The 118,949-nt window shown below is 39.4% G+C and overlaps 1 protein-coding gene across 2 annotated transcripts; it reads left to right on the top strand.

The window, feature by feature from the left end:
- Window positions 1-16,359: 16,359 nt before the first annotated feature.
- Window positions 16,360-112,091, top strand: svep1 (sushi, von Willebrand factor type A, EGF and pentraxin domain containing 1). Of its 2 annotated transcripts, XM_023345937.1 has the most exons (49): window positions 16,360-18,130; window positions 42,479-42,734; window positions 43,875-44,051; window positions 59,348-59,506; window positions 61,843-62,022; window positions 64,734-64,913; window positions 71,071-71,268; window positions 74,828-74,946; window positions 75,034-75,163; window positions 77,352-77,459; window positions 83,154-83,285; window positions 83,920-84,111; window positions 84,352-84,473; window positions 84,548-84,653; window positions 84,755-84,952; window positions 85,301-85,534; window positions 85,669-85,830; window positions 85,973-86,134; window positions 86,425-86,586; window positions 87,994-88,082; window positions 89,037-89,133; window positions 89,218-89,331; window positions 89,418-89,531; window positions 90,688-90,889; window positions 91,009-91,166; window positions 91,594-91,792; window positions 91,885-92,060; window positions 92,174-92,298; window positions 92,427-92,556; window positions 92,654-92,824; window positions 94,105-94,278; window positions 94,385-94,504; window positions 94,618-94,794; window positions 96,743-96,827; window positions 96,932-97,123; window positions 97,217-97,384; window positions 97,929-98,601; window positions 98,691-101,404; window positions 101,587-101,821; window positions 102,004-102,159; window positions 103,390-103,453; window positions 104,135-104,311; window positions 104,419-104,595; window positions 106,038-106,220; window positions 107,583-107,753; window positions 109,011-109,106; window positions 110,195-110,290; window positions 110,714-110,807; window positions 111,773-112,091. In XM_023345937.1, the coding sequence occupies exons 1-49, from the start codon at window positions 17,504-17,506 to the stop codon at window positions 111,801-111,803; spliced, it is 10,962 nt and encodes a 3,653-aa protein (XP_023201705.1). In that variant the 5' UTR covers window positions 16,360-17,503; the 3' UTR covers window positions 111,804-112,091. The 2 variants fall into 2 exon arrangements, with proteins under 2 accessions (XP_023201705.1, XP_023201706.1); XM_023345938.1 differs by lacking the exon at window positions 107,583-107,753.
- The last annotated feature ends 6,858 nt before the right edge of the window (window positions 112,092-118,949 follow it).

Genomic DNA, 118,949 nt, shown 5'->3' with positions numbered 1-118,949 from the left:
TCAACCCTGGAGTGATTGTTCCTCAGTTAAAGTCCCAGAAGAGTTTACCAAACTTCACTTGTTTGTGTTTGTGGTGGTAGGGTGGAAAAAGGCATTTACCTGGACTCACTCCCAGGTAAATGGGAAACTTGCAGAGTTTCCCCCAGAAAACCTGCTAAGCCCAGTGGTTGGGACGCTGGGGCCTCATTCTGCCTGGATGATTATGTGTTATTGGAAGATTAATGCTTGAATACCGACTACAAAGTCTTAAAAAAGGCAAACATAAAAATAAAAAAAACTAGAATAAATAAGCAATGCTTAGCCTGGTGGGGCCACAAGTAAAGCCTGATGGCCCACCAGGCTTATAATACACAGAAGGAAACCCTGGATTGTAAACAATGTCAAATGGTTGTTATGGAGACTTGGTGACCCTAAGATGCTGCAGTTCTCCAGCCAGCAGTGAACTTTGGGGATTTCTTTCCCTTATTTCCCGTCCTGCTCACTGTCTGTGGTAACAGGATGACTGTGGGTCTCTTCTGCACATTGCTACTGGAAACAAGCCTCTGTGACGTGCCATGTTTGTATCCCATATAAGGAAAGTCATGGATTACTAATAAAAAGTTCCTCAGCACTCTGATTAAATGATCAAAATTAAAAAACTAAAGCCCAGTCACACAGAAATTCAATGGGTTTTTTTTCTAAATCTTTCAAAAATGGAGGCGGTTTTCCTTGAATCTGTGGAAAATGCTTTTGGTCTTGTTGTGTTCACCAGCAGGAAGGAGCTTGGCCACTCAGACACCGTCCATGCGCTTTTGCCATTAGGAAGCAGCTTGTTGACGTTTTGCTGCAGCAAACCAGCTTCCCTGGACAGTTTTTAGTGCGTCATCATGAGAAACATAGTTTAGTTATTATGGATAATTTGAGGGCTGATGCTGAGTCATTATCTCTGAACAAGCCGCAAACTGCCTCTCTAGCTGTGGACAGTCTCTATTTTGGGACGTAGCTCCTGTTTACATGCAATGGTGGTTTGTGTAAAATAATAAAATAAAAATCCATCAACAGATTGTAAACCACATTTTGTTCTCATTCATGAAAAACAGAAAGATTTTTTTAAGAATCGTAACCAAAGATTGATGCGTTATTTTTGACGTGTCAAACTGTTCAATAACTTAGTGGCCTAATAGCTGCTGACAGATTATTATAAAACAGATTATTTCAGTTTTATACGTTTTTCTTTAGTTTCACAACATTCAGCTGAATGTTGTCATATTTAAGTTTTAGTTTCTTTTACTTTTATTTTCTCGTCATGATTGAAATAAAATAAAACTCAGCATTCTGTTAAGCTTTTAGTGCAGAGATGCTCATTGAAATAGGATGTTTCAGGCAGATATCCAATAAAAAACGCATTCCAAGCTATTATTTAGAGAAAATATCTCAATTACAAATGTCCAAAACTAGGCACCATTTTCAGTCTGATTATCTTTGGCTTTTTCACTCTGCATCCGGCCTCCTATTGTTTCATTATTCTTCCTTTAAACTTTTCCTCATTAAAATCAGCAAAGGCTTAAAAACATTAACACTCATGTTTGAATAGTCAAATGCTCATTCACTGTATCTCAAAAAGAGGAAAGTGACATTGTTTCCTCCTCGACCTTTTATCACCTTTTAATCAGCGAGGCTTTAAGAAGTTTGTGGTCAAACACAATCACACTTATTGTTCTGATCATGGCACTGTAATGGCTTTAACTGAGGCTGTGATGCTTCCTTCATCATCTTCTTCATCTGGTCAATATCAAATCAATGGGGTCGTTTTGTTTTCTCGCTGGTAGATCGCCTCTAATTACAATAATGTGATCAGAGTCGCAGGAAGAGGTTTGATAAAATCGCTGCCAGGTGATAGATTTGGGAAATGGTCACTGCAGTTTGTGTTTCAGCACAGAAAGGACACATTAGGAGAAGCAGTTATCCTATTAGTCCCGTCTGGACCAGGATGTATGCTAAAAACAAGAAGGTCAAGAGGTCAAATATTATTCTACTGTTATTACTGCAGTATGATTTATAAAGGATGTTTTTAAACAGTTATTGCAAAAATGGAGGCGTGATGTTCTTTAATCTAACCAAGGTTTAAAATATTTATGAATGAGTTGGTTTTCACTATAAGTAACATTTAATTAGAGTAAAAATGAGGCTCGTCCCCTTCCATTTGCTGGGTTTGTTGGATGTAATATAAATAATGGTCTCTGTTCCAGATTCTGATCCTTAATATTTCCTTAAATGCATAAAAATACACTGCCAAAACAGTCAGCATAAAAAAGCTGTCCATGAAAAAATTGTTACACTCTGATCTCAAAGTTTTGCAAGGTATTGCTAATAAAACCTACATGTTTAGCTGGTAATCAGCAAGTGAGTGGACCGCTGTGAAAGCAGGACTTCTAACATACATCTGTGTTCTCCACATAACCAGAACAATGCCAAGAAGGAAAGACATCAGCAGTGATCTCAGAGAAACAGTCATTTTCACAGACTGACGTCAGAAAAACAAACAAACAAAAAAATTAAATCTCTGAGATGAGACATCACTGTTGCTTGGGAAGAGTTTCCTTTAGTTTGATCAACACAGAGCAAAACTCAGATCATGAATTTCCAAACTAATTCAACTGATAGATACCTGGGAGCAGAATATCAAAAAAATCCTTAAAATCTGACCAAGAGTCATGACTTGCATACAAATCTAATTGAGGATCATATTTAGGAGGAAAGTTTCTGCCACGACAGAGTTAGAAATTCCTCGTTTTCTGAGTCTGAGAAGCAAATCCCTCAGCTGAGGTAAGAGACGAGCGGCGGTGATGCTCCAGCGTCCTGACTCAGCTGTTAGTGGGAGTTTATATCTGTGGTAAAAGCTAACCCTGGACTCACTTTCTGCCTCGTGACGTGTGCAGAAATAACACCTGCACACACACACACACACACACGCACACACACCCCCACATACATGCAAGGACACCTTCTGCAAAGTAAAACCCCTCTTTGAACTGTTTCGATTTCAAAGGCAGGAGTCCACCCCGAGACGATTCTCACATTTTACTCTTCAATGTTCAACAAAATGTATATTTCAAAGAATATGTTGCACACAATCTGCACTGTACAGCAATTCTCCAGATGAGGCTGTCGATGATTAACCCCACTCCTTCAGGTTGTTTGCTGCTCAGTGGCTGGAAAACTGGAACAATAACATGCAAACCTGAGGGTAATGGCAGTGGTGCCAGGCAGGCAGAGCACACAGAGAGGAGAACAACACACACACACACACACACACACGCACACACACACACACACACAGAGAGAGAGAGAGAGAGAGAGAGAGAGAGAGAGAGAGCTGAGGCCGCTTCAGGTCGTTTCTCTGGATGAAAGTTATTGAGCTGCATTCATCATGGCTACAGTTTCACTCGAATTTTTATTTCATTGGAAAAGAAAAAAGCTGAACTTTAACTTGCTTTAAAGGTAAATATTTATATGCTTAGTGTCATGCAACAATATTCATAATCCTCCAACTTGTGTTTTATTAAGATTTCATGCAATGGATCAAATTAAAGAGAAAGTACAGAACGGTTCATGGTTTTCACAAGTAAAAAATCTGACATATTTACCTTCATATTCAGACGTATTGAGACTTCTCTCAACAAGTGACATTCGTAGCTTGTCAGCTTTTTCATATTTAAAATTTAAAAAAACCTAACACGCTGTGAAACATGGTGGTGGCATCATGATGCACATGATGTGCATCATCACATCACATTCCCATGTGATGATGGGAAGAGTGAGGGTTTGGATGGAGCTAAATTCAGGAAGAAAACCTGCAAAAACTTGAAACTGGGATGGAAATTAAGGTAAATTCCTTGAAGCAGCTGTTTTAGAAAGACTTTGATGTCGTGCTGTTAGAAAACCTCATGAACAGATTCAATAAAGGATCTTACATGCAGCTCAGTGCAGGAAATAAAGGCTAGAACTGCTGCTCTTGCCTAGAAATGTAATCTTTGCTCCTTGGTCATGTGACAGGATCTTAGATTAAGGGAAAAGAACAGTTCATGTCCAACTTCTGCTGCAACCAGACGGAGCGAAGCAGAAGCCAATTAGTCGAAAGATGAAAGAGGTTTTGTATCTGTTGGCTAAAATAAGAAGTGACGCCAGTGCACCAGATTCTCTTGGACAAAATCTGGTAGAGAAATGACTCTGATGCTGCTCCCATGAAGCCGTGGTGTCAAACCTGGACTGCAGCCAGTTCATCACAATAATGGACCGACCCGAACCGAGCTCTAATCTCTGCAGCAACGTTCTCTTTTCCAGTCCTTTGTGCTTCAGGGCTCAGTTTCCTGTCAGCATAGAGGTGGTCAGAGTGATGAAACTGTGTTTTCAAAGAACTTGAAATAAAATTTGGGATAAAAGTCTAGTGAAAAAACCAGCCCTTTAAAGACACTTAGAAGGTTTCAGTTCATTATATTTCATGAATTAGTTTGTACTAAACATATAAGGTGTGTGTTTATCTTCATAAATCAGAAAATTACTAATAGAGGTTAAAATGCTGCTTTTCTAAAGTAAATTAAAAAAAATAAAACAACTAGAACCCTGATAAATAAGACTGAACAGAAACCCAAATTAAGAATAAAAAATCTCCAAGGTCCAATGTGAGAAAATGGAAGCAAGGAGTGACATCATGGGGTCAGTAGGTCTCCATAGCAACCATTACAGCCCGTCTGCTTCATCAACCATTTGTTTAGGAAGCATGACAGACTTTTTTCTGTCCTATCATCACAAAAGTAAACATGGAGTACGGAACCTGGTGCTTTGGTTGGTTGGTTTTGTGTAAAGAAGATGATTTTCTGTAAATCTCAATTTTAATCATAAAAAATGGTTTATGATGACGTGACAACAGCACAAACATCCCCAGGAACTTTGTTAGAGTCGATGACATCATGAAAAGTTTGAAACACGGTAAAGATGTGGGCGACGGTTCGAGAAAACTGCAAGTGGGCGAACGCGATAAAGGAATCAAAACACATCCCTGAATCATCTGCTCAGAAATCAACCTTTTTCATGGTCAACTCAGCTTAAAGGTTGATTTTATTTTTCCAGATTTCTTTCTGTGTGATTATTCTGCTACCAGAAAGCGATTAAAAACCTGAAGGTGATGCTGTAGGTACACAAAGAATACGTCAATTAAATAAACGAAATTTTCTCTGAGAAATGATTTCCTCGTGAACATATTCACAGCTACAGCTGCTGAAACGCTTTGGGATTTTTCGCTTATAGTGATGACTTGTAATAGGATGCGATGATTTAACTAGGTCATTTTACTTTAGACTTTAGTCTGTGGTTGAGGTGTTGTCTCCTGTTACAACATGCTCTATTTTCAGCTGTTGTTGACCCATTATGTTAACCAACCCCCCTCACACCCTCCACCATAACTTATTCTGAATCCAACCTTTCACTTAGCTCTTAACAACAACAAAAACAACACGTTTACGAATCAATATTGTGCGTGATTTGACGATGTTCAAAAGGTAAGCAGACAAAAAAGTAGAGCAAGTCAAAACCGGCGTAACTTGGAACGAGATGTACATGCAGGGGGAGGAGGTGTGCTTGTCTCAGCCAGATCTCTGTCTCCAGGGGTGAACCGATGAGAGGCAGAGTCCACCCTGCACAAGGTGCCTGTCCATCACAGGCCGCAGAACCAGAACTGAAAATCACTCAAAAAAAAAAAAACAACTTGTTAAAAATGAGGATAAAAAAAAGCAAAAATGTTAATGAAAAGTACAAATATGCACAGATTTGAAGCTTCTCTTTCTAGCATCATGAAGTAAAGATAAAATTGCCTTTTTTTGGACAGTTTTTCTTGCATAAGTACAAAGATAAAGCAGCTGATATTCATCACTAGAACATTTCATTTGAAGATCCACTCAAAGCTTATACATGGAGGACAGCAGTTCATAAATTTCCCAGAAACGTATCCGAAGATCGACTGAGCACATGTTCGCTCATCCCTCTGGGTATCACTAAAGCTACATAGTGCTTATTTATGAACAGGTATTCATCAGGCTATTTACTGAAACTTAAGATGGGCTTGCTCAACAAGTGGGGTTGACAGGAGGGGCGTTACGGGAGGGAGGTTTTCGAGGAGGAGCACAGGGAGGGAAATGTCTGGAAAGCAGAAAGGAGTCCTGTGACCTGAGCGAGAGAAAGAGGAGTGTGTGAATCCACAGGAAAACACGCTGCAGGGGGAAGAAAAGAGGAAATAAAAAGAGTGAGGAGGAGATTAGAAGGAGGAGGAGGAGGAGGAGGAAGAGTGCAAGGATGGGAGTGGAGATGGTAATGCGAGCCTTGTGTTTACAAAGTCCCCAGAAACCTGTGGGCTGCTGGGACAGGGTGTTCGGAAACACAGACTGATCACCATCAAAACATGAGGATTCAGGTGAATCTGTAAACACAAGGAACCACAAACTATTGTTGATGCTGGTTGTTTACAGGGAACAAAAGGGATGCCATCGTTAAAATATACAGTACTATATTCATGACAACAATCTAATCTGACTGCAGACGGATCCATTCTGCCAAAGTCGACTCTGAGCATCTTGTTAAAGACGCGATGTGGGCAAAGCGTTACAACAAATTCACATATTTTAGAAAATCGGCAACAAATTTTTTTTGGCTTTGTGTTTTTCCTCTATGAAATCGTCTTATATATATAGACTGAAGCTGAACTTTGTACAAAACATAAGTAAGACATCTTTGTTATTATTCACTTTGATGTTTTCACATCAGTTCGTTTTGTCTTTAATATCTAACAGTGCAAAACTGTTTAAGTTTCAGAGAAACGGGGCAAAGGTTTTGCAAGATAAGTGTTTCTCATTTCATTTTCCAAAGTGTTTCACACCTTAGGAGTTGCTATGGTTACAGAAATATTAAAATATTAAATAAAAATGCAGTCCTCTTCAACCCAATAATATCTAAAAATATAATGAACGTATGCTTAGTTCTTTTGATTTAGCCATACATTTTTTTCCAAATTTTTATTTTACCCATATTGTACATTAATGTCCTGTATTGGGTGGGCAGTATTTTCTATAATAATAATAATAATAATAATAATAATAATAATAATAATAATAATAATAATAATAATATCACATTTAAAGCAAAATCCAAACTTATTATAGTCAGGTTTAAAGGAGGGGAAATGGAAGATATTATCACTGTCCAACAACAGGCCTAAAAACATTTCACAAGTGTTCACAAAGCTCAACTTGGGCAGAAAATATCAGGAATCATTTCAAAAATGAAATATCAGTATTTCCCCTGTTCTGTTTCTGCCATCATAAAACTACATTTCCTGCTTGTTTCGTTTTGCTTTGAGTTATTCAAACTTGAATTTGAGTTAAATAAGCGAAATTATTTTAATGACACACTATCTTACATCCAACCGAGTCTCCTGCTGGAAACAACCAGGCTTATTGGAAGATCATGTTCATTATGATTGCTGATGTTTCTGTGGATAAACCAGTCTGAACTTGTTCGTGTTTTGTCTCGTTGCTCAATTTTTTTTTTTTGCTGAGTCGCAAATGCAAAACGCATCAGAGGTGACTCAGAGTTTCAATGCTCCTCCTCCAGACTTTAATCAGCTCAGATACTCCACAATCAATTTTCCCATTAGGACAGGCTGCTGTCAGGACAAAGGACACCTGACTGGTGTTTTTTCTCGTAAACATGCCTTTCACGTGCTTTCTTAAAAACTGATAGGTTTCACTAAAACCCAGGCCTTCAATTTTGAAGAAAAATTAAGATATTCAGTCAAATAAGTGACTTTGTGTGATTCTTCGTGTCGTATTCCTCATCCAAAGTGTTTCTCCCGGCAGAAAAACATGTTTCCTGCTATAATCCTGTTCGCTGAGCCAGCAGCACAGATTGTTTTGTTCTCCTCAAACCAACATGAGTATAACTTCCTGTTTCAGAGCATGTCTCAAGAGAACAATGTTTTGCAGATATAATAATGAAAAAAGCAAAACAAACTCAGACTGGGTTGTTTTTAAGGTGAGAAATCCTCTTCCCTCTGTGTGCGTGTGTTTGATCGTATTAAGTTCCTTGGAGCTCGTCCCCCTCACTCAGCACCTCCTGCTCTGGGCTGTTTTCGTGGAAGTCTGGCTGGATCCAGTTCACACTGCTTCAGGACGTGAGCTAAAGCTGTGCGTTGGTCTCTCCCTCTTCTCCTTCTGAACAGATTAAGACGGAGGAATTCAAGGCTGTGGAAAAACCTTCAAACCAATAACTCTTGGACAAATTACAGTCATTAAAAGCATTCATTCTGGGGTCTGTTAGAGCTTTCTCTCAGTTTTTCGTTGGGCAGTACGTCTTCCTGACCATGACAGTGCAGAAAACTTAAATTAGAGAGCAATGTGAACAAAGTAAGGACAAAAAAAAAAAAAAAAAAGAATCAGGGTTAAAACAGCAAAAAAACAAAATCTTACTAAGAATTTTTGGTTAAATTTTTTGTGCAAATATATTAGTACACTTGAAATAAGAGAAACATACTACAAGAAGTTTTCAGTATAATGTAGGAGCTTGTTTTAAGTCAGTAATTCCTTAATATTGATGAAAAAAATACTAGACACACGTGAAATAATCTGCCAGTGGAACAAGACATTTTAGCTTTTATTATGGGAAAAATGTCATGTTCCACAAGCAGATTATTTCTCTTATAACTAGAACTTTTTCATCAATACTAAAAAATTATTGACTTAAGACAAGCTCCTTTGTCATAATGAATAGTTACTTGTATGTTAGTTTGGCCTTAACGCAGATATACGCAAATATTTACAGTAGAAATTAGACCAAACATACTTGGTTTTGTGTTTTTGCAGCGTAAAAAGCGTCTGACTGTGAGAGTCATCATCACCTTTGAACTAATAAAACATTATCAGATCTTGTGAAAGTGTTGAAACCCCCTGATGCTCTTCCCTTAAGAAAATCTTTAATGCATTTTATTGGGATTATTGTGAAGTGGAAAGGAAATTAGACAGTTTTTAAAGTGTTTGATGAGCTCTACCAGCTTAACTAGACTGAAATGTTTGTCCAATCTTTGTTCTCAAAATAGGATCGGTCAAATTTGACGGGTTTCATCAAAACAGCATCAGATTTTGAGTCTTGTAAAAGATTTCCCATCAGATTGGATTTGCAGAAAGCTATGCTAACATAAATATTCTTTGACCCAAACCATCCGACTGCCGCTCTGGTTGTAAGCTCAGTCTGTTGTTGTCCTGCTGGAAGGTGGACAGAGACATGTCCAATCTGTCAGCAAAAGCAGTTAGTGGGATGTAGCCTTACAGCTCTACTGAATGACAAAACTTTGCTAAATTTCCCAGTTTAACATGTTTGTAGTCGGGATGCGTTGGCTGATCTGTGTCCTTTATCCTCTTGAGACTCTGCCTGATGTGTGTGCAGCAGTGAATATAGTAAATGACTGTGTGGGTGTGATTGAGGAGTTACACCACTACAAAATCACATAAACAGATGAGAGAGAAGCGTAAAGAGGCTTGATCACTTTGGGGTTTTTTTTTCTGTCTGCAGTAACTTCCCTGTTTTGTATTCTTGAGAAGTTTGGAGGGTGTGCAGAGCGCGTCAGTCAAACAAGATGATGCGTATTTCAAAATATATGCTTCGTTAGGTAGAACACACAAAAAATAAATCAAATAAGCAGCAAACACTTTGTGTTTCTAACATTTATTCCTTTGGCCTGACTGCGGAGGGCAGCATTCTCACTGTTATTAAAAAGTTAAAGTTTCACCTCATGTTTCAATCATTCTGGTCAATTTTGCGGCGCTTTCAGCTAATGAGCCAAGAAAGGTGCTGATGTGTCCACATTGACTCCTTTAACGAGTATCTGACAGCACTGCTCAGCTGCGGCTAACAGATCCAGTCCGTTCATCGAAAAGAGACGAGCAGCTGCGTCCGCTCACCTGCCGGAAGAAAAACTAGCTATGAAATAACTGGCAAAGCTAAAAAATATTTTTTAAAGGAACTTGTGATAGTTTGTTCTTAGTCCTCAGTTTAAAGCTCCTGCTCTCCTGAATCGCTGTATGTTTTTCTTCTGGTGTGTGTTTGAGTTATTGCTCTAGCCAAAGTGTTGAATCTAGCACTCTTCTTCTTTGTGTATCTTTCCCACGATGATGCTCACTTTCTTTCTTTTCAGTCCCCAGTGTGACTTTTTGTTCTGAGCTTATTTATGCAACTTTGTTGTCCGGGGAAAAATGAACCGGTGCATAGCCTGAAGGCCAAAGGTCAGGGGAGAAGGCCCCACCAGATACAACTCTTTCATATTTCAAGAACAAAAAAAACACACACACACACACACGCAACGATGCATAAGATAAGCATGAAAAGAGGTGAGCACTAATAAAGAGAGTTGAACTGACCTGAAAGCTGCAAAATGTACAGATGAGCTAATCTGATGAGAAAGAGAAAAAATGTTAAAATGATGTAGGTAAATATAATTCAGGGTTTTGTTTAATTTGTTTGCAGATATCACGTATCATCTATTAGATACTATGATAATGAAATAAAGTATCTTGCAAATTCATATTCCTTGAACTTTTCACATTTTGTTGCGTTAAACTCAAAAACCTCAGTGGATTTTATTGGGATTTCATGCGACAGACCAGAACAACAACTGGTGCACAACTGAGAAGTAGAAGCAAAATAATGCATGGTTTTCAATTTATTTGTGTCCAGCATCCTTGACTCAGATACCCCTAAATAAAACAAGGTGCAGCTAATTTCAATATACTCAGGCTTTACAGTTTGATTCTTACCGTGCTACATATTTGTAGAAAACGATAACATATTTGTTATTTACAACATTAAAAACAAAGTGTAAGTCGGGGCCTGTGAGTTATTCATGTCCTTCACTTCAGACCGCGATGCAGAGGTATTCAGTGAAAAAGGATGGGATGTCTGTGATTTGGGGGTTTTAGCTGAAGGACAAAGCCTTCTGCAAAGCTGGATGGCTTGTAAAATATTTAAGTAGTGTGCAAGTGCAGCCTGTCTATAAATAGAGTCAGCTCAACATAAAACCTTCAGATCCAGCATTGCTGTCCCACAGAGCATCACAGATATTGTGTTTTCTATAATTAGTCAATGAAAAAGATGGCGCTATTAGCAAAGGCTTTCATTAAGTAATTCAAGATTGATTGATTTTAGTGAAAATTATAGAAAATAGAGACATATTGAAGCAATTGTCACACACAACTGTCTGCAAATTGTTGCTTTCAGATCAAAAATAGAGTATGAAAAATTGTGTGCATTGCATCAACTCATGGAAAAACGAGTGAAGTCCATTTTCGACACTAAAGGGTGCATAACTACCCCACCTAGCGGATAAATTAAATCACTGCACTCATGGTAGTGTACTAATATTCAGCTGCCACCAGGGGGCAATGTAAAACAAACTTGCACCAGCTTCGAGAAACGGAAACTCTGCCTTTTACCAGGTTTGTAAGGCTTCAAAACTCGTATACTGTAAATTAGATACAACTGGGGCAACTTGTGGTTTCTTATGAAAAAAAAAGTCACGTTTTATTTGCAGTTCGTCCCTCCCAGAGAAAGTCTCTGTAGCGTTTGCGTCAGCCTGGAAATGCTAATTAACTAATTAGGACTGTAAAACCAGCTAAATTGAGCGAAAAAGCTAGTTTTAAAGAGACAATTCGGTTGTAAATGGTTTCTGGTGGTTCCTTTCGGCTGTTTATAACGTTTTTAAGTGATGACAAAAAGCCTGAAATGACCAAGAAAGGAACTATTCTCTTATCCAGGGCAGAACCTTTCAAAGGCAGTTCTGGTTTTATGGGCGCAAAACAGGCAGCTTACGTTTAAACTGACTTGTGTTTTACTAAAATTAATAACCCAACCAAACAAGGGCCCGGTAGTTTAAGAGTGTGTGATTTGACTGTAGCGTTTTAAGAGAAAAGCGGGTTTGCTTTATACTGGTAGTTTATTCAGGAGGTGAAATAAGCGCCGGTAAAGGGCTATTTTAACATTTTTGGCCCTGCAGTGACATTTTCAGCACAGTAGATGATTACATTAATTAAACACCTGTGTTTTTAAAGCGAGCAAATATACAATAAGAAATTCCAGCCTCTTGCAAAAAGTTGAAGCATGTTAAGTCAGTTTTATTTCTTTACTTTTAAGTGGATAAAAAAAATAGAATACAATTATTACTTTGTTGTTCCTCCCCTGGGTTTTCTAATAAAAAAACATTGTCAGTTTTGCAGGGTGGAGGCTCAATTTCACTATAAAGTTTTAATTAGTCTAGGAACTGGGCTGTTAGCTTGAATATGGACTTTATTGTCATCATTGTGAAGTTTTTCTCAGTCAGTGAGCAAATTAATTCAATTTATTTACACTTTTAAGGTATGAATGTTACAGAACCTGCTTCACGTAATTCATCTCTGATTCTTGAGTCAATATTAACATGTTACTAATCTCAGCACATTTGTTTTAATAAACCCTTTATCTTTAATTTGATCAAACTTATCAAACTTTTTCTCTTTAGCTGCACCATTTTAAATTCCCTTTTCCTATGGATAAGGCGTTAAATGAATTTTTCGCTGAGTTTTGTATTTGATCCTTCAGGCCTGAAAGAAGAAATATGAGGAATGTGTCATCACTTGTTGCTACTGTATCTGATGCCTCAGCCTGCCCTGAGGACACACGAAGAACCAGGTGTGTGGGAGTCGGTGGAAAAGCCAAGAAAATAGCAGATTTTACTTCAAAGTGAGTATATATGTTTTTGATACAGCTCACTTGGCTTTAGAAGTTTAGCTTTATTAAACTATTTTTCTTTGAAAGATTAATGGCCATTTTCAAAGTTTGCACATTAGAGCAGACCTTTCCCGTCACCAAAATTCAACGTCATGCATCCTTTCTTCTGTGCAACAGTTACTTTACCAGACTTCCTCTGGTTTTCTGGCCTTGGTGGTATTGTATCACCATATGTATTTGTACGCTTCCAGACTAAATGGTCTGGTTTTAATGACTTTACAAGAATACCTCCCTGGAATCTCCATGACAAAACGTACCCTCTTCCGCAGTCCATGTCCGGAGGTTCTGCAGCACATTTCGGTCTTCACAAAGTGGATCAAGTACTTTAGCTTTCCTCCCAATGGACATAAAATGGTCCATGTGACTAAAAACTGCTTCAGTTTCCGGAAGAACAAACCGCAAGAACAACAAAGGCGGTTCTGCGTCTTTAAGACTTAACCGTCCAGGATTTCGTAGAGTGTATATGTTTGTGTTAACTTTTTGTTTCATATGTCTTTCACATTCTTAAGACTTTAAAGTTTTGTTTTTGTAGAAGTCCATTAGGTACGGTATAACACTTTGCAAAAGTTTCTATACCGCTTTAACCTTCACCAACATGTACCAGAGCATACTTGTGAAGGCTTAAGAAAAAAAAAAAGAAAGTGTGATGTGCATTTGTATTCAGCTCCCTTTAATCTGATAAGTTGTCTTCAGAACAACTTATCAGTTCTTCAGAGGCTAGCAAAGGCTCCAAAAGATTTGACACTGGGACAATGTCCAACAGAATTAATGCCCTAAGCATACGGCCGGAGGTGCAACAGAAGTGTTTTATTCATGTGCTACAATGACCCAGTCAAAGTCCAGACATACATCCAGTTTTAAATATGTGGTACGATTTGAAAATTGAGGGACATGATACAGTCTGTCCAATCCGAGGTGTTTTCTAAAGAAACATGTGTGGACATTTCAGTCCCTGAATCTCCAAAGGTTATAGAGACATGAATATTTTGCAAGTCCCTGTAGACATCTGAAGTATCTTAGTTTTAGGGAGAGTAATCCTGAAGGTCAGTTTGCTCTCATTTGATGTGCAATAGATCTCAGGTCTGTATATTGTTGTTCTGGTTTTTGTTTAATAGATTTGCTTCAGCGCTTCCTTATTTTTAACTCTTACCAACACAAAAGTTTGGATCTTTGTGCATTTTATTGAAATATTTAAGATAAATACACAACCCCCCGTCTTCCCCCATCAACACACATGCCCTCAAACTTCCTCTACATCCACCACTCCCCCTGTCTCTCCTGGGAGCCATGCAGAAATCGGGTTAGGGGTCTCCAAATGCCAAAATGCAGGAAGTCACAGCTGTGCTCTTCCCCATTTCAACATGTTTGAGGCTGAGAGCGTATGTTTTTGTCTATGTAGCAGCATCTGTGTGTGAATTTAGGTCAGGGTGCGTGTTTTCAGCCTGTGCACGCCGGTGTTTGGGTCCGAGTGGCTCTTCCATTCAGTTTATCTGGTTGGTCTGACGCTACTTTCTTTTCCTACTTCTACAGAAGTTTCCAGTGCAGTTAAAGTATGGCTTATGGGCCAAATAAACACTCTTCGTCTGAGCTGTGAGCATTTTTGGAGCTAATAGTGCAACAGAGTGCAATGTACTGCTTTGGAGATGTGCTCACAGGCCACCTATACTTAACATTCTTTAATAGTTTTTCACTCCTTCACAAAGAATAGAGATGACTAGGAACATAGATATTAGATGTTGAAGAAAAAACATGAATGCTGTTTTAATTTATAATCTTTTTGCTTTCTTTCAGTAACATTATCTGGTTGATGTGTCAGTCGTCCAAGTCTCTCAAAACACATTTAACGCCTACTTAATAATCAATGTATTGCAGTGCATTCTCCTGTTTATAGAACATAATCACAAACTTAAATATCTAATTCTCTCCAGGTACATACAGAAAGTAAAAATACATTTTAAACACATCGACAACCCATGAAGGCCATACAGGTTAAGAAGTCAAAACATAGTTGTTTCTAAAAGTGTTGTTTAAAGATGCTCTTGAAAGTAGAGATTTTTAAAAACTCATTATTTGTGTTGCGTAGTTTCCTGGAGATTATTAGAAACAATGGCTACGTTCACACAGCAAGCAAATGTGACCCAAATACATTTTCCTTTTGCCTGTAGGGCACCTATATCTGACTTTTTTATGGCAGTCTGAATGGCCCAATTCCGATCTTTTCACCCAGTAGGTCAACGATTGGTGCCACTTCCACATATGGTGCTAAATCGCACATCAGATTGTTTTTCAAAGCGTCCGTAGTCTGAATGCTCATGTTGCATTTTATGCGACTTTCATGTTATTGATGTGAGACATGCGTCATGCTGCGCCAGCAGAAGGTAGACTCAGTAAATCCAGACATAAACAATGGCTGAAATTTATAATTTGAACTTATGAAAGAAGTTTGTGTCACTCAAGCACATCAAAACACAATCCCACTACTTCTTGGCTCTGACTACACGTCCAATTAAACTTCTCTACAGATGTTGCAGACAATGCTCCAGAAACGGCCATTAGTTAGTCATTAGGCTGTGATTAGTTGTGCTTTATTTTTATTAGCTCCCTTCCTGGTCTTGTGACAATATTTCTGGCTCCCATTGCTGAATAAACTTCTTTTTAAAATCCATAATTCTTCTGTGCAGATCGCCGTAGGGTTGTAAGCCGTTCACACAGAAGTCTCATTGTGGTCGGGTTTTATTGGCGGTATGAACCTATGAAAAATAAAAAAATCTGAATTGAGGAATCAAAACCTGCTGTGTGGCCAAAGAGATTTAGGGCTTCATCACATATTTTCATAATCGCTTTCTCAGGTAGAACCACCGGTATGCAAACATTTTTACAATTTTACCCATCTTGCATTTTCATAACTTACTTACCAACCAAGACATGATCATCTTCCTAAACTGCCAGGCTGGTTTAGAGGCCCATAATAACTCTGGAGGAGCTGCAGAGCTCCACAACTTGGATGGAAAAATTTGCCAGTTACTAATCTTTAGGGAAGAGTAGCAAGAAAGAAAACATCTGATGAAAGAAAGTCAACAAAAGTCCCATTAAGTTTGTCACAAGCCTCAAAGGGCAGTGCCTGTGTGGAAGAAACTTTTCTTATCAGATGAGGGGGACAGAAAAACACACCATGCCCACTGTGAAACACAGTGGTGACCACATCATGCTGTGCAGCTGATTTCCTTCACCAGGAACAGGGAAGCCAGTCAGAGCAAACTTGAAGGTGACCGGAGATAAACACAGAACGATCCTGGAGGAAAAACCTCTGAACTTGAGACTCTTCCTTAAACATAGTGGTAAGACTTGAACAGACATCCCTCTACATTCAATTTGACTGAGTTTGAGCTACTTTATAGAAAGGAATTGGGACATATTTCAGGCTCTAGATGTGGAAAGCTGGTAAATTTGTACCAAAAAGACTCTTTCCACTTTACAATTCCCCACAGCTTTATGACAAAAGAGCTCTTTACAATAAAACCCAAGTTTTTGCTTTAATAGGCACAGTGTAATGCCGTCTGCCTTTGTTTTGGTTACAGATAAAAATCACCCAGGAAAAACAGAACTACAGAGGTAGAAAGAAAGCGACTTGGGAGACTGACTGACTGTGTGTGAAAAACCAGACAAATCCAGAGTACAGGAAGGATAGTGTGTCGTCTAGCTTGATGTGTTGAACAAGATATAAGCAGAGATATGGCTGGACAGAGATCCAAATTCTTTCTTCCCAAGTACTAAACCTCGTGTCTGGTAGAGTTTCCCTAGATGTGTTTGATCAGACCGCTTCTCCACTTTCCCTCCTCGGTGTGCTTGATCTTCGTCGGATGCCACCAGTCTGATGTGTGAAAGTGTGGACATATGGAGATGATCACAGCGCCTGTTGCTGATGAGTTTCCTCTGGAATGCTGACTGCCTGACAGGCGAGTTGCCGCGCTGACATGAAGCCTCCGTCCACCGTCTGGATGAGAGAGATTGACAAATACCGGCAGAGAGACAAGTAGGAGGAGGGGGACAGGAGGGACAGAAAGAGATAGGGAAAGAGGGGGAGGTGGGAGGAAAAGAGGAGGAGAGATGAAGGGGAAAAAATGACTTTACGCCACGGCTGGACTGCCCCCTTTTTTCCTCTCAACCTCTCTTAACTTTTGTCCTCCCTCCTTCCCTTCGCCCTCCTCCTCCTCTGTTTGTGTGTGTTTTAAATGATTTGGGGAGAAGAGGGGGACAAGCACTCTGAGCTCGGCCGACGGTGCAGGCAGGAGCGTCACACAGACGAACAGGAGCCTGAGGGGCTGCAGACTGGGACTGGAGAGGCATTCAGGGGGGTTCTGGATCCTACACACAGAGCAGATAGGTGATTGACAGCCACGCAGGAGGACAGATAAAGGAGTATTGACTCCCTGGAAAAACGAAAATAGCACGTTTCAACGTAGAGACTGTACAAAGAGCAAGGGCAAAGATATATTTATTTATCGGACTGCAGGAGAGACGCGTTTTCTTTCGTTCTTTCATGAGAGAAGCAGATGAAAGAACCGCATTTTGAATGAGAGAATCTTCATCCTCTTCTTGCGATGCTTTTAAGGAACTCTGAACTGAGTTATCCTGCGGACTGCTGACGTGAAAGGATACGTTTATGGTCACTGACTGCTCCAGAAAAGACAGTCTACGTTTTACCTTCTTTTCTTTATTCAAAAAAGGCTTCAGTCCAGGTGCTGGGCTGATCGACACTATGTTTCGCTCTTTAGCAGCACCATCCACTGCTTGTTTTCTTGTCTTGTGCATCTTGGATGTATGGACTTCAGCCGGGCCGGCCGTCCAGCAGTCTCAGCGGCGGCAGCAGTCTCGAAGGTCCAGACAGATGTCTGCCCCGATGCCGTCCGGCAACCTGTCGGAAAGCGCTGAGAGCAAGGTAGAGCGTCTCGGACAGGCGTTCAAGCAAAACGTCCGCGAGCTGCGGGAGAAAAGCGCCTGTTTGGACCTCGTCTTTCTGGTGGACGAGTCCTCGAGCGTAGGGTCCAACAACTTCCAGAGCGAGCTCAGGTTCATCCGCAAGATGCTGTCCGACTTCCCCGTGGCACCGGAGAACACACGAGTGGCGCTGGTGACCTTCTCGTCCAAGACCCACGTGGTTACGAGGGTGGACCACATCTCGGCGCCCAAGTCCCACCAACACAAGTGCTCCCTGTTCAACCAGGAGATCCCCTCCATCAACTACAGAGGAGGAGGCACCTACACCAAAGGAGCCTTCCAGAGGGCAGCGGTAAGTCCGATTATTAGGAGAAAATCCAGATAATTGAGTTGTTCTCATTTGGAGAGCCATGTTCGCTCTCCTGAATGTATTCCCCTTTTGTGCCGTCTGTGTGTGTGTGTGTGTGTGTCAGCCTGTAGACTAATGTGTGTATGTGTATGTCTACACGTGTAAGGAATGATTGTGGTCTGGAAAGGTTGATGTTAATGAGGCCCTGCATGGCTTTGCTGTTGCAGCTTCCTCTAAATTACACAGCAGCAGACGGTGAGGGGAAGCTGCTTGCTGGGTAATTGTTCAGGGCTTTCCAGAGATGAAAATACCTGAAGGAGCAAGACAACAGGCAAAAAAAAATGCATGTATGAACAAAAACTGAATTTAGGAGAATAAATGACTAGAGATGGACTACTGTGCCTTGCAAAATGTATTCCTATGTCTTGAAAGTTTTCACATTTTATCAACATGAGCCGGTTGAACGTAGATGAATTTATACTTGTGAAGTTGAAGAAAAATCGGTTATTTTTTAAATTATTTACAAATAGAAATCTTAAGCGTTTCCCTTCCCATAATTGACCTAATGATTTAATAGAAACTCAATTCAATGCCCAGCATTGTGGTCCCTGAGGGGAAAATGGGAGGGTCTGTCCTGCTTGCTGCTGGGCGACATTGCTGCCACGGTTTTGTGGGAATCCTGGGCTGCTGGGAGGCTGGGTCCTGAGTTTAACCTGAAGTGCAAATAAATATGCTCCCTCCTGAGCTGTGGCTCTCTGCAGCTCCTCCAGAGTTACCACAGCTGCTTCTCTGATGCTGTTCTCTGCTTTTCCTGCCTTTCGGTTTAATGACCAGGTCTCTGCATGTTTGCAGTTGTACCAGATTCTTTCTGTTTTCAGATCACGACTTGAACCAAGATCTGTCGGGATATATTTTTGATCATATTTTAATTGTGCACCATTTGTGTTGACCAATCAAATCAAATCTAAATGAAATACACTTAGGTTTATGGTTGTAATTTGGCTAAATGCTAAAGAAGTGTGAATACTTTTGAAAGTCAGTGGAAGTCAAGGACTGTCACCTAAGAGATGGAAAGTTCTTTATTTTTTCAAAGTGAAAATAAAATTAAGGTATTTTTTGCTATATTATGTGGTGACAGTGTTAGTCTGTTTCATTTGGGGTGGGGATATGAGCGGTCTCAAACTCTGGGCATCCAAGCTGTCCAGTCCAAACTCTCTCTGCTGTAAAAGCGGCCCCGGTGTTGTATGGTGGCTACTCCTCTATAAACACCACCCAGTTCACGCTTCTGATCTGCAAATTCCCCAAAAATTCAGCTTTTGGAAGAGGTAAATAGTTTTCTTTCTAATAGCTGGATGAAGGGAAAATCAGTGACACATCAGGGAGTCCAAGCTGTCTGAAATGTGAAACGGTTTTTACTTTTAGTGTGGGTAAGCTTTCCTTCAGCAGGTACTTGTTCCAACTAATACCACTGGATTAAATCCTCCAGTTAAGTAGTGAAAGCTTGGCCCTCAGGGCAGGTTTACATCCTTCCTCAGGTGCTGAGAAGCAGACAGCTGGCTGTGTCCCAGCATCTCAACCTCAATGAGGAAAAAACCTTTTTGGTCAAGCTTGTGTTTCTTGTTATTTATTGGAAACACCTTATTGTTTTAGGCTTTTTACAAACTGATCTATTAGTAGTCTGAATATGCTCTAGAGCTCTTTAGTTGTGTACATTCAGGTTTAACAAGATAATTTAAAAAAAGTAATGATGCACTTTTCTTTGCATCTTTGAAATCAAAACATTTGAGTCCTTTATTTCTTTTGTAGCACATTCAATGTAAGGCTCAGGCTGACTAGCAGCAGAGCTGACAGTTTTTTAAAATGAAGATAAATGAGCCTGGCAGATTCAGACCTAGATGCGTAATGTTAATTGGGCTCCAGGAGCACCTTTCTACCTACAGATTCAGCTTGGTGTTTGCTACATCTCTTTATACGGTCAAAAAACTAAAAAAAAAAATCCTAGGCTCTCTTTGATTTATTATCTAATCTGAGGTATACTTAATTGCCTGTCTGGATGGGAATAAAAAAGGGGGGAAAAGTGTGTTTCTTTTCCATTAGTCACAGAGAAGGTAGGTCAGCTAGCTCTGACAAGGGGAAGCTGCTCTCACCTTTAACCAACTAAACTGCACTGCTGCAGCATCACGCTGCTATTAAAATGGAGATTTTACATCTATTTGTCCATTTAAAAAAAAAAATAGAAGTGCAAACATACATGCTAACATCTGAGAAGCGTGAGTTTGCGCATCTGTGCAAAAAGAAATGGCCCAAGTATGAAAGAGAAAGCATAATTGATAATTGCAGTGTAATCATAATGTTATACCGTATTTTATTCCCTTGGCTGTTCTGAGGGCTGCAGAGAGCTGGGATTCATTAAGAGAGACATTTTTCCACCAGCCATGCATGTAGAGACAAGGCTCTCCTCCAACTCTCTTTATTTCTGTCTGTCTCATTCTCACCCGTCTGTCTGTCTGACAGCTGACTCTTGTCTCACCAGATTCATCACTCAGTGGGTTTAAAGCTTCAACAAATAGAGGTTCCAGTGCAATTTCTGACTTAAACAGGCTTGTTAGGATGTAGTGGGCTTGATTTATTAACTTGAATTTAACGTTTAAGGTGTCTGAAAGCTTGACTATAATATTTTTGAGTATACAGACTCTTCTTACATCCATTTCATACCCAAAAGGTAACATTTTGTCCCTTGCTACTTTCAATTTTTAACAGTTTTACACTCCCATAATCTAAATTTTTATTATTTTTATGGAAATTTCAGTTACATCAGTTGTAGTTATTGTCTGTCTTTGGGACGTTTGACCTGATTATGACCCCTGATCATAATCAGAGTGGGTCAAACACATCCCCAAAGTGAGTAAGAATAACTGAATACTGTAAAAAAAAATTAAACTGTGAAAATGTGAAAAGAACAGCACCAATGTTAATAATAAACTTTTAAGGCCAAATTATCCATACCCCTGTCAGGTTTAGGTTTAATGTATTATTTTAGTTTAATCAACATGTTTCTTCTGGCTGGAAGTAGTACCAACATTTTAGTTTGACCCATTGAGAGTCAACAATGTGGATCTAAAAGAGAATCACTGGAGAAAACAAAATATTATGGTGATGGTAAAGAGTCCTTCCACCCTCAAAGACTTGGAGCTCATCACTAAAGATTAATCATCAAAATACCAGCGGAAATATCCAAAACACTGCAATGACGGTAATAAAACGTTTTCCATTTTATATTGAAAAGGATGTTATTTTCAACGTGCCAATTTTTAAAATTAATTTCTTAAAAATAAAAGCATGACTTATTTGTAGAAATCCTTTTTATAAACCAAATAATCTTTTGATAAATGGCTTCCATTTACTCTCAGAAACAAACTTAGTTTAATAAAAAAAACAAAACTTAAATTTTCCAGGGGCAGCTTTTGTATAAAGTTACCTATAAGTGGATAATAATGCCCAACACGTTATCCTGGAAAAAGCTAAAACATTCATCAGTAGATGAAAATAATGTTTATTGCTGTAATACAGCAGGACTGTCAGTCAGGTATTTTGGTAAAATACTGTATGTGTCTAATGTGTGTGTTGTGCCAAAGCTGTAAAACTGTGCAGCCTTTAATCCAGGAAAAGGTTACATTCATGTTTTTATTCTGGTAATATTCAATGCCCAAGTCGAAGGGAGTTGGAAAGTAGCAACAGAATACCCACAAAACTAACAACTAAGATCTAAAAGTAACATTTCAGATTAAATTGTCTATAAAAAAGTTTTAGTAGTAGCTGCATCAACCAAACCCATTTTCCTAACAAGCAACAACTTTATCAATGCAAATATACAATATATGTGTGGTGAAATTCATAGATAATTTATCTTTCTGTCATTGATTAGTAATAGTAAAGCAGCTGTTTTTATGTGTTTGTGCTGGAATCCACATTTTATAGTTTTACCTTGATTAATAATAATAATGATAAAAAAACTATATCCCATAAAGAGTACAAATTATAAACAGGATTTCCATCTCTGCTAAAGCTAACATGACTAAATCCTCATCAGTTTTGGCCCAGAAAGGAAGTGATGCATGAAAAGCAGAGTTAAAATCTGAAATAGATTTTTTTTTAACCATCCAAAAAGTGTTTTGTTCTAACAGCCCCAGTCCTGCAGAGCTTGGGGAATGCCAGCGTTGCACAAATATCTTAAGAAATACTTGGCCTTCCTTCACAGAAGCTTTTTTTTTTATCAGCTCTGTCTGCCTGATGTGTAGCGTTACTGTGCTTTCTTTCTCTAATACGCCCCAGAGGTGCTTTGTTGGAGTCATATGAGGCAACGTACATTTGCTAGGACCTGCATTTTACATTTTCTTTAAAATATCTTGTGGGATTTTGGCAGTGTGCTTCAGTTATTATCAAGGTGTATTAATTAATTAATCTTCTGGTGAGGTTCAGGACACTGTGATTGTTTGTTGCTGCAAATATTTTCACTGTTTTTAGATGCTCATGAGAGGATGTTTTATTGTTTTCTGAGCCAAAAACATGTAAGTTGAATTAAGAGGAGTTCTGAGTTCAACAATCTTTACTTAATATTCTTTGAGAAATATTGGTCAGCCTTATTCTGTAGCTGTTTGCACTCCTGAAAGGTTAAAGTGGAAAGACTGAAGAGTGTGATAGTTTCTTCTTTCACATTTCTGGACATCTGGCTAATAACTTAAAGTTTTGCACAGAGATCCAGTTTCTCAAAATGTCATTCACAATGCTGTTGCTAAAATTATCACCAACTTCACTCACTTTATTTTTCTTTTCACAAGTTTATCATTTACAAATACATGAGACCTAACAGTAGACCTATTGCCTGAAATAAATGTCTACTTCTTGTTTACTAGGCACCTCTTTGATTCACATATTTACTCCAAAGAGTCCCTCATGTTCTTGATGTACTCAAATTCTACTGTTTTCATCACTTTTGATAGATTTATTGAGTTGCTTGAACTTGACTCACACAAGCTGGTCTTCCTTGGATTGAAAATCAATAAAAAATATACAAGTGAGGGACAGGTTTGAGGCGCAGCCAAGGTGTTGAGGGGATCCGTTTTGGTGGCCTTAGGATCACATCTCTGCTTTTTGCGGATGATGTGGTCCTGTTGGCTTCATCGGGTCGTGATCTGCAGCTCTAACTGGAACGGTTCGCAGCCGAGTGTGAAGCAGCCGGGATGAGGTTCAGTGCCTCCAAATCCGAGGCCATGGTCTCGAGCTGGAAAAGGATAGAGTGCCTTCTCCGGGTCGGGGTTGGGGATGTCCTGCTCCAAGTGGAGGAGTTTAAGTATCTCGGGATCTTGTTCACAAATGAGGGAAGAAAATAGCGGGAGATCGACGGGCGGATTGGCGCAGCGTCTGCAGTGAAGCGGGCGCTGTACCGGTCCATCGTGGTGAAGAGAGAGCCAAGTCAAAAAGCAAAGCTCTCGATTTACCGGTCGATCTCCGTTCCTAACCTCATCTATAGTCATGAGCTTTGGGTCATGACCGAAAGAATGAGGTCACGGATACAAGCGGCTGAAATGGGTTTTCTTTCTTTTTTGTTCTTTTCCTCTTTCCTTTGGTTTGCTGTTTTGTTGCATTTCCTTCTAATTCGTGTAAAGCACTTTGTTTTACACGAAACCTTGTTGCTGAAAATGTGCTATATAAATACAATTACCTTACCTCAAGTCAAACCTCTAGTCTGCTGGTTGGAGGACAAATGGCCTCAGTAAATGGGGCACTTTCTCTACCCCATGACAACCCATTCCCAAAATAAAGTTTCAAAGCTTTCAACCTTTTGCCACTATAGCAGTTTCAACTCTTCTGGAAAGATTTTCTACAAACGTTAAGAGTGTTTTTTGGAGTATTTCACAATTCCTCCACATTAGTGAGGTCAGGAGCTGTTGTTGTATGAGTTGGTCTGACGTTTAGATTTTGCTCTAATCATTCCCAGTTTGGTTGAGATCAAGTCTCTGTGCAGGCCAGTCAAGCTTATGCTCAACCAACCAATCAGTGTTATTTATTCTTATGTACCCTGCTTAGAAAATGTTGGAGTGGACCATCGCCAAGCTGTTCAAACCTAATTGGGAGCATTGATCGTCTAAATGCTGCAGAATATAAGGAGAGACGCTCTAGAGTTTCCTTCAATGGAATTAAGGGTCCAAGCCCAAAACCTGTAAAACAAGCCCTCACCACAACCATCCCTCCACCAAACTTTATATTGGTCTAATTGTATCACCACAAGTCCCATTCATTGGAGACCTCAAACCCAGACTCAGTCATGGGATTCCCACCCAATGGAGAAGTGTGATTCACAGACAGGTGGAGATTTCTGAACACTGGGGGCCTTTCAGCATGTTCTTTCCCCACTATGTGATTTTATGTGATCTACCACTTCTCGGAGCAGTTTCTAACATTTGTAGTAGATTTCACCGTGTACTGACACCTCTAATTGTGTTTTTTTTTATCGCAAAACGACCCTTTAAGTTACTGAGCTCCTCCCCAAATCCAGTTAAGACACCTGAATTTTAACCATTTGAAAGGGTTTCTCAATAATATTGTGTATTGTGTATTTGCAATGCAAAAATGCTCATAATTTTCCATGTTTTTCAAATGGTAGCCAACAATCTTGTATATCCACAGTTCACAGCTGTTGCTTTTTATGAAACATTGATTTGAGAACTTTTTTTTTTTACTATAAAATAGGACAGAACGTTTTATCTCATCTCTTCTTGCTTGTCAGAAATCTCCGCCATCATGAGCTGCCAAGTGAACCCTTACTTGCTTTCTTCAGTCAAACCTGGTTTTGGCAATGGAAAAACAGTTGGCTAAACCAGCCGTGTCTCGATGTCAATCTGTCTTCACAGTTTCATAAGACGGCAGGGCGTGAAAAGCAAAGATGAAAGATAGACTGGAAAATGAGGGGGAAGCGGTTGAACATGATTGCTCCCAGTCTTGTTTCAGAGTGGTAAGCTGTACGGCTGCTTGACTCCAGCTTGTAGCGGACGTTAGTTTGCCCTTGGATACATTTACAATCACTGGATCAAAGAAACTTCCTGTTAGGACAACCAGAGTACTTTTAGGAAATAAATTAGTAGAAGTTTGTTCTGCAAGTGGCTATTCTTCCCTTAATCTTTCAAAGATGTGTGTTCATGCTCTTTATTTCTACAAACGTTCATGCACACAGTGTATGCAGCAGCTGCAGGAAAGTCAGAAAGGTCACGTCATGGACTGTTAAAGCTACAGTGCCCTGAACCTCTTTCACATATTTTACATTAAAAACACAAATATCAGCTGTTTTAATAGGGTTCTACATGATCAAAGCCAAGTTGTGTAAGCAAAAGTCTGAAAATGTAACACCCAGTGCTTGTGGGACCATCTTTTGCTTTGCTTGCAGCTGTAAGTCTTTGTGTTTCTCTCCAGTTTGTGCATCTAGAGAGAACGTGTTGGGCCATTCAGAACAATCTTTGCTCAACATCAATCAGATTGAATGGATAATGCCTGAATAGCAATGCAACTCTTATAAAATTCTCAGTTGGTTTTAGATCAGGACTTTGACTAGACCATTTGGAGGCATTAATATGCTTTGATCTTAATCTTTCCCTTGTAGCTGTTCTATATTGGCCAAACAGTTCAATGCTGGTTCTGTGTCGCACTTTTCTCTTGTGCTTATGGTTTTCTTTGAGTAATAGGTTTTTCTTCTTGCTGCTCTTCTGTAAAGGCCAGGTTAGTGGAGTGCACAACCAATAGTTATCCTGTCTTTAGATAATCCCACTGAAGTTTTGGATCATTAGGATTACTATAAGCCTTTTGGATACTTTTCTTGTCTCGTTTGTCAATTTAGGTGGATGTTAATGTCTTGGTAGGTTTGCGGTTTTGCCATATTCTTTCATTTCCTGACTGTGGAACAATAAATGTTTAAAGCTTGTTTTATAACCAAACCCTTCTTTAAAGTCCTCCATAACTTTATCCCTGCCCCATCTGACGTGTTCCTTGGTTTTTAATACACTATCTATGCACTAATGTTTGTTTCTGAAAAATAAATTTATATATTTTCTTTGATTTCTTGTTTGTATGTCACTGTTTTGTCTGTAACAAAAGCCCAATGAGGTTCATAGAGGTTTGTGTTTGCAACATGACACATTAAAGGTATATAAATGCTTTTGCAGGACACAGTAGATGCTTGAGCATAATAGTTTTCTTAAAATTAATATCACAACAAAGTGGAATGCACAAATCGTTTATTTTTTTCAAAGTGTTAGGACCTCACACTTGGCATGTTAATAAGATATTCAGCCCATTGGAGTAAATGCTTCACCTTTCAGAGCACAGTGACCAATAGGATGAAGGGTAACACTGTTACACACAGCTGAAATAGAGAAGAGTGGAGAAATTGGGTTTAATAATTTAATACTAATATTGTGATCATATTATGTTGGCATATTATCTAATAAAACAGTTTTTATGGGTTAAGCAGTGACATACAGTATGTGCCTAGTTTTCTACTAAACAGTAGTGAACTAAGCTTTGGTTTTCTAGCATGTAAAACATCTATGTGACGTTTCAGAGGGGGGGTCAGTTATCAGTCATGTTTTCATTGAGGTTCTTGCCAAATCCATTAGCTATTTATTTCTGCAACCAGGATTAAATAAATACTGATGAGTGGGTTATGAAACCCACATCCTCTCCCAGTGAACTGACCTCATTTCTCCTCCTTTGACTCCTTTTTGTCACCTAATCCCCTGCAGACCTTTCAGGAAGTGGAGCGTCCTTTCCGTCAGCTTTGACGTATTACACTCAAAACATGAAGTTTCATTTTACAAAATATTGTCTCTCAGGTAAAATGAGGCCTGTGAAAGTTTCTTGTATACGTCCAGTGGAAAAGGATCACTAGAGTTTGATAGTAACTAGTTACATTTAATTGAGTAACTTTTTTGAAAAAAATTTTACTTTTTAGGAGTATTTTTACTATGCTGTACTTTTTCTTTTTACTTGAGTAATTTCATTATGAAGTATTGCTACTCTTGAGTAAAATCTTTGGGTACTCTGCCCACCTCTGAAGATCCCCCTCACATTTGATACTTTTGAGAGCTTGTACTTTTTGCTTAATTCTTGCTGTTGTGTATCACAATATGTGCAGGAGATTCATATTTATTTGTGGCTCTAAATTTGTCCGTCTGAGGAGAAGAGGAGCAAAGTTAATGACAGAGCAAGTGGAAAACAAAGTTCCCTCTGCAGCACGTAAAAGCGAGGTGCATCTTTGTTCTTGTCTTTGTGGCCAGACGGTGACAGGGTGATTAAAACACTGTTTCCTGTCTGGAGGAACGCTTCCCTACATCTCACTCTGAATCACATCCTCTCCCTGATTCTGTCTGCCGCTTCCTCCCCGTCTTTTCCCTCCTCGTCTTCATTATCGCATGCAACATGCAGATGGATATGCATTGCTGATTAGTTTGGATGTTAATGAAAGTCATTGCTCAGTCTGGATGATCCTTTCAAGTGGACTACAGAGGTTTTTCTCAAAGAAGATCCATGAAATTGGAAGTTGGGAGTTCACATAATAGCAAGAAAGCGAATACTAGAAACTTCTACTATAGATGTGTACTAACCAGAAGACCTAATGAGAAGATCTTTGACAATTTTATCTTTACAAAGAAGATATTTGAGTATTTTAAAGCTATAGGATTATGATTTTATTTTGGATGCAATTAAATTTTCCGGTAACATTCGGTATTTTGTCTGTATTTATGTCACTATTTGTGTTTCAAAACCATCACAGACCCACATAAACACTGAGGGCATACCTGCTATTTGTCCTGAGGTTGAAGTTGGCAAGTTGCTCAGGCTCTGTCATGGTAATCGACACTGTAGACTCAACATGAACGTGTGCTCTGTGTGAGATTGTATGTTTTGGGCTCTGAAGGAAGAAATGCATCAGTCTCAGGTTTTGCTCTGCTTGGCTTCTTCATACTGAATCAGTCTGGCACAAAAGGCCTCCATTCCTCCTGGTCTGTGTTCCTCCACCACAAAAATGTTTTTCACTGAGCGATTTTGAGTTCATAATTAGTTTATAAGGAATGACCATTTTCAGATTTCCTTTAGTCTTTTAGTGCATCAGCTGCATGGTAACTCCAGTTTCTTTGTTCCTTATTAGCATTGTAGCAGATAGTAATTATTATTCTATAGGCCTGTCACGATAGCAAATTTTGCTGAACGATTAATTGTCTCAAAAATTATTGCGATAAACGATAATATTGTTTGAAGACCTTTTTACACTGAAAATGATGTAATAACGCATGCGATTTCCTGCCAAAGTTAGATACACTTTATTTTCAAAAGAACACTAAACACTGGAACTGGTAAACAAAATAAACAAAACAACCAAAAACAAAAATAAAATGGATTCTCAGTCTCATTAATAAAAAATGTACTTGAATAAAAACTAAACAACATAAAGCCAAAGTGTAAATAAATACTGCATTCAACCAAAAGAGGGCAGATTATGAAGTCTGTATATTATGTTGCCCTTCAGTAATAATTAGAGTTAAATAGAGAAGATGGGCACATCCACTACCTGATGCAATAGTTCACACTATATGATTTTTTGCTCCTATTTTTCCCCTTACAACAATCTTAAAACGTTGATCTTTCTAAGATTGTGTGGTGTGTTATGGTAGATCGTCGTTGCTGTTATGATCTAAATCAGGGGTTTTTCCCCGACTGGGATCTTAACGCAGCCTGTTGAATGTGACAGGTAGCCAATCAGAAAGCCCGGATTCTTTCTGAGGGGAAATTACGGAGGGAAATCCCAAACAGCTGATACGGGGCAACCCGAAGTCCAGGACATTGGAGATGATATGTGGAAACAACATTAATGTTTATTCAACATGCAAAGAATATAGAAATGACAAGGGGAGGAGTTGGAGCGAAACCGGTAACTTTTCAGCTGTTCTTCGTTAACGTGACGTAAATAGGTTCTAGTGATTTTCATTCAGTCAGGACTTTACGCTGACAATAGCCACATGCATTGCAGGTAGATTGTAGTAAAGCATTGATTAATGCCTGGTTTTAAAATTAGTTCACTGGACTTGTAGCCATTATTTTGTGCCCATTGTTGGACACCACATGGCAGGACCGAATCCGATCGAACCGTTATACCTAGGATTTCTGTCGGCTAATGTGTGATCTGTCAGGTTTTGAAAATGGGCCGACAATCGACCGACAACTCTAAGATCGTGTCGTGTGAGCTGGGCTTTACACTAAGGAAACGAGGAAGGAGGAGTCAGTGGAGAGCACCGGAGTTGAGCCTTTTTTCATTCAGTGTCATTAACAGAAAGAGGAAAAGGCCGGAAGAGACGATAATGCCGATAATTGAAATGACGTCGGTAGTTTTAATTTATTGTACGATTAATTGATTTATCGTTTATCGCGACAGGCCTATTATTCTAATTAATTTGCTATATTTTTCTGTCTTTTAATATGGACCAATGCAATGTAACTTCATTCTTTAGAGCATATTTGATATGATTTCTGAATGGGAATCTGAATTTGATGCAACCTTGGAGACAAAAAAAGATAAAACTGAGGTCAAACCAAATTCCAACAAAAAACAGAAAGCGTAGCTATCTTTTATTGCTATGTACTTCATGTATTCTTGTTATATAACTTTATTTTTTTTAGACATATTGGCTTTACTAATATTTTTTTCTGGTAGTTGTGAAAGTAGTGTTGATGATCTTGGTTGTTCCTCATTTATCTGTGGAAAAAGGGCTGACAGATGTTCAGGCAGAGCAGTGATCTGGTCAGCGGACAAACGGTGGATTTATCTGCAACTTGCTGAAGTGCAGACAGGCTCATGAAGGACTGAGCGTGTCGCAGAGATCCTTGCTCTGGAGGAGGACTTAGTTTTTAGAACATTTGAGGATCTTTGGATCTTTGCAAAGATCTTTTTAAATTAGAGATTCTACTGCTTTCAAACCACCTGTCTCTTTTATTGCGCCTCTGTGCAATACTAAAGCAAAGCCAAAGTAAAGAGATTTATTTTGCATGAGAAATCGGGGGGGGCTTTATTCACCCTAACAATTAATTTAAACACCTTTGGCAGCACCAGCTTACTCTTTGAAATTACTCTACAAGCTCTGCACACCTTGTGTTTGTATCAGCCTTATTGCTTCAGGCAGAAATGATAAAGTTTGTCCAGGTTGGAAGACGAGTAACAGTGCACAGCCGTTTACTCTCTGTTCCAAGTTCTGGCTGGGTCGCTGTAAAACATCTAAACCTTCATATAAACCTCTACATTTCAGTTACTTCGTTTGGCTAAATCAGCAGATATGACAATGAATCTTAACCTCTGGCATGTTAGAATGAGGAAGGCTGGAGTGCTTTTGGTCTCCTTAAAGCGTTATTGTGACTTTCCTTTTTCTTTGCCTTTACATTATCTCTATCTTTTAGAGCTGCAGGGAGTTATTCTAGACTTTAAATATATGGCAAATACCTACAGCTCTGTGCCCTCCTAATTATGTCCAATTAACCCAAAATAGATGCAGTTGGACTTTATGATGCGTGGCTTTGAAGTCTTGGAGATGAAGAGCTAGACTTATAATAAAGATCACAAATGAGTTTGTAAATAGGAAATTATTTTCTCGTTAATTTTATTCTTGGAAACTGGTTTACTTTACACCAGTGGAAGACTATAATGTAGTCTAATGACTGGAAGGAAACATTTGAATGCACTTTACAATTGCACTTAAAGATAGCAAAATGTGGAAAACTTCAAGTGCTCTAAAAACTAAATCCCCCTCCATATTTCATTTCTGTTTTAGTATTTCTTTCCTTTCTCTAGTGTCACGGTTAATTTTCCTGCCTCAAAGTTATGCCCCAGCATTTTTTCAGCAGACATCAGTGTATGTAGCATGTGGTGGTTTTGGATGCTGCAGTATCCTGCTTGGCCTCAGGGCAAAGACTTCTGTGGTCAGAAGCTGGAGTTTGCCCCGGCCAAATCCAGCGATTAGCGTGAACGATAAGGAGGTGAAAAAAGTCAAGGGGTATTTGTGTATATCTCTGATCAAGTAAATTATGCAAAATTATTTTCTTCTCCAATAAAGACATAAATGTGGTTCTAAATCATGTATTCCCCTTTCCTCTCTTCCAGTTAGAGGAATTTTTAGAAACTTGTAAGATTAATATACCATAAAATAAGGATCTACAAGTAATTGACAGCTGTTCTTTTTCTGTTTTTCTTTTGCTTCCTGTTTAATAAGTCAGCCACTATTTCCACCTTTCAACTTTGCAGCATAAGACCCTCAGTTTTCCTGGCTCTGTAAGCCAACAGATGGAAGTATAAATAAACATTTCCATAAAAGTATCATTGCACCTTCTTTATTTTGTTCGTTGTGAAAATAGATCTGTAGCTGAGTACAGAGAGAGAGTCCAGTAAATAAAATCCAACCTTCAAGAGAGACTGTCAGCTCTTAAGTCATCTATTGTATGAAGATAAATTACATAAACACACCACTTTTTTCAGATTTTTCACATTAAAATGTAACTTTCTTTAATTTTGTCCTAGTTATTGGTACCAAACAAGCAAACAGATGCACCAACTTTTCAAAATCCCTAAAGCAAAGGCAGGATTGGAGCAAATTAAAAAATAGCATAGATGATATTTGAGCATGTCTCACTTTGTCTCGCTGTTATCCAGTAATAGGTGAGATTACAAAAAGAACTAAGTTAGTAAAAGACTCGAACATAATGTTGATGTGGACTGAGTGGGTTGAAGTCGACCCGTCTCGGTACAGTTCTGATGGAATGACAGAGTTCAGTGGAGCCCCGGTATTCACGGGGATTACTGCCCCCCATCGATGGCTAATCTGTCTAGATCTATTTTTATTAGTTCAAACACCAAATATACATTTATATTCATTAATGCACATAATGGAAACCATCTTAGCATTTCCACAGAAGCTAATATTTAAATCCTTCCTAATCTCTGCTCTTGCAGGTACAGCCAATCAGCGCCAAGGAAACTAATCGTCACTCCTAGATTGACTTTCAAACATCATCTGGGCGTCAAGTAGCATCAAACCTTGATATTTCAACTTCCAAAATATTTTCTTTTGAATATTTTTGACATACTATACAAATAGTCAAAATTTCTCCAAACCTTATGGAGTCGAATAAATGAATCCCTGAATACTGATCTGAGAACAAGTGGAGGTTTGCTATATTATATGAAAGGATAATGTTTATAATGATACATTATTTCACAGTTTCCAGTTTGAAAGTACTTCTTATAAAATCTTAAGAAGGATGGGTGACAATACTTGTTTGTTGTAGCGAAGGATTGTCTTTCTTTCTTTTCATGCTGTCGCCGCTGTCAACCTTTTTACCCCGTTATGCCTCCCTGTGTTAACAGCATTGAGATTAAAGACACAAATCTCACAAATTCTTTAAACACGTGGATTTATTTTGGCAGCTTGAAATTGAAATTTACCAAAAGCGTCGGAGATTGGCATGTGAAGAAACCAAAAGTATTTCAAAGTGCCAGCAGTGGCAAACTAAATAACACGTTTTTATGAGCTAAGGCGTGCAGGTCTATTAGTAAACCACTTGCTATGTTGAGGTTGGAGATTGAGAGTGCCAGATTCCACTGGGTTGCTTTCTTTAGTGAGTGAGTGTGTGTTCTTGTTTGTCTGTCGCAGTTGGTGCAAACGACTGAAAACAGATTACCGCTGCGCCCGTATGAACCCAGGCAGATTCAACCCGGGCATGTTTGTGTCCTGCTTTGTTGATTTTAAGCCTTTTTATGTGAAGTTTTTAGCATTCCTCACGTCTGATTGTGTAAGATTTCAAGTTCAGAGACCAGTAATTGTGTTTCCAAATGCAGCGTCTTGTTCCAGATAGTTTTCCAAATGCAGAGACAAAGTATGCTTTAGCCTTGGCTTAAGTTGGCTCATTATGAAACACTGTGAGGAGGCAATAAAAGACTTATCCTCCAGCATTTGGCATACTTTAATCAGTCTCCATTCACTAACCACTAAATGCAGTGTTTCACGGGCAGCCATCTATGTATATAATTTAATTTATCTTCTTTTTTTGTTGCTTTTTGTTCTTGTTGAGGTCACTAAAATTATTTTTGCCCCTTTCCTGGACCTCATTAGGTTGTGCTCATTTGTAATGTTGTAAAGTTTAGTGTAATTGGTCTACTAACATGGTAACAAGACACTCGATGAGTTAAGCCTTTTCATGAATACATGCTGCAATCGCTAATGTCTTATTTTTTTCTGTTAGAAAGAAAGTTTTACCTACAGCCATACCAAGACCAACAAACCCGACAGGAGAGAAGGAAAATGTAGGAAAGACGAGGTTGCAGTCCGAGCAACAATCAGAGTATTTTCCTGTTGATGCACGTCTGCAGTGAAATTTTCATGGACATTTTATGCCAAGTGGAGTAGCCAATCACTCATTTTCATAAGCACTTTCAGCACCCCAGTCTGGAGCACGATCATGCTTCATCACACTGTTGCCATTGTTTATTTCAAACTCTGAATTGAGCCTTGGAGATGGTGCGGCGGCTGCTGTGTGCTTGAGCAGTGAGGTAATGAATGCTTTGTTGCAAATATTACATAACTCATCGCGATCTGGAACCTAAAACCGTGAATATCACCTTTAAACAACAAGTCCATGTCCATCAACATAAAGAGAACAACCTAAAACCACCAACTTCAAGGGAAAGTGATTGTCACGACCAAACCAGAGTAAGGACGTCTACTGAATGCATTCATCCTGAATGGTGGAAATAAATAAGTGGTAAATATGGAACCTTTAAAGTCTGATGTTACCCTATGATCAGCAAAAACATTGATAAGCAAAGAAAAGTTGGTCATTTTGTATTTTAAGAGGTACTGATGACTTGTCATTTGTGCATAAATAATAAATATTTATTTAATAAGATGGACCATAAAGTCCAGACTTGGAGAACTGCTGTGTGCTGGACAAGGGATGCATCGAAGAATTGCTGGATTGTAGCGCTCAAGGACAGATCTTGGCCATCTCTGATCTAAAACTAAAATTTACCTCTTAGCCACGTAAAAAGACTTGTGTGGGTTCATGTTGACAAAATTAGGTTGAGATGACGTGATCCAAAGATCCAGTATATGTGCTGAAAATGTCTCCATTGTTCTGGTTGTGGAGTATGTCTCAGTCAGTAAGTTAAACTTGTAGCTTTGGTTTGAGCTCATAGCCTTATCAGATGAACTGTAATGTTGCATCTTCACATGGTTTTTAGGTGTGTTAGCTAATGCTGCAGACCAAATCTTTCCTTTTGCCTGGTGGGTCTTGCTAAACAAGTAGTCACCAAAGTTTCTCACTTGTTTGAAGAGGAGAATGACTTCATGTGATGAAGCTTCTCCTAAACTCCTTTTGCAGCTTTTGGATGGATTAGGATCCATGTCAAATCTCATAAAAAACACAAGCAGATGTGCAGCCTAATAGTAAATATTTCCATATTTGCTGAATGCCTGCATCTGATAATAATATTACATCTATCAAGCACAGGAAATAAATGAAGCATGTTAAAACCAAAGAAACCTGAGACAGACCAACAATCTTTCTGACCAAATAAATGTGCCCAACCTCTTTTACATGGTACACGCTTCACTGCTGAAAATGTTTTTTCTTGTCTTTTTTTCTCCCCACACACCAGACTGAGACTGTGAAACCTAAGAATTATGAAATGAGCCAGCTAAGATAGCCTTTACTTTTGGCGTCACGGGAAAATTAGCCCCCCTCCTTTTCTTGGCATCTTTCTTTCTCTCTTGCCGCTTCTTGTTGAGTTGAGTTTGATAAATGGTGTTGTGGCAGAACCTGTCAAGGTAACGTACACAGTTTTCCAGCCATTTTGTCGGGTAATTGACCGATTGTCCACACTCTCTAACTCAACTCTACTTTGTCACACTTGTCATTTGTGTGTCTCTTTTTTTCTCATTCTTCTTCACGAATTCGTAATGTACAAGCAAACCTTAATGAAAACCTTTAAATTATTGGGTAGCATGAGGCAACTCGATGGTTGCCAAATTTGGGGCAATTTCCTTTAATGTCTTACTTTTTCCAGGAACAGTTTTCCCTTCCTAACATTTTGTGCAAACGCACTCCAGACAGGTTGACAATTATCTATGTTGTGTTGCTTATGTAATGTCGAAAATGTTTTGTGGTTTTGCAATAAGTAACCATAAGTGTTTTGATTGATGTGCAAAAGGAGAAATACAAGTATGCATATTTTTTCTCTGCTAAATCCACGCATCTCTGTAAATCACTAATCCAGTGTTTTTCATGGAGGAAATTATCGGAAGTGTGCCGTCAACATTTCAGGTCTGTTCAGTGTCTCAAAGCTCACATGGTGTAAGATGGAGTCTGCAGAACTTAGCAGCTGTCAGTCAGACACAAAATGTCACAGTATTTAGGTATTATGGAGCCAAATGGATGCTGTTGTCTCCACTGATTTGTCTGTAGAAAAACAGAACAAAACTTGGGAGCTCTACGAATACATTAGTATCAGAAATCAAGCCATCTTCTGTTAAAAAGAAGCATTTAAATAGTCGTATAATGGCAAAAATAAACAAACAAAAAGACCAGACCAGAATTGATGGTTATTACCATAGCGACTGAGTTGAGATGGTTTAACGTCCCTATGTTTAAAGGCTGACAATGAAAGAAATAAACTTTGTGATCATCACCCAATACCTCTTGTTTAATAGAGGTGTAGCCATGGGACCTTTCCACTTATAATCTCTTCTTTTTTAAAAGGAAATTCATAATTTTTACAACTTTTTCTTTTCAATTTTATTCAGGCTCATCACTCTGTTATATTCATTTTCTTTTCAAATAAAATAAAAAAGCATTAAAGAAGAAAAACATCAGCTGATATACAGAATAGCTGGTGAAGGATGATGAAATATCGACACTGGGATTCATTTTAAAGGAAGCTGTTAATTATTAATGTCTCCTGTTTGGATGCGAGTTGTAAGGTGAAGAATTATATAGTGATTTAAACAAGTTGGAGGATTCAGACACGAGAAAGAAATGAGAGCAGTAGTTTGGAGATGGCTTGAAATCCTAAGCTACCAGATTTAAATGCACGACACTGGTGAACTGTGGCAATTCACCACAGTGGTAAATGACTGCTTCTGGCAGAAAAACTGTTGTTCAAAATACAGAAATACTGACAGCATCTCAAGTCCAAACCTCTGGATTGTTTTTGAGAATTGGAAACAAAAGAGAGAAGCAGCCTACACCTGCAACGCGGTGAAAAGTTTTCTGTTTTGTTGTCACAACACTTAAAAAGCTGACTGAGATTCAGTTCATTTTATCTTTTCCTCCCATAGCTGCAAACTGTCTGAGTGAGTCAGGTATTTCTAATCTTTACTTTTTTTTACTGGTATCTGTAAAAAAAAAAAGCAGTAAGAGTAAAACCATCTGCAGTGAGACAGATGGAGCGCACAGACGCAGTGTGCCGGTAGTTTAATTTCTCTGTAATTAAACAGAAGTCATCAGGTAAATGACTCTCACTTTGTTTATCTTCACAGCTACTCAGTAACAGGCAAACAGATGACTTGGCTGTATTTCCGCTGCATACAAATAAATCATAGATGAGCCTATTTTATTTTTTGATAATGTCAAACTTTGCATGCATTACTGCAAGCCACCCTCCAGAACATGTCGTACCAAATTTAAAAACAAAACATATGTCAGTGTGGATTTTAGAGCGATGACTTATACATGATGTTTCCTGATTTACAAACTGACAGCCTCTAATAATACAGAAAGCTGCATGTATTAAAGCTATTGGATAGTATTTTTGCTACCTTGTTACCCAACGTGTTAAGAAGTTGAAAATCAGTCAGTTCTAATTTGCAGGTTTATTTTAAAGGCATCAACTATCCCCATCTGGGTGGCCAGCTGAGAGTGGAAACCCTGAAAGTGTCAGTCTCATGGCTCCATACTGAGGAAAACTTAAGCATGGAAAGTTTTCTGAACCTAACGGAGTGAAACCGAGATGGTATTTCGTGGAACAAGTGGAACTAAAGCTTAAAGGGAAACTTATAGCAGCTGATCTAGAAAAAAGGTGCAAAATTCAAAATATCTCAGACTTGACAGCACTTAGCATAAAGAATTAGCTGCTAAGATAATGTTCAACATATGGGGGTAGTTGGGAAAAATCTAAATTAATTGAAAATGGCCTTGACTATCTTGAATTATCCTAAATTGTTGCTGAATAATGTCTAGTGTTGCGTCTGTAGCTGTGCATGTATGTTGTTCTGTTGGGCCCCAGCAGGAGTTTTGTTATTCTTGCCACCCAAGCCAAGAGCAGATAGCCTGTCCAAACAAGCCATCCAACTTGCGACTGACGGGAAGAAAACTTTCCAAACGGATTAACCCTCATTTACTTTTTTCTCCTGCATGGAGTCCCTTTAAGTAAAGTTTTACGGCCAAACATGCATTGTATTTAAACCTGTAGTTTTTCTCAATCAAAATCAGGAAAGAATACAAGAAAAGCACTTGATTGTGATTGCTTTTCACTTTTTAACTGGCGTACAAAATAAATCAGTTTTTATTTCATATCACTGGCTAGATTTAGCTGTTCCATGTTTGGATTCTGGTTTTCTGGTGCGTTATAATAAATGAATAGTCAATGAGCCGCGATCAAAGCCAGAGGAGCAGCTGATGGGAGGACCTCAGCGTGGTGCCGATGTCGGGTCTGGATCCAGGATGGCTCTCTGCATGCAGAAGCCTTTGATTAGCTCCGTGCCTCCATCAGCAGCTCCTCAAGGTGTCAAAACTTTTATAGTTTCTTCTGCCGAATGCAATCAGATGCCTGCTTCTAATCAGACAAACATCTATTCTGTAATTGAATATCAGTTCTTCTATTTATTTAAAGTTAAAGGTGGATATTGCCAGAGATGGCACAATATAAAAAAAGTACTCAATCTTACAATAATCGGTAATAGTCTAATAATGAAAGTAAAGTAAATAGTGTGTATTCCAGTCAGATTTTCTGGTTGTTTTCTTCTTTGTTTCTCCATCTAAAATGTGTTTTCACTGTGATTTTTGGGTTATGAAATAACTAGACGGCCGGCTGCAGTCTGGGGACTTTGAGGAATTTCTTGAGCTCATTGTGGAAAGACCAATACTTCATAAAAATGAAAAACTTCATGGACAAAGTTGAGCATCCTCACAACACATTAAATCAATAATTCAATGTTTTGAGTCCAATATTTAGATCTTCTGCAGCTCAGGCCTCTATCAACCTGCTTCCCTGGGGGTACAACAAAGTTTGTACCAACCCCAGCCAGTTTGTACCAGCCAGTAAGGATTGAACTGATCTGTTTGTCTGTTTGGCTTCTCCACAAACTATATATTTTTTTTTACATATCATGGATTTCCTTTATTTTCTCATGCCTATGAATATCATCGTGATGGATTTGGCCAGTGGCGATGCCACTGAATGATATTTGGACCCGTTATTGACTTCTTTAATTTATATCTTGTGAAAAATATTATGGAAACTCTCATTCAAATGGAATCTCCATTTCCTTTCTGCGGTTGCTGAACAGAGGGACTTTTTAGACCACGACACAATAATTATTCTGACGCACAGCCAAGAAGAAAACAAGCTGCATACCAGCAGAGGCTGAAGAGATCCCAGATATCCACATGAGTGTCATTAGCTTCAATCCTGATCCTGGCAAAATTCTGCTTTTGATTAGACTCTATCAGTCCTGTGTTGTTGTTTTTTGTTTTTTTTAGCTTCATCATCTTGCATTTAGTTTTTTATTCTGGACTGGTTTGGGTGTTACACTTTTGCTTTTGTTAGTTTAGGTGTAAGAAGAGTGGCAGCACATGATATCAGTTTCTTGCTTTAACTTGAGTCTTTCACTTGCTTTTACAGCAAATAACACCAAAAGATAAAACTGCAACTTTGCAGTCTGTAAAAACATCTGGAGAGGGAAAAAAATCATTTCTGATAAAGCAAGGAAACCTCCACCAAATGTAGATGATATTCTCAACAGGTATTTTCATCGCTGACTGTATGAGTTTGAATGTATTTCCGTGCTCAATGTAAGTTTTCCCGTGCAGCATAATGGAGAAATCCCTGCCTCGACATATGGTCGGCTCATCTCTCGGTTGCTTCCTGCCAGAGTGTGAGGGCGTTTTGGAACAGAGGAGAATCCGGTTACCAGTGTTTCCGCCTGGCCGGCCGGTCCCTGTGCTGTCATTGCTTCCTTGATAGATGTCGCTGGACCCAAGCCACTTAGACCCGAACTGTCCCGTCATTGATTATGTCATCTTTAAACCCAAACTGTCGACGTAAAGCCTTTCAGGACGTGTCAAATTCCTCCAGAATTCAAGATAAGTCACTTTCTTTAACCCATATATCATACATGTTGTCTAGACTTTAAAAGCGCTTGAGAAATATTCCAGTGCCTTTTACATATATTCCCCCCACTTGTACTTCTTCACATTTTGTCACTTTGCATCCTCCATAGTTTTTGGTAGCCTTTATAAAATTGGATGTGGCAGAGTAACACAAATGCATAATAAAAGCTTCTGCAGCAAGACTTTTGGCATGTATATCAACTTGGTGCATTTCTTTAAGATTATTTTTGTAAAAGAGATCACGATCAGTCACCTACTCTTAAGTCTTGTAACAGAGTTTAAGGGCTAGATGAGGAGTTTTAAAATTCAGTTTTGGACTCAACCGATCACATCAAATTCTGCTGTGTTCCCAACGTGGCAAACTGGATGCAATGACTTTCTTCTTACTACTCTGACATAGAAACCATATTTTTGTAGAGCACGTAAGTAACGGTTGTCCTGTGAGTAGATTTTCCCACCTGAGCCTTTGGTCTCTGCATCTCCTCAAGAGTTACAAAAGACCTTAGCTTAAATGGACGGTCATGTTATTGTGGGTTTTCCTCTTACCTCACACTTACTAATTTTCAGATATTGTTTTGGTTTAAGCTAATGCTAACTTCTGAGGCCTCCAGAGAACAGCTGGATTCACACTGAGATTAAAGTTCTGGACTCTATTTACTATCCTGATGATATCTAAAGAGAACTGGTTCTAGTAGACACAATATAGTGTTGACCTATCAACCAAAATCCCAATAAAATACATAAAAGTAGTTGTAATGTGACGAAATGTGGAAAATCCAGGCATTTGTATTTTAAAATGCAGTGCTCATCAAGAATAAATGGGTTAAAAAAATCAACTTTACGATGGATCCCTTTTTGTTTTAACTTGACACTTTGATGGCCAAAAATCCTTGAGGCTTGTATTTATAGTTGTTCATTCACTTCTCAGGAAACAGATCTTTAAATCAAGATTTTTCTATTTTTGTGTTAAAGGACCTGGTATGCCACAATACTTGCAAAATGTGTTTCTCTTATCAGCCGTCGCTGTTTGCAGCATATGTGATTTTCCGCTTCATCTTTTTGTGCCGTGAATGATAAGGTGCGCCCTGAGTGTTTCTGAGAAGTGCAGTGCGTTCCCACACGCTGGCATCTGTGGCCACCTTTATGTTAATACTCTGACCTGAAATATGCCACGGCTGTTCGGGAGGCTATTATTAGTGGGCATGCTCCGCATGGTATCGTCTCCACGGTCTCTCACAGCAGCCACTGACTCAAGGCTAACTCACAAACCACTGTGACCCAATGCCACTATTTAGAAAAAAAGAAGGTAAACAATAAAATAGCAGCCAAACATGTTTACAAAGTCAAAACAGTTTTTATTGTTTTTGAGGTGGTATTAAAAAGGGAGGCACAAATAACAAGTTCTCTCTTGCGTTAAGGTTCCGTGCAGTCTTTGGGTTTCTTGATGTGCTGAGTTGGTGACTCAAGTCTGCTGCACAGAATAGAAAGACCAGGTCCCATTCTTTGTTTGAGACTCCAGGATCTCGGTTGACTTCCTCCATTTTCAATGGTTGGAAGGTGAAAGAAGAGGCTCATTTAAAGCACCGTTCATTCATGAACTGCTGCTGCTTGTACAGAAAAAATTACAACTGATGCTATTAGTCAGAGTGGAGCAAAGACAGTAGAAGCTTTTCATGGTGGAGTTGGGTGTAGTCAGCATCTCCAGTCTGACAACCAGAACAGCAGACAACCTGGAGCTTTCCCCGTTTTTGTCTGTTCTCTTTCCATCCTCTTTTTTTCTTCACAAGCTCTTTAATTATAGTACTCCTGCCAAAGCTGCTGCAATTGCAGCCAGTTGGACAATAAAGTTCAGAGCCTTTCTCTGCCTTGTCTCCCGTTTCATTCTGTCTGTGGTCACACCCTTGCATGTCTTCGCTCTCTTCAGCTGTAATGCTCCGTCATCTAGAGATATTGTCCCCTTCTTGGATGGAGAATAAAAGGTCCTTCATGTTTGATTATGTTTAAGTAAGTCTGTAGGTGGATTGATGTCGTTCTGACTTCGCCTTGGCTGCTTTTGCTTTTCATATTTTGTCGTCCATTATTCCCCAAGTTTTCTCCAACTTCACTTAAAAACACTTTTGGAGCAGTCCAAAACCCCCATGCTCGCTCACTCTCGAGTAATGCTGGCAGGAAGTTGTGTTGTTTCTTTATTCTTCAGAGAAAATAAAGATATGTTCCTCTGACTAATGTTTTTTTCTAATTGTATGTGGTGGATCGTAAATGCTGGCTAAAGTTAGTTTGAGAACTGTAGCTGGTGTCTGGGGCGTACGCAAGAGCCTGGCCTGCAAACTCTGTGTTCGCCAGTGGTTTCAGACCACTGGCGAGCAGCTGCACAGTCTGTTGGAGAAATAATTACAATGGTAGAGCTTGCTCCCGTTTTCTGCTCCCTCTTCCCATCCTTCCCTTGCTGGCTGCGATGCTGATGTAGGGTTTTTTGGAACCATAGAAATATGGGCTGTTGTTAGTGGTCATGTGTGACGTTCTTTTGTATCCGATTTAGTCAGGTCACTAAAGTTGGGGCGATGTTGGCAGCAGTGTGCGGGATGTGTGTCTGAACAGTCAGACCTATGACATATGCAGTGACAGCAAAGACTATATTATCTTAAACATCATTTTGACAATATCTCCAGTGCAAGTGAAATGTTGTGTACATTTTTGAAACATTTGAAGGAGATCATTAAGAGATCTGAAAGGGGTATTTTGGATTCTTATATATTCTTTATATTCTTTCTTTGCATAACCTAAAACATACAAGAGTGACATAAAGCTTGCAAGAAGCTTGTTGTGCTATTAAAAAGTTGGATGCATAATAACTGTAAATATCTTCTTCTCCAACAGCAAATTCTCCGTAACTCCCGCGGGAACGCTACCAAGGCAATCTTCCTCATCACTGATGGCTACTCTAACGGGGGCGACCCTCGACCGGTGGCGGCCGCTCTCAGAGAGCGAGGCGTTGAGATCTTCACTCTGGGCATCTGGCAGGGAAACATCAGGGAGCTGCACGACATGGCCTCTCAACCCAAGGACCAGCACTGCTACCTGGTGCACAACTTCGCTGAGTTTGAGGCGCTTGCTCGCCGCGCTCTGCATGAAGGTACATCAAGGAAGGCTCTGCATGAAGGAAGCAACAAGAGGGGTTCATTTTTAACGTTTATTGGTTTCGTTTGCCTATTTTATAGCGAACTTTACACCTAATGGAACTGCACACTTTTAGGTAATATATATGCCTTTATGTAGGCAACCAGAAAATATATGAGACTTAGAAAAAATTTGAAACTTTAGGTCAAAAGGTAGCTAAGATTTTGGCAAACAGAAGCCAAGCTAATATCTTCTCCTTTGAAGCTTTATTATTCCCATCACCATTTGACCTAAAGCAATCTCTTTTTTTATTGCACCTATTTTTTTAAACCCTGGTAACATCCAGTCCTCATTTAAAAGGAATGGAGTAATATTTCATTCCCAATCTGACAACATATGTAGGGCAGATACTTTCTTCTGTTTTGTTTCGCCAATAACCATCAGAGCTCACTTCCATACATCAAAAAGCAAATCCATTTTCTCACAGTAGGAAAGAACTTTCTGTAATGTGGTTAAAAATGGGTTTTCTCATGGCTTTAAAGGCCATGCTAGCTCCATAAAACATCCCAGCCGAGGGCATGCTAAGTTTGGAGGGAGCTGTAAATCACATGCATGTGCGTGCAGGTAGACGAGGTGTGTGTTTCTCCATACAGTGAAATTCCAGATGTAATTCCAGATGCGTCAGGAAAGGTTGGTAGAACGAGTGAAGGTTGGAGGAAATTAAAGTTTAACATACTCCATCATTCAAAGCAGACAGCCACATTATAAACAGATTATTAGAGAAGCTGCCACTGTCTTATCATTTCAACAGTTTCTCTAACAAATAAGGAAACTTAGACCTATTTGTTTCGGTATGTTTAATTCTCTTTTTCTTTGTCATGACAGTTTTGACACAACTCCCATTAAATGGCCACATTTTGTATGTGCTGAGACTTAAAAGTGAGATTATTTCCCCTCAGAAAGTTGCAGTTTAGTGTGATGGAAACATTGTAATTATTACCAATTTCTCTTTATTTTTGCAGGCAAATTCCCTTTTATTGTCAGTTGGTTGTTTTTTTAGTTTTTTTTTTCTTCTTGAAAGATGTTATGATAAACGCTTATTATCATGAAACTTAATAGGTTTTTGCTATAAACTTGCACTTGTTTTCACCTCCAGACCTCCCAACAGGGAGCTACATCCAGGAGGACCTTTCCCGCTGTGCCTCCCTGTGTGATGAGGGCAAGGACTGCTGCGACGTGATGGCCAGCTGTAAGTGCGGTATGCACACTGGACAGTACGACTGCATCTGTGAGAAGGGATACTACGGCAAGGGTCTGAAGCACGAATGTACAGGTGGGTAATTCTACCAATCTGTCAGTCATTCATACCAACAAGTTTAGTGTTCTCAAACCGCCTCACAAGTCTTAAAATTCTTCTTTTACCCGTTTTTGGTTGCAAAAAGAAGGTGTTGCTGGGATCACAGCAAGACCAAACGAGTGTATTGAGCCAGGCAAAAGGCTGTTAAATATTTTGAGAGTTAGAGTTAAATGTGCATCCTGTCTGCTTAGGTGTTCAGAGAACAAATTATGTTTAACAAATCCAGTAACAGGGCAGGAGAAACAATGTTCTTATGTTTTGTGTTTTTGATGGTTTAGGCAGTGTTTGCCTCTGCTCACCTTTGACTCTGATTCCCAGCAGAACTCATCATAATCTGCTCTTCTTTAAATTACAGCTTAGACAATAATGTCTTTGGTTAATAAAGGCACCAAAAAAAAGGTGGCTGTCATTTTACAACTTCTTATTGCTTCACTGTCATACAGACCCATTTATGAACCAAAGTATCTGTTTCATGTGTTGCCAAAGAGCCCTGACTTTTAGGGCAGTGCTCCCTCCTACTACTTATTTATGCTGCCAATGTTCAGGGGCATCGTACTTAATGACTCTATTTTAGATAAAAGGCTGTCATGGCTGCAGTAGAGGCTAGCGTCTGCACGTGTGTGATCGTGACTGCCTTTACATGAGTACGTCTTAGGTTTTTGAACTTAAGACGTTCAAAAACTAAAAATCATTTGCCTGTTGCAGTATATTTCAGTGATGGATGTTTGGTATGAGGGGCTGTTGCAAAGGTAGCAACACCAGTTAAGCAATTTTTTATCTTTTATGTTTTTTATGAAGTACCTCGAGATGACATTTGTTGTTAATTTGCACTATAAAAACATCAAACTGAATTTATCAGGTTAATGACGTAGAAAGCATAAACTACATTTTTTTACAGATTAAAGTACAAGTTCAGTTAATACAGAAGAAATGTGTCTGAATAATTAAGTCTAAATCCACCATCTTGTTTGAATATATTCTATAATTCATTTTTCTCACAGATAATTGATCCTATTTTTAAATAGGATCTTTAAATTTTAACAGCATTTAAATGTTTCAGTGAAAATCAAAGCACAAGTCAAATGCTTTAAGTTATTAGGACGACTGCTGCAGCCTATAAAGACATCTTTGCTAAAAGTAACTTAAAATAGCTGCAGGGAAAATAAAGTTGAACTTTTTTTTTACTATCTGAAGTTTTCACACAATTTACATTCTGTTCACTTTTGGTTTGATAATCTCCACCTTTCCTGGTGCAATCTGACTCTGTCTTGTGATTTTAAGGTTAGGGGTTAATGTGTTATTTTTACTGAATGTGCAATCAGCGAATTCACCAAGGATTAGAGTCATCTGTGAGTGTTGGAGAACAGAAGAGCTAGCAGATGTACTGGCTGCTCTCGGTGTCTGTGTTTATAGGAGCTAATTGCTGCATTAGGCCTCAGTCATTTAGACAGCTACTCCATCTTACAAAATAGACATGTGGAGGGGTTAACGACTTGTAATTATCCTCTCCCATCTCCCCTCCTGAGAGAACTCCGGTACCAGAAGTGTGATCTAAAATATTCTGTGTTTGCATTCTGGATTTCTCTTTTAGCTCAGTTGCTTTCAACTTTAAAGTTAGACGCAAAACATTTCATAAAAAAAAATAACTCGGCATAAGAAGTAAGAGCTTCACAAGAAGATGAAATGCAAATGAAAGGGCAACTGGGTCGTCGAGGCAAAACGCACATTTCCATGATTCTCATCTCATCTGCAGCGTCCGCCGCTTATTAATCTGTTTTAATGGTTTAATTAATGTCAGGCTTTAGAGCTGGCTCAGATGGAAAGAGGAAGGATGCAGCGCTGCACTTTAACCACAATTCAGGGATACTTCCTCTGGCTCCTTCACAATCAGACATACTATAACGGATCTCATGGGAGAGGAGGGGGTGATCTTGTTGCTTGATTGTCTGTAGCTCCTTTCATGTTACAGAAGTGAAACACACCCTTAACCTCAGCCAGTGTTGATGTATGTGTCTCTATAGAAACTGCTTGGAAACACTGGCAAGCCAAAACACTTCAAACTGCGAGCTTTGTTTTCATTAACTCATCTGAATCACCCTCATATATGTGCTAAAGACAGACTTTATGAACTCTCACACAAGTTATAAGGCTGTCTTAGAAATAAAAGTGGCTCCAAAACCAATTAGATTTAGAGGAGGACATAATTAAGAAAGATGTAAAATCACTTAACAGACTCATGCATCATTTTTGATGTTGTTTATATGATTGGCGAAGCAATAATCGTTGAACTAATTAACGCTGTTCCCACAGCTTAGCCATAATAGTTGCAAAATTAGACAAAAGCGTAAATGTTGCAATAAAATGTTTCATCTACTCTGGATGGTCACTGTGGCATCTGTTGTTGGTGTTTTTTTAAGTGGTTGTTTGAGTTTAAGAGTTTTTGCACTTTGATTTAACATATTTCAGTCTGTGACACATATGAAAATAATGGGTCCAAACTATGAGGCCGTCAGTGGATCGTTATTATCGCTGGCAGAAGGGCTCAGCTGGAAACGCTATCTAAATCCCTACACCGCACAGCGCTGCTGTTTATGAATCTGTCGTCAGCCAAGGGAAACAGCCTCTTCCACAAAACACGACAGGAATCTCGGCAGATAGAAACGAGCGATGACCCCAGTTCCTGCATAGTTTGGCGCTAACGGGCCGGATCGGATGTGGTTGTTTCCCTTTGAATACCAAACGCAAGCCCTCAATATCTGTATCGCATGGGATCGGCGGAGGAATGGGGAAGTGGGTAAACAGACTAAGAGGGCTGCAGAAGGGCAACATGTTTTCCTCCTGTCACACTTTCTGGCTTATCAGCCTCTTCTGTAGCTGTAGAGCATGACAGCAGCTCTGGACTGTGTTAGCATGGTCCAGCAAAGGCTTGTTCTCCTCGAGATGAACGGAGAATGAAAGGGAAAGAATGGAAGAAATACATTCGTAAGTCGAGGCTGACCCAGGCTGACCTATCGGCTTACGATGTGTTTTTTTCAGTCGGCATGAAAATGTCAGCTCTGTTTTATCCTGATGTTACACACCTCACCTTTCTATTTGGCTGACTTTAAAATTGGCTTGTCTTTATTTAACAGAACACAATGAACATAAGCTAATTTTTATTGCTTTCTTAGGTCATGTTAACCTTCTAACCTTTAATAAAGTCAAGTTTTTTTCTTGAAGCTTACTGGTCCGTATACAAATGTTTTCCTAATCCAGGTCCATGGATTGTGCTGTCTTTTATGATTTAGTTAGTTGGCTGCTTCACAACTAATTTAAAAGCGTGAATTATTTAGAGCATTTTATCATGTTGCACACACAAGCTGATAAAGATTTATGAAATTAAACCAGGTGTGTTGAAGCAGAAAACGTTTAAATCATGTGGGTCGGTATGCCCAGAGGATTAGGGTCAGAAAATAACATCTTATGAGAAAACTGTTCTTTTTAACTTTTGGAGACTCGTAGAACTGTGCAAAAGTCTCGAGTCTTTCTTTTGGTGCTTTGGAACATGTGTAGAGTAGATCATTATGCACTTTGTTTTAAGCACATAGGCATGATTTCATCTCATTCCTTTGGTTTAATCTCTGAGTGGAACAAAAAGATAAAATGCTATTTTAGCTTCAACAAGTTCCCAAAATCTATTAGCTGGAAAATAGGTATACAGATCATTTTAAGAATATATTATCTCATGGGACTATGTCAAGTTTTCACTGGAGTTTTTTCTGTCCTTTTAAAGCCCTGACTTTAAGACCAAAATGTTTTTGATTTGCATGTCTTCTTTTGTCCTCCACTTGTTTGTTTTTCTTGTACAGATTCAGTCGTTGGCCATGAAGCAAATGAGAAGCAGCCAAAAACCATGAAACTCTAAAATACCTGAGAGAATATTTATCTAGACCACTTTAAAAGTAATAAAGTGTCTTGCTCAACAGAAGTAAAATGTAAAAAATTTTATTTAAAATTTGTGCACGGTATATTTTAGAAAACATTTTTTAAGTATGGTCAAAGGTAAATGTGTTAAATGCCATCAACACTGAATTTGATTACTTTAGACATAAAAAACTAATTATAAAATATAATTTGGCATTAATTCAGCTGAAATCATTAGGATGACACTGAATAAACAGTTGCGTTTACAAAAATCTTTGAAGGTTTGAGTTCACTGGTGTTTTCCTCTGGGCAGATTGTGTTTCCCTGAATCGCTGCTGGACGTGTGTGTGACCTGGAAATGAGGAAAGATCCTTAGATTATTTATCCTTTTTCAGGATATTGACTTCTGACTGGAATGTTGTTGTTGCAGCCGAGCTAATGTTTGCAGAGATGCTAAACAGCAAAAATGGTTATCAAGTTAATGAAACCCTCTTAATCCCTTGTGGAGACACGTGGCAGCATTAAGGTTTGACTCGACCCGGCGCAGAACAACATCCGTCTGACTGTGGAGGGACTCGACTGTCTGTCGTCAAGGACGGGACGCACTCCACGAATCGGCTCTGTGGAGACTTGGGATGTGAATTAACAGATTTCTAGAACAGGAAGTTTAAAAAGCGCTGAAAATTAGTGAATGTAATCATCACATATCTGCTTCCAGTCTTTTTATCCTGATACTTGGCTGTAAGATTCGGTGCGTAGTCAAAACAAAAACACAGAAAGCCACAAAGCAAAGAGGTTGTTTTTGTAAAGGAATGTGGCCAATCTCCACATGTCACAAGTTATCACAGCTCTGGACGCTTTGCAGCTCAAGTCGCTTTGTACTGTCACACTAATGCTTGCTTACATGGTTGTATGCTATGCAGATGCAGCCTTGGCTGATAAGTGCCGCCTCAGATTTCTAATGTGCTTGCTCATATTTTAATATGCCACTTTAAAGGATCTGATAGATGCCGGATAAAAGTACAGAGTCAGTATAGATCACCCTAGAGAAGAAGCATACAGAAAACACCACACCGGGGATCCTCTGATACTTGATTTAATTTTTCAGAGAAGGTTTTGAAAATAATCGCTAACTCAAAATGAACTACGTAACATAAGAGAGAACCCAGTACCAAGTTGAAAAACAAAATACTGAATTTGTAATAAATGAAGTTAAAAATATAATTAAACATCTCCAAATGCATCACTGAAAACATTTGGAGACAATAAAATATAATTTTATTGGTAATATTCCGACAATGAGTGAACCTTATGACAGCTGGCATGGAAACTCGTTGAATTCCTCCGCGTCTCGGCTGTTTGACAGCGTTTCATTTTCCGGGCTGCAATCCTATATAAACTGCTCATGAAGTAAGATGACACAAACCTGAGTCCTATTTGTTTTATGTTCTTTTGAGAGAGTTTAGATGAGATGCTGATTAAACTGCCTGTGCAAGTAAAAGGCAACATTTTTCACCGTCCATCCAATGTCTTGCACTTATCTGAGATCATTTTGTGGGAACGAGTAATTATGCTCAACTTCGCATTAATATCAACTCGTACAATGCAGAAATATAAGAACCTAATGTTTCCAGTGCCTGAAGTCTATTTCTTTAAGTGCAGAATCAATCTACTCAAGTAAGAGTAGCAATAAAAAATTTGCTCAAGTAAGAGAAAAAACTACATTGTAATAAAACTACTCATAAAAGTGCATTTTTCCCCAAACGTTACTCAACTAAATGTAACCAGTACTACCCACTATTCAACATAGATAACAAAATTAGTAACCTGTTATTGTTAACAAGCTTAACGTAACATATTGGCATTAGCTTAGACTTAGACTTAGACTTGTACTTTATTGATCCCTTGGGAAGACTCCCTCAGGAAATTGAAGTTACCACAGCTCCCAGGCAAAAAACAAAGATAACACACAGTAAGCAAAAATGCAAAAGAATACAAAAATACAAATTAAATACTAAGGTACACACTAAATGTGAGTAACCAAAACCTTAAATTATGCAAGAAACAAGGAATAAGAATATAGAATATAAGAATATAAATTAATATAAATACAACACAAAAAAAATATCATTTAGTCATCATTTAGCCATCACTATCTGCATCCAACAGCATTAATCAACTCACTTATTTATCTTGGGGGGAGGGGGACTGCAAAGTTTTTTGCCTTTTGCTGGTTTGCTGCCATTATTCTAACACAAACCTGCACAGCAGCTGCAGTTCTCCGTCGCTGGCGCTCATGTTGCATTTAAAGGCAGCTCGGAAAAACACGTTATGACACTTTAACAATGGATTAAGCAGTTGTTGAAAAAGGGCCAGAGTGGGGGGGGGGGTTGGATTGCGACGGATTTACTATAATACAGAAAAATACTGGAAAATACTAATATGGGAACACACCTGGACAGAGGGGTAAAATACGGTAGTTTCCCAGCCAAAACGGGAGACTTGACAGGTAGGTATGCGTACCACACATGGTAATAAATGGTAAATGGATTGAACTTAGACAGCAGTCATTTTGACCACTCAAAGCACTTTACACTCAGTTAAGTGCCGACATGTGGCAGGAAGAACCAGGAATTGAACCCAAAACTTTCCTTTTGCAAGACAACTACTCTTCCTACTATTCTTCCCCCAGTCATGGTAGAGTCCAGCTGCTGCATAGAGGATGCCGATTTCAGCCTGTTGCATCCAGGAACGTCCTTTGGTTTTTTAGGCCTCTGGTCCACTGGCCAGGCAGGACTGTTGGCCGGGATCGTTCTGCTTGGACTTGGCCCATTTTCTCTCTCTCTAAACTGGTTTTCTGTGGGTGCTAGTCCTAATACATCAGACATTGTTCTAAATACAAATCTAATCCCTATTTTTGTAACATTTGGAAGCTGAAGGTCAGCCAGATGAATCATAAATGTCAAATAAAAAGACTGTTAACCAAAGTTTGGCATGTCTGATTATTGTTGGCTTCACAGTCTCCCAGAAGATTTAAACTAGACTTTTCTTTGCTCAGTCGCTTGTTCTTGAATATTTTTCAAACTAAATGTATATCAGAAAAAGTAAGCTTGGTTTAAAACAGTTATATAAATTCTCTTGTAAAATCTCTATTTACTTTTCGTGCAAAAAAGTTATTTCTTCCAGCGTCAATAGCTACGGCAGTCTGTCTGCTCCTGTCCAGTTTCTTACTCCTCTATGTTTTTGTGGTGAGAATTTAAAGCCCAAGTTGCTCAACATGAATTCCTGCTCATTTTGGTCTCGGGGTCAAACGCCTGGGATTTCCTGACAACAAGCCGAGGAGGGTTTATATGCTTACACTCCCCATTAATTGCTATAACTGACCGGAGGCAGGTTTAGGTTGGTGTTTTTCTTTAGTGCAAACCAAGTGGAAAAAAGAGAGAGGAAGGGCAGGCCTTTCAAACGGAGACATGCATCTATGGACGGAAAGCGTTTGGTAGCTGAATATTGTGACTGTAGCTCTTTGTTGGGACAAGAAGGAAGAAAAATGTCTTCCTCCTAGAACTCTTTCAAGACAGAGGGAAGTTTTTTGGTAAATAATTGAGCTTGTAGTGTTTGTAAAATCAAAGTTTGTTACTGAATTAGTAGTTTTTTGGATGAACCCGTCACTGCTGCTCTTTGTTTTGGTTCTGTGACAGTAGTGCACCGTTAAAGTAGTCAAGTTTATTTGTGTAGCACATTTCAGCAACAAGGCAGTTCAAATAATTTACACCACAAAAACATCTTACAGTCACAATTATGAAATAAGCAATAAATACATTTTTCAAATTCCATCATCAAAATCACCATCCAAATGTTAATCAAAAATGTTGATTAATGTTTCAGTTTTTATGAATCAAAGGCAACTCTAAATGAAACACTGATTTGAATGAAATCAGTGTTTCGGTTGTTTTTCAGTTTTCTGGAAGTTTGTTCCAGATTTGTGTTGCATAGAAGCTGAATGCTTCTTCCCCATCAATTCATATCATTTTAATTTTCCCAAATTTATCATAATGCAAATAGAACCATCTATTCTGGGGATATTTTATGTTTCCAAACCGTTTTGTTTGCATAATACCTCCTTAAATTCAGCTTGTTTGTCTTTCTAATTGACTCATCTGTCTGGATTTATTTTTCACTTTTTTCAGCTCATGTTTGGATATTTTTGTGTGGTCTTTTGGCTGAAGTATATTTATTATCAGGCGGTGATCAAGAGGAGCACAAATTCCCGTTAAGGGTCAGAGTTTAATGATGCGGCAAGTCAGCAGCTGTCATTTTTTTATTGGAAGAGAAACATTTGTTTTGTTTCTACCGTCTTCAAATGTAGATCCACAAAACAGCTTTTTGTTCAGATCACATCTTTAGGTACCTTGTTTAGTACTTTCTTAAAGAAATATTCACACATAACCTGTCGAAAAGTAGTTTGTTTAGTTGCAGTTAAATAACAAACCAAACAAAATTATTTTCCTACCCTCTAATAACTGCTTTTGTCACCAATGGTGAGGAAAATTCAGGCATATCTTTGGAATTTGAGTGAAATTACTGTAAACAACAAAACAGCATTAAAGTAGATGGGATGATCTGGAAATAGATTAATTAAATGCCAGCTTCATAGACTGTTTTGCTGAGGAGATGAAACTCAATGTTGGAGCTTTCAGAGCTCAAGAAAAAGATCAGAAAACAAAGTCAGAGAGGGTGGAAATAGGAAACCAGAAAAAAAACAAGGATCAAAGTGTTAGTCATCATATAATGAAATGTCAGACTTGCTCATGGTCAGTTAATTGGGTACATTTTATAAACAGCAGTCAGTAATTCCTATGGAAGCAATAAAATATGTAGTTTTCTCATGCAGCTCCTGAGATTTACCCTCTTCAATAAGTACGGCGTGTTTAATCGAGGTGCTCTTTTTCTCGCCTATATACTGTTTGTCTATAAACAGGCTGAGTAACTTAAGTCGAAGCAGTAAGTGTTTGAGGAATTTGGAGGAATGGTGGCATGTCGATTTAAAAGGAAATGAAAACAGCTCGTCTTGTTTAAACATGTTGGTGTTAACCTTTCGAGCGTTACGCTGTGTGGTTCCAATTGCGCTGAAATCATTGAGATCATACCATGTCCCCTGTATTACAGCATTTCTCAGCACACTGACATCTGTAATCAGGCACACCAGCTTGGAGACCGTTCTGTGTTTGTACAGTTGTTTAGCGGTCTGCCTCGATCTTCCAGGAGTTTTCAGCGTCCCTGGAGCCTTTAATAAGCGAGCAGGGACGTCTTACTGCTCTCAGATGCATCTAGCAATTGTGGCGAAATCTTTCAGGAAGAGAACTGAATAATAAGCGGGACAACAGTAGACGCTAGTCCTTTGCCTTTTCCTCCCAGTAGAGTTGCTTGCATCAAATCTCGACACATCTATTTTTTTCAGTGTCTTCTGCAGGGGGCTTGTGGAGGTCCCTGTTCCTCCCAGATGCAGGCATTGTGTGATAACAGATGTGCAGCAGCCAGACCTCTATTTTTACCCTGCAGTCCAGCTCGAGTGAAAGAATCACTGAGATTCCTGCGATTTGATTTTGATCTTCCTGATGTCTAACAAGGGGAAGATTACAAAATATTTCTAACTCCAGATGAGAAAGTTTGTGTTACTGTAAGGATGTAGACATACCTGATATCTAGTTTGTGTCTTGGCTCATATATGCAGTGGTTGTTTTTCCAGGTATAACAGATTGTGGTATCTTTAAAGACTTACTGATGGTTCAGATTGATGGCTTACACTGTAACGCTAATGATATGGTTAGGTTGAGAAACGTGTGAAGAGTACATAAGACTGACGTTGTTGAAAATTGATGCTTTCTAGTCCTGGGGAAGCCATAAGAACAATAATTTATCTGTAAGTGAATGTTTGGTGGCTTGAAAAACGCTAAATGCCCTTGTGCAGTGGCCCAAAAGGATCAACAAAATAACTTATGGTACAAGAGGATTTATGCCAAAGCAGGAGTTATGCTGTAGCAAAGTAATTACACTACAAAGGGACTTTTGCTTAAACCAAATTTATTCTAAAATAGAAGTTATGATTAGGCCTGTCACAATAACAATTTTTCCTAGACGATAAATTATCCCATAACTTATTGCGATACACAATAATATTGTTGTTTTGAGACCATTTTCAAGTAATATAATAATAACGGAAGAACACTTTCTCAAAGATCAATAAACTTTAAAATTATGATGAACATTTAGACATTGGAACTAGAAGACATTTTAAATATCCAAAATAAATAAACAAAACAACAGACACAACAAATAAAATTAAGTCTGAAGTCTCTGTAGACAAAATTGTCTTTCAAAAAGGGGATAGTTGAGACCGAAGCACCTGAAGACCAGTTTTGGTAGAAAAAGAGAAAAAACCCATTAAATCAAGCAAATGAAAATGATTTAGCTTGTTTTAGTTTATCATGCGATTAATTGATTTATTGTTTATTGTGACAGGGATAGTTATGAAAAGTTATGGCTTTTGATATTTATTTTGTGGGTTTTGTTGCTTTGTAGTTTTTGCACTTTGACTCTTGTGAGCCACCGTACCCTTGAACTTGTCACATTGTTGTTGCAGTCACAACCTTTTGTTTGTTTTATTGTAATATTACATGATAAACCAAAACAAAATTATGCATTGGTTGCAGTAATTCTCACGTCCTGCAACAAATTTCCAGGATTATCCTGCATTTAACTCTATCAGTTCTGACTAACTCCCTGCTGAGTAGAAATTACATCCCACAGCATGATACTGCCACCACCGCGTTTCCCCATAGATATATTTTGTTAATCAGGACAAAGTCCAGCGTTTGTTTCCTCAACAAATTGTTGAAAAAATATGGCGTTCTTACCAGAGCACCTTCTTCCACATATTGGGTGATTTTGGTTGATGCCTCATATTTTGCTTCACCGTTTTACAACTTAATCAGGGATCCTCATACCAAACTCGTAATGCGCATGTCAGGGGATTTCTGTGTTTGTGTTTTAGAGGAATAGACTCACTAGTTTGTCACAAATTTGTCTGTTTATGCACTTGAAGTGACAGTGTGAGTTGTGTGAGCTGTCTTTGCATGCTAGCATTGTTTTTTTATATATAAACCAGGGGAAAGCCCTGGAATTTAAGATCCAACTTAACAAGGTTTCTTGTGTGAGAAGGCCTTTGACCGCAAATGACCAGGCCTCTGCTTATGTTCGTCAACTCCTTTTGCAGGATTTTAGGGTTTCCTTCATACCCAGTGCTTTGAAGACGACAGACAGATTTGGATGACCACATGTTTTAAAGGATCACAGCATTTACTATTTTAGCCACCTGTTTTTCCCACAAAACCCAAAATGTTGGTCACTTGTCTATTTACAAAATCCAAAAGTATTCAAGTTCTCAAATACTGTAATCAATAAATGTTCAAAACCTTCACAACGCAGGTTTCAGTTCAATGTGACTGACGGGTGATTTAAAATCGCCAATATTTACAAATGAGAGTAATTTTAGTCACTGGAGTCCAGTTTATGGTTTTTAAGTGACTCAGCTCATATTTGAGTGTTTTGTCATTGAAATGAGCCAGTTTTTCTGCCTTGCCTACTTGCAAAGTTTGAATAAACAATCAACCAAGCATGCATTTCTTTGGAGATTAGGAGGGAATAGGAAAACTTGAAGAAAACCCCAATATGCAGTAACCTACCATTATTAAAGCTGTGCCTTAAGTGGAGTTATAAAAACAAGTAAATCATTTCTGAAAGTCTTCAGTTGTGCCAGCACATTTCAGTCAGCAACATATTTTTTGTACTTCAAAAATGCAGAAGTTGAGCTTCAGGGTTTTGCATTCTGGACTGCAATAGTAATGTCTTTGTTCGATCTCATTCTCTTAGTTATAAAATATCACAGATTTATGGTCACATTTACATGTGGGGAGTAGTAAATGCACGAATGTAGTGTGTGTGTTTTAAAGCACATGTTTGTGGATTTAGTTGGACCCTGTTTGTCGGTGTGGCTGGGAAGGCAGATGTTCTGCCCCCCCTGAACCTCCTCTCAGTTTCCGTCTGGGTCTGTTTTTAGGTCTGGCTAATCGAACACACTCTCCCCTCCCAGGAGATCCAGGAGATTCTCGTGTGATAGTAACTTTGGCTCCGGGACTCGACGTATCTGCCAGTTCAGTTTGACTTACTTTGTGTTAAAACAAAGGACTTTAACAGATGAACTTGTCTGCACTTGTGTTTTTCCGCCTACTTTTTTTCCCCAGCTTCTTCTTTAACCTGAACAGCCTTCACTTTTTTCAATTTGTCACGGTTTAGTTGAGTCTCAGATTGGCTTTGCTTTCAGAGATAAAGTTTAAATGTAATTAAATTTAGCATTAGTAAAAATATTTTTTTATGTCTAGTTGACCGGTAAGTCAGAATAACATATTTTTCTTCTCTTTTTACAGATTTGTTTTGTGACAATACTAGCATTGATTAAAAAGAGTGTCAGAAATTAGATGTAATTTCAATATTTTCCAAGATCTGAGTCCTTTTGATATGATCATTCAGTAACAAGGAGCAGCAAATGGAAAAAGATTATTTTAAGTTAATTCATTTGTATTTTTACTTAAGCTTAAAATACTTTTTTGCTGCATGATTCAGTTCTGCATGGTAATGTTTCATTTAAATGTCATCTGTAAAGCAATAAAAAGAAAAATCATAGAAAGGAAAACGTGGCTACAGTGCATAAAAAGAAGAGGACCTTGAACAGAACCCTGAGGGACACCACGTTGAAACTACAGATGTAATAAAAAATAAAGTAGTAGGATGATATAATGCAGTTGCAAGTGTTTTATCAGTCAGTTACTTGGAAGTAACAGGTTGAAAAACGTACTGGAAAGTGTTTGTTTCATTTCTGGTAAATGTGATGCTGAGCACACAGCGTCACTTCACTGATTCTTGGTTATTATATGACAAATACTTCCTGGTAAGGTTTAGGTGTTCTAATTTTGGTAAATGTGAAATTATAATGTAGAAAAGTAGAGACAGTTACTTCAAATAGTAGTGTAATTACTGTAACTAATTGGCCATTACCATATATTTGTCTGCCATATTCCCGTTTCATCATCAAAACATGCATTAATACAACACATGTAACATTTATCACCAAGGAGTCAGCTTAGTTTTACCACATAGTTGCTTTATGATACTATAGAGGTGTTATATGTCTGTACACAGTCCAGACGGAGCAGATCTTCAGGTTTTTTGGTCACTTCCTGTCTAAATGAATGCTCCATTGCGGCAGTGTTACAGTAAGTTAGCCAAACAGAGATGTTTAGCTGCTGCATAATTCAAACCAGCTTCATCTCGGTGCCTGAATGTTGCAATAATTTTCTCCATGCCCACCTTTATTTTAGATCCATGTCTGCTTGTCCTTCCATCATTTTATCCCTTGTAGCTGCCCCCTCCCTTCGTTCCAGTTCCTCTCTCCAGAAGCCAGGTCTGGTCTTTTTATGCTGTAGACCTGTGCGTCTGTTTGCGTATGTGAGATCATACCACTGTGTACTTACTACCTGTCAACACATGCAGCCTGCCAGAAACTGAAATGTTATATTTTTCAGATACAGTATTTCCACTGTTGAGCTGGAGGTGACTTTATTATTGAGGTTCAAATTAAACAGGGTTCCTGTAAACCTTAAATGAAGCTATAAAACAGATTCTCATGGACTTTCTGCTCTCACTCGGTCTTATGTAAGGTGTCTCCTCTGAGTTTAAAAGCCGCAGAAATATGACGGACCGTCACATGCTTTTGTTATCAAATAAAAAGGGCAGACCGAGACGCAAGTTGTCTGCACCAGATGAGGTATTCCTTCATGGTTTTCTCTCTGCGTTTGCATTTGATGTGGGTTACTGGGTGCATTTCACTGCCAGCAGCTGCTGTGTGCTTTACAGTTGGTTAACTTCTCCTGTCTGACCTGCTGCAGCTGAGGAGAAGGGAGGAGTAGAGGCCAACCTGGCAGCGGCTCTGCAGTGGAAATTCACACCTAGCCTCAGGCTTTAAGAAAAGTAAACGAGTTGTGAAGAGCATTAGGACTGTGGATTCTCTGTTGCAGCCGTCATAATTAAAGCTGCTCACTGAATGCGTCTGAAAGTTGCTGTCATGTAATTTTTATTCCTTCTACAGTCATAAAGGTTAGAATTACTTCGATCTTTCCGTTCGACTCAAAGAGCCTCGATTCCCATGAGACTTTCCATGTTTTTGAATTTCTCAAACTTGTTCCAGCCTTGTGTGGAGATTTATGGTTTTCTTGTTTTCGAGCACATGCTGCCATATTAAAGCTGCTTGAAACACCCATTCGTCTGAGGATAGTTGGATTTGAACAAGGGTGTAGTCAGCATTAGGGATTGGCTTTATTAATTGTTGCAAACAATTTTTGGATTTGCCTGAACAAACTATGGAAGAAACATAAACTGCTGTGTGTTTGCAAACTAACATTTTGGGATTAATGGCTCAGTTAGAGCGACAGCATTTGATACCAACTATGTCTGAATTCAGTCAAAGATAGAGGCGTTTTAGTTAAAAACATTCTGTGTTTGTAAAGTTTTGACCTGCGCATACTGATTTTATCCTATTTCAACTCCTATTTAAGAAACATAGTATAAGAAAATTAAAATACTGTTTTCTAGTTGTCCTGCTATGAGTGGTGATTAATTATTTAGACAATTAGCACAGGCAGTAACATGGCGTGTGAGAGGAGTCGCTGTGTAAATGTTTCACAGTTTTAAAACAAAGACAAATGATTACAGTCTAACATGTCAGGAATTGCATAAATTCAAGTTTCTCCCTGTATTTTTTAGAGATTATGAATACTTTCAGCTTAAATGTTATTGTAGATATTTTAAAATTTGACATTTTAAGTCTTACACATTCCTTGACAGACAGGTTAAAAGCTTGAAAGAATAAGACAAAGCATCTTTGCTGTTTTCACTTCTCCCTTCTTGCTACCTGCTGAAAGTCATGATCTCTTTCATTTTCCTGAAGTTAAAATAAACTTCAAACATGAATAGAAAATACAGTTCCTTTTCGATAGGCTTCTTTCACTTCTGTGTGTCCAGTGACTTCAGTTTAAACACATCACTGATTATAAAAATACTTAACTTTGAATCAAATGTATTTCATTATTTGTAATAAGACAGTTTTTCATTTCAACGACATTTTCATGTCGTAGATCTCCATTATTCTTACTTTTAATGAGCCGCCACGTTGTGACTTCTCTCATATGTTTCATATTAAAGCCTTGTGGGATCGGTTTCTAAACAGCAGTGTTTCCCCTGTTCTCTTATCTTCACAGCTTGTCCACCTGGCACTTACAAACCAGAGGGGACTCCTGGAGGACTGACCACCTGCCTGTCATGCCCTGACGCTCAGCACACGTCCCAGCCTGGCAGCACCGCCCTCCATGACTGCGTCTGCAAGCCGGGCTATCAGCCAATAGGCATGACCTGTCAGGGTGAGACAAAGCTGCTCTCTGGGAGCAAACCTTTTTGACATACATCTGAATTATATCGACACTGTCCAGCGGCACTTTATGTGTGGCTACTGTAAATATTTAGACTCTGGCATGATTTTTCCAGGAAAAATCTGAGCGCAAATACTTTTTTTCTTTTTCTTTTCTGGCTTCCAGTCAGCAGCATTTAAACTCAGTAGATCTTAAATGTTTCACTAATGGTAAACACAACAATAAAACCATATTGTCTTTCTTTGGTCATGGTGTCTTAGTTGCGTGTGTTGTAATAAAGGTTGACTTTGCCAAAAAGAAGCTTCTCTGTAAACGGCTCATTTACAAGAAATTCAATGCAGCGTGAGTGCACACAAAATGTAAAAATACAAAAAATAAAGTTCACACTGAACTGAAAGCACGCCTCAGCATTAAATGGCAAACAAGAAAGTGAGTTGTGTCTGGAGAGGCTTGGAGCGATCAAGAATATCGTGAACCAGGAACACCACGGGTTTCCAAACTATTTTGTGTATGCACCAAATATCTGTGATGAGAATTTGGCGGCTCATTATCACGGTGGCAGAATATTTGATGTTGCTTTCCAGTTGAACTCGGAATTGGGAAATTCCCACATTCCAGTTGGAAAAATCCACTCCTATTCCGAAGTCAGACTTCCCACTGGAAACTTGGGGCCACTCCGACTACCCACAGTTTCGACTTGTAAGGCCAAGTTTGAGTTTTAATGCGGCCGTTCCTTGCATCAGCAGTAAGATTTTAAAAGTGCGTCTAAAATCAGTGTTGCTTGTAGCGCCTGCAACTCTAAGCTGAACAAATTAAAAGTGGTGTTTGCTTGTGAAAACTAAAGCTTAAGTTGATGTTCGGTAAGAACTGTTCAAAAATGTCTGTTGACATTGCCATGTTGAAATTCTGACTTCTCAACTAGAACGCTGTTAACTTGGAAAGAATCTCTTCCCACAGCTGAGGGGAATAATTCATGCAAAAAGAAGAAAAAAAAACAGGCAACTTGCAAATAGAAATATGTATGTTTTGTTTGTGAAGAAGTGCACACAACTCCAAATTGTGCATATAAGCTAGAAGCTGAGACACAGAGAGAAAATCCAATATTGCTAGGCTGCTATGTAAATGCAAAGTTTATTTATAATGCTACCAAAGAGAGGCCCTAAAATCATATTCAGCAAGTTTTTGTCAGTCATAAAGTAATTTTGTATTCATTGCATTGGGACTCATCATAAAAATACAACTTTAGGATTCTGAGTGTCAGTGTGCGTTCATATTAATAAGTAAAAAAAAAAACATACAGATTGTCGATCTTGTTGGCATAATTCTTAATGGCAGCGTAAACCAAGAAGTTGATCTATATGCTGGCTGTTTCCTCAAAATACCAGGCACTATAAGGCTGAAACTGATGATGGAGCTGCAGAAACCTCTCATGGAGATGCATTTGGAAAGTTCCATAGATTGAGAGGAAATAGATCTGATATTTGTGGTGGTAGCATTATGATTGTGAGACAGAACAGCAGAGAAAGATTCAGGGAATGGCTTGGAGGGTTCCTTCATACTTAAAGAACATTTTCTAAATTATCTGCGATTATCAAAAATTCTTGGAGCTCCTGGAGTTTGTAGGGTGTTTTTCCTCTGGTGTGAAGAGAACTGAAGCATAGTTCACGTAAGCTAGGATTCTTTGGGTTTTTGGTGCAAAGGAGCAGTAACTAACTGTACATATTCAGGGGAAAGAAAGCACAGAATAACATAAAAAATGGCCTTTTGTACATGAAGCCTTTGCTCTTGATTTTGCTTTATTCTCAGTAAAACCAGACAAATGCTTCTGCTATTCAGTTGGTCATTATATTACCTTAGTTGGACCTGCAATAAAGCAGTGCAGATGAATTATTATAAGCCACAATCCTCGGTTGACGGGAACAAATGCACATAGATAGTAACTTCAATAGAAACACTTAACACTTTTCCACAGAAGCATAAGATCAGAGCGAGCCATATCTCTGAATTTGCATCCAGCCATGAACTTCTCTATCGTTTGAAGAACAAGCCAGAGACTTTCCACTTGGTTTTTCATTTGAAAGCAAAGGTCTATTTATCTCCAGCTACAGACACTACATTATGGTCTCTCTTCCTCCCTCAGCGTAGATAAGACGGTGAATCTTGACATAATATTCTGTTAGTCTTTCTCTTGTAATATTTTATGTTTTCATAGCCTTTTTCATGCAGTGTAAACTATCTTAGTTTTATCCAGTGCATAGTTTTTCCTGGTGTAGTGAATTGTCCCTGTTATATTAACTTTTTAAATCTTCTCCGATTTTCTCTTTCAGTGATTCACTGCCCAGCACTGACCCCTCCAGAATACGGCTTTTTTGTCCAGGATGTGTGCAACAACCACTTTGAGGCTGCCTGTGGAGTTCGGTGTCAGCCGGGTTTCGAGCTTCATGGAACAGGCATCAGACTGTGTCAGGCCGACAGCACCTGGTCAGGGACACCTGCTAGCTGCACAGGTAAGGTACACACCTCAAGTGTAGCTTTTAAAAAGAGAACCGGGCCAATGGTTGCATTTTACACCGACAACCTTTTTTTTTCTCATGCTCTTCAAGAGGTGCCTCGTATAGTTGGACATAATTCAGACGTTTAGTAGATTTAGATTTAAATAATTATTGCATTTTTCAAATAGATTTCTTATGAAGTAATGCTATATTTTGCAACATCTCAACCTGACTTGAATCTGATAGAGAATCTGGTTAAGCTAAAGTTTAGGGTGATGGCAGGTAGGCCTTCCAACCTTAAACACTTAGAGTTCATCACCAAAGATAAATGGGCAAAGATTATAAGAAACATTGTTTGCTGTAATACCACTAAAGACTTTTTCTGTTCATTATTTAGAGAGGTATAAACAGTTTTCAAATATAAAACAAAGATGTTTTTCTGATGCTTATATAATTTCCAAAAAGTATCTAAACTTGCTAGATCTACAGGCTTCCAGATAACTGACAACAATTTTAAGGAGCAGCAAGACAGCAATAGAAAAACGCTAGTGTCAGCAGTTCTGCCATCTGACACGTCACATTTTGAGTAACCTGATTTTACACAGGGTACTTTTTCTTTTTTATCCCATTTATAAGTCATTAGGCTTTGCTTTGTTCTTTAAAGTTGGTTGCCTTTTTATTAAAATGTAAAGAACTTCAATGGCGCCTTTTTACCCAATAAAGTGTTGTGCTTTCCCTTGTAAAGGTTTGATGAGTTTTTTGGTTCTGAAACCTAAAAAACATATCAATTGTTCTTTTAGATCACAACAAAATAACTAAATAATGTATATTTGTAAAACCACAAGTATATATATATATATATATATATATATATACAAATATATATACGTATATGTGAGTGTGTGTATTTTCTTTCTTTCTCATTCTCAGCAGTGTTTCTCATTTCTGACTACTGCCCTGCAAATTGTAGATTGTGTTTAAAATTGTCTGTGTTCAGGAGCACCTGATTGAAATGATTGCATGGCCTCCTCTGCAAGCCATCAAGTGCTGCAGGAGCAACTTAATCAGCCACTTATTCAAGGCAGAAGTGTTCCCTGAGGACCAGAGCTGAGAAACGCTACACAAATCTTTCTTTCTTCGCAGGTTTATGGACAAAAGTAGCTCTTTGATTTATAAAGGTTGCTGTCTCAGCACTTTGTTTTTTATTATCACAAAAAACAAAGTCATAACAATAACAATATTGGTATTCATTTAATTTTGGTTAGTGTGACAGCAATTACGCCAGAGGGTCGTAAAGCTCTTCCTGTCCTTCAAAAACCAAAGTAGAGAGGGGAGGTTTCTCATTTAAAAGGGCAGAAGAGGGTTTGGTGAAGTGAGACCCTCTAGTGACACTTTTAGAGTCACTAGTTTGCACCAGTCAGTCACTTTGCAAACTGTTTGAAGCAGTCAGTAAATATCAAGTGTCTCAGGTTAGTTAGACTTTTATAGTAGGTGGCGTCAGTCACAGTAAGATTTTCTTAAAATCTAAGTAAATCTAAATTACATGTAAAGTTTATATCTTTCCTAAACTATAATGAGAAACATACATTAGGGCTGTGCAGTGGGACACATGTAACGTAGGTTTGAATCCCCGCCGTGGTTTTCTGTATAGTGTGTACATAAACTGATTTTTGGCTGAGTTTCTTTTTTTTTTTTTAGAGTCTCCAATGCTTCATGTGGGAGTTATCCTCAAATAGCATAGTCTCAGCTCCCTACATGTGTTTTTCAAGCGGGTAACAAGTTAACATTTCCTGAGGATTCCACCTCGTTTTGCCCTGCCAGCCGGCACGAGGAAGAAAAGGAGGGAGGATTCAGTTGAACAGAGACAGAGTGACCAACAGGAGGAGCAGATAAAAGTCAAAGTTGAAGCAAGCAGGAGCAGAGTGGGGGAGTTTCAGTAAGCTGAAGGAAAAGAAGAGGGGGCTCCAGAAGTCAAGAGATTAATGAGGAAAATGCTCGTTTTAGCAGAAAGGCAGCAGCACAGTGACTCACACAAATACCAAGACACTGAATATGTAAGGGTGTGTGGTACAGATTTATAGTATGTGGCTTTGAGTATATATTTTCTAAGTGTGTGTGCATACGTCTGCTTGTATGTGTTTGTCTCGTCTTTGCTGCATACTGTAGGACCTCCCTGCTAGTCAGACCCTGAGGGAGAGGGGTCTCATCTGAACTGGGTGGCGATGAGAAATAGCACACCGCACACCCTGTTACCAGACCTCAGTATAACTCAGAACAGACACACACACTTGGAGTTTTATTTTCTCCCCTCCCCTTTATTTTATAGGGACTTTCACAGTTTTGGTTAAATGATAGGCCCCAAGTTACAGCCAAAGATGATTCATTTATGTCTTCCACTCCTCTTGTGATTTATGAGTTACAGCATCCGAGTTTATCTGCTACATTTCATATTTAGTGATGGCGAATTATGCTCTGTTTGAAGAATAACCTGGAGTTGCCTTGGAGAAGATAACATGTGGGGTGTGTTATGCTAAGATTTCAATGAAGAGTTTAAGATTACAGTATGTTTCCAGTGCTTGGGATAACAGGGTATAGGTTTCAAGTACCAAACTAACCCTAGATAAATAAATAATTATGGAACAATAGATCCAGCAACAAATAGAGCAGCTTTTGTTTCACTTTCCCTGGTTTGGATCCTCGTGTTTATTGTCTTCTGCTTCTTTCAGTGCGCTCCTGCCCGGTCCTCTCCCGGCCGCAGCACGGCTTCCTGCGGTGCAGCGACGGCGGGGTGTCCTACGGGACGCAGTGTCAGGTTGGCTGTGAGCGAGGCTATAGATTAGAGGGAGACTCCACACTCGCCTGTCAGGCTAACTCCCAGTGGAGTGGATCCCTACCTCGGTGTGTGGGTAAGCCTTCACATTACTCTTTGCCATCGTCTCAAATGAATGTTCTTAAAGCTGCAGGAAGTAACATTTATTCAAAATATTTTTTCACATATTTGTTGAAACTGCCACCATGTCATGGGAGGTTAGCATGAGACCAACAATCTGTGAAAAAATTTAACTCCTCTGCCTTCTCCCAGGGCTCCCAGTGCTACCTAGAAACAACCAGTCGAAGCCAGTAGGCGGGTCTAAGCGCTGTCAATCACCCCTCTGATTAAAAGAGCCTTTTGTGAATGCTCAAGCTAGTTAGCATGACCACTAATGATGGGTTTTCCTGTAATGGTAAGTGGGTTGTCCTCCATTAGCACATAGACCAGCAAGTACACAAGGTTGATGGACAGCGCTAAGATTCTCTTTCTGGCTCTGATTGGTTGTTTTTGATCGGGATTGGTACATTTCTTCAGACGGCGATATTAACTCAGGGAGAAGATAATTTTTTGTAGATTATCTGACTCATACTGTCACAGCATGGTGACAGTTTTAGCTAATATTTTTTAAATTTTCTTTTAATAAAAATTACATCATATAGATTTGTTTTGCTACCTTCATCTAAAAAGCAAAATTTGAATTTGTAGACTTGCAGAGGCAAAATGTGAAATATGAGAGAAACTTCAATGTTTTTAGCGTAGAACATATGTTGTTTCAGTTTGTCATGTCCCAGAATAGAAAACATGAACAGCTTTGTTAGCATCGTTGATTAAAGTGGAGATCTAACCTCTTAAAGGTCCCATTAAAAACCTCACCGTAAAATCCAATTGCAGGTCTGAATGAACCCAAATCTTTTCAGGAATAGTTCCCCCCTAAGGGAAACCTGTGAAGGTGGTCTTGGAAGCTTTTGATCAAATTAGCAAAGTTTAGTAACAACCAGTACAGAGAGACGCACTGAAAGACCACCCACTGGCGTGACGTCGACCGCCTCAAGCAGAAAGCTTATTACCTGGATGGCTATCAGAAGAACAGTTCCTAAAAAAGCTTTGTTAAAGTTGTAAAACTAGATGGGTTCTTTTTCGTTTAAAATGTTAAAACACCCATCTGATGTTGAAAAGGTTAATGAACTCAATGCTACAATTGTCCTTAAAATTTAAGCTTTTTCAAGAAAGCAGGATTAGATAGATCAGTAGGTATCAGGATATGAGTTTTCTGTGATGCTTGATGTGTATTTAGCTTTTTTTTGTTTTTGGAGACCATTATCTCCATCAGTTTTTATGTTTTGGACTGGTCACACTCTGAAGGTGTGTGTAGAGCACCAGCAATACTGCTGCTGGTCAACGACTTGAGGTTGTTTTTATATAGTGACAGCTCTCTAGATATTGTAGGTTTCATTTGTAATAAAGCTACACTTAAACATTTTCCCCTTTTTTCTTATAATTTTGTGGATTCTAGATTCTAAATTGACAAGTTGATATTTTTCTTAAAATCCTAAAATCATTGGGAAGCATACTATATATATATATATATATATATATATATATATATATATATATATATATATATATATATATATATATATATATATATATATATATATACACATTGCTCAAAAAAATAAAGGGAACACTTAAACAACACAATATAACTCCAAGTAAATCAAACTTCTGTGAAATCAAACTGTCCACTTAGGAAGCAACACTGATTGACAATCAATTTCACCTGCTGTTGTGCAAATGGAATAGACAACAGGTGGAAATTATTGCCAATTAGCAAGACACACTCAATAAAGGAGTGGTTCTGCAGTTGGGACCACAGACCACTTCTCAGTACCTATGCTGTCTGGCTGATGTTTTGGTCAGTTTTGAATGTTGGTGGTGCTTTCACACTCGTGGTAGCATGAGACGACTCCACAACCCACACAAGTGGCTCAGGTAGTGCAGCTCATCCAGGATGGCACATCAATGCGAGCTGTGGCAAGAAGGTTTGCTGTGTCTGTCAGCGTAGTGTCCAGAGGCTGGAGGCGCTACCAGGAGACAGGCCAGTACACCAGGAGACGTGGAGGAGGCTGTAGGAGGGCAACAACCCAGCAGCAGGACCGCTACCTCCGCCTTTGTGCAAGAAGGAACAGGAGGAGCACTGCCAGAGCCCTGCAAAATGACCTCCAGCAGGCCACAAATGTGCATGTGTCTGCACAAACGGTTAGAAACCGACTCCATGAGGATGGTATGAGGGCCCGACGTCCACAGATGGGGGTTGTGCTCACAGCCCAACACCGTGCAGGACGCTTGGCATTTGCCAGAGAACACCAGGATTGGCAAATTCGCCACTGGCGCCTTGTGCTCTTCACAGATGAAAGCAGGTTCACACTGAGCACATGTGACAGACGTGACAGAGTCTGGAGACGCCGTGGAGAGCGGTCTGCTGCCTGCAACATCCTTCAGCATGACCGGTTTGGCAGTGGGTCAGTAATGGTGTGGGGTGGCATTTCTTTGGAGGGCCGCACAGCCCTCCATGTGCTCACCAGAGGTAGCCTGACTGCCATTAGGTACCGAGATGAGATCCTCAGACCCCTTGTGAGACCATATGCTGGTGCGGTTGGCCCTGGGTTCCTCCTAATGCAGGACAATGCTAGACCTCATGTGCCTGGAGTTTGTCAGCAGTTCCTGCAAGATGAAGGCATTGAAGCTATGGACTGGCCAGCCCGTTTCCCAGACCTGAATCCGATTGAGCACATCTGGGACATCATGTCTCGCTCCATCCACCAACGTCACGTTGCACCACAGACTGTCCAGGAGTTGGCGGATGCTTTAGTCCAGGTCTGGGAGGAGATCCCTCAGGAGACCATCCGCCACCTCATCAGGAGCATGCCCAGGCGTTGTAGGGAGGTCATACAGGCACTTGGAGGCCACACACAATACTGAGCCTCATTTTGACTTGTTTTAAGGACATTACATTAAAGTTGGATCAGCGTGTAGTGTTATTTCACTTTAATTTTGTGTGTGGCTCCAAATCCAGGCCTCCATTGGTTAATAAATTTGATTTCCATTGATGATTTTTGTGTGATTTTGTTGTCAGCACATTCAACTTTGTACAGAACAAAGTATTCAATGAGAATATTTCTTTCATTCAGATCTAGGATGTGTTATTTGAGTGTTCCCTTTATTTTTTTGAGCAGTGTATTATAAATCAGTAATTTCTCTCAACCTCAGGACTATAACTGTTTGTTTTCTCAAGCTATGAATGAAGCCCTTTAATGTTGCCAAAGATTTTAACCCATCCTTTGGAGTCTTTTGTAATGGCACATTTCTATTTCTATGTACTTTGAAGTCTGATATTTATCGGCTATTTATCTATTTTTTGTGGGACGGCAAGAACACCTGATCAAACGTATTTAGAGCTGAAGCATTAATGTAACATCCAAAGTAACGTAAAAACAAATTTTTAACACTTTTTTTCTTCTTTAGTCTTTCTGCCTCTTGAGTTTAATCAGATTATGTCCCTTTGTTGAATTTGCACTGTTGAATATTTGCAGTTCTGAGCTCCCTAAGACCCATAACAGACTTGTAGCAGCACATCGTTCTTGTAACCTGACATGTAACTATAAGCTCAAGAGATTTGTTTTGCTTCAGCCCATTGAAACGTGTCTGCCTCACTAAACCCAGAGAGAATTTATCAAACGCAGGAGCCTGAAATAACACATGATCTGTATGTTTCTGCCGTAATCATGTGGTTTTACACACGTATGTAAACACACGTGCACAGTGGCTAAACACATGGTGTATATTTGGACCTGTAGTCGGTGAAAGATACATCTGCTTTCTCCCAGCAAAATTGTGTGCATTTAAAATTGCTCGCACACTTTGAAACTGATAGTTAAGTTAAAATAGTTGCACACACTCGTGCCCACCACAAAGAGCTCTCAGGTCAGGCACACAAGCACACAAAAAAGGGGACAGTGTGAGAGTGTTTAGCCGCAAACCTCCAACCCCACTGCTCCTGCTCGCGCTGATGCACTGCCAACCAGCCTGCCAGCTTGGTGAACTATTTAAAAAACCCGAATCAACTGCATTATCAATATATCCCATCTCTGCTGCTGTGTATGGACTGAGAGGGAGCTTGTTTATTTGATCATCTGGCCCAACAAACTGTCAACACTTTTTTAACACAGACAAGAAGCCTCTGTGGGCTCTTGATGCAGCTGGCTGGATTGTTTTACTGTTTGTTTGTCCTGTGGTGAAAGAGAGACTACTCATCTGGCAGTGGAGGAAATGGAGATATTTTAGTCTGTTCAAAATCTGACTTTATGAATAGCCCTAAGAGAGTTTTCTCTTTTAAGCCTACGGCTATAGCGAAGGAAATACAAGTACAGACAGGAAGAGTAACCTATTATCATTTGAAAGCCACCCAGATCTGAGACTGCTTCACGAAGAGAATCAGGTTCAGAGTAGACCTGAACTTATTTCCTTTATTGTCGAGTTGGGTTCAGGCTTCTACGGTGCATTTAATTAATACATTCATCACCGAGAATGGCAAACAAGAATGTACAATATAAAGTTATGTCAATCTACGCATTACAGTCTAAATAGAGGAGTATATAGTTTAACCTGTTGAGGAAATAAAGAATACATACAGAGCAGAAGTTAATCAGACTGTAACAAGCACAGCGTGCTACGCCCTGCTCCGCTCTAGCGGTTGTGTAGATAGGATCCTATCAATCACACATCCCAGATGATTTGACCTTAACTCACCCTGTGGCCACAACAAGCAACAAAATGGAGCTGGAAGACGTTAAAACTAAAAATTGGAGAACTTACACTGCTTACTCTAACGGTGGTCTGAAAACAAAAGTAGCAAAATCTTAATTAAAACAATATGTTGGGTTTGCTCCGGGCTCGGGCCTCTAATTAAAGTAGTCGGGTCGGATCGGGCCTTCAGGCTGGATTTTTCTCTTAGGCCTGATTTAGTCTCTTGTCCAGAAGCAAAACGTAGAAATCCCTCTCCCCAAATGACTCTGGAGCTCGTTCTTGAAGGTTCCCAATGCAAAAGGGACATGCACTGGTTAGCATTATGATCACTGACCGTACCTGCTAGTGTGTGGAATATATTTACCAATTTAAATATATTGGCAAATATATTTTTGCCAATATGTGTGTATATATATATATATATATATATATATATATATATAAACAACAAAAAGAATGTGGCACAAGTAAAAATCAGGTGAAGGATAATATATGTTCTTCAGTGATAGTTGAGAGAGGAGATCAATGCAAGTGTTTTTTTTTCTTTTTATGTACAACTAAGGCTTATTGGTTAAATAGTTTTCAGGCTTCCCCGCCCACATTGTGAGAGCAATGTGGGGCAACTCAAAATTTTGAGTCAATTTTGTACTCAAAATTGACTTTGAGTACAATTTTAGCATCAGGAAAAATGGATAGGCATGGATGGAGAATTTAACAAAGGTTAAACTGAGATGCCTAAATAACAGAGTTAGATAATCTCAATCTGTCACTCTTGCTGGATGGTCAGGATCTATCAAAAGTTATCCGAGGGATTTTGGGCGGGAAAGGTTTGTCCGCCAAACTGCGAATTGACATGTTAGGATCAGAACTGGATGAATCATGTACATGACTGGGTATAGATAGCTTGCATTGGAAGCAATTGGCATCTGTACTAACTATATAGGAAGAAAGCAAGCCAGTGGAGCCAGCGTGTGATTCCTCAGGCAATGTTGTGGTTAAGCCTGGACTTGACCTTCAATTTCCCAGATTTCTCAACCCCACAAAAAAAGCCTTGTGGGAAGCAGCAAAACACATTTGAGCTGGACATCCCGACTCTCGTGATCCTCGCAGACGAATCCACTGGTTCATTGTTTTATGGCCAGGACAAAAGCCAAACTTCTCATCCCAAATCCGAAAACTCACAATGGGTTGCGGTCTCTTTCTAACACCAGAGAGTACGTTTTCCCAGAAAGGCTGAATAGATTCTCTGATCCTTTTTGCTGTTTTTTTGTTTTTTTTTACTGTTATACCTTTTTCCCCTCGCGCCTTTTAAAGTAGCCCTGGTACCAACCAAAGAGAGACAGTACAAGATCTTGAGCATCTTTTATGTGCAAAATGTACAAGCAAAATTATAAGCTACATCGTACATTAAAATAATTTCAGCTTTTCTTATTTTACCTCCCCAGAGGTTCGTTGTCACCCCATCGTGAACCCAAAGAACAACTTCTTGTTGTCGCCTCCTCCCTGCGGGAAAAGAGCTGTGTCTCCAGGCTTCGTCTGTCATCTCACCTGTCGCCAAGGTTACAGTCTCCAGGGAAACCGGAGGGCGGCATGCCTGGGCTCTGGGAACTGGACTGCTAATGTCCATAAAGCTACCTGTAAAGGTGAGGAAACTGCCCGTTTCTCTGAAGCCGGGATCAAATTAGAGGTCATGGCAGGTCAAGCTCTAAACAGACCTTAGACAACAGTAATACTAATGGTATTGTTGTTGGAGTTGAAGTTTGGGTTTTACTTATTTAGTTAGTTATTTATTTACAGGTACCTCTCAGTAAATGAAATTATGCGTTCAGATGAGGGTAATCTGTCAGATTAAAATAACCATTTGAAAGTAACAACCTCCAAGCATTAAACATACTTATTAAAAACCCATATTTCTATTAAATATTGTTTTTTTAATTTCTCTTTCCAGATGTAAAAATCTGATCTAAGCAGAAAATCATCACAATTTACAGAAATAAAGACTTTAAAACATCAGCTTGTGTGTAATTAATCTACATGAGTTTCACATTGTGAATTGAATTACTGAAATAAATTAACTTTTTAAAAATCATCTAACTTATTGAGATGTAGTGATGTGGCTGGACACTTTAAAAATAATAAGTTTCTTTTCAAACATATTGAACATGATGCACTATATGTGTATTCATCCACATCAATTTGGTTTTTATTCTCATTTATGCAGCCAGCATAGCAAAGTGCCTTACAAATACAAATAAATCAACATCACCAATATTATGAAGCAATAAAGGAAATGATAAAACCCGTTAAACTGCTGATACTCTCAGCAAAAAGCGAAGGCCAAAAAAAATTGACAAAATGTTCCAGGAGTTTTAGGACGTTTGAGAGTGGTAAAGCGTTCAGTAGATTGGAGGCAGTTCATCCAGAGAAAATCACCGTGTCTTGTTTTAGGGTTTAGTTTTAGGCACATCCAGGGAAATATGACTGGATGACTGCAGCTTTGAGTTTGTCTTGGTGAGGTGGTTTCAGTGTATTCGTAGATTTAATAGTCAGTAGTAAAACTTTGAAATCAATCCTACCTTTAATAAGACTCCAGCAGAGGAAGTGTAGGGAAAAAGCCCTGGATGTTTTTCATCACACAAGTGGAGCCATTGCATTTAGGACTAGCTGCAGGGCTTTCACTGGATGTAAAGTAATCAAGTTAACAGACGGGGCTCACCTTCTGTAAATCTTTGTGGGCGAGGTGGATCTGGACCCGAGTCTCATCTGGGAAAAACGAGACTTAACAACTGAGGAAATCTCTGATTATGAAGGCAGAGGAGAAGGTTATTAGCTTTCCATAAAAGCCTAAAGGGGAAAATAAACCTCCTTGCTATTGCTATCCAAAATGGTTAATGAGAACTTTTGAAAGAGAAATAAAGAGAATAGGCTGACAAAGTAGAAGCTGTAAAACAGGAACAACAGGGGACTTGGAGAGCATTCCCACTTTCCATTCTTGATTTCTGCATTTCTCTCTGCTTGTGAATGATGCTAGCTCTTTTTAAGCAATCCTGCATGTCTTTAACTCGAACCATACCATGTCCGAGCTGTCATGTCCCTCTTTCCTGCTCCAAACTGGTCTCTGGAGTTTATTATAATGCACTGTAGCACTCCAGATGCTTTGCAGGTGTAACAGGTGGTCCAACTTTTACTTTTACTATTTCGCTGAATGTCCTCAATCCACTCCTGCCACTTGGCTAATGGAGGAACAGCTGCTATTAAGAAGGAAAAGAAGTGTCGTAAAGATTGAAACAAATGGAAAGGTAATGGTGACAGGGAAGAGGAAAGCATGGATGAGTCATTCCTAGGGGTTTTGGAAAGGTTTAACAGGTTTTTTGTTTCTGTTTTATATCCTTTGAGCCTCAAGTGGGCAGCACTAGAAAATCAAACATAAAACTAAAACCTTCAAAGCAGGCTCCAAATTATACCTCATCACGAGGAACCACAGAAAGCAAGAATTTCTAGGAAATTTCTGTCCTTTTATGCATTCTCCATCCTACCGAAGACATCTAAGAGATGCTTCCCTTGTTGTTAAGATAAATAAAACAGATTGGATCTGAGTGTGTTAGTGTTAGGCAGAAAAAATGCCAAAGTGAATGGATCATCAGTACCAGATGAGAGCAGTTCTCTTACACAGTCCAAGAGGCATGACCACTTTCAGATGGGAGCCTGAACTTTTTGAAGCCTAACAGCTTACTGCAGGCTTGAACTGAGCTGAACTGGGCTTGTTTCTGATTACGTAGAGTTCAGGAGGAGGAAGCATCCTTACGTCTACTCCACAGAACATTACGAGAGCTTATATTCATCCTCATATACTCTCCTCTGCATGGCCAGATTCTCTGCTGAAACAAATCCATGCTTGAATCAACCCTGGCAACTCTCTAAGTCTGAGCTTTGTGTCAGACTTTTTCTATAACTATTGTATTTGTTTTGAAACTTTTTAAGTAAACTCCAGCTACACCTTCCTTTTGAAAAAGCTTGAAACCAGCAACCCAGAAGAAATTAAGTTGGCCCATCAACTTTGTCTGATAAAAAACGGCCCTTGTCCTGTGCTTTGCTTGGTAGAGAGGGTCTATACCCGCGATTATTGAGAAACCGTAGACGTGGACTTTGTTGAAGTTTTAAACTTTATTGGATCTGATTTTATCCAATCGCTAACGTTTGGCCATGACATATGTAATGCACCAGTTTCTGAAGCTTACCAGAAATTGCCCTCGCTGTAAACAACCATCTTCCACTGCAAAGAAAGAAGTGCCGGTCCAAACGAGGCGGCTGTTAATGTAAACTCAATATTTGGAAGTGTAGCCAATGCAGACTGAACGGCTTTGTTCACTTCCTCCACTGCCATTGCTAAAACTACAGCCAAACTATAGTTCTACAACAGCGCAGAAAATCAACGTCATCGTTCGCAACTTCTCCTTCTGTTTGCTGATTGGCTGAGGTGAAATACATCCTGAGAAATCAAGCTCTGTGGGAGAAATCCTATCGGCTCACTGAAGGGAAATGAGAATGTAGTGGTATGTGTAGGGAGACAATAGCCAGGCTATGATTCACTGTGCTTGTAGATAATTAAAATCTCATTTAGGACTCCCCTGACTGATTACACTTTTCTGTTCATCCCACCGCTTTACTTTTTTCCCTTATCGCTCAATCAAAAAGCACCACGGTGTTACGGTTATCTTGAAATCTTTCAGATTGATGTTCATGATCAGAAATCTTTAAAACGGGTTGTAACCACTATCCATTGATCTCTGATCCACATCAGTGACATTTTACTTTTTCTCATGCAAACACGATATTTAATATCCTTCACCAGGACCAGAGCCACTGATTTATTGGCCTGCAGGGATTAAAACAATGAATTTTTAATTCCTCAAAGATTTAAGACGTGGCATATTATTTGGACTTGAGGTCTGGTTGGAACGGTGATGCTCCCTCTTATCTTTCCTTGGATAATGATCAATAACGAATGTATGATGTGTTGGGATTAAAGACATAAGAGGTCGATGACTTCATGCTGCTACTCCCTCTGTGATAACAAAGAGCAGAGTAAGGTCACTCTGAGGGCTCGATGTGATTGCATAAAAAAAACATTTGGCTCTAATGTAAAGCCAAGAGTTAATCTGCTGGAGTGTCATCATTTCTTTTCTTTCTGTGTCTCTTCAGATACTGAGCCGCCGCAGCTCCAGTGTCCTGCAGACATTGTTGCAGAGACGGATGAACGGCGTGGGACCGCCAACGTCAGCTGGAACGTCCCTACCGCCGTCGACAACTCCAATGAAGAGGTTAAAAACATAAAAATTTTACCACAGACAGACAGGAGCAAGCTTAAAATGTTTCCCTTCTCATTTAACTTTCTTTTCCTTCTGCAGGTGGTGGTGCAGGTGAAACCAGTCTACAATCCCCCTCAGCTGTTGCCCATCGGAAAGGAAACAATCACCTACATTGCAACTGACCGCACCGGGAATCAGGCCAACTGCTCTCTCACAGTCACTGTGATCGGTGAGCTCATCCCGAAAACTGTATTAAAGCAAACAGTCGATACTGTGTGTGTGGCCCTGGTGTAACTTCACCATGCATTTAATTACAACAAGGGAGAAGGCTCTGCTGTAAGACATTCACATGGTTTTTAACGGCACCTGGAATAAAATGAATCACGTTCTTTAATTGATTCAAAACTTCAAAAATACTGGATTTTTGTAAATATGCTGTTCAGGATTTTCATGTACATGCTTCCAATTTCAGAAATATTTCACATTTTAATTGGATGCCAAGACAAGGTCATTTTGTAATAACATTTCACTTTATAAGATTAAAGGACAATAATAAGATTTTTGCAACTTCTCCTTTCTAGTTTGGTTCAGCCTCATCAATAGTTAAATTAATTTCTATGTCCAAAGTTTTATAATGTATAAAAATGTGTGAGAGACAGAAATTCATCCAGAATTCAGCCAAAAGTTGCAAATGAGGGATAAAGTTGAACAAGGAAGACAAAACTCAGGCATCATTACATGAGTGAAAACCCAGATTATAGTTAAAACCCCAAATTATTTATATGTCTGACAGATTTAGATATTGTTTGGAAACTATCCACAACGATGATTCACGTTTTGCAATGAGCTCAAGGTATTTGTGTTCAGAAAGGTCTCTGTGTCATTACCCTAATCTTTAGCTCTCCTCCCAGATTCTCTATATTTGAAAATATTATTACTTCCAATCATTAAAAGTTTAAATTAGAACATATTTTTAAATCTGTACGTGCCAGAGTAATACAAAATTTTGGACTTAGCTGGATAAGTTGTTGGGATTTTTCTGAGTGAGGACGTTGTACGAGAGCAGCATTTTGGAGGCTGAGCAAACCAGCACTCAACCCGGGCTCTGTGGTGAGCCCAGTCTGACTGTAGTTCACCACAGTGGTAAATGACGACTTGTCAGAAAAACTGTAATTTTAAAATTCAGACATATGCTATAATTTCTGCTCCTGGTCTCTCTAGCATTGTTACCCTAACCCACACAGGCGGGCACCAACCCTCCCTTTTCTTCCAACAACTGGGTCACCAGGATGCTTCAAGTCATCAGCTGAAAGTCTCACTTTACATTGAGAGCTTGACTGCAATCAACCTGTTTAAGTCCATCCAACCACTGCCTATTGCCCTTTGACCTTTGCCAGGGTCTATTCTGTGGTAGCAGTTCTTCCATCTGCTCCACTGTTCAGCCTGTTAAGTCTATATACTCTAATTTTTATTGGAACAATTTTCTTTGTCTTATTTTTTTGGCTAATTGTCTTCAATCAACATGGAGGAGGAACATTGAAGACAGCAGTTGTTAATTTAATTTAATAAAGCAATCTGTGGATTTTACTGACACAGGCCACTTAAAAATAAAACAAAAAACAAAGCAGGGCGGTGGGGAAACTTTGTCTTTTCTCACAAACAACACCCACAGTTGCCTTGATGGTCTGGCTAATCTGTTATAGTTATAGCATGAACTGGGTTGTTTCCTGAGGATGACGATGCCGTTCTATTTTAGAGAGGGGTGTCCCCAAAAGATCTCTGTATTTTTTTTCCTGCCACGTACATGCTTTTTAAAACAATAGAATAACTGTGTATGCTCAAGAATGACCCATTTATGGCTGTAAAGCATAAAAATTCCCCTTTAAAAAGATTGATTGGTCTCTCATACTTACTGCAACATGGTTAATGCATTGCAGACTAACTTGCTTTCTTTGAAATGTTGTCTTTCCTCTTTATTTCAAGGTTTAAAAAAAAAGGTGGAAATTATTGAGATCTTCTCCAGGAAGGGAGTTTATGCGCCCTAACAGGTGCCAGATATTGTTTCTGTAGAGGATGAAAAACGCGGGTCAGCCTCTCAGTAATCACTGCAGTCAGGGGGAGAAACCTCAAGCATGGTAGCTGTGAACATTTCCATGTGTTGTTATGGCTGTGGAACGTAGCGGGTTTTTATTGGAGACATGTGTTCAACTTGTGCCCTCTGACTTTAAATAGTCGGATAGCAGCGCAGCACTCCATTATCTAATGTCAATTCCTCAATATCGTCTAAATCTGCTCTCATTTCGGTCGTGTTCAAAATAGATTTTTATTTTTATTTTTTTACAAAACTCACCTTAATAAACCAAATGTTCTGGTGTCATTGTTGGTCCTGGTGAATGATTTTGTCTCTGTATTTTCAGATACTGAGCCGCCGTTCATTGACAGGTGTAGGTCGCCCCCAACAGTCCAGGCCACAAACACAGAAGCAGCCGTCGACTGGGAAGTCCCGCAGTTTTCAGATAACTCAGGTATGTCTGCTCAGCTCTTTTATTTGTGCTTTCCTCTGCTCCGCTCTGCTCCGCCGACCGTCTCCGCTGATTATGGTTGAGCAGGATCTTTTCCAATGAGTGACTGGAAAATGTGAATCAGGAAAAAGCTGCGTCTGTGAATAAAGAGTGGAGACAGTGGATATTTCTGTCTGTGTTTAGGAGAAAGAAAGAGAATAGGATTGAGGGAATTGATGAAGTGGTTGTAGTGCCTGCTAATGTCGTTAATGTTAAAACAGACGGAGACAGTGGAGAGACACAGGTGTTTTTGCAATGAAAAACGTTATTCAGAGGGAGTGTGTCCTCATTCCATCCATTTTTCACACAGTCATTTGTATAATTAAGCAAACATACCCGGTGCTGTACTGCCTTCAAATTCTATTCTCAATTTTAAAGTTTATTTTTACATCATTGCAACTTTGTTACACAATGAGATTGTAAATAATCCTCTGAGGCAAAGCTTAGGTTTTAACAGAGGTGAATGGAGTTTCCAAAAATTTCACTGAAGTAAAAGTAGCACTACTTCAACATGGACTGAATTTCTAGGCGCAGCCAAGGTGTTGAGGGGATCCGTTTTGGTGGCCTTAGGATCGCATCTCTGCTTTTTGTGGATAATGTGGTCCTGTTGGCTTCTTCAGGTCGTGATCTGCAGCTCTCGCTGCTCTAGCTGCAGCCGGGATGGGGATCAGTGCCTCCAAATCCAAGGCCATGGTCTTGAGCCGGAAAAGGGTAGAGTGCCTTCTCCGGGTCCGGGGTGTGTCCTGCCCCAAGTGGAGGAGTACAAGTATCTCGGGATCTTGTTCACGAATGAGGGAAGAAGGGAGCGGGAGATACAAAGTATTTAGTAAAAAGGCAACTCAAGTACTGAGTAACTAATCATTTAATATTTAAAAATGACATCAACAGCAGGACCAAAATGTAAAGTTGTATGAAAATTTTGATATTTTAAAGATCAAAAGGAATATAATTCATAATTACACAAACAAAATCAAGCAAAAGAAACATTTTACATTTTTCTAATCAATTTATTTCAATATAAAACTTATGAAACTTTAACAAAAACTGCAGGTGTGTTTGATGAATGTTTGGTTAAAACTAGCTTGTTCTTCATTTAGTGAAGTTAGTCACAGTGGGAAAAGTGTCCAGACATTTTACTCAAGAGTATTAATACTCTTACTTGAATACAATAAAAGTTTCAGGAATTACAAAATTACTCAAGTAAAAGTAAAAAGTATATTGTTGCAAAACTACTTCTAAACTAAAATCTTTTCAAGTTATTCAAGCAAATCTAACTAGCTACAGAGCATCTGAATTGGTATCAAAGTGCATTTTGTTAGTTATGACAAATTAAAAATACCAACTAAAAACATGTAAATTCAAGAGAAGAAAATTGAGAAGAGTAGTGAAATTACTAAAAAAAAAAAACACATGCTGTGGTTTTTTTTTTGTAGCAGACTCACTGATGCCATGATTAGGACTCAGAAGCATAAACAGTGATTGCAGTGATGATTTCCTGCAGGTATTTAATTAGGACGACTGTGCTGCAGGGCCCACCCATTGTCCTTACCCACTAACCATGCAGGGTGGGGGCTGGCTGCCTGTCTCCAACACTCACTGAGCGAGAGGCAGGATACACCCACACAGCTCGCCAGTCTCTAACATATACAGTCATGGGAAATTAAAGTTTGCATTACAGTCCATGATATGGGAAAAGATGTTCACAATGCTGCTATGGTAGTTAGAATCCCCCTTTAACTCTTTATGATCTAATTTTCAAATCTCTGCTTGGATATTTTTGCTTATCTTAATTGTATGCAGTCCTTTAAATGTCCTGTGAGTAAATATATTTGCCCATTTATCCATAACTGGAACTTTCAATATCTAGCAAGTTATTTTCGCAATTTACCATCTATTAAAAGAGCAACCCTCAGATTAATTTCTCTCCCTGCTAAGGCGGGAATGAAATTACCGTAATTACCTGAGATTGGCTGGAAAGCCCAACGTCTCCCCTTTCAGAAACCATTGGAATTTTTCAGATAGCACAAAGTGTGGCAAAAACACACTTTGCACTTTGTGCTGGATCATCAACGCTCCTTTCAGTCTGGAAGGGATAATATGGATCATTCTCAGAACTTGTTTTCTCTCTCGTAATTATGTTGGAGTTTTAGTCAAATCTTATTTAATGTTTCAATAGTTTATCGAAGTTTTTGGACATCTGTAATTGCATTGATGTCTGGATTTTGATCAAACCATTGCAACGTCTTAATTGTTTTCTTTTTCAGCAATTCTGTTCTGTGGTTTGGATAATGTCTCTCTTTCATGACTCAACTTTTCACTGTTGGACATTTGACTCGAGAATACTTTGACTTACAGAGGAGTTCATGTTGGATTCAGTGACTGATGGGTTCTCAGGTTCTAAAGCTGCAAACAAGCCCAAATCATTTCTCCCGTACCACCATGTTTCATTGTTTCTATGAGGTATTTTTTCCAGATTGGTCTCCTGAGTGTAAAGCAGTGGTTCCCAAAGATTTTCTGGGCTCCCCTATGGATTACAATATAATCCCCTCCAAAAAAGAAAAAAAAATCAACTGGGCACAAACATCGTTCAACCAGACATAAACCTGTACACATATTTTGTTTTCAAACTCCACTGAGGTTTATTTCACACTTCAGGTTGCAACAAAACACACTACAAACCATCTTTACTGTTTTTGCGTAACTGTTTTTTTTTTTTTTTTCATTCATCCATACCACTTCTCCCCCCCCCCCCCCCCCCCCTCCCTTGCAGTGGCACGGCGCCACCTCCAGGGGGCGCGCCCCACACTTCGGGAACTATTGCTGCGAACAAGGAAATAATTTTGAGTTTTTTCCACTCTTGGGAGGACCAGCAGCTGTTCTAAATGGTTTCAACTCACGAACATCGTTCTCATTGACTTTGAAATTGTTTGGAAATAGCTTTATAAGACTTCACACAATGCTGAGCAGCAACGAATGATTCTCTAAGGTCACTGCCAAAGTCTTTCTGTCTTTACATTGTGTTAGCAAAACACCTTTTCATTCTCCAAACTAGCAAACTACATAAACTTCTGCTTTAAAGAAGTGGTTGCAGTCGCTGATGATCAGGTTCTGCTTTGCAGGTCATTAGTAGAACATGATTTCCTCTTTCCCTCTTAAATATTATCGAAGCATTAAAGGTGGACTTGGTTATTTCCATGACTGCACTGACAGTCATAAAAATTTTTCCTTTTTCCCATGACTGTAGTTCAGACCATATGTGCACATATTTCATAGGTTAGTCAAGCCTGATATGCTTATGTGGAAATAAAACATGTAGGAAAACAAAGGCCTTCACAGAGCCTGTATTTTTTTTATACCTTTATCATTGCATTTTTATTCAAGCATACAGATACGTTTTTAACACAGAGAGAGATTGCATTGAAATTTGCTTGTGTTTAAAGTAGCATCTTCTTGTTGCCCTTCCTTCTCAACTCAAACTGCTTTGCAAACTATAGAAATGCATCTAAAAATGATCATGGGAAATACTATGCTAAACTGTGAGATGGTCTATGTTGGGAACACAAAGTTGACTTTTAAAAGAACAGTTAACCTGGGAAAATATAGCTACAGCTGTATTTTACAACAATAAAATACCGTAAAGCTTGTCTTTTGTGTGAAGGTTTGAAAAATTTTACCTTTGAGCTTAGAGACGAAGGAAATATTTTTGACAGCTTTTAGGAAACAAGCCTGGTTTACACGTAACAGGATCTGGATCGAGTAGCTTGAGTGAAAACACACAGAGCGATTGTAGATCTAGAGGTTGCTATGTATGAGCAGAAAGTTAATGATAAAATAGCTTTTTGTATTTCCAAGACTGTATTTTTGCTGTCCTGTTTTTTTATCTCTGAAGTGATTTTGACTTACTGTTTAATTTTTCATTGTCTTGTTGGCACCAGACATCTTCTAAAGATTTTTTAATGATGTAGAAGTTGTTTTTTTGTTGCATATTTGTATAAATCATTCATATACGATAAACCCGGTCCATGTAACTGCACTCCTCACAGGTCGGTGTCCTGCATGTTTTCTCAGCAAGTCCTCAGGTTCTGCATAGTCCTGGTAATAATCCATTCATTTGTTTTAGAGTTTAATAGCAAAATCCAGAACAGCGTCCCCTTGAGGGCTGACTTTGGACGCTTCAAATTGTGCCACGACAGACGCTCAAAACGCATTTGGTGTGAACGTACCATAATTAGCCAATGTTGTGTCTGCTTTCTAATGTCTATGTTGAAAACTGTCTGGGCTGACAGAGTTTTCCGAAGTAGGGATGGGAGAGGGATCTATTTGGAAATGTTTGGAGAAACTGAAGTCCCCAGTAAATTAGTTGCAGACAAGTAAAGACAGTTATTGATGTTTGAACACGACAGTATAAAGTTATGCATCTCAAGGTCAGTATATTGAACATACAAGAAGATCCTGTTAACTTCATTTCATAGCTGTGTTTCTAAAAACTGTTAGTGAGTGACAAAACGATCGGTTTCATACACAGCACTTTAAAATAAATGATCCAGATGTTCTCTTAAAAAGCCGAGTGCTGGGCTGGACACCTGCTGTTGTTATGATGATCTAATAAACAATCTGTTCAGACTAATCTTCCAGCAGAGCAGTGCTTGAAGGCCAGTCTAGCAAACAGACTAAATATTGGACGTTTTCTCTTGGCGCTGCAGCTGTTCCAAAACAGCTTGACTTCACTAACTCAGACTCTCTATTTGCACATTATTAGCACCAAAGCGCTCTCATAAGTTAATGAACACAGAGCCCCAAACCTAACATCCCACTCACAAACAACTCAAAGTAATCACTTCCCACCTGTCTGGGGAGGTGTGTCCCCATCAAACGACCTCAATAACACACACACACACACACACACGCACACACACACACACACACACACACCCCTGCACAGTAATAACAGACTGCTCCTGCTGCGGCCGGTCCGGGTCCACACGACGTCAGCGCAGCGCTGCTTCTACGTCAGTGTTTTGTTTTTCCAGGCCCACACCCTGATGCCAACTCTATTTATAGTCAAGACTCGTTAGGCGCACACATACAAACACACGCACTAAAATTAAACATAAAGGGAGACTCCAGACGCGTGCCAGTCCCTCTGGAACGATATTTGCCGCTGTTAATGGAGGAGGTGGACTGGAGTCAAGTGAAAGGCAAATCCCTCACTTTTCTCAATGCATTCTGTGTCTCTCGCTCTTACAGATGTGCTCATTGTTCTTTTTGTTCCCACAGCCTGTTTCTGGCCTGCAGACAAACCTCGAAGCATCACACACCAGCACACAACTCCCAACACAGCGTTATGCTTCAGCTCCTACTTTCTAACAACCTTTATGCATTTACCTTCTTTAAGACCTTCAGACAGATGCAATGTATTTGTATAAAGCTCTATAGTCTACCTGCAAGAGTGACTCACTACCTTCAGATGACAATCTAATCCCAAGCCTGCCCTCTACAGGACATGAAGAAAAGCACTTTTAATGCAGAGTAACTTAAAGTAATGCAGCTTCTGCTTGTGTAGTTTGAACAGTTGGGTTGATTTTGGATTTTTACTTGAATATATTATGATTACAGTGATTCAGTATTGGTTTATTGCACTGTTTTTTTGCTCTATAGGTGGTCGCCTCACTGTGACCAGTAGCCATAGACTGGGCTCGCTGTTCCCAGTAGGAGAAACTGTGGTCCAGTACACTGCAACGGATACAGCAGGAAACAGCCGCGTCTGCAACCTCACAATAACTGTGCAAGGTGTGAATATAAAATCTATTTTATTCTATGGCAATTTTTTTTTCCTTTTTGAATTACATTTCTTTAAATTAAAATTATAGTGTTGCACCATATATTGTATTTTTAGGTAATATTTAAATATTAACAGGGAGGCAAACATTTATTACTATTTTTTTTTTATTACTCTAAAAAAATTAAAAAAAAACGAGAGTATATTTAAAGTGTTCCTGTTTTCCAGGCCTACCTGTTGAAAGTATATAAGTGCATCTCAATAAATTAGAAACTCATTAAAAAGTTAAATTATTCAGGAATCCAAGTATACATATGAAATATGACAACATAGGTATTCATTACACATACAGAGTAGATTTTATGGCTTACAGCTGTTGAAAACTCAAAAATTAGATAATTTATTACACAGGATTAATAAAAAACATTTAATACAGAAACAAACTCCTGTTGGAAAGTGTCCAAGGACTTTGAGGCGGTCCTATCCTGTTTAGCCCTCTGGGAAAACAACCCACACTGCCCCCGCTTTGCAGCCGCTGCTCACTGAAATAAATGTTTCTTAAAATTCAAATCCAATGAGGTAGCATCTCATCTTTATTTTTTATGTTGGGTTTAAGTAATTAATGGCATTCTTTGTCTTGTCCAGGGTCCACTTGTGAGCAGCCGTATGTCCCAGTGAATGGAGAGTTCATCTGCTCTGAAGAAGAGGAGGGGGTTAATTGTACTCTTCAGTGTAAAGAAGGCTATAGCTTTGCTCAAGATGCAGTGCAGAGCTACTTCTGTGCCTACAATGGTGTTTGGGAGCCAGCATACTCTTCAGACAGACCAGACTGCTCCTGTGAGTGCAGCTCATGCTGAACTGTCTGTACATTTTACAGACTGCCAATTTGTATACTAAGATACTGAGACATCTGGAACATTTTATGAATGGTAAAATGATGACCTTTACTTTATCTAATTCCAAGAAGGATGGAGTAGGGTTTTGAACCGACAACCTGAGCCACTGCGGCTCTAGTTTATGATCAATTTACACTCAATGGGGTAAAATGTCGCATATCACCTTTTTTCTCTGTTTCAGTGAACCGCATAGCTAACAATGGGTATAAGCCCTTTGAGATGTTGTTTAAAGCATCTCGATGCGACGATGCAGACCTGGTCAAGTCGTTTGCTGGTCATTTTAATGCCAAACTGGGAAGCATGGTGAGGACCAGTACGCACACACACTCAGAAATACACACACAGCACGATTAACCATGTTTTCCTTTTCTCTGTAGCTTCCCTCTATTTGTAGCAGTGATGAAATCACCTGCAAGCTGGAGGTCATGTCCCAGGGTCACTGTCTGGAGTACAACTATGACTATGAGAATGGATTTTCAATTGGTAGGCGTCTATAGATGTTCTTGCTCAAAACAAAACATCTAACCTTCAGTTTAAGTCAAGCACTATCAGCCGATTGTTGTTTTTTTTTCAATCACAAACAGCACCAGGAGGATGGGCCAACAACTGGGGCGCTCAGGGTGCGCAGGACTATGCCTACTTTGAGTCAGGCTTTGCCACAGGCACCCGACAGCTCCCAAGTCGGCAGCAAGATGGCAGCGTGAGGCAGCGCTCCAAGAGGCACAGGAAGATCAGAGGTCCAACCAAAGACCACAAGATCCAAATTTATTTCAACATCACAGGTACAACAACATTCTGTGTGTTTAAGGAAACTGTAAGAGATCATTTTGAATTTGATTGCAAAATCTGTAAGCAAAAGCAAGCGTAACGTCCTCTACACACAAGAACAGACAGGATTATAACATCCTGTCGCATGTCGGCGTGACGGTTTAGAGCGTAAACAAATCTTATTGCTAATCATTTTGGTGGAGACCAGTGTGCACCACAGAATAGGACAGCAGAAGCGTACACACCTCCAAATTACGCAAACATGCTGGTTGCTAAGCAATACTCATAAAGATGTCTGCATTTAAAGGTTTAGTTCAAAATATTTCTGTTGTCAATGCACTAATCTTTGGCCGTTCTCCCAGCAAGCATCCCTTTGCCTCTGTCGAGAAATGACTCAGTCGAAGTGGCCAATCAGAAGAGGCTTCTGCGAACACTCGAGCAGCTCACCAATCGCTTGAAACGAACGCTGGCGAAGCAGCCACTGTCCAGCTACCACGTCTCCTCAGAGATGATCATTTCTGATCCCAAATCGCTGGAGAGCAAAAAGGCCTCATTGTTCTGCAGGCCAGGCTCAGTGCTCAAAGGCAGAATGTGTGGTAAGCTTGACGGAAGAATATTCTGACTTAAATTAATTATATTTTATGCACACTACATTTACAGCATGACTAATAGTGTGGTGCAAGATTTATATGTTCCAGGAAATCGCTAAGTGTGAGCCTTCTTTTTGCAGTCCAATGTCCAGTGGGTACGTATTTTTCTCTGGAGCATAACGAGTGTGAGAGCTGCTGGCTGGGGTCCTACCAAGACCAGGAAGGTCAACTGGAATGCAAGTCCTGCCCTGAGGGAACATCTACAGCCTATCTGCACTCCCGCAGCATCACCGAGTGCAAAGGTGTGTTTGAGAACAGACGTCAGGCTTTTCATAGTCAATCAGCATTTTGGCCATCAATTAGGAGTAAAATGATTTGTTTGTTCTCTCAAATAAAAGTAAAGCTTTTTCTGGTTTGTTGATGGTGTCATGTGTGTGTCTGCAGGGCAATGTAAACCTGGCAGCCACTCGCTGAATGGACTGGAGATCTGCGAGTCCTGCCCACTGGGTCACTTCCAGCCTGGTTATGGTGCCAGGAAATGTTTAGTCTGTTCTGGTGGAACCTCCACAGTCACCAGAGGAGCAGTGGATGAGACAGAGTGTGGAGGTGATGCAGTCTAATAATGCTGGCACACTTTGTAGCTCCATCATCTTCACTTCTTTAGAGTTTGACTTGATTTCTGCCTTAAATATGGATGGGTTACTGGTAATTTAGCAAATTTTATAAAACTATCCTGACAAAACACATTTTTTTTTATCATAAACTAAGTTTTTTACATAAACATTAGGCTTCAGTTTGGATTTTTCTCACTAAATGCTGCCATCTGATCATCTTAGACATTTTTTAATCATTCTGAATTACTTTGTTCTCTCTCGGTTTCCTCTTCCTCCTTGCAGTTCCCTGCATGGCAGGTCATTTTTCCCGCACTGGTCTAGTACCCTGCTACCCGTGTCCAAGGGATTACTACCAACCCGATCACGGACGCTCGTACTGCCTCTCCTGCCCCTTCTATGGGACCACCACAATAACCGGGGCGTCCAGCATACAGCGCTGCTCCAGTGAGTCTTTCTGGCATGAAACGGTTTTGGTAAACAAATGACTGAACTTGATCTTGTCAGGTTATGTAGGAAGTCTTTCTACCATCTTTATTGGTAGAAGTTGAGGACCTTCAAAAAACCAGATGCTTTATCTTGCGCTGATTTTGACTGAAATCAGCGCAAGATAAAGCCATCTAAGGCCATTCTATGCCCACGCTTCAATTCCCAGGCTCATTTCTTGAGTGACTTCTTCAATCTATTTTGTGACGCACACTAAAATGTCTCCAGAATTTAAGATGTGCCTGAGAGATTTTGCAACTTGTAATCTCAGTTTTGCAGTAATGGCACGAATAGGAGAGTAGCTAGAGTCTCTTACCAACCTCAGACAGCATCTTCACAAAGCCTTCTGGTTTTGTTCTGGAGTTGATTTTCACATTTCAAACAAAAAGACGTTCACTTCTGGGACACAGAAGCCGTCTGCTTCCTGAACAGAACGACGGCTTGATGCTGCTGATCTTTGCATATATAAGTGTTTGAGCAGATGGCACCTTCAGGCATCTGGAAGTGAACCAGACTAGTTTGCCTCCACTTTCCTCTTCCTGATAGCTCGACTGATTTCTTTTTTCGTCCCCATCTTGTCTCAGAAGGACAGGTGTGCCACTGGTAAACTCTGATATTGTCTTAACTTGTCAGGAGCCTTCAAGGCCATGACATCATCATCTTGGTTTTACCAAATTGTTTAAGATTATATTATTCTTAGTGTGTATATAGATCATAATTTGAAAAGAAAAACCAGATAAGATAAATCCAGAAGATTAAAGTGATTTTCGTGGGTTAACCGTATTGTACAGTGTTAGGCTGACATGTGAGTTATATTAACTCTCTGTAGAAAGAGCCAAGTTACGTCAATGTTGCTGTAAAGGAACTGCTTTGTGTCAGCCTTTCCCATGTAAAACACCACTTGTGTGGTGGCTGATCTGTCTCTTGACAGCTCAATCCAATTGGAAACAGGATTACTGAACAGGATCAGGGGACGTGGTAATAATAAGGTTTTTATTGCTGTGAAGCAATAGAAAATAAACCGCACTGCATGCCTAAGTGCAAAAACGAACAGTGGTTACAGTAAAGCGCCAGTTATAAATTTAAACACAGACCTTTTTCCTGCTCGTCTGCCAGTCTTCCAGCTAATGGCAAGGTTTTTTTAACGATGGTTTTGTAGTTTTCTGCATTAATTTGACTTCATGTAGTGAGAAGGAGTTGATCACAGACAGCAAATACAGTGGCGACTTGCAGTAAATTCGGCATTGACTTTTGGCCCCTCTTCAATTAGTTTTATTGCCCTCCACCAAAATCTGAAACCTCCCACTGCGGCTTTTTGTACAGACTTCTCTCTGCTTACATTTTACGTTCTCTGGTTGTCATTGTCAGGTTTTAGCTCAAGCTTTCTCGCTAAGGAGGAGAGCGTAACTCCTGCTCCAGAAGTGGAGGTCATTGAGGAATACCAAGTCAGCAGTCAGGTAATTATTGATCAAAATAAAAATCTGCTTTCCCTCTGTCTCTTGTCTTGCCACTGTGAAATGAAAACATTGAGGACATTTTGTTTATCATCTATTCCTGTCATGTCTCTAAACCCTCTTGGAACATGTTAAATTTAGCCTCAACTTCCTGGATTGCTACAAAATACAACGTGTATAGAGGTTAAAACCTGCTTTACTCTAAGAATAAATAATATTTTAAAACTTTAGAAATATGTTGTGCATCCCTGCAAAAACACAAAATATAAATATAATTGTCAGTTACATAAAAGATTATTTGACAGCGTGTGCATAAGACTGACATCGCACGACCATAAACATGACATAACACCTTCATGAATGTTTACGACTGTTGTCATGAAGTGTCATTCGGTAAATAATGACACCTATAATGCCATTTATGTTGGCCATTTTAATGGACTTTGTATTAAAAGTGTCATTATTTACCAAATGACACTTCATGACGACAGTCGTAACCATTCATAAAGACTTCTTCATGTTCATGACAGGTTGTTATATCATGTTTATGACGGTATTATGTCACTCTTATGCACACCCCGTCAAATAAAGTGTTAGCCTTTTGTCTAGCTTCTAATCTTAGAGGACTTGACATAGACAAAACTAACTTACAAGTAACTTTTCAGCAAGATATATATATGAGGTTGTTTGAAGTCAATAATTCCTTAAGATTATATTAGTTATAAGTGAAATAATCTGCCAGTGTAACAAGACATTTTCCCATATCATAAGTTAAAATATCTTATTCTAGCACCCAGAGAGCTGCTTCTGGCTCTAGATCGGCTCTGTACAAATTATCCACAGGTGGTCAAATACTTTGCCTCTAAATTTATCATAATTATTAGAACTTGCCTGAAAAATAAGTAGTAATTGAGAAACAGAACCATAAATATTCCTTAAATTAAATAATTTCTTCAGGTTTTCCATGAGTGCTTCCTGAATCCCTGTCAAAATAAGGGGACATGTGAAGAGGTTGGAGCGGGATACGTCTGCACCTGCATGCCTGGATTCACAGGTAAATAAATAAATCCCACTCATCAGATATCAGATGTCGCCGCTGTACGCCACTGCTATGATGCCGCTGACATTTCTCCCTCAGGTGCAAAGTGTGAGGTCGACATAAACGAGTGTGACTCTGCCCCCTGCCAGAATGGAGGCCTGTGTAGGGATGGGATGGGGGACTTCCAGTGTCAATGCAAACCTGGCTTTTTAGGTATAGACTCTGTCAAACAAAACAATAAAAAGAGCCTTTAATGATACTTGGAAGGTTATGAAAGGCTTTCTGTTTGTCTGATTTAGGCTCCCTGTGTGAGGGTCAGGTGAACGAGTGCCTCTCCTCCCCGTGTCTAAATGAAGGACTGTGTGTGGACGAGGTCAATAAGTTCTCCTGCAGCTGTGCTGAGGGCTTCACAGGTTAGTCCTAAACAGGCATTAATGGCAATCAGCTGGACTTCACTTCCAGTTCATCATAACATTTCTAAAAAATCTGCTAAAAATCTTTTTCAGTTTTAACAAACGAAAGCTGCACTTTTCTGTTCATCATACAATCTGATCAACGTTTGAACTAATTCATATTGGGTGTTAGTGACAGTTTCTGATTCATGAGCAACATTAAAAAGTGAGGACACAACAGATAACATGTGAACATGAACATGTTTTCTGCTGTTTGTATACATTTGTAGTTAATAAGGAGTTGGCTCCCCATACTTGCAGTTGAGAACAGGGAGCCTATTTTACGCCCTTTGTGTGAAAATTTCCCTTCATGTTATCAAATTTAAAGCACATGTGTTAAACGCAAGGCTGGGGCGCCAAATCTGGTCCACCGTAACTTTCTTTGTGGTCCTTTAAACTCCAGGGGGAAACATGAAAAGAGGCTTCAACATAGCAGCTGTGTGCCTAAAGATTATTTTAAAAACCAAATCAAAGCAGCTGTTATCAGCATACTGCCAAATTAGGTCAAATAGATCCTCCAGTTTCTTGTGATTCTGTGATATTTCTTTTTATAAATGTAAAAACAGCAGATTTCTGCATATTTTTGTTATTTTGTGCTAAATTTATAATTATAATTGCAGATTTATTTCAAATTTTGGTCAAAAACGTTGGGTTTAATGATGCCAACGCCGACCTGTAGGTGGCAGGATTTCTTACTTCTATTTCTTTGCTGCCTCAGCTGGACATAATGTCAACTTACAGTCTGTCATCGATGTGGAGAGTAACAAATAGTCACATTTACCGTCAGACGTAAGAGCAAATATTACAGAATTCTTTGCAAATATTTCTAAATTAGCACCACAAAATCTTAGATTTTTATTGCAAAAAGAATTCAAAAAAACATTTCGAGGGAGTGAGCATGATAAGATTGAGCAGATGTCAATCTTATTTAATTTTAAGAACTTATCAAAGGCAAAGACAGCTATTTATTAATATTTTAAGAGTTTGTTAATAGGTTTTATCAACACATTCTGACACACTGGAGAACGGTCATGATCTCGATGTGGCCAAAAATAAAAATGAGTTTGACACTCCTTACGTAGAGGAACTTTCTAACATTCCTGTTAAATTTCCACAGGTTCTCTCTGTGAGCTCGAAATCAACGAGTGTCTGTCCAGCCCGTGTTTGAATGGAGGAGTGTGTGAAGACTTGACAGGAGACTACAGCTGCAACTGCGCCGTTGGATTCTCTGGGGATCGCTGTGAGATCAACATTGACGAATGCTACAGCTCCCCTTGTCTCAATGGAGGCTCCTGCATAGATGATGTCAATAGTTTCAGGTAAAAAAAAAAAAAAAAAGGTCATGATAGTAGCTAAGTGCTTGCATGCGTCTGTGCTAACAAAAACTAAGAAGGACCAGAGTTTTAAAAGCTGTTGAACATCCTTATCGCCCGTCCAGGTGTGAGTGTGTGGAGGGCTTTCGAGGCAGGCTGTGTGAGGTGGATGTGGACGAGTGCAACCCGAACCCCTGCGTGAACGGAGCCAGCTGCTTTGACGGTCTGGGCTCCTACACCTGCCGCTGCCTCCCGGGGTTCAACGGATCCAGGTGTGAGACAGGTACTACTGTATAGGACAGATGCCACAACACCATGGCAACTGAGGGAAACACAACACGACACATTAAAAGGGCATAGTTGATCAAATTTACTCTTTTTTTTTCCAGTTCTGTTTAGGTTTTATTTCATTATGTTTTTATTCTTTTATATGTTGAAAGTTTTTAAACAATGTTCAGTTGATTTTTGGAAAAAATAACATTTTTTGTCTTATTTATCTACTTATCTAATTTAAAGAAATATTGAAAAGCTGATTGTGATTTATTTGATACTATATTAGCCTTAAATGCCAGTTATGCTTGCTGTTGTTTTTCTGTTTCAGAGCTTAATTTCATCATGCATTTCTCCTTACTATCGAATGGGATTCTGCTGTGAAAAACCCATATTTAACACAAAAATGGTTTGCTTATTATTTTCTGGTGTGTCCTCAGAGATGTCCTCTGCCTTCAACCTGGACTTTGAGGTGTCTGGTATCCATGGTTACGTGATGATGGATGGAGTAATGCCGGCGCTGACAGAAATCACCTGCTCCTTCTGGATGAAGTCAACAGACATCACTAACTATGGCACCCCGGTTTCCTACGCCGTAGAAGGCAGCGACAATGCTTTCCTGCTGATCGACTACAACGGGTCAGAAATGCAGAACCATCTGGAAAAAACATCAATTTAAACTCCTGTTTGACCATCTTTAACTGTTGTTTTTCCATCTGATTTGATGGTAGGTGGGTGCTTTATGTGAATGGTAAGGAGCGGATTACTGACTGCCCTGCTGTGAACACGGGTCAGTGGTACCACATCGGTGTTTCATGGAGGAGCTGGGACGGCGACTGGAGGGTTTACATCAACGGGAAGCCCTCAGACGGAGGCAAAGGCCTGTCAGTCGGCACCACTATCCCAGGTGTAGTGCTATCCTCAGCCTGGACTCTTTCCTCAAACGCACTTTTTTTTCTGGATAAATGTTTGTGGGTTTACTGTAAAGTCGTTAACCCCGGTGCTGCTTGTGTTCTGCAGGCGGCGGGGCTCTCGTTTTGGGTCAGGACCAAGATCAGAGAGGTGAGGGCTTCAACCCTGTTGAATCTTTTGTCGGCTCCATCAGTCAGCTCAACATCTGGGATCGTGTTCTCACTCCACAGCAGGTAAACGCCAGACTTTCTCTTTTCACAGTTAACGTTGTGACACAAATAGATTAAAGTACAAAAGATGCCGTTTTGTGTTTCCGACTTTGAATTATGTACAATTAAATCAGTTTTTTGTGAACAAACAGATCAAGGTTCTGGCCAGCAGCTGTCCAGCTTCCCATGTGACCCACAGAGGAAACGTGCTGGCTTGGCCCGACTTTCTCAGTGGTGTGGCAGGCCGAGTCAAAGTTAACCTCAACAGTATTTTCTGTGCTGGTAAGAGAGATTTATCAAGCACTTGAAAAATTGCAGGACTTCATTAAGAGCGTCATTATACCTGGTGGTGAGGTACAACTGGTTTCTGTTTCTGCAGACTGCCCTAAGTTGGAAAGCGCTGTGTCCCACCTGCATGCTTCCAGCGTGGAGGTGAGCCCTGGTGCTCAGGTGCACCTGTCCTGTGATCCTGGCTTTTACCTGGTGGGGGAGCCAGTGCTGCAGTGCCAGAACAAAGGGGAGTGGAGCCATTTGCTTCCAAGCTGTGAAAGTAAGGCCCAAAACTGATACCCAAAACCTCTGCTTCTGATTGCAAATGGCTCTCTATGTTGGTAATTTAAAACTGGAAAAGCTAGAAAAATGCACAAATGATAAATGGAGCTGGACTAGAAGCTTAAAACATTATCCATCCATCCATCCATCCATCCATCCATCCATCCATTTTCTTACACCCTTGTCCTTAGTGGGGTCGGGAGGTGCTGGTGCTTAAAACATTAATTCTAGTAAATATATTAACACATTAACTTTTTGTTTCATGCTTTGATTACACTTTTTGTTAGCTTTAGAACCCTTTCATTTGTTCACATAATCCCAAAATTATATTGTTGTTCTCTTGCTCATAACGTGGATAATCTCTGGGCCTTTTACAGAAAAAAACATAAATGCAGTAAATGAATACATAAAAAGTCAGAAACAGTATGTGAAAGTGGACTACTGAGGTTAAAATGCTACTCATAAAAAGTAAAATAAATAAAATATGTAATAACAAAAATGGAAAAACATGTTGGCAAATAATACTTTTATTCCAACACAATAATATATGTTTCACAGCTCAAAATTGTTATTTAAACAACTGGTATGTTATGTATAATAACTTGATAACTATGGACATTTTTAAAGGGAAAACTGAATCCAGATCAGTAAACACTGACATTATTTAAAGTTTCATAATTTTTATATTGCAAAGAACATAAAATAAATAAGTTAAACACTTATAAAAATTGTTTTGAATCTGTAAAACTTACAAAATTCCAGTAAAATATTAAATCATCCAGCCTTCCACAGATTTTGTGATTATCACAGCTGTTACCAGATTGCCATGCTCCAAACTTTCCTCATTTGTTTTTTTTTTCTTTCTTTTGAGTAACAGTATAATGTAAGATTAGAAACAAAATTCATAATTTTTGATTTCCAGCTGAGTAAATAGCTTATGCTGAAATAGTTTTTCTATGAAGCAATGTAACTGCTCCACATTCACAGGGTCAAAAATGAAATAGTTATAACAAATAATTTTTCTTGTTTGAAGTCACCTGTTCCACCATTTTTGGTCCCTCCTGAAATAAGACATGACTGACAGGTTCATTTCCTTTAGCCACTCTTTAAAATGTGAAAGACAAGCAAACATTCTATTTAGATTACAGGAAAATCACTATTCAACCAGACACATTCGTAATAACTTTAATGTTTGCTGTTGGAGTTTAGTAGCAAATTCTTAGCTGGAAGCAGAAATCCTATGGTCGCCGTATATTTCTTTCGCTGTGTGTGTTGCAGGAGTGTCATGTGGACCTCCTCGCCCACTGGAGAACGGCTTGTACCAGGGTTCAGATTTCCAAGCAGGCAGCTCTGTGGTCTACCGGTGTAACGTCGGCTTTTACCTGCTGGGAGACGCCAAGGTGCACTGCAGCAACAGCGGCCAGTGGGGAGGACATCCACCTGCCTGTCTGGGTAAAAAGACGCAATGCTCAGCTGATGCTGGCAGCAAAACTGCAAAACAACAAAATATCCAACTCATTCTGCCTGTCTGTACATACGTGTGACTGTTTGAGTTCAGATGTGGACGAGTGTGCTCTGGGGTCTGATTGCGACGATCACGCCAGCTGCCAGAACACGGAGGGCTCGTACTCCTGCACCTGCATTCACCCGTACACCGGAGATGGCAAAAACTGCACTGGTACAACAAGTGGATGAGTTATGATGCTAGCAGATCAAGAGATAAGCTTTAGTCATGCTTAAAACTTTAATAAACCTTAAAAATTAGTAAACCCTGTCATTGTATGTTTTCAGAGCCAGTGAAGTGCCAGAACCCTGGGTCTCCAGAGTTTGGTCACAGAGACGGCAGCAGCTTTCTGGTGGGCGGCGCTGTGGCGTTTGGCTGCGATAGCGGCTATGAGCTGATTGGCTCTTCACGACTCCACTGCCTAGAATCAGGAACCTGGGACCATCCTGTCCCTTACTGCAGAGGTGAGAGCTCAGGTTTTTAAACCGCTGACATTTTTTCTCTTACTTTAAATAAGTCAACATTACTTCAGTTAATCTTTAAATTATTCAGATCTCGCTCAGATTTAGGTTTGATTTATTATTACCAACATGTATCTTCTAACTGGAATAAATATTAATGGATCAGACTAAAGATTATGGTGATGAAAAGGGTAAATAATGAATATGGAGTTCATCATTTATTAAAAATACCAGGGCAAACAAGTAAATCACCGATCAACAGTCAAATAAAGAGCTTAGTTGCTGTAATACCTATAAAGATTATTAAGAAAGGCATAAAAAAATTTTTTTTTTTTTTTACAAAATGTAAATATTAAAAAATAGCTTGTATTTTTAAAATTGATGCTTGTTCTACATTGTTTTATCTTTTGAGAAATTCCCATTATGTTCCCTGAGAATATAATGAGAACTGATGGGGCTTGACTTGAATGAAAAGTAACTTTAGATATAAATCTGTGAGGGCTGATGAATAATTTTGTCCTTCACTATACGTAAGTTATTCAGGTAAATAGTTTCATATCTATTTTACTTTCATACCATGAGAGGGGAGCCATTTCCTCCTTAAGCTAGGAAAATCTCACTTTGTGAAGCTTTGAATGTATCAGTTTCTCAAAAAGTGAAAGAAAAACACAGAACAATGAACTTATTCAAGCAGGAATATTTTCCATTGCAAGTACAAAAATGAATGAAAATGCAGCACGTCTATTGTCTTTACAGAAAATCTGCTCTGGGAACAACAATAGGTTTTTATTATGTCCCATAACAACGGGGAACTGTTGTACAAGGTTATTGAATATTTTAGTGTACAAGTTTGTGGTTTCACTTGAAAGTTATGTCTTCTAGTCTAAGACACAGATTTTAGATCAAAGCCTCAAATTAAGTAGTACTGTAGTAGTAATAAAATCCAAACATAATCTCTTTTTATTTTATATGTCTGCACTGATTTACATGCAGCAAGTTTATTGTGGGTTCAAATGTGACTTCACATTTAAACTCTAGTTTCTGATATTTAAAATTTAAATGCAGTTGTTCTGTTTCAGTGGCTTTCTCAAATATAAAACAGATACATTTATAGTTTAATGAATGCATAGACAGGCTTCCATGTGTACATGAATTTGATAAGTGTATTGAGTTATACAGTTCTGTCAACCCTGAAGACTACAGTTTACAGTTGTGATTGTGTGGAAATTGGATATGTGACACATCTCAAGATATAGAAACATATACTTTTAGATTTATTATGAAGAGGCAAATATTACAGATACGCAGCGACAGATTCACAATCTGTGTTATTTGAGTTGCATGAATGGTGGATTACAGGAGCAGCTCTCTTGTTGTCCTTTTTCCCGGCCACTACAGTGTCTCCATCTTGGCTCGAAGCCACAGTGTTACTCATAGAGGAAGTGGAAGTGCCAGTCTGGCGTATTCAGTCCATTTAGTCTTTATACTGCCATGCTGACCACGATATTTCTCTTAAAGGCACATATTGCACACAACATATGGTTTTGTCTGCTTCACATTACATTAGCATCAACAATTATATCATGTGGAAAATGCAATAATTTTATAATTGCTGCTGTTTTTTTTATCTTTGAATAAAAATATTAACAAACAATGTTTCTATTTGTGACTAGGCACGTTAGAGCCATCTTTATGAGAGGAAACAAATGTTACAGTGAGCTAGTTTTGCTCTTGAGCTCCACCCTGAATTGAAGTAGCTCGTCTCTTTAAAATGTTTACAATGAATGGAAAATGTTGTGGTGCATAAATGATGCAAGGCGTCTTGGAGAAGACTAATCTAATCAAAGATTTATTTTGTGAGGCTCAGATATCTTAGCACAAAAGTTGCAATTGCAATATGAAAGCATAAAAACAAGCAGGTATTTCTAATTTTCCCATCTTCTCTCTGCAGCTCTTTCCTGCCCGACTCCAAGCGTCCCTGAAAACTCTGTCATGACAGGAAACAACTTTACGTTTGGAAGCAAGGTGACTTTCAGGTACCATGTGCATCATACTGTGTGTCACTGTGACAAACATTAATCCAACAAAGGATCTTAAATTTTGCAGAAAAAAAAAAGTTTTGTTGTTTGTTGCCCCTCAGCTGTAAAAACGGCTTCCTGCCTCTGATGCCCTATGAGTTCCACTGTCTCTCGACTCTGAGGTGGAGCGGGGCGCCACCTATCTGTTATCCGGTGACCTGCGGTGGGCCGCCAGCTGTGGCGCATGCAAGCTATATCCTCGACACAAACACCTACCTCTCTATTATTAAATACACCTGTGTTGAGGGATACAGGTATGGATGAATTACAGACGATGATGTCTCTTTTGTTGCAGTAAATTACCTCTATAAACAAGTGTCTATACTAAGTACTATGTTGTTGCAAAGACCACAGGGCTCCATGGAAGTGGTTTGTGAAGCGACAGGCGAGTGGAGCCGGCCCATTCCTCGCTGTGTGAGCATCCTGTGCAACGAGCCGCCAGCACTTAAAGATGCGGTGATTATTGGAGAAAACTATGAAGTGGGAAATAAAGTTCACTACGTCTGCAAAGAAGGGTAAACGTGGATCTGCTACATCAAATCAAAACTTAATTAGCTCAAAAAATGACTGAATTTACATTAACCAGAGCTACAATGGAGTGATTTAAATTCTTCACTCTGTTATTTGCTTTAATCTACACTTTAGAGCAAAACAAAGCACATATCCTTGCGTTAGAATGGGCTAGTCAAAGTCTCGACAACAATACAAAGAATCTATAATATTCTTATGGATCTTTTCATATGCTTTCCATGCAGTCTGGCTAAGCCTAAGCTATTCTGTAAATCAAAATGAACAAAAATGGCAGACATTTGATGTTCTAAGTTCAAAGAAACATTCCTCAAAATATCAGCAGCTGTAAATGCAGCAAAAGTTAGTTCTGCAAAGTATTAACTGTAAAAAAATATACATATTTTCTACTTCAAAATTAGTCTATCAAAATAAATTCCAATAGCATGAACTTGCAACATGACAAAAAGATCAAATCTTCAAAGGATACGAATACCAAGGCACTGTAAAAAGAAATAAAAGTCTATACATTCCTTTACGCTTGCGCTCTAGGTACACTCTGATTGGCCCAGAAACCAGGGAATGTCTACCCACTGGCCAATGGACTGAAGGCTTTCTGCAGTGTGTCCCTCGCTCTTGTGGCCCACCCCCTGCTGTCGACCACGCTGTGCCCCACGAGACCCACAAGCTGTTCGGAGACACAGCCAGCTACTACTGCACAGATGGATACACGGCCAGCAACAATTCCAAGATGGTGTGCAACGCTCAGGGAGTGTGGGTCGCCCCTGATGGCATGGAGGCCCCTCGCTGCATCGCGAACTTTTGCCTACGCCCTCCTGAGGTTTCCCACGCGATTTTAGATTCAGTCAACAAACCCAAATATTCCAGCAACACTGAAGTGAGCTACAAATGTGAAGAGGGTTTCATGCTAAATACCACCGCCACGCTTCGATGCTTGTTAGGAGGGACGTGGGAGCCTTCGCCGTTTGAGATTGGTTGTGTGCCAGTGAGGTGCTCCAAACCAGAGAGCATCGATCGAGGGTATGTGAGAGGAACCAACTACAGCTTTGGAGCAGTGGTGGCGTACAGCTGTGAGGCAGGGTACCTGATTCGAGGGGAGAAGAGGAGGATCTGCAAGGCTAATGGAGAGTGGGGAGGGAATCTGCCCACTTGTGTTCCTGTGTCCTGTTCCTCCCCGCCTGTACTGCTAAATGGATACATCTACGTTAGTACAAAAGAAAAAAATACAGAATGCACTTTTGAATTCGTTGTTGTTTTTCATATTTATGGATGTTTGTGTTTCTTTTCTTTTAGGTCAGAACTCGATACACTTTCAATAACAAGGTGACTTATGCCTGTAATGCCGGCTACAAACTGGTGGGTGGGCCAGAGCGAGTTTGTCAGGCCAACCGACAGTGGTCCAACAACGACCCACCCATCTGTGTCCTTTTGACCTGCGACCCTCCTCCTGCTGTGGTCCACGGACACTACAAGGGCTCCACCTTCCGTGTGGGCAGCAAGGTGGAATATTTCTGTGATGAGGGTTATGAGCTTGGAGGGAATCCTGTCTCCACCTGCCTCAAGAACGGAAAGTGGGATCAGCCCAATCCTCCGCGCTGCTCTCCTGTCAAGTGTCCGGAGCCGCCTCTAGAGGAGAGCCATCTGGTCCTGAAGAGCCTGTACTCTGAGTCTGGAACTGTGGAGTTATCCTGTGAGGATGGCTATATTCTGGAGGGCGCCAATGTTCTTCGATGCACTCCATCCCAGGAGTGGAACGACACATTTCCGGTGTGCAAGGAGGTGTTTTGTGGACCTCCGCCTGATGTGACTTTTGGTGCTCCAAACAATACCTCTCATTCTTTCCCTTTCAGCTCAGTGATCACCTACACATGCATGGGAGGCTTTACTTTCAGAAAAGAAGACTCTGTGTCTTGTCTAGCCAGCTCCCAGTGGAGTACTCCTTATCCAGAATGCATCCCTGTTGAATGTCCTCAGCCTGAGGAGATTTCCAACGGATTTGTTGATGTCCAGGGTCTGATGTACCTCAGTAAAGCCCTGTATAGCTGTAGGACTGGATATAATTTAGTAGGAGACTCCACTGTTCTTTGTGGAGACAGAGGTACATGGATTGGTGGGGTTCAATCGTGTCGCCCTGTAGAATGCTCCATCCCTAAACAGATAGCCAGTGGGAAAGTGGTTTACACAAAGCTCCAGTATGGTCATAGCGCCACCTACTCCTGCCACCGTGGTTTCCGGCTTCGCGGACCAGAGACTCTGAAGTGCTCGACTGATGGGGAGTGGGACTCAGAGCCCCCTGTATGCACGCAGATATCCTGCACTCTTCCCCAACCAATCGAAAATGGTTTTGTGGAAGGTCAGGATCACAGTTTCGGCGTAACTATTTTCTACAGCTGTTTCCCAGGGTTCCAGCTTGTTGGCCAGGATCATCTAACCTGTGAGGAGACAGGCTGGTCTAGTTCTGTTCCTATGTGTGTACCCTCCGACTGTGGACTCCCTCCTCACATTGACTTTGGAGACTATGTCAGGGTAGCAGAGTCGGACACTGCTCCAAAAGACACCATTTCAGCTTCTCCTTTGGACTTGAACTTTCTTCATGGGACACTGATTGAGTATCGCTGTCATCAAGGTTACGACATCAGCCGCCACACCAGGCTGGTGTGTCAGGAAGATGGGGGCTGGAATGGAACAGCCCCATCGTGTGTCCCAACAGAGTGCGAATTGCCATCCAATCCACAGCATGGCTCCATAAATGTGACTTATGCTCCTGTTGGCAGTGTGGTTAGCTATTCTTGTGAGGAAGGTTATGAGCTGGTGGGAGAGCCTGTAAGACAGTGTGTGTCTGGTCGACTTTGGACCGGTGACGAGCCAGTATGTCGACCTGTATCCTGTGGCGATCCTGGTGTTGTTGCTAACTGTTTGACTCATGGGAGGGATTTTGTGTACCCTGAAGTTCTGCACTTCGAATGTCATCCTGGATTTGTCCTAAAGGGAACGGACACCATCGCCTGCCAGGCAGATGGAAACTGGAACAGTCAAACGCCACGCTGTGAGCCAGTGTCCTGCGGTCCCCCAACAGTACCTAGTGACCTCACTGTCCAAGGGAAAGAGTACACCTATAATAAGGAAATTGAACTGAGGTGTCAGCCTGGTTTTATCTTAAAAGGAACATCTAAAAGTGTTTGCCAGGCTGATGGTACTTGGAGCCATGCCTACCATTCTTGCGTACCAGCTCATTGTGGCAGGCCATCTCCTATACCCCATGGCCGTGTGCTAGGGTCAGAAACTGGTTTCAACAGAAAACTGAAGTATGAATGTGATGAAGGATACAAGCTGATTGGAGATCCCACAGTTGTTTGTCAGTCAGATGGCCTGTGGGACAAACGCCCGCCGCGTTGTGACATTATTAGCTGCGACCCACCTGAGGACATCAGTCACGGCTTTGTGAACGGCTCAGGGTTCAACTACAACAACGTGGTGGAGTACGTCTGTTTTGAAGGATACGAGGTAGTTGGCGATCCCATCCTGTGGTGCTCAGCTCAGGGACTCTGGGTGGGCTCTGTTCCTCAGTGCCAACCTTGTGCCTGTTCCCCGCCTGAGGTTCGGTTTGGAACGGTCACTGGCCCAGGCCAAGCCTGCGGAGACCGAGTTCAGTTCAGCTGTGATCAGGGCTACAAACTGCTAGGTCCCTCTGAGGCAGTGTGCGAGAAGGGAGGCGTGTGGAGCCCCGGGGTGCCAGTGTGTGGTAGGGGGAGGTGCAGCATTGCCCCGCCTGTAGTTCCCAATGCAGTACTACAGGGTGGCACAACTACCTTTCCAGAAACAGTCACGTACATGTGTCGTCCCGGCTACCTGCTGAAAGGATCCTCGCTCCTCTCCTGTGGAAAAGATGGCAGATGGGGGGAACCCAGAATCCGCTGTGAGCCTGTGAACTGTGGAAAACCACCTGCGGTAGCCCATGGTCAAGTGGTGGGAGACGTCTTCACCTTCCCCAACCAGGTCACATACAGGTAAATACTCACCCTACTTCTGCAATATGCATTCAAATCTTTTGTCATGCTCATCAAAACAGCATTGTCTTGTTTTATGAGCCGGATGTTTTGTTATACTCCTAGTAGGTAACCGTCTCACCTCTGTTTTTCTAATTGACTTCAGACATATTCTTTCTTATTTCATATTTCCTGCTCTCCAGATGTGAGGATGGATACAAATTGGCAACAAGTAGAGCCTCTCTTTCCTGTCAGAGTGACGGCACCTGGTCCAAACACACCATTCAGTGCCTTCCTGCCCCTTGTCTGTTACCCACCAACATCTCCATCCCCCACCTGCAAATCAATGGGAGAGAGCTCACTCCTGTTGGCGGCACAATCACCCTCTCATGTCCTACTGGCTTCTACCTGCAGGGGTCAGCACTAGCAGAGTGTCAGGTAGTGATGGGGTTTTCTTCCTAGTTAAAAACCAAATTATAGTTTCTAATACCCCATTTTTTGCATAGCATACATTTAAATATGTGTATTTATGAAGATGATTCTATGGTTATGTAACCATTCTTTCTATCAATTAATGTTATGTTTTACACAAAGCTATGTTGTTTGTGTTTTGTGGTTAGATGGGAGGAAGCTGGTCTCCGAGCATCATCACGGTTTCATGTGAGGTGGTGATGTGTGAGAAACCGTCTGCTCTTCTTCACGGTGTCATGGAGGGTGACAGCTACACCTATGGAGACTTTGTGCTGTACTCCTGTCTGCCTGGCTTTGATCTGAAGGTGATCGTCAAACCAAAGTTCACTTTTTAAGCCCCAACAACTGGAAAGATCAAAGGAAAAAGAGAGAGACAGAAATTTATATCTAATTTAGAAAAACTAATTTCTTCTTAAAGACCTGCCATGCTCCTGCTACCATGAAAATAGGAATAGTTTGTGAAATATAAATAAAAGCACAAAAAATATGTTTTTTTTATTTTAACATTTGAGGTTTGATCCAAACAACTATAGAATTTGAATGATTGCATTGGTGTACACAGGTCCAGGACTACTTTTAAAATGCTGTGTCAGACCATTAACCAGCTGCACACTCAGAGTTATTGGGAAAGAATCAGATTACAGTAAGTCACATGATTTACCCTCAGCTGTTAATGGGGCAGAAAGAGCTGACTCTTTTTCCTGACACAGAGATGTCCTGCAGGCCCGTCTGAGCACTCACTATGATCGGTTTTTCCTTCAAACATGTTCTAGTGCTAAAATAGTGCCCATCTATTGATATTGCTTTATTTGTTTAAAACACTTACATTTCCTGACTAAAAGTGTCTCAGCTACCAAATGTTTGAGCTTCCTTCTGTTAAATTATTACTTTCTATAGAACCACTATACAGGTAGACATCGCAATGTGTATCTGCATTTCAAAATTATTACATTAAGTGTCTCATTATTTGTTTTAATATCATGTATTTACTTTATGAACACTGTTAAACAGTCACACTTTAGAAACAGTTTTTATCCTTCTAATTGGTGTTGTATATGAGAGTTGCATAAAATGTTTAACAGGGTTTATTAAAAACCACTTGGGGATATTTATCTGTGGCATTCCCTGACCAATCTTACTGTTATTAAGGGGGAAGCTTTATTGTTTTTGTCTAAAATTCAGCAGGTTTAAAGCAAAACTAGCTCATTTTACTAGTTGCTGGTTTCATACATTTCACTTCCTGGTGAATCTGGTTATTTTCTCTGGTCTGGAGCAAAGGTGGGTCTCAGGATACAAACACAGTGGTTTGGTGTTAGTCTGGAAATATAGAGAACTGGTGCTAAACAGGTATTAGCATTTGAACCAGTTTAGTTGCAAAAATATATATTTAAATTCTCTCAAGCGGGCAAGCAAATTTCTCCAGCAATTTGTAGAGTAAAATAGTGTTTCTGGATGTAAATTATTAAAAGGTGATTGTGGATTTGAAACATGGAGATCAGCTTGCTCTGTTTTTCTGTTTCACTATTTTATCTCAGGGAGAATCTATCCAGACGTGCCAAGGAGATGGAACATGGAGTGGCACGCAGCCAGTGTGTGTTGGTGAGTTTATGTGTAAAATAGACTATATTTGGAAAAGTACAGGTCACCATTTCACTATTTCATATTTTTGTTTCAAAGCATCAACAGACAGTGTAGGTACTTTACTGTACGCTATAGATGATCATCTGTAAGGAAAGGTTTTTACATTTCTCCAGTAAAAATGATCTGCCAGAGTTAATTTAGTTACTATGTCATATTTTACGTCAACTGGTCTAAGCGGTGACCAGAGTTAAAATGGGAACAGTATAAATATAAACACTTGCCTTAAATTACACCGGAGTTCAAAAAAGTAACTAACTACGAGGAAAAATAAATTCATATGCAAAAGTTTAAGTACAAGGGACAAAATTATTTGCTTAGAAACACAAAGGGACAAAATGGAAATTCACAGGTACAAAACGGAGCTAATTTTGAATAACGGAGACAATATGTTACTCAACTCATCCTTAAATACTGTCGTAAATGTCAATTACTGCAACAGTTTTGCAAAAAAAAATATAAATGAGAAAAAAAAGAGGTAAATATATTAAAGTTGTGGTTTTAGGAAAGCTGCACTGTGCTCTAAAACCTGATGTTCTGTTGCTACAGTGATATGTTTAAAACAACCTCTCAATAATGAAATATGTGAATAATTTCGAGTCCCCGCCATGACCTTTGACATCTGTTCTTACGTGTCTGCAGCCTCAGCAAGTTCCTGTGGGCCTCCACCTTTTGTGAAAAATGCTCAGATCCAAACAGGAGGGGCTAGTCTGCAAAACGTCACTTACGTTTGCAATGAGGGGCAGCAGCTCGATGGCCCAAAGACTCTCACCTGTCTGGCTAACGGCACCTGGAGCATGCCGCCACCTACATGTGCAGGTATGGAGGGCAAGCTTTGAGTTTTAATATGTGGTTTACGATCAAAGTCCTAACATTTTCTTTTCTTCTTTTCAATTATACTTGTAATTCCTGTCGCTGTCAACCAGAGGTCAGAGGTTGCGAAAGTCCCAAACAGGTGCTTCATGGTAGAGTGCAGGAGCACAACCTGAGCTCTGGACGCGCTTTGCAGTTCCTGTGTGATCGCGGCTACAGCCTGGTGGGAGACGACCTGGTGATGTGCATGGGAGGAAACACCTGGAGTTCAACTTTCCCCATCTGTCAAGGTGGGAAATAATTTTCTCAACATGTACACACACAAAAAGAAAGCAATGTTTTTTACAAAATTATTTTCTTGGCTGCTAGCGTCAGTCATAATTGTGACACTTACTTTTCTAGGGGGCTGTTTCTTGAACAAATGCCCCTTAAATCAGCAAATCCACGGCAGCTGAAATTGTCTTTACACAACAGAGACAGATTCCAGTAGAATTAAAAAGTCTCCTGATCCACTTTTAAAATACCTGGTTTTTGTGGTCTAAAAAAAAACAAGCTGGTTAACCATTTTGTGGTCTAAAAAAAACAAGCTGGTTAACCATATAAACCTTTAATGAGAGATGGGGATATAAAAATTTTACTTTTGCATGTGTGGACACTCTTACACAAATACTTTGTTCAACCAAAAACATAAAATTTGCTTTCATGTTTCCTGATTTCAAACTTGACTAAGTGAACCTGCAAATAAGATAAATGGAAAAACGTGTTTCTCCTCTCCTCATGAAAAGAAGACAGAAACTGGTCAGGAAGGATATTTCAGGTTAAAATAGCAACACCAAAGAAGCTGCAGGAATTTCTGTCATGTACAGGTTGTTCGCTACATGAAACAATGTAGAAGACAACCTGTTCTCTTCAGATGAAGATTAAATATTCCCCCAAAGAAAACATTAAAATTTCTAAGCAATGTGTTCTGGTTCATTGAAATAAAACTTGAACTTCTGAGCCACAATTCCAGAAAGGAAACCATCCACACAGTGAAATGTGTGATGGTTTTGTCATTTTCTTTAGATGGAATAAAGACTTTTTGTCTTGGTAGATAGAACTGCCTCGTGTCTGCTACGAAGTTGAAGATGAAGAAGGATTTTGTGTCTCAGAGTTCAAGCATACTTTCACATCACCATTATAATGATTTCACCAAAAACATTTATCAAATTTTGGAAATACAGAGTCACTGGCATCACCTGGAGATATTTGAACTAGTTATTTCCACACAATGTAATAGATTTGGAGAACTTTAGCAAAATAACACCAGCTCAGGATTTGGCCTGCTGACAGAATGCAAATAAATCAAATAATACTTCAAGAAAGTGGTAGCAGTTTAGTTTATTATTTTTCTCATGCAGACTATTCAGGTTGATTGATTTTTACAGATTTTCGTCTGTCGGATTTGTTTTTCAGATACATTGTATCAGATTAAAAGAGAAAAATGTTTTGCGAGAACTGGTCAAAAATAAACTTGGATTTAATAGGAGTGTGTATACGTTTGAGACCTATTGTATTTAAAGTGGATATTTATGTACGCAACTGCTATTCATCCTTCTTTTGGCTTTTAGCAAAAAGTAAAATATAATGTGGACAGCTTAATGAAAATCTAGAAATGCCTGTTTGGTCTTTTTTTGAGGCAAATATCTTGCCTTATCTAAAAAACTAAATTTTTGGTGTTTGTCCCTCACAGCGAAGTCTTGCCCACCTCCCCCTTGGTGGATCAAACACACCAACAGCGACGGATCCCAGCCAGAGTTTCATGTCGGGCAGTCAGTCCGTGCTTCCTGCCCCAAGGGGCAGCAGGTCAAAGGTGGTGGCACCATCACCTGCAGGCCAGACCAGACCTGGACCCCCCTCAGTTCAGTTTGTGAAAGTAGGTTGCACCTTTCCACCCAATAGATTCAACATGACATTTAAATAGACTTGTAATGATTTAGTTTTTACTTGTACTGTAATAGTTACTTAATATTTCAGTCGTGACAAAAATCTGCAGAAATTATCACCATATTGACATTAGACCAAACCACCAGATGGTTTTATCATCTGCAGCAGCTTTTTAAAAGTTAAAACGAGGAAATACAATGAATAGTGTCTTCCTCTTACAACCTTATGAATATATTTTACAAACAGAGTTATCAGCCTGGCCATTGTATCCAACACTAGTATTAACATTTAATGTATCTTTTACTAGCTGATAAATTGGCTGAAGTGAAAATCATCCACAATAAACAGAACTGTCATCTTGTCAGTTGTTTTGAATGTATGTATGTATGAGATTGTTTTATAATTTGAATAAGTGGGAATAATCATATCTGTTCTATTCTTCCTGTTTACATGGACTATTCACTCCCACGTTTTATCTGGCTTTTGTATTCTTATCTAAAACGGGTCCCTATTTAACCGGCATAAATAAAGGTGAAATCAAATTAATACTTTAGGTTGAAATGTTTTATATTGACATATTTATGAAACTTTCCCCTGAAACATCAGTAATAATTTTTATGATGAGCATGGAAACTAGGTCATGGTGTTAACTCATGTTTGATCAGCTATGACTTTATTAATACATCAGGACATGTTGTTGATGATAATAAAGTGAACAACAGAAATACCTCTGTGTACACCACTGCATGCTCTCCTCTTGCACCAGCTGCTACTCCTCCCTTCACAGCTCCTCTCTCATGTCGCCGGTTTGTTAAGCTGCCTCTTATTTCTCTCTTTTCATTTTCTTAATCAAAACAAATGATGCTGCATCGAGCTCTGTTTCTTTGTTCTGCTGGATGAAATGATCACAGGCCCCTCTATGGCAACCTTTGCCTGAATATGGAGCTCGGCCGATGTTGCTATGAATCCTTGCATGCATTTGCATGACCTTTATTCTCCTGTATGCACGATGCTATCAGTGTCCTTTTGGTCCAAACCAAACGGTCAGAGACGGCTATAACTGAGCCACAGAAGTGAGCCACGTCAAATGTTTATAGCATTTAGACATTTGCTGCATGGAAATCAAATACAAATGATTCCGAAAATATAATTATCACAAATCTTTTTCTCTGTTTCGTGCACAGTTTGCTTTATGTGATCATGCGGGGGCCAATTAGCTGTAATCGTATATAACACAAATATTTAACATGATCATTGTGTTGTATTGCAGGATTTCATATTTGCAACATAACTTCCTCAGCGTGCTGAAACATAAAAATACCTTAGTGAGTAACTGGTGGCTGTTGTCCAGGGGTGTCCTGTGGCCCCCCACTCCATGTGGCCAACGGGTTGGTGCGGGGGGCGGTGTTCCAGTTCGGGGACGTGGCGGTGTACTCGTGTTTCAGCGGCTACACCATGGAGGGCGTTGACAGGAGCAGGTGTCAGGAAAACGGCACCTGGACGCCCCCTCCCACATGCAGAGGTAGAGAGACGAGTGGAGGGTTTCTCTTCCCGTCTGAGGAAGCTTCCTGTCTTAACAGCATATAACTTACTGCAGCTTTTCACTAACTAAACCAAACCACTGCTTCTCTGCTGCAGGTCTTTTTGATGTTTCCTCTCTGCATGTAAACGAGGATGGGGGTTTCTGGAAAGGGTTAAAAACTAAAAACATAGGCTGCTGTCTCTTTAGAAGTGAACTTGTAGCCTGGATTCAGCTATGATCAAAACAATCTGTCAGCATATACCTGGACAACATAGTGGAAGATTTAGTTGTTTTTTTTTTTATAACTTTATTTTTATTACTTTTCGAGTTTAGTTTATTTTATGATTGATTTACTTAGCTTTTAAGTATTAACATAAAACATTTTTCACAGTGAAAAAACCTTTTAAATTAAAAAGAAAAATAGTAATTTCTCTAATGCAACTGATTGCATTAGTTGCATTAATGCAACTAATAAATTTAGAAATTTAGAAATAAATTTCTAAACTAAATTTAGAAATTTAGTTTCTAAATCACTCTTTACTTTTTATTTATTTATTTACACACATTTACAGCATTGAGTATTCCATTATTTATTTATTAAACGTCTGCATCTGGGACCTGAGTTCGAATTTCACACCACAAGCAAGCGAAATGTGAAATGGTACGACAATAAAAATCCTTGAATCCTTTTATCTAGAAAAAGTTGATCAGTTCTACAGTATAAGTTGAGGAAAGGATGCAACAATATTTGCTCCGTTCTAAAACTGGCCTAAACCTTAGGGAAGTGAATTTGAAACCATAAATTGTAATTTAGATTATTTTTTTATTTAATTTTGTAGTTTCATACTTAGTAGTATCTGTATATGTGGGCACAGAGAAAAATACAGTAAATAAAAAAAGTTAAATCTAAGTGGAAATTAATTTAAAAGAAAGAATTGTTCAGGCAGTATGAAACCTATTTATCACTTCATCTGTCTTGCAAACAAAAGCTGAGTCCAGGCAGATTCCTTCATGACATTTGCTGAGGTTGTGTATATGCACTCTTTACCGCTGTGTTCCGAGGAAACGAGTCTGCTGCATGTGACCTCTAGTTCCTGTGTGCATGATGTTTCATATTTAAGTGGTCCATCACATGTTCTTCCAAAAAACAAAGAAAACCTGCGGTTCCTTTCTTTCATTTGCGGGGAATTCATTGTGCAATTTCTCCAAACCGAGCGTGTTGTTTGTTGGTGTGTGTTTGTGCGTGTCCTCTCTCAGCGAGGTGTTGGCTGCAGTGTCAGAACGGAGGCGTGTGCCAGCGGCCCAATATCTGCGCCTGCACGGAGGGCTGGATGGGTCGACTCTGTGAGGAGCGTAAGTACAAGGAAAAATGGGAAATGTCTTGCTCAAGGACACAACAACAAAAACAGACAGAGCAGGGGTTCAAACCATCAACTCCCCTGCCTTCTGGTCTCACATTGAACAACGTAGATAAATTTAGCCTTTATTTTTAAAGCTTGTATTCAGTGGGGAAATAATTGTGTCTTTTTAAATGAAGTCTTTTCATACATACTGTAGCATACAAACTGTAGCATACATACTGTAGCATACATACTGTAGCATACATACTGTAGCATACATACTGTAGCATACATGCGCTGGCAGTGCTTTGTGCTGTTCCAGTCGACCCAGCAGCAAAGTAATCCTCCTTTATAAAAGGTCAATGACCTATGCAGGCCCACAGTTCATTGTTTAAACGCATGCAGTGTACAGCCAAAGCTGTGCCATCTTCACCATGTTGCCATTGGCATCAGCTTCTGTTGATTAACTTATTTCTCAGATCAGGTTTCCGTCTACCTCCAGTTAGAAGTGGAGAAGTATTTTATTGTATTGTGATTAGATTTTGATTTACCATTGTCATAATATATTCCAATTAATTATGTTTAAAAATCCCTAAAACTGTCTGTGCTGTCAGGATTGTTAAGTTTACTATTTTTCTACACCCTTTGTTCAATATGATTAAATGTAGTTGTTGTGTTCTTTTAAATGATACAAGTCACACTTTCTTATGTGACTGGTGTCCTAAAGAACTGTATTTCAAATGGAAATGTATTTCAAGAGCAGTATCTGTGTTGGTGGGGCTACAAGTCTTTCATCAAAAGATTCATGATTGTGACTGCATGACAGAACCATGACTGCATGAGTCACAGCCATCCAACCATGGTTGTAGTAGTAAATAGTTATGTACACATTTATTGCTACGACAACAGCACCACAAAATATTGTCACAAAACTTTGTCTACATCGCCCAGCCCTACCTCCAGATGAGAAAGACCTTTGAAAAGAGTTCAGGTTTAGTTTAAAGTCTAATAAAAAGCAAACCTGAATCTTTGTTTTTCAGTTCATGGTTTTGCTTTGTTTGTTTTCCAGACATGTTGACGTACTTCCTGTTTTTATTGCAGCTATCTGCATCTTGCCGTGTCTAAATGGTGGGCACTGCGTGGCACCGTACGAATGCGAGTGTCCCTCTGGGTGGACGGGCACCCGATGTCACACCGGTGAGTTCACGCCGTCACACTTTCCATCTGGGTTAGCAAATTATTCAGGGAGCGTTTGTTTCAGTTAACTTTATTAAAGGGTAACTTGTGGACACCGTTTGTTTCATGAAGACGGTTCTGATGGTTGCATTTGGAACAAACTTCCAGAAAACTGTAAAACAGCTGAAACACTGACTTCTTTTAAATCTCAACTAAAAACCCACCTGTTTAGAATTGTATTTGAAATGTGATCAATTACAAATTTATTGATGGAACTTGACTTAATGCTGTGTTTTGATTGTTGATTCTATGTTGCATTGTGTTTCTGTGTTTGTAATGATGTAAAGCACTTTGAAAGGCCTTGCTGCTGAAATGTGCTATACAAATAAAACTTGATTGATTGATTGATTGATTGATTCCTGTGTGTTCCCCTGCTTCTCGCAGCTGTGTGTTCATCGCCGTGTCTGAACGGAGGAAGATGCATCAGGCCGAACAGATGTAGCTGCACTCCTGGTTGGAGCGGACATAACTGCTCCAGGTGATCGCCCAACGTTCAAAATACTGAAGACTCGCAAAATGAACACACACATTTCTCTGAGTGAAAAACTTCTCTTTTGTCTTATTCTGTTGGTATGAAGATTTTTGAATTTGAGGCATATTACTACACATAAGATAGTGTAGTCTAACATGGGGGTATTTGGTGTTTTGGTAAAATAACCTAAATACAAAAGGACAAAATGGATCCATTGTGTCCCAGTCGAAACCAGCAGGGTCTGAAAACATTGGAGCGTTAAAAGATTTAAATCAATTTCAGCAGAGAATTAGGGGAAAAAAATACTTCCAATGCTTCATTATTTTAGATATAATGCATAAAATTAATTTTACATTATTTTTCTGTTTGTTTTATATCTTCCCAATTTGGAAGAAATACTTGGGTACTGTACTTGGGTCCTTCCATATTTACCACTTCATTCATGGTGTCCCTCCTTTCTTCCATGCATTCACATGTGTACACGTCGTCATGGTTCCAGACTATATATTAAAAGCCTGTATGACTGGGAACTCTGGGAAATTGAGTGTTAAGATTTTATTTGAAAAATGTGCAGGTTAACTGTGTATGAGTTTATCATATTTCCTGTAATAGAGTAACAAAGTTGCGCATAACTGTAAAATTATGCATTCAATTCTTCCTAGAGCCACCTTTCTCTGCCAATACAGCTGTAAGTCAATTAGGGTCTATTCTCTAGTAGCGTTACACATCTAGAGATTAACATTTTTACCAAATATATCATATTCCTCCTACTTAATTGTGCTCTCCTTTTGTTTTACTCATAATATCTAATTTAAATACATTCACAACTCCAGCTTTAGGGGACACAAGATAAAGAAATTTGAGAGTTATGATAACTTCTGCCATGCATAACCCTCACTAATCTAAAACATACATAGAAATGAAAGGGATTTAATTGTTCTGATTTAATGCCTGGTTATTTGTCGTTGCAGGAAGAGGAAGTCGGTATACTACCACTTCTGAAACCTTCACTCGCCTCCTGGTGGAACATCTTATGAAGGGAACTCTTGTATAAATGACACATGAAAACAACCATCCACTCATCTCCGCACAGGCAAAGCAAGAACCGTTCTGTAAATTAAAGCTGTATTTTTTTTCATATACAGACTCAACAGTATTAAACATTTGCTGCTATATACTTGTACGATGTGTAAAAACTATTTGATGTCATGTTTCAGTGTATATGTGTAAGCTATTCACCTTTTTATTAAAGCATAAAATGCCACTAAAAACATTTTGGTCATTTTGTATGTAAATAAATGCTTTATTGTTTTTAAATACAATGTTAGAATCATCTTTCAGTTCAATGTAGATATTTACATTTACAAAACAATTGTCTCACTGCCTGGCTTTAAATCCGACTGAACATTTCCTGTTTTAGCTCAGATAAAATTACCTAATATATTTTTAATTGCTACATTTCTGGACAATAAGCGAGAGGGTGTTTTAAAAGGTTTTTTGCGTCAGCCAATCAAAACATTGCACTTTGTTGTCCTTATACTACTTTTATCTAATTGGCTGTATGTTTGGCTCATTTCCCATTTCAATTCGACTCAAAACTTGTCTACTTTGATGCACAATTTTAATGTGTTTATAATTGTATAGAATTCTTTAAACATACCAATCTGAAAACTCATCAATTAGGTTTATTCACAATGCTTTTCTTCATATTTTCCCATAGCGACGCGTTACAGTCGCATTAAGAAACAGTTTCAGGTGTTGTAAAATTCCTCCACAGGTGTTTGGTAACCTATCAAAAGCCTACAAAGCCATGACATCATCGTGGCTCTCCAAAGTTATTTAAAAGCAAACTAGTCTAAGCATTTAATTGTAAAGAAAATCATTATATTTGTAAAATATTATTTCTCTCAAGAAGAAGACGTTTAGTCTGATTTAATGTCGGGCAACGAGAATTAAAGTTTTTAATTCTGGCTTCCTTTAGTGAGTTTATGCAACTTCATTAACTTTGACTCAATGGTGAAGCACATTGACGATCTCATCGCTGCTGCTAAAAAAATCTAATTATAAGAATCTTCACTCAACGGTCTGAGTATCATCTCTGAGGATATTGACCATAAATTTAAACTAGTGCTGTCAATGGATTCTGCTGGCAAAGCCAAAGGAATCCTGATGGAACATATACCATTTATTGGTATATTAGTGCGTAGTTTTAAAAGCAGTTCAACTTTTCGTGAACATCAAGATTTCAGTATCAAAACTGAAGGCTTGGAAGAAACGATTCATTGAGGTTTATGTTTTCAATCTGACCATTTTTAATTGTACTTATAGGTCTTCCCTTATTCACTCTGTGTTGGTCTCCTTCCTCCCTCCCATCCCTGTGATTATACTGGTATCAATTTCACTCCTTATCACTTCACAGTATTTAAGCTCTTTGGGTTTCATTGCTCTCTGTTTACTTGTGTCTGTAATGGATGTTGCATGTCTAGCTCTCCTGATGGCAAAGGAGCAATTTTTTTTATTCCTCTTCTCTCGCTCCTCAGATGTGCACCTATGTTCCTCCATACAGCAAACATGAGAAACATTGCAAAGCTATAAAGACAGTTTTTTAATTCATTAGTAGACGCATATTAGCTACAGAGGACAAGAAACTTATAGAATCAATAAACAACAAAGAAATTCTACATGTTTTAAAGTACTTCTAAATATTTATTTTTGTTTTATAAAATATGTAAATCCATTTCATTTATCAAGAGAAAAATGATTTCCAGACAAGCCTGGCCCTAAGTCCTCATAAACCGAATAAACACATTAAATGCATCTCTGACTTCATTTCCTGTCTGTATGGTACGGCACTTCTACTTCTGAACACGTCCAGCTTTACACAGGTGCAGTCGTATCCGAGTGGAATAACAGTTCACATCTCACCGGTCACCGTCCACTTTACCCTCATTTGCACCCCGCAGTTTTTATCCCCTCATCATTGCAGGAGCTAGAAATCGATTCTCATCTATTCAGACGACACAGCGATCATTAGCGAAGGCCAGTCTTGCTCTGCATCAGTAACAGATTTCATCCACAGACTGAATCTAATCTCCATGCAACATCAATTCCTGTTCCATGCAGCTCATGTCGGACAGTTTACCAGAACAGCATTGTTCATGGACCGTCTCCCTTCTCAGAAATTCCCTCACTTGACTCAAGACACCAGATTTGGAAACTTATGCAGTCCCTGGTCTTATGTAATCCCTCTGGCTCCATCATGGCTCTTGGCCACATACTTACTTTCAGATGATGAGGAAGTAACTTACTAAGCACAAACAAGCCGTGCCAGTCAAATGTCTTTAGATCACACCTTAGATCAGGGGTGGGCAACTCCAGGCCTCGAGGGCCGGTCTCCTGCAACTTTTAGATGTATCTCTACTTCAACACACCTGAGTCAAATAATGAGGTCATTAGCAGGACTCTGGAGAACTTGACTGCACTTATGAGGTGATTCAGCTGTTGGATTCAAGTGTGTTGGACCAGGGAGACGTCTAAGAGTTGCAGGACACCGGCCCTCGAGGACCAGGATTGCCCACCCCTGCCTTAGATTATCTTGCTGATTGAGAGATTGCCAAATGACTAGTATCAGGTTCTTTTCCTTATATTCCTTTCTGCCAGGATCCCTTCTCCTGAATACTTCTACCTTGAATATTCCAGCAAGTGTTATTCTTGTTGCAAAAACAGGCTTTATTATACAAAGTGTTAACTGATTATCCCATCAGTGATTTTGTTTAAAACAATTATTTCTTAACACTGGATTTTTCTTTAGTAGCCTCTAAATCATTTACAGACTAGATTCTTCTAAACAAGTGTGAGATTATACTGTCACAATATAAGATTAATTTATTTTTTTACTTTCTATTGCCAGTGCTGTATATATATTGTTGCAAATAGATTAAAAATATTCTCTTTTCTGTCAGCCCCTGTTTTCTGGACAACAGCAGCACACTCTGGGCAAACAGCCAGCAATCGCATTAGAGAAAACCACGTGATTTCACTGCAGCAGTCAGTAGATGTGTGTTTTCACAAAGAGCTGAGTCACTTTTCCTGATGCTAACACACACTGCATTCGGTCTGAATGTTCCCTACAATCAGGCTGCAGACCTCAATGGCTCCCAGAAGTTGGTTTGAATTTTATACTTGATGCCAAAGCGAAATTCTAGTTGTTGTTTTTTTGTTTTTGTTGGCTCTAGTGGCCTTTATTTGATAGTAAACTGACAGGAAAGTGAATCAATAATGAGAGAAGGGGGAAGACATGCAGCACAGGTCGCCAGGCCGGGAATCGAACCTGCCACGGCCGCGCAGAGGACTAAGGCTTCTTTATGTGGGTTGTGCTCAACCCCTGCGCCACCACAGCACCCCGAAATTCAAGTTCTAAGAATATTTATTGAACAATAGTCTTGATCAGAGCTAGCAAAAAAGCTGTCACTACAACTACCTCCTCAGGGTATGCTTTGCGTTTTTAATTCATTGTGCGTGACAAGGATACGTATTTTAAACACCTGAGTAAACAAAAGAAAACACCCTGCAGGTCCTGTTTGAAAACCAGAACCTTCTTCTCATTCCTTTGAAACAAAACCCTGGTTTTTACCTCCAGAATCAAAAAGAAACCTTTTTAAAGGGTAAAATTGTGAATGTAGTCATATAGTATCATGAAGTACTAACTTGAGGTAGTTGCTCAAAAAGTACAAAAAACGTATATTAGTTTTCTTCCAGTTCTTTGTCAAACACGACTTCGTAAAAAACAAATCCAGGTAAAATACAGAAGTCTTTGGTTGAAATATTGAAGCATTCAAGCAGTTTGAATTTGCTTACATCATAAATGTAATCCCTGTCACTGCAACATTACCAAACAGGAAAAGAAACAGAATGTCAAGAGAGAAGTCGTGCAAACATCTATGATCCGACTTCCAACTAAGTTGCGATACTTACCGGATATAGATTCTGTGGAAATAGTCTTTTCACAAACACAGAACCTCACCCTGGTCGCCTCTTCGGTTTCTTAATCAGTTTCCCAACATTGACAGCAACATGCAGTCAGTTTTATCATCCAAATCCTAAAGCCTTCCCAACAGAGGCACCAATGTTTTCTTTTTTTTCCCTTGAACTCATTTTAGAGACATTTATGCAGAGTAAATAACTACCATTTTGAAATATATTATTCATTTTCCTTTATCTTTGACTTTTTTTATTTTAAGAGTTTCAAGGTTTAGTGGAACAAACGACTGCCTTGATTTTTCAAAACAGAATAAAGACAGAAAGTAGCATCAACATCAACACGTTGAAGCATGTCTACAGAAGCAGGAGTTTTAGCAGTTTGCTGGACTGGACGTCCAGGAAGAAAAATATCATCAATGACATTAGAGCGCAATTAATCTGGCAAAGTTTGCGAGGCTATATATTATAAAGATTTTACTATTTATTCCCAAGTAGACGATACAGCCAAAGTGGAAAACTTACATTAATGTAAAAATTGAAGTGAACTGCATTACTGGAAAACACAAGAATGTAACAGAAAGGTACTGAATTGGCAATGTCTGCTGAGCACTAACATGATCAGCTGCTGATATCTTTATTTGCTGTAAAATTAACTTACAGGTAAATGTGACGCTAAGTGGGACAATTATCACAGGATTTTAAGATATATAATTTTTTCCGTTTAATGAGTTTAAACTTGAATTTGCTTACATCATAAATGTAATCCCTCTCAAAAAAGAATCATCTTTATTACTGAAATTTAACCGTTACATTTGTACTGCCTGTTCTTTTTTTTTTTTCATCTTAGAATGTAATGTGGCCGATCATTTCACAAAGGTATATATAACACCATAAGAGAGGCACACTTTGAGCATTCTAGTTTTTAGTTTTGCTCTCTAATGTTGATAATAACTAAGTAAAACTGATTCGAGTACAAATCTATCTTGCCCGATCAGTTTCATTGTCAGTTTGCTTTAATCGGTTTAAACAAACGCTGCATCTGTGTCCTGAATCCTGAACTAATTACAGGCCCCCTCTGCAGGAAACCTTTGTCTGACATACTTTGATCTTTAAGAGCAGCGGTCCTGAATATGCAGCTCAGCAGTGATGACGTTGCTATGGTTTCTTACATGTATTTGCATGGCCTTTGTTCTCTTCTGCGCATGTTTATCTGTGTCTAGTAGATCTAGACACAGATAAACATGCGCAGAAGCGAACTCATTCTCCACAAGGGGTGACCTTCGTCTTCTATCCTGTTTGTAGTGCTCATGGGCAAGACCTCATGGTGAAGTGATGGAGAGTTTCCTCTTTGCTTTTCGTGGTTTTGCTGGTGTCGTCAGGTCATGACCCTGGTCCACCTGGTTGGGTCAGTTTTATTTTACGCAAATGGAGGTCTCTTGGAGGTCTCTCTTCTTTAAAAAAGAAAAATGGCTACCAGAATAACGTGTGGCGTGATGTAGGGCTCTTTTTCATCCACCCAAATGATCAGCGTCACCGTGAGCGCTGAAGCTTCCAACCTGGTGGCTCCGGGCCCTAATGAAGGCCTGACAGGATCTGACGGTTGCGAGCTTGAACTCAGAATACAAGTCGAGCTGCATTTTGAGGGTCTGATGACAGAGGATCTCTGCCGTCGTCTGCATGTCGGTTCATCCCGCTGGTCCTTTGAAAGGGTTCAGATGGGTTGGGCATTTGAGGGACTGACACAAAGTAGAGCCCATTAGGTGAACGACCCAGTCTTGGTAACGTTTTGCAGTGTTGCCATATCTCTCCCATCTTCAGATGAACTGTGGCGGTTCTTTTTTGGTCTTTGTGATTTTGTGAACCTCTGAGGTTTTCATAGAGCAGCTGGATTTATACTGAGATCAAATTACACACCGCCGGACTCCGTTTTGACTTCTCAAGGCAGTGGGTTGCATCAGGCTTTATCTAGGGTATCAGAGTAAAGGGGGCTGAGTATAAATTTATCCTATGTTTTTTTTTTTTGTTGTTGTTGTTTTGTTTGTATTTTTAATGAAATAAATGAATTATATAATCTGTTCCACAACATTAAAATGGACTTTGTGTTTGCCAATCACATAAAATCCCCAAAATGTACTTTGAAGTATTTAACATGTAAAATTTGATTTGAGGCGTATCAATGCTTTTGTGAGGCCTGGTACCTGTTATTATCTGCACGTATTGACACCCGCAATATCCAACTAGGAACATCAAAGCCTCGTATGAGAGGAGAAGAGGAAAGCAGCGTGAGATTCTAATCTTAATGAAAAGGTTTAACTGTAAACCACAAAACATCAATCAAGACAGAGTTTTCTCTAAAACCTTCCCACTTGACTGCATTCCTAAAGTATGAGTGTGTTTCCAAGAAACAGCAAGTCCTAGAGGCTCTTCCAAGAAATCTGCAATTTCTTCTCTTAGTCTGGGTGGCACCTTTGGACTGTGGCCAAGTCTTTATTAAGTTGCATAAAACTCGCGTTTATGTTCATATTTCTATTTCACATTCTGGATTGACTGGCAAGAAATATTCCACTTTTTCACAATGTTAAATTTTTTTTAGGTGTACCTAGTAGATGCCAAACACAGGAGTGCTTAAAGGTCTGGCATAGGGGACATTTGTGGCCCCTGGAATGATACAATGATACAATATTCAGGCATGATAGAAAGTTGAACCTGTAGCTTCTAGAACCTGTAGCTTATGGAGATGGAGATGTTTTAGATTTTCTCTAATTAAAAAGTGATTTAGAACCAACCCAGAGTATGTATATTTTATTAACGTCTTTTTTGTTTCCTTTTCAATTTCAAATTGTAAGGAGGTCTTTTATTCGTTAGCAGACTTATTTATTCATTAAACTTGGCAAAGTACAGTTACCATTTTATAACCATATAAAATTCCTTTTGCTTAAAAACAGATTTTCTTTTTCCTTTTGTATTTTGGTTGATTTAAAAATCACTTTCTAATAAAAGATCTGATTGCTTAGTTTGGTAAAGTAATCAAACTAAGTAATATTTAGTTTAACTACCGTTTATTGTTTTATGTTAAAAATAAACCCAAAACATCACAATAACATTGTTCTTGCGCTTTTATCTAAGAAAATTAAATTCTTGTGCTCTTCCTGAGACTCCTTAGAACTG

The sequence above is a fragment of the Xiphophorus maculatus genome, chromosome 14 (genome assembly GCF_002775205.1).
Source record: "Xiphophorus maculatus strain JP 163 A chromosome 14, X_maculatus-5.0-male, whole genome shotgun sequence".
Classification (NCBI taxonomy): Eukaryota; Metazoa; Chordata; class Actinopteri; order Cyprinodontiformes; family Poeciliidae; genus Xiphophorus; species Xiphophorus maculatus.
The sequence above is the reverse complement of the archived record's forward strand: the minus strand, read 5'-3'. Positions and strand labels throughout refer to the sequence as shown.

Coding starts and splice junctions, on each gene's coding strand:
- svep1 (XM_023345937.1), top strand. CDS start 17,504: ATGGTCACTGACTGCTCCAGAAAAGACAGTCTACGTTTTACCTTCTTT. Junction 42,735..43,874: donor TCGCCGCGCTCTGCATGAAG/GTACATCAAGGA, acceptor TTTCACCTCCAG/ACCTCCCAACAGGGAGCTAC. Junction 101,405..101,586: donor CCCAACCAGGTCACATACAG/GTAAATACTCAC, acceptor CCTGCTCTCCAG/ATGTGAGGATGGATACAAAT.